Below are 122,585 nucleotides of genomic sequence, written 5' to 3' on the forward strand. Positions count from 1 at the left end.
AATTTAAGTGGGGCAGCTTTGTAAGATTTATGTCCTTTTCATGCATGAATTTTAACCCTGAAGCATTTTTAAGGTATATACCACTAGCGTACCACTATATCGTACCTGACGAGTCACAACCCATGCAAAAGACGTATCTTAATTTGCCTCCCTGACGGGCTTGAAAAACCTTTTTTGCCCCCCCCCCCTTGACGAGCTTGAAGACCTGTATTGCCCCCCTGACGAGCTTGAAGACCTTTTTTTTGCTTGTCAAATTTTTTGCCGGACGGTTTGCCCCCCCCCCCTTGTGGAAAATCGTAGGTACGCCACTGGTATATACCTAGAATGCTGTGATTCAAAATTTTTGCTTGTGCCCCCCCCCCCATCCCATGACCCACTTTTTTCGGATGCTATATTCAGTTCACACTTTTTTGCTGTCATATTGTTAAACAATTGACGTATATCCTGTTGGTTTTCACGGAAGATGTTTAAAATTTCCCATTTTCAGGTCTATATAAATTATGTTGCGCGCATCATGATTTAAGAGACAACTGGGGTCTACAGTGGACTTATATCCTTTAACATGTTTAATGAAAAAAAAACTCAAGATGTGCTATATTTGATGTCAGTGTAATAAATTTCAGCTCGCGCTTCGCGCTCGCATCATTTAGACTTTTTTTTAGACATTTATTTAGCATATACCAAACATATTGCAAATTTTGACAAGTCCTTTCATGAAACACTCCCCTGCCCCCACCGCCCTTCGACCTGCGGCGCCTGATCGAAGCCCTGCGAGGTGTTTCAGCCGGCTGCCAACGACGATACCATGGATCCTATTCGGAGCTATAAATTAAAACCTTATAGATGTTGTATATCTCTCTGATTAAAAAACAGACTATACGAGTTTGATCAGTGACTATCAAAGTTCTTCGACGTAGTCGACTTTTGATACTACAACTTGCTTACTCCACTATCATTACACTGTATATACAGATAGTAAACACCTAGCTCCATTTGTAAAGTAAAACATATTTTTAATTGAATTGTTTAATAAAACAACAGACAGATTTACTAGGGTGGCCGACTGCCCATATAAAAGTATTTTAAAGGACAAAACGTGCAAAATGTAATAAACTATACGATTATGGAGCTAATGCATGGTGCGGTCATGATGTACTCATCCGTGTCCTCGTGAACTACGGTAGTTCTGTTGTTGTGCGGTATAGTGATAAATTTTATGATACGGTAATGACAGTCGCGCGATATCGACACGGATGACCTGTTAAATAGAAAAGAACGAATTTGCCGAAACAAACGACAACTCATCCGATCTAGAAAAAAATGAGGACGATTCTTGTGACAGGAGCTAATAGGGGTATAGGCTTGGAGTTTGTACGCCAGCTGGCCCGGCGGGAACCAACTCCAGCGTTTATCTTCGCCACCTGCAGATCGCCGGACAACGCCCATGTACGTAGAGATTGGGGGCGGGGTGTTAATATACTGACATAATTTGACTAGTGGGTCGACTTTGATACTACAACTTGCCCGGGGGGGGGGGGGGCAGTTCCATTCACGAGTGAATACCATGCGCGACCATGGGGTCTCGAAAAGCACCCTAAACACGTAATTTCCATATTCTGAAAATGCACCCCTTAACTTAACAAGTATTGGCGTGTGAAACCCTACCCTTAGCAAGTATTGGAAACAAAACGATACTCTTGGCAAATATTCCCTGAAATGAACCCCTAAACAAGTACAGGAATGTTTTATTGTTACGGGTCCTTCGGTCGTTGGCTTACCTAATTCGGTTTAGTACGACCCCATCTTCTACACCTCGCGCAAATTGGACTCTAAACACGAAGTGTTGGGGCAAAAAGACATCCTTCCCAGGACCAAAATCCAGTTAAAACCAATTAGGGTAAAACCAATTGAAACCAGTTGGCCAACTGGTTTCAATAGGGAAATTGGAACAACTGGTTCCAATTGAAAACCAGTTGCCAATTGGTCCCAGTTAAAACCAATTGGTTCCAATTGAAAACCAGTTGCCAATTGGTCCCAGTTAAAACCAATTGGTTCCAATTGAAAACCAGTTGCCAATTGGTTCCAGTTAAAACCAATTGAGCAACTGGAACCAGTTGGCAATTTGTGTCAATTGGTTCCAGTTGTTCCAATTTCCCTATTAAAACCAGTTGAATCCAATTGGAGGCAACTGGTTTCAATTGGTTCCAGTTGAAACCAATTGGAGGCAACTGGTTTCAACTGGAACCAGTTGAAACCAATTGGTTTCCAACTGGATCCAATTGGAACTTCCAGTTGGAATGAACTTAATTAGTTACAAATTAATTAGCATTTGCACTAACTATTGCTCATGCCAACACAGAAGCAGTGTTATATGTCTATTAATACCAATGTAAAGGGCATTGATAAAATACAGACTTTCATATGTACATATATTTATATGGAAGATCTTCAAATATATGTATTTTCATTTGATGTAATTTGGTAACAGTTAGTGGTGTACTAATTATCCTTTAATCTGTTTTAATTATAATCTATACCATTTATGAACATGGTTTTCACTGCAAAGTATTCTAAATACTTATCTTTAAAAAGTGTGGTACTTGTAATTGAAAAGAGAAAAATAGATACATTGTTAATGATGATGAATCTCATAAAACATTAATCTGTGCACACTGGCAGATAATATGCAAATTAACTGGTTTCAATTGGATCCAGTTGGGTAACTGGAAAATTTCCAATTGGAAACCAATTGGAAATCATTTCCAGTTACCCAACTGGTTCCAGTTAGGATTTCCAGTTGCCCAACTGGTTCCAGTTGGGATTTCCAGTTACTCAACTGGTTCCAGTTAGAAATCATTTCCAAGTGGAAGTCATTTCCAGTTGCCCAACTGGTTCCAGTTAGGATTTCCAGTTGCCCAACTGGTTCCAGTTGGGATTTCCAGTTACTCAACTGGTTCCAGTTAGAAATCATTTCCAATTGGAAGTCATTTCCAGTTACCCAACTGGTTCCATGCAGTTAGGATTTCCAGTTGCCCAACTGGTTCCAGTTGGGATTTCCAGTTACTCAACTGGTTCCAGTTAAAAATCATTTCCAATTGGAAGTCATTTCCAGTTACCCAACTGGTTCCAGTTAGGATTCCCAGTTGCCCAACTGGTTCCAGTTGGGATTTCCAGTTACTCAACTGGTTCCAGTTAGAAATCATTTCCAATTGGAAGTCATTCCAGTTACCCAACTGGTTCCAGTTAGGATTTCCAGTTGCCCAACTGGTTCCAGTTGGGATTTCCAGTTACTCAACTGGTTCCAGTTAGAAATCATTTCCAATTGGAAGTCATTTCCAGTTACCCAACTGGTTCTAGTTAGGATTTCCAGTTGCCCAACTGGTTTCAATTGGTTTCAACTGGAAATTATTAAATTCCAGTTAAGACCAATTGAAACCAGTTAAAACCAATTGAAACCAATTGAAACCAATTGAAACCAGTTGGAAATCCAACTGGTTTCAATTGGATTTTGGTCCTGGGTTTATAAAACATTTTAATTTTGTGTTATCATCCCAGCAAATTCGACCCTAAACACGTAATTGTCCTAGCGAAATAGATACCCTTTTTCATTATTTTTGTGTTTTTGACACCCTTATCACTTTACGTACGTAACGTGCCCTATCGTGAAAAAGACATCCTTTTTACGTGTTTTTTTGGTCGCGCATGGTATCCACTCGTCAATGTAAGTGGCCCCCCCGGGCAACTTGCTTACTCCACTATCATTACACTGTACAAAGTAAACACCTAGCTCCATTTGTAGAGTAAAAAATATTTTTGAATTGTTTAATAAAATCTCCCAATTAACAGACAAATTTAATAGGGTGATGGTATACCGACTGCCTTACTTCAAAGGACAAAACGTGCAAAGGTAATAAAAATATAGAGAAAAATAAAATTGAGACTTAATGAGAGTACACTTGCTGATTCTGTAATACCTTGATTACCTTCAAGCCTTCTTTCAAGATGGATGTATAGGGCATTATAGCAAAAGTTCATTGACTGGCCTATAATTTATGTACTTTACCTATAACAGGCATATATGTACTCCATATTGATTAGACTTGAAGCTGACTATTTTTTTTCAAGTCAAGAAAAGGAGCATAAAATCATGAATGCTGATCGATGATCAATGATATAATTATATCGATGATTCTATAACTTATTCTTGGGATGCTATAGGCATAATATAGGAGGCTATTATTGCCATAATCACCAAAGTATCCTGGTACATAATACCTCAAGTTGTTGGTATAGCCTCTGCATTTCTATAAATCGACCTTCCATAAGTTGAATAGTGCTCTTTTTTGTTTTCACTTAACTTGTATTATTACTGCTAGTGTCTCATACATTTTTTTATACATGTATATCTTGTTGAAATTGGATATATTGTTTAGATTTGAATAATTTGAATATTCTCCTATACAAGTCAGAGCATTTTGTTCAGGCCAGAGTATGCTAAACATGCAGAATTTGTATCCATGTCTGTCAAGGGGAGGGGGTGGGGCAAGATGCATAAAATTGCCAAAGCAACTGCCTCCCCCTCTTGCATACATGCAGAATATGGCCATGTTTGTATCTTCCAAGTCAAATTGATTTTTTATTGCAGATTCTAAGTGTATGTGATACCGGTATTATTCTATTACCATTTTGATTCATTATCTATTTTAGGATTTGCAAGCTGTTGCAGATACTCACACAAATGTCAAGGTCTTGAAAATAGGTAAATCACTAGTGCCTTTCCTGAATTGGTGATTTCAAGGATCTCACGAATAGTCACGATGCCATTTGATGGATCAGACTCGACTTATGCTAATGTGATAGTGATAGGTCAAAGTTCATAGAAGTCATCTTTTTGTCGCAATAACTGTTACTGTTAAATTTAATATCAGGATAGATATTGGTTTATGAATTTGTATGGTAATGTTGATTTGATGGTATTTGAAAAGGTTTTGAAAATGTTTGAGCTTATGTTGAAGGGATCAATATATTTCAGATCTGGCAATATAAATTTTGGCTGTGATATAGGCCCAATTACCATATTGAGCTTATACTTTTGATATACTGTTTCCTCGTGAAATGTTTGATCTCAATAATCAATGATGTTCAAAGCCAATCCTTCCCCGTAAATAATCATGTTATTCCATTTTACATGTACATATAGGTTCATCCACTTCATGTTTTCAAGCATTTTAAACACAATTAAAACATTAATATTAATACTAGATTTCCTTTTGATGTAAGAGTTGTCTTGTAAAGTGCTTTTTTGTTCAATTTGTTTCAGTATTCTTGATATCACACAAACTATAATTTGCCTTTTACTACATTATCAGACATGCAGAATGAATCAACTTATGGTCCTGTGGTTGAGGCAGTATCTAGTCTAGTAGGAGAGAGTGGACTCAACATTCTTATCAACAATGCTGGTGTGTATTCCAGGGACGGCTATGAGAAAGTCAGCAGGGAAATGCTCAAAGAAAGCTTTGATATTAATGTCATTGGTCCCATGCGCCTCACACAGGTAATAAATAGGTCCATCGGAGGAGGGGTGGGGGGAGGATGTGGGGTTAATCTAGCCACATGCTCGTGAGTTGTTAAGACACATTACAATGGGTTGGATTTTAGGATTTTAAGCCATCTGGGTGCTGAATGTTGTTCTGTGTAGTGTGTAAAACCCAATTAACAAGTTGCATTTGTTACAGACTTGTCTCAAGACCGTTTTTTATGTCAGGGGTGGCGCTGCATGGGGAGGGGGGGTTGGCACATTTTTCTAGTAGTTGAAGAAAAGGAGGGGGAGATGAAAAAGAAAAGAGGAAACAAGGAGATACTAGTGTTTGAGAAAAAAGAGGTCTCAGCCATGCAACTCTTGTATTCACTCTTTCACATTTATTCATCAAAATACCCTGGTACCATCCCTATGATGATTAAACAGTCCTTTGATCAGTGCCTGTATAGGGTCAGCAGTTACACCTGTAACCTATCTATTTCCACAATAAAATCTTCACATGTGCTTTAGATTAGGCCTTTCTTTTATCCATTTAATTTCAGCATAAATTTCATTTGTTATCTTGCACTTTCAAATACCGTTATCAAAGATTATAGCCATGTACTGTTTGATAAAAAAATGTCTCAAATCAGTGATCAACATCTCGTGAACATGCCCATAGTGTAAAAAGTAGTATTCGGTTGTAGGTAAACTGATCAAATGCATTGGTTATTTGAGATATACCCACAGGCCTATTATATTTGAATTTCCAATTTCTATTGCAAGTTTATTTAGAATGCTTCTTTCATATTACTGTTCAGCTGAAGTGTTGGTTTATTTACTATGTTATATTACTACATTTTTTACTTGGTAGAGCTTTTTTTTGCCCCCCTTTGCAATCCCCTTTTTTCAAGGTGCAATTTTTTGTGTAAGAGTATTTATATTTGATTTATGTATCGGGAGCGGCATGTGTAATAATAAATAATAAATAAATAATAATAATAATGATAAGTGAATATGAACCAAATTTTCATGAATTTTATCCAATCCCTCTAGGCTTTCCTCCCACTTTTGAAACAAGGAGCTCGGAGCAGCAAACTGGAGAGTTTTGGTGTTGACAGGGGAGCGATCATCAATATCTCTTCTGGATTTGGTAGTATAGCTTCTAACGATAGTGGTGGATATGCTGGCTACAGAGAAAGCAAGGTTAGCTTTCAGTTATCAACACACACAAAATCCAACTTCTGGTGAAATTATTGTGAAAGAAAATTGTTTTTACTGATATAGACATGGATGTGCTAATATAGCTTAGAACTATTAAACAAAAGCTGTGGGCATTGAGGCTACATAGAATGATAGTTTAGGAATCCATTACTCAGAAAGAAAAAATAAGATTTTCTAGAGAACTCTACAAGAAAATTTATTGCATTTTTCTGATGTAGTGGGTATGCTAGTATGCTTTTTAATGAAAGTGTTGGGCTTACAAGCTACATAGAATGCAAGATTAGGAATTCATTACTTGACAAACAGAAGTTTTATTTTCTGGTTTTCAAGAAGGAAATTTGTTGGATTGTAGGTACTGATATAGATTTATAGGTGGGTTTGAAGATAATACAATGAAAATGGGATAGAAAATTCGAAATACACAATGTGCTTCCAAATATGCTGTGCAATATATTCTGAATATCATGTAGTTGTCGTAGTTGGGAGACACTAGTATGAGCTCTTTACCAGTGTTTTTCTACAAATGTTTTAAAAAGACCCCCTCTGTCTATCACCTTGCCACCTTCTTTCTTCCTTTCTACATTTTCTATCTCCTTTTGCCCTCTCTTCTCCTCCAGACTCACAGTTTCTTCTCTCCTTTTATATATCCGTTTTGCTCTCCCTTACCAGTCCCTCCTTGTCTTCCATGCCATTCTCCATTTCTACTTGCATTTTTTTTTCTTTTACTTTTTTTTCTTTTACTTTATAGGCTGCTCTCAATATGTTCACGAAGGGCCTTAGTCTAGACCTGAAATCAGAGAAAATCCTGGTCCTATCACAGTGCCCGGGCTGGGTCTCTACTCGCATGGGTGGACCTCATGCCTCTAGAACACCAGAGAGTTCTGTATCTGATATGCTGAAAATATTTGCCATGTACTCTGAAGAGCACACAGGTTGTTATTTACGCAATCACATCCCACTGGAAGTCTTACCGTATTAGTAACACGTTGACCAGCTTTCCTTGTGTTGTTGGCCTACTTCTGTGTCAGACATCTATATACACAGTTGGACCAGAACGAGGCCACAACCTACACATCTCGGGTCAGGAAGTTCTCATTTGCAGCCATTATCCTGGCTGCAGCAATCTTCAAGTTTATGGCTACTGGTGTGTCCTCAGTCACACTGACTTGTATGTTGAAGTTTGGTAGAATTATGGACTTCTGATATGAACTGCGTAGTTGTTCTCATCCTAGCTCGTATCTTCAATTCATATATTTTCCTTTTTCAATCTTTTATATTCACAATGATAGTTCAATATACAACTGGGCTATTTCAGACCAGGATAAACGGGGGGGGGGGGGGTTAAAATGACCCTCCCCCTGAGATCTTGGCCACTGATTGCACAATTGCTGCGAAAATTTGCATGCGCGTAGAGCCGGATGTAAACTACAAGACTGTATAGTAAAATTTTCACAAAATTGTTCATATATTTTTTTAATTATGCAAATATGCATATGAAATTTGCCCTAAATTTGTGTTTTTGAGTATGTTTTTGCCTTCAACTCAATTTATGTAGCTAGTTAGTAGAATGCTAATTTTTGGTGAGGGTATTAATTTTTACATTTCTAACAAATATCTACAAAAAATTGCAAAAATATAATTATTCTTTTATGTATTTTATTAGTTTTAAATTCTTATATATTTCTTTGTTTTTTCAAACCTTTGTTTTTTATTGTTTTTGTGATCATACATAGCATGAAATAAATCCATTTAAACGAAAAAAAGTTAAAATAATCATTCATAAAAACCCAATTTGCATTGACTTTGTACACGGAATCACGTTTTTGAGCAATTTTGGGTCCTACATGCACTTACAAAATGTTGCGTAATTTCGGAACCGCGTACCCGGACATTGCAAATTTGGTCTCAAAAGATGCGCAAGACTTTAAAATAAGAAGTCAGCGAGCGGCGCGGTTGACCACCCCCCCCCCCCCTCTGTTTAATAAGGATTAATGTTTAAATCAATTTTGCTTTTCACGCACAATGAAAATCTCAAAATTCATTTTGTGTGACTTGGTTTTAAGGGGGCTAGTCACAAGTGGAAAGTGACCCCTCTCACCTAACCCTATGGGGTTGGCTGAGAAACATTCGTCCCTGGACTGTTGCTATTAGAAACTGTTTAGAATGGCTACTTGTTAGTGCTGACAACTTTCATAAAATGGTGCCCAGATAAAACAATCTATGATCTGCAGCTTTGGGAATGAGTTGTAGATCTGATAGGAAAATAAATTGTGAGCAGCTCCCTAATCCATATGCACAGTAACATCTTTTTTTAAAATCAAATAAGCACGCTGACTCAGAAGTTTTATGGCAAATCTGAATTTCCATAATAATGAAATTAATGCCTTCACTAATGCAACAAATGGTCACAGAAAAATGTTTTGGTGTGTCAGGAGGAAATTTGGTTTGTCATAGTAAATGAGTAAACTCAAATTTTACATAAAATGTTTAATTCACTGAAATATGAATAAAGAATGTATTTTTATATATGGGAAAATCTATGATTGATTTGTAGTGAAACATTACAGTCATGCATTGTACAATGTAATGTAAAATTGTACTGTAAATAAAAGGTAAACAGAAAAATGTTGTTTTATTGCGTTTAAACTTTTTTAGCAACCATATTTTCATGTTCAAGTATTTTACTCTTATTTTGTATATTTTGTGTTTTACTGGGCGTACTGTGCAGTTTTTGTCTTATTTTCAATAAGCATTCAGTGGCATACTCTTTGTTCATCTTGGCATGCTCTCCACAAGTTACTGGCACTTCTCTCCTGACTTCAGCCTAGTTTTTTCTTCAAGAATTGAAAAGTCTTGTTGGCCATTTTTTGTTTCTTCATTTTGTCTTTGATTTTATTTCAAAGATTCTCAATCGGATGGGATTAGGTGACTGTACTGGTCAGGACAGTTGTGACGGACCTAGCTTTGTGGCACGGAGTATTTTCCTGCTGGAAAAACCATCATTGCTTTATATGGAAGATTGAAGACCAGGCTAAAGTCATCTTTAGCATCCTTGCCAACTTCAGGTTTGAAGGTCTGGAGGAAACCAAAGGAGGCCCATTGACATGTCTAGGATGACCCATGATGATTAGGTGTTACTGCAGTATGGCTGGCACCAGATGAATTTGACTGTGTGAAGGGTGCATAAACCAGGTGACCTGCAAAGAGGGCTCTTTAGGGGGGAGGGGCCTTCTACCATCTGCTAAGGAAATGTATCCAAACAGCAATGACTAGATTTTGCAGGAGGATCATACTGCTCCCTGCCACACAGCCATGTCCATCACAACATGGATCCACAAGACGAACATCCGCAGCTTGTCTTGGCTGGAACAGTAGCCTGATCTCAACTTGATTTAGAATCTATACATGTAGAATGAAATCAAGACATGATGTGGGAACACATACTGGCCAACAAGGGAGAACTCTTTGAAAAAACGTACTAGCAACTTTTGATGAGCATGCCAAGATTAATTACAGCCACTATCAAGTCTCATTTTTACCAAAAATAACATGTCTTGTTCTTATACAGCATCACCAATCTTACGCGACTCTTTTACACAATTTCTTCATCTTAAAGGAATTCTTTCTTGTGTAAAATCTCTCCACATTCCTTAATCATCACCTACCCAACCTTGCTCTAACTGTGACAGCTACCTCACATCTACCATCCACAATCATTGTACCCTGTCCCCCAGGAAAGAGAAATCATTCAGTGATTCCATCCCAACACACAACTTTTTCACCCGTTCCACCATATCCCCAACTATTTCCTGTCATCTTCCATACACAAAATCTCTTGCCAAGCTTGGGGTCACCCTTTTCACCCAGGAGGGTAAGAAACTTTGAATTAGACTGAGAGCTAGTCCGACATTGTGAATCTATTTTGCTACAAATATTGTAATTATCACAACACTGTAACGGCCATGGATCTCATTCCAAGTCATTGGCGAGTTACCGAGAGAAGAAAAATGGAAGCTTCACAAGAGTTGATCATCTATTCAGAAGATTTTAGCATGCTTGCCAAAGCTGGGGGTAACCCCTTCATCTTTGTGAATCTTCAAGTGGTCATAGGTGGTCATTAGACCTTGCAACAGACCAAGAGCTAGTCAGACAAATGAAACAAGGACCAATAGAATTCAGCCCAAATGAAGACAGCCCATATGGTAATTAGTCTTTTAAAACAAAATATGCCAATGTTTTGTTTAACAGGTGATCAGCTTTTGTGAAGCTTCACTTTATTATATTCTTTTGGTAACTCATTGATATGAGACTGCAGGAATGAGATTTACGGGCAATTGTATCAAAATACCCAGGGGTTATTAAGGTTAAGGTTATCCCGTTTATACAAATGTCTCATTTGCTCTTGTGTAGTATGGTACCAAATTATCACATGTCCTGTAATGATTTGGAAGCTACAACCTCACATTATTTTTGTTGAAAATTGACCTCTGGATGATTTGTTATCTTAAATTACACAAGAAGATAATGCAAACTTGGATATTAATGTTATCAATATCTATTACATTTATATCTATGACATATATAATAATCACTGATAAATTGACATATCATAAATGGCAAGAAAATATATACAATCTCCCAACACTTTCATGATACAGGAAATATATTTGAAAAAAAATAATAATGCACTTATAAAAATTCATATACATAATCTTATCAATATACATAGTAGTTGTATTCTACAAAGTCAATTGTACAATGTAATATTTGGGATAGAATAATTCAACACAGGGTTGTTTGAAGCATTAGGCTTACAGGACAGTGAAGAGTTTCATATTTGGCTACACTTATTTGGAGATGTCAAGGAGATAGTGTTCAAAAGTTTTCCTGTCGTAACTTATTGTTGGTGATGGTGTCAACATATTGCAATAAAGAGTTACAAACAAGCCCCCAAAATCTGACATCTTTTTAAATTCAATTCGATACATCTCTTTTAAATTCAATTCGATGTATATTTCATTGAATATAATGTTGATCTCATTCAAATGTAATGGTATGGCATCAGATTGATTTTAAAGGGGGATAAGAAAACAAAAAATTTTGAAAGAAATTGGGCCATGAATAATGATGTTATAGCTGCTTCAAAAATTAGATCACTAATGCTATGTAAATCGCAAAATTGCAAAATTATTGAATACTAATCGCTAGAGGGTATTCATTCAACTTCAACAGAGACAGTGGGATCGACATCCCCAATTTCTGGATGCGAACCATCCGACAGCACAATACCCCCTTACCTGGCAGTGAACGCCGACCCGACCGAGCGAGGGACCGCTCAGCTAGTCAACCCCCACCCACGGGAAACTAGCGAGCCCGCCAATTTTGTCTTATTTGCATATTGCCGACTCGCGGCGTATTTGCATATACGCCCAACCAATCACATAACGGATCAGTGCCCACCTATTGTTCCTGCGTTCGTGCGTACGGTCCTGGGGATTGGTATAAATTGACTACCGTATCAGATAATTTTCGTCACTTGATAAAGAGTTGCAGCGGCACTCGAAAGCTCGTGAACTTGTAAGCTAGTGAACACTTTTTGCGAGAGTGATCACGAATTTCCTAGAAAGCTAGTGAACACTTTTTGCGAGAGTGATCACGAATTTCCTTGTTGACCATAGTAGATTGCGAGACAAATGCATACCCTCTAGCGATTATTTCATTCCGCAATAATGAACCTATTTAGTATTATTGAATACTAATAGGCAAGAACGAATCTCCCATTCATGATATATGAATTATAACAAAATTGTTTTCTGCAAACAACTTTTTCCCCAGGGTTAGCAATAAAAATATAGCATAGATAGCACTTCCATTATGCCCTCTCAAAAAAAAAAGACGTAACTGAGAATAAGTTTTGAAAAGATTACAGTTTGGTAAATTTTTGGTATTTGACTAAAATAGAGAAGCTCTCCTGACTAGTTCTTACCATGCATCACAATGATGTAATCTTTGCAGCCAATTTGAAATCCCCACAGGCGTAGTGACTAAACTTTTTAAGTTTGTTTAAACTCTTTGAAATGTATAATTTCTTATCCTTTGTCAGATTTTTTCAAGAATTTCTCCAATCTACTTGATTTGAAATCATGGAAAATAGAATTAAACACTAAATCTCATGTTCCATGAATGTGTACCATTTAATTCAGGGATGACAATACTGACTGTAAAATGCTTCTTTTCCTTTTTTTTCTATCATTTCATGATTAAAAAAATGCAAATGTCTTTTATGGAGATTTCAGCTCATTTTCAATCACATTAAAACATCAAACACAGATTTAATTTCAAATAATGATCCATGCTATCATCTTCTATTCCATTCATTATTTTGAAGTCATTTTCATTTCAGAACCCTGTAACACAAACCATATAACCCCTATTCCACAGACAGCAAGACCTCTGAAAGACGGCTCTAAGACCATGAAACTTGCTTGATCTTTCAAGGGTCCTTCAATGAACTTTCAAACATCTTTCACGATTCCTGATTGATCTTTCAGTGGTCTTTGTGGTCTCCATGACCTCCAAAACTTCTTGAAATTGTTCAGAACAGTCTTTCAGGAAAATGGTCTTTCAGCAGTCTTGCAATGAACTCTTGATGAACTTTATAGTCTTTCCATGATCTTTTGACAGTCTCTCAAGATTTTTGCAGAGATCACTGAAAGACTCTTGAGAGATCCTTGAAAAAGTCCATGGAAAGAATTCTGAAAGATCACTTGTTGCATAAAAGATCTCTGAATGACAATTGAAAAATCTCTATAGGACTGGTCAAGTAAGAAGTGTAAGCCAGTCTTTTGGATTTCTTTGAGAGGTCTATTGGAGCCATTCCACAGAGATGACAAATTACAGTGATCTTGGAGACTGCTGTAAGACCTTGCCAATTTTTATTTTTCAAAGGTCCATCAAAGGTCTCCCTTCTGCGGAATGGGGGCCTAAGTGATTGATCTTAGTGCTGATTTTAATGCCTGATTACATTGATCATTATCAGCAATCAAGCACACAAATCAACTTTATAATCAATAGCTAAACTTTGTGCTACAGGCCCTGGTTGACAGAGAAGTCAAATATCCATTACACCAACTCACCAACAAAAGATCTTCATTTTGTAAGCAGCAGAAATTTCAAAAGACAGTAGTGAATGTATGAGAAATACTGGAAAATAAATACATATAAAATAAAGATATATAATCTAACTCCATCAGTCACTTCTCAAGAATGATATTATATAAATGTATTTTTGTTTTGATCTTACAAAAAAAAGAAATCACAAATCTAGATGGAATAAAATAGAATTCCTTATTTTGTAATATTCAAGGATGTTTTTAATAAATCCAGCTGGAAAGATATTACATGCATGAAGAAATGCAAATAAAAAAAAGGATGCGTAATAAAAGCTGTTTTGACATGTAGGATATGTGCAAGTCAAACAAACAATCTGGTAATGTAACAGCATATTTGAAGAGATTTGTTTATTAGTTTCCATGGTGATTCATTCCCAGCTCTTGATGACGGCTTCGTATTCATCATGGTCTATGAACGGCTTATCAATAGACCTGTAGAGAAAAGGAAAAAGAATAACGTATGTTTCATCAAAATGCCTTCAATATCAGATGGTGATACAGATAATGATATTATGAACAAAGGTGTAGATGAACTATGTGCCCCCTTTTCATAGATGCGGTGAATCAGGTATAATATTGTGGTGTGTGTGAGTGTTAAAATTCAATTCCATTCTTTATTTCATTTCCATTCAATCATAAAATTAAAAGTAATATAAATCAGATACCAATACAGATGTGTAACAGATACAATCTTTACATCTGGAACAAACATTTAACCTCACTATCTAAAAGATGTGATGAGGGCTCGAACAATTTATAACGTCCTCAATGAAGCTTAGATTACAGTCACACACCATAAAGCCCAGTTATTGTTTTATTTATATACAGCCCAGCCTGAATAAAATCCGAACATGGCAGTATTTACGGGTAAATTTCAACACGTCATATACTCAGTGGTTATATGTTATTTAGGTTTATGAATAGGACTATTATGACTGAACCCTTGGATTAAAATAGCCTGTGAGGAAACTTTTTTTTTTCTTCAGAATAACACCAATAAAAGTTTTGGACATTTCAATGCCCCAAAAAACACTTATGCTATAGAGATCCTTCCATTGACTGTGTGACCAAGATGTCACAAATAATCAACTCAATCCTTTGGGGGAAAAAAATTGAATGATTTATCTCATTCTAATGATAGTACAAACTTTTCATTCATGATTTATTTTGTGAAACCTGTTGGTCCTTCCATAAAAAGAACACACTATAATTTACTTGATTAGTCTGTTTTATACAGTTCAAATACTTTAAGGCCTGGTCCCAATGGCTGACGGACACAAAACGTATTCATAACGGATACAGCAGACAGGCAAAATTTTTGGGTGGCTTCATCCATTTTCATCCGCTCCAGACAATGGACAAAATGGGCAAACAATGAAATCACAGTGGACGGATGCCCGATGGATATAGAGCGTATTAAACATGTATGCAAAGAGTACACAACGGATACATAACGTTTTCCAACGGATGGCAAGATTCTTTTCCGTTTTACATCCTCTCTGCATCCGTAAGTGCAGTGGGACCAAGCCTTTAAAAGGTTTCTTTTTCCTTGAATTCCATGAATTATCTAACCTGATCATGATCTCTCCACAGTATACACACTCTGCAGCTACGATATCATCAAGTTCATTCCGTAACCTGTCTATCTCCTCCCTCTTGGTGGCGCCCTCCGTAGATGCCGCTGAACTCTGAGGGCGCTGTCCGTGTAGGGTGGTGAGCTGTGATTGGATCTCACTGATGCGTATTCTCTTGGATGGTGTCAGATGAGGTTGGACCTGTAAGACAGTAATATAATTTGTTTTCACATCTATTTAAGTTAACAAATTAATTAATCATAATATCCAAATATCTCAAGTTATTAGTAGCATATTGAGCTTGACAAGAGAGGAAGCGCCCCCAGCATCACTCTCTAGGGTGGGCAATAATCAGGGGAGTGTTTCATCAACATTTTGATCCGACAAGTTGTCAGATCTGACATCTTTCTCTGATGTTGATTGGCTGAGAGGTACTGTTACTATGGTAACTGTCGGATAAAATGGGACTTGTCGGATAAAACGTCCGACAAGTCCTTTCATGAAACGCCCCCCCTGGAGAAGTAAAAAATATGAAAAACATAAAAACAATCAAGAGGGATGGAGTCTAGGCCGGTAGCTGCGGGAGAAAAGCTTCTATAGACTTAGGCCGAGGCCAAGGCTGGCGAAACATGCTCATCAAATTGTACTCACCAAATTGCCTATTTTGAAATATACATAAAAGTTATCAGTGATCTAATTTTCAAACAGCTATATCTTTCTTATTTCTTGTCCAATATCTTATAAACTTTCACCACTCTGACTTCCTTATTTTTTGTTTCATTGAAATCATTTCATTATTAAGATAAGAATTCCCAATAAGACATTTCAAAAAGCGAGTCAGTCTACTCAATATGATTGCTTGCATATGGGCAATTTCACATAACAGACATGGCATGTCAAATTTCAAAGTTTTACAGCATCACATGTGAAGATTTCAAGTCTTGCTGAGTTTATCAGACACACTTGAAATTCACTTACACAATTAAGTTTACAAACCTTTCTTGAATGCAATATAAATGACATTTGAATGACATGTTTATTATGCTCACAACAATTGCATTTTCTCTACAACTATTCAATAAATGTATTGTACAATTCATTGTGTATGATAAACTCAGATATTTTTATTTGAATATTGACAATTTTTAAAGTGTGATACTTCAAAACTGTCCAAAATGTCACGTAGGTTAATATCTGTCGACGAAGTACCCCCCCCCCCCAAGAAAAACTCCACTGCAATATAAGGAATATATTGGATATACATGTATGGTACATACCTCTGTGATAAGACAGTCTGAATGGAACATATGCTCACAAGGGAAGAGATAAAACGATCTGGTTAGGAGGGGGTAGGTACAGGAGGCACACTTTTGCTGACCGCTCACAATACCATACCTATGAAACATAACAAATGATAGAAGAGGATGTAACATGGCACAAAGCTTAAAGGAGAATGAAACCCTTGAAACCAGCTGAATCCATATCAAAGAGAAAAATCAAAGAAACATATTGTTGAAAGTTTGAGGAAGATTGAATGAATAATAAGAAAGTTATGAGCATTTGAATATTGAGATCACTAATGCCATGTAGATCCTCCCATTGGCAATGCGACCAAGATCTGTGATGTCACACACGTACAACTCCCTCATTAATTTAGTACTTATTTCACCTATATTCTCACTTTTATAGAGTCTATCACAAGGTGAGGTGTTCTCTTTATGAGAGGACAAGTACAGAGGTTTCACAACATTATATCATTGATGAATCGTTTGTCATATGATTAGAATGAGCAAAAAGAGATGTTTTGGGGTATATTTTCAGTGTCCAAAAGGGGAGAGTTGTTCATCTATGACATCATAGATCTTGGTCGCATTGCCAATGGGAGGATCTCCATAGCATTAGTGATCTCGACATTCAAATGCTCATAACTCTTCTATTGCTAGTCCTATTTTACTCAAACTTTTGTTGATCTTATTCGTTGATTTTTATGCTTTCACAAAAGCTAACTTGCTCCAAGAGTTTCATTCTCCTTTAAAAGTTGATCATCGGGCTGATTCCTATTCTCCATTACAATGCATTGTACCATTGCAATGAAATGATCACAAGAACTCCATTTATCATCATCGGTGCATTATTAAAGGCACATAGTATCCAAGTGTTTTTTCAACAATTTCATTGTGACAGTTTGATTAGTCTCACAACCAGAGGAAGGGAAGATGCTGCCGAAAGGCTGTTTGCCTCACTATATCTCATTGGCTCAACAAATTTGAAGGATAGAATAATGTTATATCATAGATCCTAATAACTCAAGAGCAAATTAGTAATCCAATAGGTTAAAATTCATAATTCTGATATAAACTTAGTAATTTATTCTATGGTATTATGAATTTCCTGAAAAAACCATGTGTAGCATTCCTGTAAATTAATATAAGTGATGTACATAATAAACAGATAAAGAAATGTATTTGGACATGTGTCCCTTTCTTCATGTAAAAACATATGTAGAGATGGGCCCAGATGTTATATGCACATTACTTGCCAAATTGTATCATGTGTATGTTTCTGTGATGGTGTATTTAATACATGCATGCCTATTCACAGTCATATTTATAATTATAGAGTATGCATTCCGTAATTTTGTAAAGTTGTCTGAAGAATTGTAATAATGGATTTTTCACAATGGATGGCCAGCTCTGTGAGGATCTTTGTCTCACTCCATCTCAGATGCTCTACATAATTTAAATGGTAGAATAATTGTGTTAATACTCACTTGTTCCTTGTCTCTTGGATGTCAGCTCTCAATGCCTTTGCACTCTCTGATGCATCCTCCATATCAGCTTTCAATGCTTCTATATGCTGATTGTAATCAGCCAGAGAACTACAGATGGCATCCTGAGCAAGAAATAAAACAAGAAATATTAAAGAATAATGAAAGCCTGTGGTAAAATCAATTTAATAAATTCAATAAATTTCCCTAAAAATACTACAATTTTTGTCATTTTGTTGGCATCCCTGGTTTAAATGTTGGGATTTACACATGGTATTAAAATAGGATACAGCATACAGAACAACACACTGAATGTTAAATATCAACAATAATGATATAGAGACCTAATGACAAGGCCCTCAACTGCATCTAATCAAAAGATATATTCCAATCCTCCTTAAACTGAAATACTTCATATATTGGAGGAAAATATCTTAAAAACACGAAAAAAGAATGCAATCGAATATCATGTTAACTAACCCTTTATTTTTTGTTTTTAGAAATAGAAATGATTATCTTTATCGCAAATGAGTTGTTGGTGGGTCTTATTAAACTATAAAGTTTTGTCACTGCTTGATCAAACAATTATGATATTATCAAATTTCTTATTCTTACAAAGCATCTTGGTTTTTATCCACATGGCGTACTAGCAGACAAATCTATCAATTTTGTCTACTATCCATTTAGTAGTCCAACTATCACTTGGTTTAACTTTCATTTAGTCAAAATGGTCTTATGCCAAAATGGTCTAATTTCTACTTTGACTAATAATTAATTTTCCACTTTGTCAAATGAAAATTACGGTCATTAACAGTTCATTTAACCATATACTAGATGGTGTTAGACCAAGTGGATATGAGATGAAATGGGTATAGCCCCACTGGAAAATTAGACAAAATGGTGAATTAGACCAAGTGGCTTTGGCAAATGGTTGTGAGGCAAACTAGGATTAGGCTATATGGGATGAGACCAAAGGGAAAGTAATCATAACGGGAGCAGACCAAGAGGTAATTTACCATTAATTTTATTATTTGTTTGGAGTCACCTGTGCCTGAGAAGCGAAAAGCAAATTGAATCACTATGACCTGCAGTTATCTCCTTCCGATATAACTGATTGGATGGGTGGTTGCAGGTGCAGGTGGACCACTATATTAATACTAATATGCATTTCATTTCATTTCCCTAATACTAATATACCTTGAAATGGTCGATGGTTACAAAGTCTGGGAAGAAGGGTAGGATATCCTCAATCTTCAGCAGAGGACATTCATGAAGCACAGCCATGGCTTTCTTGATATCATTCTTCTCAGAGACGACGTGTTTGGCAATGCGCAGCCACAGTTTGCGTCTCAGAGCTTCATCGTCTTCAGGCTTCTCAGCGCTTTGTTTAGCCAAGTCTACATCAACCTAAGGAGAATAGCAATAATAATTTTTAACTATTATTCTAAATTTGCATTTCATTACAAGACATGTCAAAAGCTCAATTACTGGTTCATGGATGAGAGTATAAAAAAAATTGTGTGATTCATATCGAAGAAAATATTCCATAGGGAACCATTTACATACTGCATTCTACTTTCATGATTGCTCCAGAAAATGTTCAATAATTTCATTTTATTCCAAATCCAAATTCGTTCGTTTAATTTCCATCACTTTGCTATTTTCATCCATCCATTCACTTACTCACACTCATTCATCCTGCCATTCAAGAGTCTTCTTAAAACTAATTATTTATTGAAACCTGGCATGCCCTAGACTTCAAGCATGTCCCCCCATTTTTTTTCTCTTGTAAAAGGCAATCTGCCGAAACAAGCATTTCTTTCAAGACATTATCATTACAGTGGCATCCAAGTAATCCCTTTTTAGTGATTTGTAATTTACCTGCAATGCTAAATCTACAGCTTCCTCATAGAGACCCATTGTAGTGTAAATGTGAACACAGGCCTTGAAATGCTTACGTTCAGCACACAGCCTCAATGCATACTTCACGTCATAGTTCACATTATCAGCAATCTAAAACAAAAGAACGATGCAAAATTATCACAATATAATATTCAATTTTTCTTTATAGTACATATTCAGGCAAATAAAAAAAAAAAAAAAATCATATCATAATCTATATCACATCCACTCAAATTTTTTTTACCATGCCACTTTTTTTTACATCCTTGCCCTGTCCATCTGATTTTTCTGCTTACATTTCAATCACTGTTTGAAGGACTGTGAAACGCTATAGTGATCCTCATCCTAGGATGTAGCTAAATTGGGCTCTGAATTCTAGAGGCTTAAATTAACCTATCCTACTCCACATGTGAAATAAGGGTGAGTAATATTTCAAAATAAATAACATTAATGAAAAGAACTGGCATTTATGAAGTAGGTAAGGGATGCTAAAGCTACTCCGGTCCTAAAGCCACACACCACTCATTGTGTATCTTTTCAATGGGAAATGTGTACTCTGTCACTGCAGACGAGCAATTCCTAATTCATATCTTCTACAGAGGTTGCAATAAATCGAAAAAAATTAAGAGAAAACTCAGAACTTTTTGCAGTTTTGAAGTTAAATTCACTTCAATTTTGTATCTTCCTACAATTATATGAACATGCTTCAGAGATTAAGGCACAGGAAACACGATCCCTTTTCATGATAAAAACAAAAGCACAGCTTTAGGATCCCTTCCAAACTCGGCGGTGAAATCAATATGATGTTGAAAACGAAACGTCAGTGAGAAAATTCGCTATGCCCCGATGTCAATGATGGAACATTAACTCTAAAAGTGCAGCTCATGATCTAGTACCAGGTCCTTCGGAGGGGACCTAAAGCCGTCGGTCCTCTGGTTGCTTGCTTACAAGCATTCATGCTTTCTTAGCAATCAGGTAAAAAAATCACCACCAATCAATCAATCAATCAAATTGGTCCAGATTGGGGATGGTTCAATGAGGACTAGATTTACCGAGACCTATTATTTCAAATGTATCTAGAGGGATTCATTCATCCTTGGTTAGACTGGCAATTCTTACTATTTTTCTGCAAAATTACTAATTGCCAGTCCAGCAACCATGGAAGAATAATTCCCTCAATACATTCTCAAAGACTGGTCTATTTGTATATTATCATTACATGAAGAATTGCATACCTCTCCTTGAGCAGCCAAGTAACCCATCAGGTTTGATGGTTGATGTTGACAGTAGAGAGACAAGAGATAGTTGTGAATGGCTTGTTCTTTGTTTCCAAGCTTCTTGATACAGAACTCAAGATAACGGATAGCCTCCAGGACCTTTCAAAGTTTAGAGATAGAGAAAGCGAGAGAGAAAAAAATAAAGTAATTGTCAACTTAGGCATGGCAGTATGATTTTTTTACATGGGATGAAGCACTTTTAACCTTGGACTGTCATCATAATTATCATCATCATCATTACATATCACAATAATGGCTTAAAGTACCATTATTATCATCATGCACATCATCGTCACGACCATACACAATGTCAACATCTACATCTTCATAAAACGTAGACATAATCGTAATTGTTTTATTTTTCTCCAGTATGCCATCCTCCTTCATCATCATTACATTTTCAATTTCATCCTCCTCCTCCTGATCACCAGCCCCACCACTACCATCACCACATCAACGTCATCATCTTTCATATCCCCTTATTGATGAATTATCTTTTCTTCCATAATCTTTATATTATCCTAAGTCTCACTATCCTCTGAATACCAGAAAATGTACATTACATACCCATCCTCATATCCATCTCATCACCATGGCAACAGAACACAGCAAACACCATACCTATCCATTCCTTACCTGCTTCTCTGATGGTCCACTGTCGCACTGTACCAAGGATGGGATGAGTTTCTTTGCTTCCAATGCCTTCCCTTGCTCAAGCCATGCCGAAACCAGGTCATTTGGGATGTGTTGCATCAGGACCGGTGAGAACTTGTAGAAGAGAGCTGCACTGTTGGTCGGTTTCCTCAGGACTCCAAGCACCGCAGTATAGTCCTCGTTCTGAATGTGATGCCGGATCACTCTCTCGTAATCTATCCATGTAATCAAATATTCAAATATCAATATCACTGCTGGTTTAAGTTTAAGTACCTCAAAGCTTTCAGGAATATCTATTTTTTTTTAAGCTATCAACTACCAGGACTCACAAATACAAAATAGCATAGTATAAGTCATATTTTTGATGGTTTTGCTCTATGTAAGTTTTCACATCGACTTTCCTGATCACCCATGGATTTGTCCATAATGGAACATTAGATAGGAAAAGATACTTCCTTGATACCCACTCAAGGATGTGTTCATATTTGGGTTCTAAAGTTGGATAAAATCATGGCATACACTAACCACTTCCACCTCTACCCCCATTCCCTACCCCCTCTCCTTCAGAATAAAAAAACAGGAAAAATAAATAAGCCAGATGATGAATGGAGTACAATGAGTAAAGCATTTATAAAAACCACCTTGGGAGAGAAGAAATGTGGGCATAATCAGCAGGTGGGGATGAAAAAAATGAAAAATTAAGAACTACAAGTGACAAATGAAAACAACTACATTAACACCTGTATATTAAGACCATTAAGGGAGTTGAAGTATGTGGTCTTTATAAGCAGATGGTCGGGGGGGTAAGTACTCAAAGGAAACTAAATATGTGATCAGTTTGACTATATTTACCTTGCATGAGCATTGCAAAGTAGACCATATTCTCTACATCACCATGACTAGCAATCAGATCATACACTGTGTTTACATTGCTGCTCAGACAATCCTGTCAAAATAAAATAATAGTAAAATACACACTAATAGTTTCCAAGTGAGCTACTACTGATTGAAAAGTTACAGTCAAAGGGAAAATTAGTGCTGCAGGGGCGACATCTTTTTTTACATTTTTTTTTTTACAAATAACAGTTGTAAGAAATGGTCTTCTAAGTAGGTAAAACACAAAAGAAGAAGGAATATGCCCTTGAAATCAGAAACCAGAGAAAGATAAATTTATAGCAAGAATTGTTAAAAGCCCTATTTTTTAAAGCAAAAATATAGTAATACATGTATATTCTATGAGTTCATGAATTGCTCCTCTCCCTATCCAAGAGAAGAATGGTGAGTCCAGTGGAGACTGGGTAATCAATTTGATTATGATAAAGATTATAATAAAGATGATGGTGATGATTATGATGATGGTGATGATAATCATGGTGATAATGATATTCATGATGATGATGATGGTGATGATGACGATGTTGATGATGGTGACAATGATGATGATGATGATGACAATGATGGTGAAGATGATGTTGATGATGACGATGACAATGGTGATGATGATAATGATGATGATAATCATGGTGATAATGATATTCATCATGATGATGGTGATGATGATGATGATATTTGACCAATCACTACCATTGAATAATTCAAAAGTTCTTACCTTGACCCTGGTGGTAGCCAGGAATTTCTGGAATTCAACTTGTTGTTCTTTGAACCTTGTTTGCTGATCAGCTTTACCTCGTGCTGCTCCTAACTGATTGAGATTGAGTTCTATCAGCCACATTACTAACATTGTCAACTGGGTCTTATCCTAAAGAAAATAAGATAAGAATGGATATCTTTTGATATGGCATTACCTTACACATAATATAGAGCCACAAAGATTGGATAAGAAAACCCTGAGAAAAGCTGAGAAATATGTTTATGTGTAATTAGTTTAGTATTAAAGAAATCAGCTAACTCCAAACATACCTCAGTCTTGAGTGCTCCAAGCTTCTTCATAAGGAAGACTTTGAGAGCATCAGTCTGCTTTGCTTCAATGAACTTCAGAGATATCTCTTCAAAGGACTTCTCAGTCATGGCATAATACATGGCACTTTTCTCATACCTATGGAATCAAAATGAAAACATGCCATTCATATTACAAGCATTTAAATGAGAAATAGCACTGAAAGTGATTAATACCTCCATCCAATGAGTACACGGGTGGAAATCAGGACATAATTGAGGGAAATTCCATCAAATAATCAACCACTTGTATATATGACCCTCATTTTTCAACATTCTTACTTCACTTCAAGAGCTGCTTAAGTCATGATCATTTGGTGAGTGCATTACCAATTTTGACACGAGCTTGAAATCAGATACAAATACATGTAATTTCAAGGAAGGTACCACAATACAGGGTCAGAATTGCTGAGTGAAATCATTTCAAAACACTGTAATACAATGTACATTGATACTTTTATACATTTATTTATGTATTAATGAATTTGTTTGTTTTATCAATTTTTATTTCCTTCCCTTTCTGACTGGCATAGCCAAGTAAATAGGTCTACCTGGCACAACAAAATGTACATCTTCATCCATCTTCACCTACAGTATGCATATTCCTAGATTTCATGAGCATTGTTTAAAAATAAGTATACAGATTAATCTGCCCCAATTTATTTTCAAATTATGATGTTAAATAATGGCTAAACCAGTGCTTCTCAACCTTATTTTACTCAAGGACCTCTTTGACTCTCAGATTTTTTTCGAGGCCCACCTACCAAACTCTTAAAAAAAAAAAGGATACAACTACTTGTCTCAACTCAAAGATTGTCTCGACAATATTATAAAGAGCACATTAGTGCGTAACTTTATGATCTTCTGCCACATTGGCGTAATGAGCTAAGAAATTGAGGGGGCTTGATTTGGCGTATTGCGTACAATAGATAAAATGTTGCGAGCGATCATGGCGAGCAAGCAAAAATTGTGACATTTTCATTACAAAAATCCAAGTTTGTGATAGATTTTGACACAATATTAAAAAAATAATATCATACCCTTTTCTTTTCTTTTCTCTTTTTTTTTCTTGGTCATGAAATATCTGGGGCCAAGAGCCCCCCCCCCCCCCATCTGTACGCAAGTGTTCTGCTGTGAATTAAACCGTCAGAGCTTAAATCTCGAAATACTCTTGGCTTTCCTGCACTCTTCTTATGTTTTATGTTTAGGTGTCTCTGAAGCTCTGACGGTTTAAGCGCCTTATTTGACAATAACTTCAACACATTCTACACACATTGCTTTTGGTTTTGCATCACTGCCAGTCATAATGAATTTGAATATAATGTATTCAGGGTAATATTTTCTTACAGTTACCTTCTGAGACTTTTCAACTGTAGATTTGTTTCCTCCCTCACCCTTTCGCTTTAAAACACGGTCCATTTTGATGAAAGTATGTTTCGTGAAATTTGAACATAAAGCTCTTACGCACATTTGAAGCAATCAGTTTGAGAAATAAATGCATTTGCAAAGGTCTGGTGAATTGGCGATAATTAACTACATACACAATATGCATGCAAATGAGGCCCGAGGTTCACATCAAAGTTAGATAGAAACCATCATACAATGTGTATGTATATCACAACATGCTACCTAAAGGCGTGCCTTTAGCTTTGTTTGACCCACGGAGACCGATCAAACATACCATTTTCGGACATTAAATAGAACATGTTAAAGGTCAAGTCCACCCCAGAAAAATATTGATTTGAATAAATAGAGAAAAATCAAACTAGCACAATGCTGAAAATTTCATCAAAATCAGATGTAAAATAAGAAAGTTATGACATTTTAAAGTTTAGCTTATTTTTTACAAAACAGTTATATGCACAACTCAGTGACATGCAAATGAGACAGTCGATGATGTCCCTCACTCACTACTTCTTTTTTTTTTTTTTTTAATTATACAATATTTTATTTTTACAGATTTGACAATATTCCACATGTTAAGGGAGGAATTAATCTTTTTTTCACTTGACAATGAGGAGGAAATAAGAATATTTCATAGATCATATGATAAAATACAAAAGAAATAGTGAGTGGATGACATCATCAGTCTCCTCATTTGTATATCGACCAGGATGTGCATATAACTGTTTTGTGAAATGAAGCGAAATTTTTCTCTTTTTATTCAAATCAACTTTTGATTGGGATGGACTTGTCCTTTAATACCATAATTTTCCCCCTATTTATTTTCTTCTCTGGAGCTTCTCGCGGCCCACCTGAGAGAGCTTCGTGGCCCATCGATTGAGAAGAGCTGGGCTAAACGACACTTGGTGATTATATTTCAACATAGCGCATGTATTAACAAAATATGGTGCTCAAAACAAGTACATCTGATTAGGCTTATCAATAGTCAAGAAATAATCAATCGTAACCATAGAAAACAGCACTAAATGCTTGCTTACTTTTGAATGTCAAAGAAGTGTTCAGCTTGTCTGCTCATGACTTGGTCTAGGTGTGCAGGGTTATCCTGGACAAACTCTTTAGCACGATCAAAGTCACCCTTATCCAGATATATCCTCCACACATCTCTGTAAAAAAAAATTAGACAGTAGATGGTGTTTCATAAAGCTGTTCAGAACTCAAAACCCTGTGACTTATTCTTGGTGACAAATTAGATTCTCAATCAATTTAATTCCTATCAGCTAAAGATGGCATCTTTTTTAAATCAAATTTCTGGTTGTTGACAAGATTCTGAATGTAAAGTTTACAATTTGTTAAAATTTGATTAAGGTAATTGGAATTTTACATTTCAATGGAAATGGAGAAAAAGAAATGGGGTGTCTCATACAGCAAAAGAAGAGGTCAAGAGTCGTACAAATTTACAAACCGGTTTATGCAGGGGTGTGAGTGGTCACAAATAAAAAGATCTGAAAAAAGCTGATGGGTGTTGAAAAAGTCTGAAATAGAAAGAGCTCCCATACTTTTTGTACAGAGGAAAGCCAAAAATAAGCTGAAATTAAGCTGAAAATCAAAACAAAAAAAATCTGAAATCAGATAAACATCTTAACTCTCACACCCCTGTTTATGAAATACTCCAAGGTGTTTCATAAACTGGTTTGTATATTTGTGACTGGAAAATCAATCATCTAATATGCTTTATTTGATGTGTTAACAAAGTATGATAAAAAAAAACCTGAATTCAATAATGGCAAAGACTATTGTTTGTGCAAAAAAAAATGTAACTAGTATCACTGCAAACGTTTTGCTGTAACTTTTTCAAAATGAAAGCCTAAAACATATGCCTCATATTCCAATAACTGTGTTCACAAAACGATGCTTATCTTTGTCATGCTACGTCTGAACAAAGCTTACTGCGCTTGGCTTTATTAGTGATTTTCAGCCTATTATGATTTCAAAGTCACTTTGATTTACAAACTTTCATTCATTTTTTTTGTTGTGTGCTCACAACTCATGTTTGGCTTTTATTATACCTCGCTTCTCTGACAATCTTATACATGAAGACTGATTGGTCTGTGTACAGCCATATTGCACCCTTGATTCTATCTCTGCATAGCCCCATGAGACGACCCGACCTCTGAAAGACAGAAACATTTTGAAAAATTATGAACAGATTTATAATAATTGCCGTAAACTACTGATGATACATTATGATGGGCTTAATTATTATTGAAATAGCATCACTGGGATTATCAGAAGTGTACTGTTAACACTTCTTTGGTGATTCGGTGATAAGTACTCCTTTTATTAATTAAAAAAAAATGTACAGCTTATGGCTTTTAATGAGAAAATTTAGAATTTAGAACAACATCATTTTAAGATTATGTACAGATTATGTCGTTTTTATTTCTTTGCTTCTCTTGAATAATACTTTTCTTGTTTAACGTTCAATACTTCCACATCGATTGACTATATTAAATACTTTTGTGACAGTACACAACATCAATTCAAAATAATTACATTGCCCCTAAACTATGAATGCTAATGAATAATATCTTGCATCAACTTATAGTATTCTTTCATATTGCCCATGATCCAAAATAAAAATTAATCTCCATTTTTACACACATATCACAATATAATAAATTTTATTCAAATATATCCTTTATCTTTTAATCAAAAATAAATTAAGTACAAGCATGAATCCCTTGTCCTGTCCTTAATCAAAAATAAATAAATCCTAGTTTAAAGAATCTATTTTCATAAATAATAATTTATATACATGTAATATACAATACGTACAGGCTGAGTGAAAATGTCTTCATCAATGAGTTGTTCATTCAAGACACACAGGATCTTTATTCTGTGAAAAACAATTGATAAATCAAATAAAATCAAGTTTCTTTCAAAATCATACAACCTTCAAGTATATTGTTGTAAGCATTTAACAGCACTTTCCTTGAAATAGAGTTGACAGAGTTGTAGCAATCCTTTAATGCTTTTCTCTCACACATGTTTTTAATACAATCTTGAATTTGTCATCAATAATAAAGATAATAAAGATTTTATGAAATTTGTGTATAAATCAAACAGGTGAGAATCTTGCCTGACATATATGGACCAATGTCCAAATCCAATACATATTTTTTATGATTGATTTATAACTGAACCTCAAATTTTCATTCTAAGTAAATCTATCCAACCCCATTCCCCTTCTAACAAAACAAATCTAGCCAGTTGACTGCAATACTGCAAAGTCTTGTATCAACAATTTGAGCAAAGGCAAATTTACAATTTAAAGGATAAAAAAGACCAAAAGGAAACAAGAATTACACATCATGATGTGGTGGTTCTGACTATTGCCTAGTAATCAGTGTTGTGATTTTGAATCCCACTTCAGCGAAGTGTCTTATGGCAAGGAACACTGCAACTTTTGATCCAGGAGTTAAACAGGTACATGGAATGATGTGAAGGCTAATTGAGTTTGAAAACTCCCCCTTGAATACTCCCAAGAGAGTGGGGGAGTGCATAGTGTGTAAACAAGCCAAATTCAAATGACTAGGTAAAAAAAAAATCTGTAAAGCATTTAGAGTTGCTGTTTAGAGTTATCAAGCACTGTATAAATGTGAAATATTATTGATTTACCTGTCTTGGAAGAGTAGTAGAACATGGAATTCAGTAAGGACCACTGAGATAGGTCTGACAAAGCTCTCTTGATCTCTCGTTGGGTATGGCAATAGATGACTGTCACAGGTAAGATTGTCTCTAGACTGGCTATTGAAGTCAAAACTACCAAAGTAAACTCCAGGACCTAGATATGATTAACAGAATAGAAGAAATGACGACGAAACAAACAGAGAAGAGGTTTGTTTGTTTCTTTATACTCTGGGAACAATAATAGATTGCAAACACAAGCAGGGTTAGGGTGATAAAAAAATTGTTTGCGGTAAGAGATGAAACAAAATGAGGGTCAGTTTGTACTTACTTATTCATTTTTTAGGTATGATATGAAAGTTTCTAGATCTACTTTTATAAGGAGATCAAGAGTAGGTCAGGGACAAGTGTTCCTTGCTTACCACACCATGCAATTTGCCAGATTTGATTAGCTTTATTTGTAAAATGAAAAGTAGATAAATGGATGAAAATTAGGGTCTGTGAGCAATTTTTTTATTTTTTTTTATTTGGGGAAGGGGGGGGGGGTTCTAATTTAAATAACATAATAAAATGATGTTGGCAGGCTTTATTAGGATTGGTATGGCAATGGCAAATAAATTGCTGGGGTTGTCTGCCTTAAGATATTATAAAGAGCATTCAAAACGTAAAATCTGTGGATTGACTAATGAAATCGGAACTACCATTACACACTCCTAGAATGTGTGTCATCAACATGTGTCGTCTGACAAGATGTTGGATCTGAAAACTTTCCTTAATTTTGATTGGCTGAGGTGCCTGGCTGTCACTATGGGAACTGTCTAAAACCAAGTCTTTTTTACAGATAAAACAAGTCCTTCCATGAAACACTCTCCATGAGATGAGGGTAGATGATTATTCCTCTGAGATTTTTTCATCTCTTGAGGGGTAGAGTAAAACACAGTGACATGACATTTGCTACGGTCTTTATTCGTCTATGATAGAGGGTTGGTGTTAGGGTTGCAACAGGGTTTTATGTTAGGTTAAGGATTAGGTTTAGGATAGGGTATAGTGTTGAAGGTTGAAATTGGTCATTCCATTAGAGTGTGGAATTGTCACCTGAGCAAATATCATGGAACCAGTTATACAAGACTATTATAGGTCAAAATGTCTCTGTACTACAGAAGTCAAAACTTTTGGTGTATATTTCAGAACATGGGGTGCTTTACAAAGATTCAAGTGACTTGAAGAAGTTGAAGTCATTAAAGTCCACTGGGCATATGGTATTCACCACAAACTAATCATTTATGACTATGAACTAACAATTTTTCCTTTAACATGATCTAATCAATGCAGTAAAGTGTTATGTAATTGGAAATGTAAGTGCAACTTTTAGTCTCATTTGACTCTGCGAAATGGGTATGTGGATAAAGGAAAAAAAAGAGGACAGACAAATAAAAAGAGGGAGAGAGAGACAAGAAGAGAGAAATATTGAACAATATTAAATTACCTGTCATCCAAGCAAACGTCTTGGGTAATCCTCGAGCCTTAGGGCAGTACTGCTCAAGCTTACTGTATCCAAAGTTGCCTGGTAACTCCAAGAAACTTGCTGTAGTTTACAAAAGAACACAAAAATTCTTTGATCATATATATTCATGTCAAAATTATCATTAATGTGTAAAATTTGCTAAAGAAAGTTAAATATTGTCACTTGTGAATGAAGTTTTATTGGTCAAGAGAACACTGAACATAAAATTTCAGGGACAACTGGTTGTAATTCAGGAAAAAAATCAATTGATAAGCATGGAACCTGATCAAACAAAGATCACAACTATGAAAATTTACATCCTATAGACATTTGGAAAATCAAAAGGAGAAATATAAAGTCATGGACAATTCAGAAATGAATAATATGATGTGATTGAGAAAATAATTCAAGAGCGTGTGGTTTTCATTTTACAAAGAGTTGTGATTGGTCTGATCAACCTCAACTATGGAAATGCATTAATGTCATAATTCTTCATACAGGAAATGAACACAATTTTCTGAGTATTCAGAGTATTCTTAATTGTTCAGGCACTGACACTCTCTTGATTGTATGTTGTATTTAGAATACAATTTGAATGGTCATATCCATCTTAAATTTTGGTATTGCTGACTTTCCACAGTTGCAATTGATCGGATCAATCACATCTGTTTGTAAGAATATAAATCAGTCAGATAATTAATAAGCATAATGATCAAGATCCAACTTACGTGTGATGTCCTCGTACTTCTGAAAGACATTTAAAAAGATGGGCGTATCTGCTTGAGCTGGAACGGTCCCAACGAACTGGTACAATCGTCTGCATGTGGAGTGATAAATGTGTAGCACTGACATGGTCATATAGAGCACAGTCAATTTTATTTTGGTTGCAAGACCATCTTGTTCATCATCATCATCCTCAACAAAGATAAGGGTTATCATCATCAACATCCTCATTTCTATCTTCAACAGAATCGTTATCATCAACATCATCCTTATCATCCTCGTTATCATTATCCCCATCACCCTCATCGTCGTCATCATCATCATCATCGTCGTCACCATTCACCACCACCACCACAACTATCATCATCATCACTATATCCTCCTCTTCCCGTTCCTCCTCTTGATCATCATTAATCATCATCACCATCCACTGCATCATCATTATCATTATGACTCTCAATGTCATCAAAAGAATAATTGTAAATTCTAATTTATTTTTGTGTTACAATCATAATCATAGTACATTAAAGTTACCCTGGTGTGGTTGCCATGACAAAGAATCTCGCCTTCTCTCCTGCTTTAGAAGATGGTATACGTTCTACTTCAATCGCTGTCACCGGGACGGTACCTTCTTTACCAAGACTAAACACCTGAAAATAAAACGTTTTTGGTATCAATTAATTTTCACAATTCAAATACCATGTAGCACTTACGTCCTATGACAAGACATTAGTCTGCCCTTAGTTCACTCGGGTGTTAAATGGATACCAAGTAAGAGGCAAATTATACTGTGTATAAGTTTTGCCAGTGCCATCGTCTATTAGCTTGGCAAATAAAGAAAATAATAATAATCAGTTCTTAGAGATGCATAATACCATAATATAGTCTCTATACATGTGTAAGAATTTTGTATAAGGCTAATACTTCTTACAAAGGTATATTTTAACACATATTTGAATCTGTTGAAATCTGATATTACAGTGACATAAAAAGTGAGTTCAATCAATCTTTATTCTCTGTGAAACACACCCTTTTAAGGCTAGAAAAACATTCACTACACAGGTCTGCTTAAGTTGAATCTCTTGGCACCACAGAAACCCTTTTGACTAAAGCAAAATTAGACAAATTTGGGATACATTTGTATTACAGACAAAAATCAAAGTAGATTGAACTTTGGAAATGTTTGTTACTTCCCCATAATATCTAGAACAATTGTGTTGACTTTTTAAAAAATCAAATCAATACAGTGCTTGATATAAATTCTATACTTTCACAGAGCAGTAATTGCATACCTGTTTGAAATACTGATCTAAGCTCTGTTGAAAGAATCGACTATCCTCTCCAGCTTGGATTTCAGCTTCATATATCAAACCTATAACAGAAAAAAAAATGATTACTTAATTCATGCATGACCACTTGCCACTATCGTCATTCTTATCACTCTTAGTGTATTCAATGATTGGAAATCAGATGCTATTACCCTGACCTTGGTAGAGAGAACTATGAAGCCTTTGGATAAATGGAGAAACAACTTGCTCATATTAATACATCAAAATTATCAAAACAAACAGATATTAATCGATCATCATGCATTAAGAGTCGAGAAAGGCGTAAGGGGTGATACAACACAGCCAATGGCATACCATATGGTGCAAGAAGCACAGGTTTGGTGATTGCCTCTGCAAAACAATGCAAATATCAGAGAAAGTTGTATCACCACTAACACCACAATAACGACTCCATCATCACCTCCAACACCAACATCAACACCAACACCACTATCACCATTAACACCAGCACTATCATGACCAACACTAGCACCATCATCCCCATCAACACCATTAACACCAGCACTATCATGACCAACACTAGCACCATCATCCCCATCAACACCAACACCATCACCACCATTGATACCACAAAGTCTGCAGGCATATCTACTCCTGTCAACTTCCATTCCAATTAATTAGAAATCAAAATCTACATGTTGAATAGAGCTATCATTACCTTGACTTGTGCCTAGAAGAATTTCAGAGGTTGATGTATCACTCGTGTTCGACTTGTTCCAACCAACTGAGTCAATCAAATGACCCTGTCAAGAAATGCAACAAAAGGAGAACCACATCAAGATTAAATGGAGTATGGTACAACTCTCATCACAATAGGCATGAAATTATTAAATCCAGTTTTGAGTAGTGGCTGGTTCAAACATTTGCCTCCCTAGTCATGGGCAGAAAATTTTCCTTTTTGTTTCGATTTAAATCAATACAGTAAATGATTTAAATTTGGGCAGCAAAACAGGAGGCAAGGAGTGATCCACTACCCGTGGAGCATCTTGGCCCAGTGGATTAGTCCCTGGACTTTGAAGCAGAGGGTCGTGGATTCAATCCCAGCCATGGCGTAATTTCCTTCAGCAAGGAATTCATCCACAGTGCTGCACTAAACCCAGGTGAGGTAAATGGGTACCGGCAGGAAGTAATTCCTCAAAAAGCTGTGTGCACCTGAATAGGTAGCCTAGCTTAGCTGGGGTAATAATAGCAGGGCCCGCTGGGAGAACAGTTTTCGGAACTGAAGTGGCTACCCTGGGTAAATATACCATTATTGTTATCATTATTATCATTACCCCCCCCCTTTAGGTATGAGTAATGAAAAAAGAGTAGTGAACGACAAAAAAAGTACTAAAAATAATTAATTGGTTTTGTAATTCTAAAATATACATGATAATTTTGACTAAAACAAAATAAATCCTTCCGCAGTAATAACCAATATAAACCAATCATTCATTCACCATATAAAAAAAACCCACAAAGGATGCAACCTTGCCATACCTTGAACTTGGTTAGATTCTTGCATTTCTTGCTATTCCTAGAGAGATAGAAGACTTCTTGTGCTTCGGTGCTGATCAGCAGATGACGCCCTGTGGGATCTAGGAACAGATGATGAACAGGATCGTCTCCTACTTTGACCTCTGAGGAGTGAATGAAACATGGATACTTTGACTTTTCAGATTGTATTAATTAACACTAAGTAAATTAATGCCATTGTAATAAAGCACAAGGGTTTAATTTGCCTGCATATAAAGCCTTCTTGAGTATCGTTGCATAACAGATGGTTGTCTCTCAGCTGATTAAATGTGTGATCACTTGTCGCAAAACCTAATGTAGAATGAGTCCTAAACTGAAAGATTCGTATATCATAAAATTCACAATGACAGCATTAATAGCAAAGACAGCTCAGAATTCATAAAGTTTTACAAAATTGCGGTTTGTTTTTCAGACATGATGCAACAAACCTAAGAAAATTGTTCATACTGTTATAGTAATGCTCATTGAAATAAAAGGCATTATCCCTTTATTTAGAAATTGTCTACAATATTAGAGTGTGAATATGTGCTAACATGTGTTACCATGCTTTAGTCTGAGGTGCCATTTTTAATGCTCGGTGCATTCAAGGAAGAATCCTACCAGCTACCCATTCACCTCACCTTGGTTGAATTTCTCACTTAACAAATTTAAAGAGATGCTTGAGAATATGATCCCCAAACCAGTTTGAAATGCAAAGGTCAGAACCTCTTGACCAAAAACTCTTACATAGGGGCGGGGGACATGGTCAGACAAATCCGGCCATTACAAATGTTTAGGAAATAAAAGAAACATTTGTCCTAATCCATAATACATCAAGTACGTTGTGATATTCTTTTTGAAAAAAAAATTGATTAGTCAACACCATTCTTCAGCCAGGCAACAAACAAAACATTTTTTTCAGGGGGGGGGGGAAGGCTGCATTGCTTTATATCATATTGACAAGGTACAAGTACACCAAATAGTTGCTGAACCTTATCATGCCATGTTTGAATTATGGATAAATTCTATGACACAGTCACACCAATGGAACTGACTCCAAATGGAGCAATGACATGCCATTCGGAATAACAATATAGCTTTGATCGGTCTGGACCCTGTTTCATAATAAGATGCTATGATAGCAAGTCTTGGCGGAATGTCAACTACCATGACAACAGTGAAAAATTCTGCATTTTGATTGGCTCTTTGAATGAAAGGTGATAATCCAGCAAGAGTTGCAACTTTTTATGACTCTTGACCCTGCAGTCATTTTTTTTTTTTTTTTTACTATAGCATTAGAAACTTACCATCAGGTTGTTCTGGATGTTCCCTATCAATCCTCAGTAACTGATGATCTTTCATTGCAATAATCAAGATATTGTTGTTTACCACCATGTGGGTTATAGCTTTAGGAGGCCTGCAGATGAATAACATAATTCAAGAAAATGATAAGAAATAGTGTTTTATACAATATTTCTATTAGCGTTGCATTCTATAACCATTTGGATTAGGATTATATGTACACTCTCTCACAAAAATATATTATCAATTGTGGTTAAAACTTATATCAATTGGATTTTTATTGAAGAACAAGGAATGCTGGAGAGCATACTGTAAAAATTGTAATATAAAGGTTGTAAGAACAGTAGCGAAAATTTATATATCATTCTAGTAGGTATATTACAAGGCTACATGATCAAAATGTTGCATCCCAGTTAAGACTCCAGGAACTGTATGAGTTATAATAAATAGGTTTTGAGCCTGATGTTGATTAAAGTGGCTGTGGCCCATTGGCTTTAAATTGAAGATTAGGAACAAAGAGAATGAGAAATTATTTTAAAAATTACTATATGGAATAAAATTGTATAAATTGTGAGAGGCGAAATGTGACTGAATAGCTTTACATAAAAAGTTATTAATAGTAAATTAAACAAAGTCTCTTACTGGAAATTGATCCTGTTCCTTGTGAAAATGCGGACATCTTCCTCCAAAGATGCAGAGACATAACCTGATGAGATCTATGAAAAGAGAGAAAGAGGGGAAAAGAATTAAACACTATGGCCCGTATTCTGAAGTCAGGTTTTACTTAGACTCAGGTTTAAAGTTGTGGTTTAAGTATGGGAAGCCAGAAGTATCAAATTTTTTATTAAGTTGTACGTTTCTTATGTTTACTGTGCTCTTTCCTGATTCATTGATGGTGAAGACAATAATCTATATATACTTCCTAGACAATTATGAATGATTTGAGAGCCAAATGCGCTGAAATATGATATCTCTACCGTTAGTGATTTATGTAACAATTGGCTGCCATACTTAAACCACAACTTTAAACCAGAGTTTAAGTTAAACCCGACTTCAGAATACGGGCCTATGGTTTAAAGGGCAAGTCCAACCAAACAGAAAGTTGATTTGAATTCGGTTTATTGACTTTTCATATTTTATTGATTACTATATCTTCAACGGTGGTGGATCCAGGGGGGAGAGGCACATCCGGACCATGTCCCCCCTCCCACATTGAGAGTCATAGCCAAGTTTTTACATAAATATGTTGTTCGAATACACAAGTGTGTCCCACCCCACTTTTGAGAGTCAAGAGCAAATTTTTATAATGGAAATATGTTATAAATAATAAATAATAATTATTATTATCATTACTATCATTATCATTAGTATTATTATTACTACTACTAATATTATTATTACATGTATTATTATTATTCTAATGATATACATAAGATATCTGTTTATTTAAAGAACCTTATATTGCAAGGTAAAATATTTTAGTTCAGTTTCAGTTGAAAACTTATATCACAAATTACATATTCAACAAAATTCTAATGTATTGGTGCATTAACAAGCAAATGATACCTTTGTTGAAATACATGTAGGATGATAAAATAGCAATGTCTGCTAAGTACTGTATGAGCTGTTATTTTCGCAGATTTCGCGAATTGCAGATCAGCCGTGAATTTAACAACACACAAAAATATTGACACATTTATTAGTCAGTTCCAATATCCCCAACAGCAAAGCTTTGCTATTGAAAACATCCTGTGTAGTGAAAAAAAAGAGATATGCACCTCAATATGTACAAAAAATAAGGTTTAGAAAGTACAGTTAGTGATTTAAAAAAAAATCACTTTTTTTTTATTTCTCAAACAAAATCAGAGCTTAAACTATTTTCTCACATAATTCTATCGATATTTATTCACTCACTGTAATATTAAAATGTATTTTCCATGAAATAATTTGATTTTATTGTCATCTGATTCACTATATACACACGTATTGGCAGCTATTTTCATACTCATTATTATTCATAGGTCACATGACCAGAGCCTTTAGGTGTAAGATTCTGTTCACAAAATTCAACACTTTTGCACTGAAACCAACTTTTTAAAAAGTGAATCTAACAAAACACAACTTCAAAAGATTACTCTTGCAGACCAAACTGTGACATGATCTAAAGGTACAAAAAAGTGAAATTTAAGCCACTTTTTTCCACATTTTGTAACTGTTTTTACAGGGACATATTTATGTACAAGAGACACATCAGCATGGGGACTTTGGTAAGTATAATATTGCACATGATTTGCACTAGTTTTGCTACTGTAGGGATTGATTTTGTACTTATATTTCTTTCCACTCTTATTCAGGAATCATCCCCTTTTTCTAATAGAACATCCCTCATTTATATTCACCCTTTTCATCCTAACTTCCTATTCTTCATGTACAGCTCTCTCTTACACATTAACTGCTGTACACTCCTCACACAAGGTTCTTTTGTATTAAATCACTCCACCATCCTTCATACAACTTTCTTCACACTCTCTCTCTCTCACTCTCCCTCTCCTTCCACCTCTCTCCTTCTGATTGGTTATAATGTTAGTTGATGCACTCAAGCTTAGATAATAATTTGCATATAGTTTGAATAGTCAATATATATCTTTTGTTTGTATATTTGAATATTCAGTTATACTTTGTTATATTAATTTGCATTTGTATGAATATTGATGTGCCTTAAATAATTTGCATGGAATGTTACCAAGAATGCAACAAGGCTTTGAGTTATTAAAAACTGGGAGTTGGCCAGTAAGTTCTCAACCTGATAACATGTCTGCTGGGCTGCCTCTGTGTTAAGAGTACTAGGAATGAGATATTGTCGGAACCCCGTACTACACTTCTTTGAAATGCTGTGGAAATGTTTCGTACATATTCCGATCGCGAATTTATCATATATCAACCTGCGAAAATGTCGGGACCCGTGCGATTCGCAAAAAAATTCTGTACGCGAAAATAACAGCTTGTACAGTATGGTACCCTATTTATTACAACACATAATGACCTAAGACTCTATATATACATTCACTCTGAAACGACAAGTAAATCAATTACTTGAATTAGACTTAAACACAAGTAATGTACAATAGACAAAATCAAAGAACATATTGTCTTTAATATGGTTGTTTCAAAAGTCTGAATATATTTAAATACATTCATTGCTACCTACCGGAGCAGACTCTTTGGGTAAAGGATGAGGGATACTGGATGCAGCCCGTGCAGTAGCCTGCTCATACTGATCAAAGATAGATGACATGATTGATGGCTCATCAAACCGTGTCTACCAACTACAAAAAAAGACACATAACACTAACAGATTCTATTATTAGCATCCATAATATGTTGCTATTCATTGATGAAAGAATCAAATGACATATTAACCAAAAGGCAAAATTGAGTTTTATTGTTATCAATTCAATTCATAACTGATAAAAATCGACCAACGAATGCGAAAGGGTACCGTACTCCGTAATGGGCCGTTTCATAATTAAGCTGTCGAAACTTAGCGACTTTAAACTAAAGTAGGCCTACTTTAAGAACGACTGGTGAACATTTCTTACACGCTTAACCATCACCAATGAATATACCATTCACCACAATACAGGATCAGCAGTCTTTCTTAACTTAAGTCGCACTTATTGCTAGTTAATGATTAATCTTATTCTTAACTTACGTAGGGCCTCCAGCTTTATGAAACACCCACCAGGGTACATAATTCATTACGCGCGGGACTGTAGACGTAGTTGGCCTCGGGCTCCCACTAAATTTACTAAAATAGTAAAAATGCCACTGGCCCTGGCGCACGGCTGGCATGAGAACAAAATAATTAATCTAATTTGTTAAGTCTACTAACGGTACCGTATATATTTCTTAATTTAAAAAATATAAATTAGTGCCTTTACCTCGATTTTCATCGATGTCGATGAGCGCCGTATACTGTAGCAGTATCAGACTACGGGCCGATTACACGAAAGGTAAGGGGATAAATTTTGCCTCCGGTGTTGGCGTTGGTGTTGGTGTTAGTGTTGGAATTTTGATTGCTTCTCCTAGCTCCAAAACCTATTCTGAGTTTGTAAAACTGATCCAGATCACATAATTGACATCTCAATAACCAGTGAGTGACTTTTCAGGACCATCTTCATTTTATGTTTGGTGTTATACTCATGTAAAAATTGACCTAACACCAACACCAAAAGGTCAACACTGAACTTGAAATCACCCAATTGGGTGAAATCACCCAATCGCATGCACACCAAAATTGTGTGCATGCGATATGCGGAGCCGGAGTATCATTGGGCCTGGGAAAACCTCTCGCGTGTACCGGTACGTGTATAGAATATTATGCGAGCTTTTTCATCAGACTTCGACTGTTGTTTTTGTGAAACCTAGCCCCCAAGTTTCGCAGCTCAGTCACGCCCTGATTTAGTTGTTAATATTGTTAACCAATATTTTAAAGTGATAAATGCCCGGATAAATGAATAATTATCATTTTTTATTTTCAGTATTCAGTATTCAGTATTTAGTGTCGATCTCGGAGAGTCGGATAGGGGGATATTTAAAAACAATATTTATGTTCGATCTCGGTGCGAGCCATTCACATTCCCCCCCCCCCCCGTAGCTCCTTCACTAAATATCAGGAGCTGTGTTTAATTATGGTAAAACCATGGAGCTATGTTAATAGCTCTATGGTAAAACCTTAATTTTTTGCAAAGCTATGCATGCTGCGTATTCGCAAACTAATCTCTATGATACAGACACACTTTTAATCGTGAAAAAGAAACATATACTGTAATTCATAAAACACATGGGTGTCTATCCGGGGGGGGGGGGGATCCTCCCAAAAAAAAATCAGTTGGGAGATTGGTACAATCATCCCCCGATATTTCGAGGGCTTAAAAAAACCCAGCTATATCTCCAGAAAAAAAAAATCGATAAATTTATTAAAATACATCAAAAAAATGACAACACAGAAATACGGAAAACAAAATTCGTTCCCCAAATCAGATCCTATAACACACTCGTCATGTTATAAGTGAACTTGCTTATATCATGTAGCCTATATAGAGTAATTTCATAAGCCACTAATGAATGCATAAGTTTAATTAGGTCCTCTCTCATTTCGATAGTGCATAAAAGCAAACTTGTTTTCACAACAATTGCATTTTATATGTTCTTATTAATTTAGCAGAAGTTACACAGGTTGGGAATATAGCTTCATCATTTTTGAATAACATAATTTTACCCCTTTGCTCATTATGTATACATGGTATAGGCCCGAAATTTTATAAATAGATTTGACTTCTATACAGGCCTAAACCATTCGAAAAGTTTGATCTTTGATGGTACTACTATGTTTTGTTTTTGCCATGTTAACAATTATGTCAAATTCTGACAACAGATAAAAAAATCATGTAGTTATTATGACATTTTTAACCGTTACACAGGACTGTATTTTCATGTTTTTACCTTATATGATAAATAAATCTGCGCTTATTGATTGTTTTAAGCGTTAATATGCTATTCCGTATTAAAGTAGACCTACTTTCATATTGTTCTGTCAATGTTCTGAGATGTTCTTTTGGCTTGAAATGAAATATATACTTGTTATGTGTTACAATGTTTGGTAATTTAAGAGTGTAAGTGGACTACAATATCATGGCCTAGAAAGTGATTTAAGTTTACTCTAAAATGCGATTTTCGCGTGTCAATTTCTTAAAAAGCCCCTATACCGTGGGAGGGGGATATTCGGTCGCTTCGCCCCCTCGCTGGTACTCAGACACCAATCATCCCCCAATCATCACACTAATCGACACCTATATGATAAAACAATTATGTGCGCCGAAGCGTACGTACGTGAGCTAATTTATTTTTTACTTACCTGCAAATGTTATTTTAAGCAGTGTTTTAACAGATATACTTACAAATATAAATGCGAGCGTTAATATGCAAGCTGAAAATTTGGATGCATTGACTTTTAATCGGGCTTGGAATGCAGGGGCGTAGGGTCGGTGACCAGCCGGAGCCTCAAGGGGGGGGGGCAATAGAAAAAAAAAAACCCGGACATGACAATTATGAACAGGAAGATTGTGTGCGCGAGCATTAGAGCGAGGTAAACATTAAGAAGTTTTTTTGGTTCCATGACATTTGCTCCGGCGACAATTGCTCCGATGGAAAATCTACACAATAAGCAAAACATAAAACCTAACTTCCAAAACTAAATAAACCCTATTCGTAATCATTACAATATTCTGAACCAAAAACTCTATCACAATCCTAACTCTAATCCTATGCCTTCTGAAATATTAAGCCCGGAGCAATTGTCGCAGGAGCAAATGTCGGGTCACCGTTTTTTTACATGGGCCGCGGAACGGTTTTGGGGGGGGGGGCTGACCATGCAAAAAAAATCACAATCATGGTAATTTTGACGTTTTTGTACATAGTTTTGGAAAAAAAGAGGGAGGCTGAAGCCCCCCAACCCCCCCCCCCTTCCGCGGCCCCTGCTTTACTTAAAAATAGGGGGATATCTAGCTCTTGGTTACAAGGACCTTTTTTTTTTGTCCTGATTGCGACTGCTATGGCAAGCTTATAATAGACTTCATATAGGCCCCTAATGTTACGCCATCCATCTTTCTTCCCGTACTAATTCACAATCCTCGGCAGCCGCGGTCATGTTATTAATTTCTTTTTTTTTCTTTTCTTGTCTCTTTTCTTCATTTTCCAATTTAGCTTTTTGCTCATTCCATGGCTCTCTTTCTTTCTTGCTTTCTTTCTTTCTTTCTTTCTTTCTCTTCATTCCCGTTTTTTTTCCCTGATGAAATCCGCCAGGGGGAAAGCCTGCCCCCCGTTAAGTTTATCTAGAAGCCGCTTAATACGACATATCTCGCTAAACATAGCCGTTGAGTACTTGCGGAAATTTAAGTTGATACAATTATTATGCTGACCTGAAAACGAACATACTTTTTTAAATTATGATAGCAATATATACGTAAGCCTTTTACCACCCTAACTTCACTCTAAAAAAGATTGAGTAAAAATTTACCCAATATTGGGTAGAAAGGGAACGTTAATTTTGTTGAGTAATTTTTTCCCATATTAGGCAAAATGCATGTACATTTCAACGCAACACTGCGTAAAATTTACAAGGTATTTGGTATCATTACTGGGCAAACATAATGCATGTTCCCATTTTCCCCAATATTTGGTAAACTTTTTCTTATAGTGTTAGGACTACAATTTTCGCGATATCCGCTGCGCAAAAGACCCAAGGGACTTCAAGCTCACAAAATAGCCCAGGTAGGGTTAAGAAATACGCATACCTGAATTATCTTTATGGCTATATAAATATTTTTTATACAAAATTCATGAACACTGAGGATATGTATCTCAGTAAACAAAAAAAAAGCCAAAATATTGTCATCCTCAAAAGACTAAAACAGAACATTTTAAGGACATCAGTGGTAATCATTATCGATGAGCATATCCCCCCAAATCATAATGAAAATATGAAGCGAGCACTTTCTTATTAAACTGTATCTTGAGTTAAGCGCCAAGTATTAGCATAATCCTTCATGTGAATAAAAAAAAGGAATTTGCCATTTTCCCCTCTAATTTTAAAAACTTTGTTTCCTCCTTAACCATGTTTACCTGTTTACTGTTTTCCATTTTTTTTGCCCATATAATTTGCGTCTTTGTTATGACCTATACAACAATGAAAAAAAAAAACATTTTAAATTATTATAATAAAAAGAACCCCTCCCCATGCCAGGCAGACTACGCCAGGCCCCCACGGAAATAAAAGGAAGTGCCCCCAACCGGCCGTGTGTTGATGCCCTCTACGTTCGTTGGTGTACATTTACCGCTGTTTCATGGGGAATTCGTCTTTTGCAATTTGGTGCTGTACGAATATTGAATATGGCTTTGTCTTATGAGGTAATTATTTTCCTGATTTTTTGTTCCTGATTTCGTTTGACATTTAGGCAGACATTTATTATTTCTGTAACTTGTAAGTTCATGCGAATCACATCGCCATCAGATCAGCTCAGCTGTATCGCTCAGTTCAGCCTCAGGCTCAGCTAAGCCTAAAGCAGCAGCGCCAGCGGCCTGCACGACCCGGGGCGGCCGGCGGGAGCATCTCACCTCCGCCAGGCCTAACTCGGCCTTGCCCCGGGGACCTCGACACGACGTCTTTAGACTTGTACGTGTTCGGGCTGCCGCAGTAAAACTCAGGCTCAGGGAGCTTCGCGGGCCGGAGCCCAGGCCCAGGGGCGGTAATCTGAAAATCGTGTTAACTTTGGTGTTAAATATTAATATCGTGTTATATCTCTGATTTAACACGCCCCTAACTATTAAAAAGTAACATACCTCCAAATGTGTATTCTGAAAACCGTGTTATCTAGTCTTGAGGACTCCATGGCATGATGATGATGATGTTTTTTTAATATTTTGACATCTTCATCATGACACTCTTTCCATTGGCATTAGAAGCTGCAGCGAGACCTACACACCCGGATGGATTTCCCTAGGAAATCCATTGTTAGAGGGTGAAATCGGTTTGTAGGGGTGAATTTTATTTATCTATGATTCATAGTATGAACCTTCATGCGCCTAATGAGTATAAAGGGATAAAAATTATTTCACTACAAATGGTAAAAATGAGACGTTTCTTACCCAACCGATCTCCAGTAGATCTAGCCAGGCCAGGAGGCAAGTTTTACTTTTTTTTTCTAGAGAGTAAAAATCATTTACTAATGTAGGCTTACTCTCAATGAAGCCAGGCCAGGTCTTCCTTCTCATTCACCTACACGAAGGACCCCAAAACCTGAAACTTTCACCCCCGAGATTTCTACTTTCCTTCTAAAAGATCTAGCCCTAAATCATGTACATGGGATAAAACTTAATTTCCGACATTTCTACGCTCTCGTTATTTTTAAACAAGAATTCAGAAAAGAATGAGAAAAATATTGTGAAAAGACGGAAGAGACTTGCCCGATGTTTACGCCGCCATCTTGTTTCCTATTGTTCTTCACCAACGTTACGCAACGCACGCGTCTGTAACGTTGGCGAAGAACAATAGGAAACAAGTCCTCAAGACTCCATGATGAAGAAGTATATGTCAAAATATAAAAAAAACATCATCATGGAGTCCTCAAGACTATGTGTTATCTCATTTTGTGTTATCTTCACTCAGCTCCTCCCACTAGTACATGTAGTACTACTCGAGTCTAGGCCCCTAGGCTAGCCTGGAGGCCCCTGGAGAGTAAAATTTCAGTCTAATAATATGTAGGCTTACTCCCCATGGAGCCTGGAATTGCTTCCCATACATCTACACGCCCGCCCAAAAACCTGAAACTTTTGCCCCCCCCCCAAGATTTCTACTTTCCTTCTAAAAAATTTAGCCATCAATCATGTTCATGGGATACAACTATATTTCCGACATTTCTACGATATTGATTTCATTTTTAAACAAGAATTTGTTCAAAAGACAAGAAAAATGTTATGAAAAGACAGGAAGAACTTGCCACCGTGTTTACGTCGCCATCTTGATTTCATTGTCTTTCGCTTGGCGACAGCACGCAAACCACGTGATTTGCGTGCTGTCGCAAATGCTGTTAAAATCTATTCAGTTTTGGCCTAAAATGCACCAAAACGGAAAAAAAATAACTTAAAAGGAAAAAAAAAACAGTGACTTACTTCGGCTGTCACGCAACTTTCACTTCCTGGTTTATTTGAACTTAATACATAAACATATGGCCATTGAGTCCCTGTACCATGTGTACAGATCGAGTGAGATCTCTGTTGGTGAATGGAGCGATTGGAGTTCAGCGGAACAACTAATATAACAGAGACAGAAGCTTTTGGTCTACGCCAGGCCAGGCCATGTCTAGTTCTAGACCAAAAGCTTGAGTCTCTGTATTTGGTTGTTCTGCTGAAATGCGTTGGCTCCACTCAAATGGGGATTATAGTAAAGTGTCAGAAATTGTTAAATAAATCCCCAGAAACGACGGTTATTCCTGTCTAGGCCATGTCTAGCCAGGGCTGAGAGGCTCCTATACAGTGCGTATAAAAAAAGTTTACACTTTGAAAAAGCCCTGGGAATTAAAAAATATACAACATGTGGGTAATTTTTTCACATATAATCTTAGGTTTGGGTCTCATCTATCCAATGAAAGTAAAAGTTTTGACAAAATGTTACACTTGAGTGAGCACTGTCCATTTTTGTAAAGCTCGCAGAAATCTGTTTGCGCAGAAATGCTTGTTTTCACGTTGTGTCAAGGGGAAAGGGCGAAATCACATTTACCCTGCGAAACATTTCTCATACAATTCCCTTGCACTTTTAGTCAATTGAAATAAAACAGATACATTCAAACATTTTGTAACAATTTTGACACCCAAATTGAAATTTCAACAATTAGTAAGCACAACCCTTACCCTTTTTGTGCCAGCTGGATCTGAGGACATAACTAAATCTGAACAAAAGTTTATATCAGACATCTTCAGCATTTTTCACTAAGTTTTTATCATTCAAAGTGGGTTTACATTTCATTTTTTATTTAATACTTGTTTTTCCACACCTTTTCCAAGCTTGAAAATGATTAACAAAATGAAAATCAAGCCTAAGCCATTTCATGTAAATCACAGCTCAGTGTAAAGCAAATATCGTCACGATGGCTTTGGTGTGTGGGGGAGTGGGGTGGGGCACAATGCACTCTTCGAAGTGTTTTGGGCAAGGAAACAAGTTAAAACGGGAAATGATATCTTCAAATCAATTTTACTAGCTAAATTCAACGTGTTCTTTATGATTAAGGTCTACATGTATTCGCATAACTATTTCAAAGTTCTGCGCAACTCATATTTCACTAACTTTTCAAAAGTAAGTGGTGCTCACTCAAGCGGAAATATTTTTGACAGTTATATCGTTATTTGCTTAAATGGATCTGTACCAATGTTAACATGTAGACAATTTTCAGGATATTACAAATGTACACTTTTTTTGATACGCACTGTAGAGTAAAAATCATTTACTAATGTGTGCTTACGGAGCCAGGGATTGCGTCCCATTCATGTGCGTGTACCGCGGAAAAACCTGAAATTTTCGCCCCCGAGATTTCTACATTCATTCTAAAAGATCTAGCCCTAAATCATGTAAATGGGAAACAACTTAATTTCCGACATTTATATGACATTGATTTCATTTTTAAACAAGAATTCATTTAACAAACGAGAAAAATATTATGAAAAGACGGAAAACGGCGCGGCAGGTTTTCCCCGTCTTTTCATAATATTTTTCTCTTTTTTTTTTGTGCATACAATAAAATGTATTTGTGATTGTCTGTGATGATTGAATATGCTGGCTAGTGAAAATAAGAGTGGCTGTTGAATCTTCATACATGTCCAATTTAGGCTGCATTTAGAGCATTTTTGAGCTTGAGGTTATACATGTAGGCCCAGTTTCATATGCTAGTAAGGCCTATGCACAAAATTGAGTAATCAAATAATTGAATGATAACATTTGTATACATGTGTCTTGGCAACAATCTCTTACGTAAGTATGATAATAATGAATTAATAGTGATATCCCTAATTAGACTCTCAAATGTTTATTGTTCTTTCATCTCTTTTTAGGAGCAAATTTTGAAGGAGAAAAAACAGCTTCACATGTCAGTGTTTGCACAATGTATATCACCAGATGGCAAGTACCTACTAGCTGGGAACAACTATGGGACAATTGCTGTCTTCAGGTTAGTTACAAGTGCTGTTCGAAGAATACCGGGGGTGGAAATACTGTGTAAAATCCCTTCATATCTTTTTAAAAATTTCATTTTCAATTGTATTTAACCAGAGCATCGAAAATGCATTAATATGATACACATATGAAGAGCTCACTTGCAAGAGGGGTTTGGGTCCATTTTTCATCAAATTTGATTTTTATGTCTTAATGATGTATAAATTTTTAGTAGCTCTATAAGATGATACCACAGAAAAGTTGAAATTCCTATTAAAAAGTGAAGTAAAATGGCAAAGAAAAGTCACTTTATTTTCAAAAGGGCTTGGGTCCATTTCAGTTTAGTTGCAAAAGGGGTTAGGTCCACACATATTTTATTTGGAAAAGAATATCTTAAAAAATATGAAGACAGGTAGATTTCTCTTATACCAATTTTATGTTCTCATGGTAGGGTATCATGAAAATTCAGTTTTGCATAAAAATACTGCAATATGGGAGTGGACCTCTTGGAGTGGACGTAGCCCCTTTTGCAACTAAACTCTTCTGAAGAACTCATTTGTCAAAAGGGATTAGGTCCATTTTTGTCTCACCTGCATAGCAGAGTGAGACTATAGGCGCCGCTTTTCCGACGGCGACGGCGGCGGCGACGGCGGCGTCAACACCAAATCTTAACCTGAGGTTAAGTTTTTGAAATGACAGCTTAACTTAGAAAGTATATGGACCTAGTTCATGAAACTTGGCCATAAGATTAATCAAGTATTACTGAACATCCTGCCTGAGTTTCATGTCACATGACCAAGGTCAAAGGTCATTTAGGGTCAATGAACTTAGACCATGTTGGGGGAATCAACATCAAAATCTTAACCTAAGGTTAAGTTTTTGAAATGTCATCATAACTTAGAAAATATATGGACCTAGTTCATGAAACTTATACATAAGGTTAATCAAGTATCACTGAACATCCTGCATGAGTTTCACGTCACATGACCAAGGTCAAAGGTCATTTAGGGTCAATGAACTTTGGCCGAATTGGGGGTATCTGTTGAATTACCATCATAACTTTGAAAGTTTATGGATCTGATTCATGAAACTTGGACATAATAGTAATCAAGTATTACTGAACATCCTGTGCAAGTTTCAGGTCACATGATCAAGGTCAAAGGTCATTTAGGGTCAATGAACTTTGGCCAAATTGGGGTATTTGTTGAATTACAGCCATAAATTTGAAAGTGTGTTGGTCTAGTTCATAAAACTTGGACATAATAGTAATCAAGTATCACTGAACATCCTGTGCGAGTTTCAGGTCACATGATCAAGGTCAAAGGTCATGTAAGGTCAAAGAACTTTGGCCACGTTGGGGGTATTTGTTGAATTGCCATCATATCTCTATAAGTGTATTGGTCTAGTTCATAAAACGTGGAAATAAGAGTAACCAAGTATCACTGAACATCTTGTGCGAGTTATAGTAGTTTTCAAAATCAGCACTGCTGCTATATTGAATCGCGTGATGCAGGTGAGACGGCCAGAGGCATTCCACTTGTTCATCAATTTTATTGTTTTCTGTCTCTAAACCTCTAAATTTTTAGTCGCTCTGATGATACCAAAGACAATTTGAAATTCAAATGAAAACGTAAATGAAAGTGGCAAAGAAAAATCAATTTTTTAATCAAAAGAGATTGGATTCATTTCAGTTTACTTGCAAAAGGGGTTAGGTCCACAATGATGATTTTTTTTTTTAAATATATAGAAAAAAATGAAGACAGGTAGATTTCTTTTATACCCAATTTTATGTTCACATGATAGGGTAGTACATCATGACAATTTAGTTTCTCATAAGAATATTGCAATAAGTGAGAATAAAAAACATGGTTTTTCTCGGAATGGTCCAAAGTGGACCTAACCCCTTTTGCAACTAAACTCTTCATATATACATACAGTATTTACATTGGTACAGTATATAAAATGTTGCCTGGCAGGAAGCAGCCTGAGCCAGAAAACAAAAAGACCCTCATAAATGGCCAACCTTACAATATATCACTGAAAAAATGTTATATACATGTAAGTACCTAATACAATACAAATTCAAAAACAAATAACTTTCTCAGACAAAGATTTGAAAGCTGTCTGAAATTTGAATTTAAAGCTTTTATATACTGGAGATGGTCAACCTAAACATTAGGCGTTTACTCGATAGAATTCAGTGATTGATATCAAGTAAAGTGATAGTGATGGCGATGGTGTTAGTGCTTAGAGCGTGAATGAGGCTGCTGAAATATATTCAAACACCTGGGGCCCGTTTCATAAAGGACTAGCAACTGTTGTAACTTTGCCATTATGGCAACTACCATGGTAACAGGGCTCAGCAGCCAATCAAAATCAAGGTTACCATGGTAGTTGCCATAATGGCAAAGTTACAACAGTTGCAAGTCCTTTATGAAACGGGCCCCTGATGATATGATGTCATGCCTCGTCAGAAACTGCATGCGGGAATCCTTGACAATAGTACATCAGAGAGAGATTTCATTGAAATCTCATTGTAAAGAATGCAAGTGTAAGATCACCTAAGAAAAGAGTCATTTTCATTGCTCATTTCTGATTTGCTCTCATTTGAACTGTAAGAGATATTTTTACCATGATGTTTTATTTCGACTGTAAGCTTGAGAGCTGATTTTAACTAATATCCCTGTATCATTTATATGCCTAGTATGCGTTGTGCACTATCATCAGATGCAAATGAAAACAGCAGGAAACCTATCTTCACATTCAAAGGTAAGTCAATGTTAATCAGTAATATCTCTATTTGATGTTTAGATCAAGGGTAGTGGTTGGGATTAGATGATGGTGGTGGTTTTTCCTGACTGCCAATAAAGCATGTTACATTATTAAGTTGACGAGATGACCAAAGGCTTAAGGTCCTCTCCAAGGTAAGGAGGACTAATGCCCAAAGTATACAAGCGCACTGACTGGGAATTGAACTTGGGTCACCAAATTGTGAGACTGCAGAGTTGAACATGTAACTGTCTCTATAAAAATTCTTTTGATATTTGTTTATAATTCATGTATTTAATGAAACGAAATGCTCATTTTCATGTAGTAGGTTTCTTTATCTAGTCTTATATTTAAATATGTTTCTCTCTTTTTTTTAGCCTTTGATGGTGCCATATTTGCTCTGCAGTCTACTGAAAACTTTTTGATCTGGTAAGTAATGTGATGATAATAGTAATGATACACAATATTTATAATGTGCTTCATTCATGTTTCAGTAGCAATGAAGAAAAGACCAAGGTAAAAAGTAAACAAATACTGAAATAGCTCAATAAGATTCATTTGCTCTCTATTCTTTAAAAGGAAGGTAAGGTAATGCAGCATACTGAAGACTAGACTTGCCAAATGGAAAGTTGGCAGTACTCAACAACATTTTGGATTTAAAAAATCCTTTTACTTCATAGCAGGAACATATTTCCTATTATTTAATAGCCATGTCATTGGGTTTGCAAATTAGACTTAATCTTTCCTCTTTCTTTGTCTGACTTAATTTGCATTTCCTTACTATCCTCTCTCTATTTTTTATCCTCTCTCCATCATATTGTATTTGGTTGTTTATAATACACTAGAAAGATAATTCCATTTTCATCACCTTACTGAAAATAAGAGGGCATTGCAAGAAATTGACTTACAATCAGTTGATCAATGTGGAGGTCAAAGGGTGTGTTGAAGGCTTGCTGGGGAAGTTTGAATAATGTATGATGTTTCTGGCCATCACCCACTGAATTAGATCAGGGGCCCGTTTCATAAAGGACTTGCAACTGTTGTAACTTTGCCAATATGACAAATACCATGGCAACAGGGCTCAACAGCCAATCAAAATCAAGGTTGCCATGGTAGTTGCCATAATGGCAAAGTTACAACAGTTGCAACTCTTTATGAAACGGGCCCCAAATGTTGATATGAAAATAGGCTTAAGTCAGAAAAATCTTGGAACCTGCAGGATTCAAACATAACATCTACTTCTTACTACTGACCAGACACTGACTCTGCCACCAGGACTTTGTTTAATCATGGCACAGTCATGATGCAATTAAAACAAATACCTACCCTTGATGAATTTTAATATGACATGAATTTGTATTTTGTCATGGAAAGTAGAAAGGAAAGTTGATGGGTTTTTTTCTGAATCATTTTCAGATACAACATTAAACTCAGCATATGATAGCCAGAAATATCTCTTAATATGGAAGTCCCAAATCAGATATGCATGTAAATCTTGATCAATATGGCTGTCTAAAAATTAGTTAGAGTATACATGTATCCACAATGAATTGGATCTCGGAAATTGATTTATGGCCTCATGCAATAGAAAGTGTATATTGTTTTGCAATAGTTATGATTGATCTTTTAGTTGCATCTTTGCAAGTAATTTTTTCAATCTGTTACAAATTTTTCAATTCATTGTCCTATCTCATTTTTTTCTCTCTTATCCAGTGGTGGAAGTGGAGATATCAAAGCTTGGAAATGGAAGGATATACAACAGAAGGTTAGAATTTTCACCCATTCAGATCATCATTGTTTTTTCAATTCTATAGGAATTTTATAAGATGGATCAAATATATCCTGATAAAATAATTGGTTAAGAACATCCATGTTACCAGATATTCATTTTGCCTGACACCCAGTATTACTCAATTAATTATTGGTCAAAATTAACAAATTGCACAAGTATGATTCTTTGAAAAATAAATGTGCACATACTCAAAACAAGAATGTTTTCACAAGTTGAAGAGAAATGAGTTGTTGTTTGTATATTACACAGGCACCAAGGGTAGCATGGTCACTCTCTGTACCACACTCAGCAAATTTTGGAGCCGTGGAAACCAACGGACTTGCATATAATCGGCAGGTGAGATCATATCAAAACATGTTCACTTCAGTCTTCATCAGTCTTATTCAAGGAGGGGGGGGGGGGGTTGGTGCTTTGGGTAATATTGTGATCTTCTGTTTATCATCTGCAAAATGAAGCTTATTAATAAAACAGAAGAACCTTTCAAAGTACAATAGCTTAAGCAAAATATATTATTATTCAAAGAAAATTAACAGATATTGAGATATTCAATAGTGGTTCTTAAATAATTGGAAGAAAACAGAATTCTTCAATATTTGTTGTTCGAAATATAATCATTAATCTTTTCTAGATCATTTGTTTGCTTTGCATTGATTTTATCCTTGCCTCATGCATCATTAGACGACTATTCTTGAATTGGATGAATATATTGTGAAAGATATATTGTCCTTGGTAACTCGGTATTTGTTTTTAAAGATTATCGAGATGAGAAGCAGATTCTAGCCAGATTATACATGATACTTTGGGTGGGGCTCAACATTGTCCACAAACAATTATAGTATTATCTCTAACCTGACTGTGTCTGCCACTGTTGATGATATAATGACATTGTTTGGGTTTTTTTTCATGAATTTCACAAACAGGACAACACTTTGTATTCTGGTGGAGGTGACAGTGAATTGCATGTGTGGGACTTAGAATCAGGTACATGTAAGGTAAGCATATTTTTCCCCGAAGTTTTCAATTTCCTGTAATTTTGTTTTCATAACCACACAGGTGTATTATGGCCTGTATTCTGTACCATTATTTGGAAAGCACAGCAAATGTCTTCTTTTTTTTTTACTTCGTAGGTTAATCATGTATATGGTAATTGTTGATTCCCCCCCCCTCTTCATTTAATGGTGAATACAAAACATTGGGCTTGTTTGCATGGCATATATGATTATTCACAATGTCAAAATGTGTATCTTAACAAACAATGATATTTATACTAATGTGTATCATGTTTGGCAGGGCATCATTTATTTTCTTTTCAGCAGATAGATTTGAGGATTGGTGATGCTGAAATGCCTTAAATACCATGTTTGGATATGTCACTAGACGTACTTGTTAATTGTTTTGGATATTATCATTATCATGATCATCATCAACATCACCACCATCATCATCTTCATCATCATAAACATCATCATCATTATCATCATTATCATCATTGTCATCATCATCATCATCATCCTAATATTAATAATTATAATAATAATAATAATCATCATCGTCATCATCCTAATAATGATAATCATCATCATCCTATTAATAATATTGATAATAATCATATTTATCATAAACATAATCATCATCATCAATATCATAATCGTCATCATTATAATCGTCATCATCATCACCACCGTCATCATCATCGTCACCATCATCATTCATTTTACATCATTAAAATTATCACTATACTGCTCATTATCACCATCTTTGTTTTATACTTTATAAAGCATTCTTATACAGACCACACGGACTACATCCATGCTGTAGCATTGTTTAATACATCAGCACAGGTTGCCTCAGGGTCTGAAGATGGAACAGTCAGGATATGGGGTGAGGAAATCAATTAACATTCTGTAGTGCTCATGTGCACAAGTATCCCAAGAAAAACATTTGTTGAGTTATGTGTGTCTTCTAACGTTGACCCGTCCCTCTGTAACCACCCACCTAAAACTAAAAAGCCAACAATGAAACATGCCTGTAATATCTATTCAGCCCATGTCAATACCAATGTATAACCATAGAATTTTTCTGTATGTCTCGTCTAAAATTAGTTACTGTTTTGTAATGGACTTGGGTTTTCCATGTCATATTGCCCTTTCTTATACCTTCATGCTTTTTTGTCTATAGAGAGTTAGAACAGGATAATTTTTTGTCAACATTCTTTGTTTTTAAAAATTAATGAAAAATAAAAACTATTAATAAATAAAAGAAATCTAAAATTCTCAACAACAGAAAAAAAAAATCAGAACTCATTTTGAGTTTGACTGATTATGACTCTGTTTTCTGTAGTGCATTCTTGATGCCATAGTAGGTCCATGTTGATACTGACTGTTACTGTTTCTCTTTAGGATTATGATAATGCCTTTTAGGGAACCGGCTCTATTTGGAATAAGAAATAAGGATATAAGCCTGGTAACTTGTTCATATTTGTTTCAGAAAGGAGTAGTAATATTGATATATCTTCTTTGATTCCTCAGATACTAGGACGTCAGGGGAACCCGTAGCCATCCTAGAACCAAACAAACATGAGGTGAGTTCAATCTTCATTTGGTAATAATGTTTTTTTTTGTTTAGATAATAATAATAATCTATTGCTTGAATCATGTTTTTTAGAAGTCTGACACTTTAAAATAATGCACCTTAATTACCCTGGCTGTAGCAGATCAGCTGTCTGTGTTTTGAGTAAATAGATTCCATTAATTCCAATGAACTTCATGCGCATTGAGTGCAGCACAATGTAGATACATTTCTCGGAAATAACGCCATGGCTGGGGTTTGAACGCATAACCCAATAGCAAATAGACACGACATGACAATAGAAAGATTAGCATGAAGTTGGAAAGTGATCAACATATCAAACCAGGTGAAGCCAAACTGAATAGAATTGTGTTGTATAGCACTTTGAAAAATTCATGCCAATTGGGAAAAAACAAATAAAGCACAGAATTCAAGTTAATGCACATTTGGAAATAAATCCTGTTGGCATCATAAAAATCTCTTCATTCTATCTGTCATTTGTTTGCAATTTGCAATTATCATCTACTTTGATAACTAAAATTTTATATACATGTAGTATTTGAGATTGTGAAAATGTTGCATGCTCTAATTTAGTTGCAAACAAGCATATTAGACATTGTATAGTATGTAATATCAATGTATAAGCCTAGTACTGATATTACTATCCAGATATGATAGTAGTTATATGTCTTTAATACTTGTCATTTACAAACTCTTCTTTCTGACTCATTAATTCTTTGCTCCATTAAATTCACACTTTCCATGCAGTATGCATGAGTAACTAAGTTGTGAATAACACAATAAAGTAAGTAAATCTGCATTGTACTTGTAAAACGTTTGTTGTTGTTATTTTAATTATTTGAATGTACACATTTTATTTATTTCCCCTCCCCAGGAATGCATCAATAATCCAAAAGATAAATGGATAAGCTGTGTAGCCGTAGATCCTGCAGATGACTGGCTGGTGAGTTTGTATTTCATATTACACTCCTTGAGAAAATGGTTTTGAAAAAAAACCCATTTTATCAAAGGCATGTACGTTGCTGGTGAGAATGGTCAGGGGGCCCATAATAACACAAAGCTTAGGAATTAATTGTGCAGTTTGTTCGTATGAATGATTACACATAATGTAATCAAGCGTAAAAATCTGCCCTTTGATATGGATTTAGCTTGATGTTATGGGCTCTGATGATAACAATGAAGACAATGATGGTGTAAATGACGATGATGATGATGACGGATTATGGGGGTGGCAGTGCTGTCAGAGATGATGGTGGTGGTGGTGATGAGGATGGTCATGCTGCTGCTGCTGATGATGATGAATGATTAAGAAAATGATATGGTGATGATGAAGATGATGATGATGAATGATAAAAAAAAATGGTATTATGATAAGGAGGGGGATGATGATGATGATTAACGATTGAGAAAATAATAATATGATGATGGTGATGTGATGTGATGACGGTGATGGTTATGATGGCAACAATGATAATGGTGATTGATAATTATGATGATGGTTATTGTGGTGGAGATGACAGTGATGATGCCACTGTTGATTCTAATGAGGATGGTGATGATGGTGATTGTGGTGGAGATGACAGTGATGATGCCACTGTTGATTCTAATGAGGATGGTGATGATGGTGATTGTGGTGGAGATGACAGTGATGATGCCACTGTTGATTCTAATGAGGATGGTGATGATGGTGATTGTGGTGGAGATGACAGTGATGATGCCACTGTTGATTCTAATGAGGATGGTGATGATGGTGATTGTGGTGGAGATGACAGTGATGATGCCACTGTTGATTCTAATGAGGATGGTGATGATGGTGATTGTGGTGGAGATGACAGTGATAACGCCACTGTTGATTCTAATGAGGATGGTGATGATTACAATCATGGTGATGATGATGATGATAGTGTTTCTAGTTGTATGACATTGTGAACAATGTTATAAAATGAACCAAAAATTTACCAAAGAACATTTCATTTATTTTCCTAGATCTGTGGTGGTGGACCATCATTAAGTCTTTGGCATTTGAGATCACTCTCTCCTACCACTATTTTTGAAGCACCAAAATGTCAGCCACATGTAGTTCTTTATCATGATGATGCTGTAAGTTCAACATCCGGTTCAATCCTAGCTCAGATATCAGAATAGTTATGTCAGTAAAAGCTAGCCATATATTGTTGAAATATTATGTCATTAGAATTTTGTGGCCCATATTCTGAGCTCTGGTTTAACTTATATCATGATTTTATTCTGCTAAAATAATGGAAAGCTGAAAATTTGTTCAGATTGTTTATATTGTTTGTTTTTTCTTTGCTATTTTCTCATGCATGAAAGCATGTTTGCTGAGTTATACGTGTACATGTCATCTGTCTAAGGGCAATCATTTAGTGTTCATGTGAGAAAATATTTCAATTCTGTTTTAGTGATTATTTCTATTTAAACCATAACACTCGTCGATTTCATAAGAATTAATATATCATTACAAAGATTTTATTTTCATGTCATTCTTCTGAGGTATTTTTACCTGTCTTATACTTCCTATTTTGATTTAATTGAATTGAAAAGGAATGGCAATGATAATGATAAGACTCTGTTCTTGTGAGGTGCATATCATGTTATCATCTAACATCTCGTTATATACTTTATATAAATGTCTCTATATCAATACCCTGGCTTTAGCTTGGTAGCCTCTTAAAACAAAAAAGCATTTCAAGGAATTAATTCCTGAACCCGGTACTTTGTAGTTGTGGTTCAAAGCCTTGTGACTTATACACTGGACCATATCACCTCTCCCGAAGATGCTCCTGTAAACCTGTGAAGTCCAAATTCATTCTTTTGGGTTAATTTTTTGTTCCATTATATTGCTGTCAAGTTGCTTTTCATTTTATTTTGATCTAGGTAATATCAGCAGGGACGTCTCCAAATATCTATCACTGGCATGTGAATGGTGATTCTAAACTTACCACACCTTGTACAGCTATGGATGTGTATAGCGTGGTCATCAACACAGAGTCAGAGGCTAATAAGGTAATACTCATCAGACCTCACTATTAAGGTTCTGATTTATATACATGTCATCTACATAAATACCTTACACATTTTATTAATTTGTTGGTGTGGACCATAGGCCAACTATTTCTCAAAATAAGAATGTATGAAAGGAGGAGAACCATAATTGTTTGCTGTATCAGAGTGGTGCCAGAGTTAGCACAAGAGATGCACTTCATCTCATCTTGGAATTAGTAAGCAGGGTTTTCAAAAGGTCATCTGTTAGTATGCGCTTACATTGCTCTATGTGCATACAATCTGATCAAGTGTCTCATTTTTTAAAGGCTTTATCACTTGCAGTTACCATGATGATGGTCTGGACTATTTCCTGGCTGCTCTTGTGGAAATAGATGTAGCCATATGAGTACCTGCTGCCTGGTTCCAAATAGTTATGTACATATAATAACCAGACAAATTCACGCTGATTCAATGGAACCTATTAGGTTTTCATTTGGCCATACCTGGGGTCACCAAGAACCAATTCATGTTTAATTTTGTGTTTGGATGTTTTTCATCATGCTCTATTGGAATATGAAAATGCTGAAATGCACCCATCAAGAAATGTCACATCTTGGTATGCTACTCTATGATGCCCGTCATTGTGATTTATCTCAAAACTTGCCAGTGTAAACACTGTTTCTTATATTTTTATATTATTCAGGTACTGTGTGCTTCAGGGGCAAGTTCCAAGATTGATGTCTACACAAACTTTGGTTACAAGGCATTCTCTTTGGACTTCTGCTGATGAAAACCATTCCTCACCTCTACCATCCATTGTATCATCAAGTTAAAAAATTGCTCATCAGCACACCGTCATGCTTTCTGACTGTAGCATTTTTTCTGGCTTGAGCTTACATTGAGGTTATTTTCTATTAACACTCGTCAATGGCAAGTTCGAAAATCACACATGAGCATACCAACATGTTTGCTGATTGGACCCCCTTTTTTTTCTGGCTTAAACTTGTGAAATTATTCTTATTTTGTCACTGTTGCCAGTTACTCAAACAAAGAGAAACAAAACAGAATATCATTTTACAGGTATTTGTAAAGATTATTGGAAAACAATGTACTCCCCCTCCCCTAAAACATTCCTGTTTATATGGTCTTTTGTGCAGATGCCCATAATGTGTATGTTTGAATGTTTGCCATAGTAGTCAGCCCAGTAACCCAAAGATCATTGGCCCTTGATCCAGGGAAGTGGGAGTCCCCTGGGTAGTGCTTATTTTCATGCTTGAATACATCACATGTAATCAAATATGCAAATCAACTTTACAAACAGTCACCAAGCTATGTGCCATGAGCCAAATAGTTTTTCTCAATTAGACAAAATTCAGATTACTATTCAACAAAGTTCAGATTAAGTCTAAATTGTTACACAAAACCAATAGTCCTAGCTTGGGTGGGTATTCAGACCATGTGAAGATTGATCAAGTAGGTCTTATTGATTTAGCCATAGAATAATTAGCTGAGCTGGGAATTGGACCAACTTGTATTAAATCAAGTGGCTCAATCTCCTGGCATTGTTGCATACAAGTAATACTTACTTTTCCATTATGGTAATTTCCATGGATTCCTTATTTTGACTGCCAATGCTGGTTACCATGGTAGTTAGCACAATAGCAAAGTATTGTAATATCACGTCTTTATACAAGAGGACCAAGGTAATGTGTTTATCACACAGTAATTTTAGGGGGCTGGTGGGGCAGGGAATAGCACAATCAGATTTTAGAATCCAAACATTGGCTTGCACTTGTATTTAAAAAAGTTTGCTTTATTTAGCCGGGGGGGGGGGGGGGGGGAGGCAGGAGATTTCTTAGCCAAATTGGGGAACGTTTCATGAAGAGATTCATCAATGATTCTACCAACATTTGTTATAAACTACTGAAAGCCTTGCATCTGATTGGCTAAGAGTAGTATTGTCGATCAAGATCACTGAAAAGATGCTTAATGAAAAGCTGGGAAGGTGTACTCCAACCTGAACACCCCCCCTCCAACATCCATACAGATTTTTACATTCATTACAGACATGATTACAAATTATATGGCAAGCGAGGTTTTGTGTGGTTCCAGACAGCACACTGGTGTTCAAAAAGACATTGGAACTTGCCAGTTATGTTCGTGTTGTACATGTTTATAGATCTGTGATTGTGAAGTCATGGGACTTTGCATTTTGTAATAAAGTTTATAAATAAGGAATAAGAACAAGAAGCAGACCCTTTTCTTCTCACAATGTCCACATGTATGTGTGATTATGAGGGTGTGTGAGTTTTGCTTTTCTTGGGGAAGGGAGGAATCTTGATAGAAAGTGAAAATTTTAAGCATATCACATAAAAATAAATATATAAAGAGTGGTGAGATTGATAGTTAACAGATGCAGTAAGGGGTAGTTGAAGAGAGGGAGGGGGATGGTTTAATTAAAAGTCTGATGGGGAAGGGGTGACACAATGTGAGAGTACTTAGCATATAAACATTCAAGAAAGATGTGACTGGAAAGCAATAAATATGCAGTTAAGGAAAGTTTGTTGGGGAAGTAGGGCGATGCAATTTGAGAAATTGATTGAGAGAGGGATTAGGTGTCGAGGCAGAGAGAAAGTATTAAAAGAAAGAAGAGGTGCTGAGAGTGATTTGGATGTAGTAAGGGAAAGTGAAATAGACGTTATCAAACGTGGTCGAGAAAGGGTGGGGTGAGGTTCTGAGGCATGGAGGCAAAATGATGAGAGTATTAAAGCAAGTGAGCTCTATTGAATGAAATCCACACAGATATGAACTATAGGTTGTAAAGAAGCATAGATCAGATAAATGAGATGAGAAAGAGGGGAGTAAATGACAGATGTGTCGGGAGAGGAGGTGGGGTCGGTGAAAAGGCAAGTAATTAAATGAATACAGAGACAACGGGGGGGGGGGGGGGAAGGGTCATTATATTTACATGAAAGGAAGCTTACAATTACAGATATATTGTTTTGTTTATGAATACACTGTTTTTTTGTATTTCCTGATTATCAAAGTTCTAAATTATTACCAAATTATTAATGGAAGGTGATGGTCGTTTTACGTTTAGCAGTTTTAATTGGTATAACACGTACTGATACAGAACACAAGTTAATACAATAGTTTTAAAATTGATTTCTTTTATCAAAATATTGTCACATGAATTAAGTAAACTACATATATTTACAATCTCTTGATATAACACATTTAAGAGATGACGCACATTTTCACTGGTAGTTGAATATCATACTGATAGTTATATTTCAATCAATTAGAAATTAAAAAAAAAACGGGTCAAAAAATGGATCATAATAATATTGACTGTAATATATTAATTAATGCATAATTTAATCAATACAAGGTAAAATCTCTACAGTGTTAACGATAAAAGACTGTATTGAAGCAGTTGAGTAAATCATTAGTAATTTGGAAGCAAATCATTAAGTTAGATGTCCAATGGATTAATTACTTACAATTTCCTGAAATTACGCATCTCGCTTATACCATTGATATTTAAAAATTCATGAAAAACAAGGTGTGAATTTACTTTACATAACATCTAATAAATTATTAGAAAAAAATAAATGAATGAATATCGAAGAACAATAAATTTTGTCCTCGTAATTATTAACCAAAATTTTTTTTTAATACAAAATCCCAGGAAATATAACCATTTACAGCATAATATGTTCTCATTTTTAAGCTAAGGTTTCAAATTACATCACGCATTTACACTAACATGAGGGAAAGAACTGTAGCACAAAAGTTATTATTATTTTGAAAATTACAACAATCATCAACTGCATTTTCTATAAACGATGGCATAAACAGTGGCGGATCCAGGGGAGGGGGTCCTCGAGGAAAAAATTAATAATTTTTGGAAAAGACAATATAAATGTGAAAGGGGTGTGATTTAATAGTGTGATAATTTGGGAGAAAGATATCCCTTTTTGTCTCCTCCTCATATGAGGGGAAAAGGAGACGTGTGAAGATTACAGGAAGAACAGTGTGAAAATAAGAGGTCTGAGTCGTGTAATTCTATATTACTCCTGCTTTATATTTTCGTTACAGGTCGTCCGCCCCCACTTTAAAATAAAACATCATGGCACCACCCCTGGACCCCCCCCCCTCATGGATCAATGCGGGATCCGCCGAGTTTGCTTTAATATAGGGGCGAGCGTTTTCACAATAAAAACATTGCAAAAATGTACAATTTAGATCATACTAAACATTATAATACGTCTCATAAATATTTGTATACATATCAATATAACCACCACCTAAAATTCATTTAAATTCCTTTGAAAATCAGTCAAGCTCCTTAAAAACTAAAGAAAGTTCTATAAAACGTGTAAACAATAAATATGATCTTAAAATATTTAACCATCTTTGAACATCTTTGTTCATGTAAGCTGTATACATATAACACATTGATACATAATTATATGTTAAAATAATCTTACTCGTTCTTGAGAATAATTGAATATGACAGTGAAATGAGTAAATAATTACAAATGATAAAGTGGATAGAGGATGTCTTTAAAATTCTAATGAAAAATTAAACATAATGATTAACAAACAGAATCGATGTTTTCAGTTTTATATCATTTTAGCAATATAAGATGTAAAAGTAGCAGTCGAAACATTTTCGTCAGATCACACATTCACCTTTCAGTTCATGACAAAAAGCAAAATTACATCGTGTAACGACGTTTACCCATCATGGATCGTTTACTTTATTTGTTATCAAAAAAATGACCTATCGTAAACTAATTTTATGATTGGTTGCATTTATTACTGTGTACAATCAGTCATAAAAAAAGTATTGTACGACGGACTGTCTTTTTTTTTAATGTTATGGTCCAATAGGTATCGGGGAATGAAACTCCCTCTTAATTAAAGGAAACCAAAACCCTAGAAGAGAAGCAATCTTATTGGAAGAGTAAAATGCGATGAGCAATCTAAAACTTGTTTTTATCAAAATCGGTTATAGAATAAGTGAGCTATGGAATTTTGAAAATTCTTGTTTAACTTTCTATGGGGATCCTCAAATTGGCAAACATGCTTCAAAATGGTTGATTTTGTGGACAACTCTCCATTAGTTTTGAACACAATTTTTCAGATTTTCCTCACTATCTTTCAAATTGCATCTTGCCTCCTTCTGAGCACAACATATGTCATGGGAAAATATAATTCACACCACATATGTCAAGGTCAGGAGGAGATAATATAAAATATGTAAAATAAAGGGGAAATCTGAAAATTTGTGTACAAAACAAGCACGTTTGCCAATTTGAGGATCCCCATTGAAAGTACAACAAGACTTTTTAAACGTCCATAACTTGCTATAATTTCATAACCGATTTTGGTGAAACTTGTTTTAAATTGTTCCTCTCATTTTATTCTTTTCAATAAAATTGTTTCTCTTCTTAATTGGGCTTTGGTTTCCTTTAATTACAGGTTCAAGATGGGCTCATTAATTTTCTCAATTACAAAACATAGCTTTAATTTCAGATAATGCTTTACAAAACTAGTCCATGACTAGTCATTTCAAATCAAGGTTTATTGTAATAATGATGACACGAAGTTTAGAAAGATTCCTAATAAAATGAGATATAAACCAGGAAGTTGCCGATTTGCTGAATTAAATATGTTGAAATTTATGATCACTGCAAAAAGAAGAGGGGGGAAATAAAAAAACAAGATAAAATTTAAAAAAGGCTAATATTAGGAGTGAAAATTGATAAAGAGCTTTCATTAAAAATAACCGTTTGTGAAACTATATTACAATCAGTGAAGTAATTCCTCAATTTCTTTAGGACTTAAACAATCAAGAATATTAACCATCTGCAAAGAAAAATTGATTCCATTTGTCGGTAAAATATACTCGCCTAGAAAATAAAAATCCTTTAAATTCTATTCTTGAAAAACTGAACATTCCTGATAAAAAATATTGTAGACGTAGATGATAATTGTTTAATCATGCAAATCATTTCATTTAATATTATAGTCAAAGTTTATATTTTCGTTATTGTTGCATTGAATAATATTATATGACACTATAAGACTTACTAGTTTCACAGAACTCCCCTCTGAATCCTCGTGGACAATAACAAGTGGTTTCTCCTCCAATATTTGCACAGAATGCATTATTCTTACACGGATTAGGATCACAGTTCTGAATTGCTATTAAAATGATGAGAGATATAGGTACATAATAAGTGTGAAAATTCCTTAATTATTGTACTGAAAAATTGAAATGTGTAAAGTATTTTGTTTCATGAAAACTCCCTTTAACAGTTGATTTTTGTAAAATACTGGCATGAGAGAAGCCGAATATGGTATATGAATATACTACATCAATCAAGGTATGGGCCGTACATTAATAGACATAGCAAGACAATATGAAAATTCTTTAAGTGTGAATGAAATTCTAATGGTATGGCATTGTACATTTATAATTTCACATTCAGTATCTCGCTGTGCGATTGGGCAAAAGTGAATAACGTGATTAAGCGTCAAATCAGGGAAAAATATTTTGATGAAACCGCGGTACTCTCTGTTTAAAGAATGTTTACCCACGGCTAGCTTGTTTTAGGCAACGAGAGGGACTGTTTCACATTCAAACTTTTAGAATACACTACACTATATACATTGCCTAATAAAAAAAAGTCAATAATTGCTACAACTTTTTGTTGTTGAAATTTTTGGTCTAGGGTGTCTCACCAAGTTCACAGAATGAACCCGTCCAGTCATCAGTACACACGCAATATTGACTCTGTTTATATTCTACACAAGATCCACTGTTCTGACAAGGGATAATGGGACATGTTTCTGGAAGAAAAAAATATTACAACAAAAGTTTAGAACATTAAGACAAAATGTGGCACTAAGGATAAGAAGATATATGCTGTTCATCATCATCATCATCATCATCATCTTCTTCTTCATCATCATCATCATCGTCGTCATTATCATAATCATTATCATCATCGTCGTCGTCATCATCATCATCGTTATCGTCATTATCATCATCATCATTGTCATCATCATCATCATCACCCATGGTACCTATATTGCATCCTGTCACCACCATCATCGTTCGTCGATCGTCTGTCATTACGTCGTCATCATCATCATCAACATGCCAATGTTCTTCAAGTTCATGTGGGTTAGGAGCAACTTCGACCATTTTTTAAGCTCTTGAACATAATTATATAAGTACAACTTCGTAACAAAGGAAATTCAACAAAGTTCTTTAATTTCTATCTTCTGTTGTAACGCTTAAAACTTTAAAGATCGAAAGAAATGGTTTACGAAATTCAAATGATGAGTAACCTGATGAAAAATATTCAATCTTCATCTCGGGATCAGCAGATAATGGCACTAAGATCCCATCTTTAATCCTCACTTGTGTAAATTAATCCCTCCCCAATGACAGAGCTTACCTTGTACCCCATTGCCAATTACTGAGAACAAGGTATTACCCGAGAGCTAATAATACCTACAAGAGTTGATTGCGAATCTCTTACATTAACTCGAATAGACAGTTGAGATGCGATGAGGAGCAGTAAATTGGTGCTTCCCATACACACTTCTCAAATCATCCCTATGATCTGTTAGAGTGAAAGTTCAGTGGAAGCATGGTTTGACGAGTGATTTTATTTTGTTAGAGGAAGAGCACGTTTGTTTGAGGAATAGGATTTTTAAAAAGGGGTCGAAATCCTTCGCCGGGGTATGGTAACATTAACGGATATCCGCTCTGATCCCTCAAGAGTATTTTAAGCTCAAAACTTTGAGTCGCTTGTGGGAGTTCAACTTGTTCAAACTGCCTATCGATCCGGGCAATCGATATTGAGAACTAAAACGGTATAGTGTATATTTATTCATAAGGGAACGTTACGGTTACGGTGGTGTGATAGCTGGAAGCCGCTCTGGTCACAAGTTTTGAAGCTATTCAAGATTAAACTCCACCATTAACAAAATGACGAGTTGAATAAAGCAAAAAGCAAGCATAACATTATTTTCTTGTAATAAAATTCGGATTGATTTAGAATGATTGTTTATTTTTCATTTTTAGAATCTAAATCAACTTGCCATGGATTTTTCTTTCAGAAAATATTCGGAAAATAGCAATTTCGTTCCATTTAGAAGTTATTTTTCATAATTTATATAGAAATATACGTTGCGAAAAATAAGGAATTCTTTGGTAATGGTTATTGACCATAGAGCACAAAATTCTGAAGTAATGTGAGGAAAATCGTCATTTATCGAATAGGATATAAGCTGGAGGTGATTTGGTTCTAATACCCAAAATCCAAACCCAGTATTGAATTGTGGGGGCTTTTTAAATCTTATTTCCGATAAGCATATACCAATGGTGTTATGCTCGATGCCAAAAGCCGCCAAAACATTTCAGAAGATTTTATTTGTCTAAAAAACTAGTAAAGGGTAATTTAAAGTGGAATTCAAAACTGGAGTAATTATATCAACATACCAATAGTTAGAATATGGACATGAATCCATTTATTTCTATTGGTGGAGCCAGGTGCCAACATGGAGGCGTTTTCGCGGTACCCGTTAGGTAAGGAGGATCGCAATAATGCACCCCTTCCTGTAACCTATCCAGAGTGATAGCGGAACTTAGACCAAGATTGCTTGACACAGGTGCCAAAATAACCGACAATAATCCAGATTAGTTGCTACTGGCACGTATGTGACCTAATTTATAGTGAAAGATGTATAGGATTCAACATTCATAGACTTTCGATATTGGGCGAAACTGTGTCGTTTAGAACCACTGACTAACTTTTATTAGGTATATATTGCCGAGTCATGCGTTTCTTCCTCTTTTAATTACGTTTTTTCGTTCCTGTTTACTTGATAATGACTGAATTCAGTTTAATGAATACAATGATGGAAAAAACTAAAAGCATGGGTGACGAGATCAATTGAAAAATTCAAAGCAATAAAGGTACGAAAAATATTTTTTGAGCAACACAAATAAAGACAATGTGGGCATAACATTTTGATCGGAACGAAGGACCGGACGGTATAAAACACACATACTAGAAAGCTGGAGAGATAAATCTGAAAACGAATTAGAGAAGATTGGGAAGCAATTCGTGGAGAGTATGAAAGAACTGAGGGGGATGTATGAACAAGACGTATATTTAAATGAAGAAAAATATCAATGCCACCAAGGAATTTTTATACCTAAACACGGAATAATGATGATAAATTTACATACATAAAAATAAACAAATTATTTTTCAACTGCATTAACAAAAGTGAAAACTTTATAGGACATCTGGACATGGGGAAGCCCCTTTGTGCCCCTTCAAAGACTTCTACTCTTCCTAACTAGCTCATGATCCAAATTAGATTTGACACGTCTCGACACATAATCCTATCAAAATCCCTCTTTCACACTTCAGCTGCAATCCCTTGAATATCCTTTTGATTCGTGTTTTAGCATTGTGCACGAGATATAACGGTAATGTATTTTAAGACTTGGCTTGAAGGCGTCCTATAAAGCCTTTGATAACTGTTTATCCTGGTTATTCAAAAACGAATTCGACGGCATTACTGGCGTAATGTGGAATGGCAAGGGAAGACCATTTGACCTATACTGTGAAAGATATCAGGGCCCCGTCTTACAAAGAGTTGCGATACATCCGATCAACCACAAATATGTCATCATGATCAGTATCATCCATCAATTACCATCATCAGCATCATCAGCATCATCATATCATCATCATCAGCAGCAGCAGCATCATCATCATCATATCATTATCATCATCATCATCATCATCATCACAATCACCATCATCATCATCATATCATCATCGTCATCATCATCATCATCGTCATCTTCTTATTCTGCTTCATAATCATAATCATCATCATCATCGTCATCTTCATCGTCATCACCATCATCTTCATCTTCATCATCATCATCTTCATAATCACCATCATCATCATCATCGTCATCTTCATCGTCATCACCATCATCATCATCACCGTCATCATCATCATCTTCATCATTATCATCTTCATCATTATCATTATCTTTATCATCCACATCCTCCTCCTTCCCTTTGGTAGTTAGGTTTCTCACCTATTTCACAATGTATGCCATCGTATCCAGCTGGGCATGTGCAAATATATCTCGAAGGATCCGAACTAAAACACGATCCACCATTCATACATGGGTCGCTTAAACAGGGACTACGTTCATCTGTATACAAGTTTAAAAGACAAAACAATATATCGATATAATATCTTGATATCTTTATTGAAAGAGTATTCACTGAATCATTTAAATTTTTGTACACAATTATTACTACATGACAATGCGGCTATCAAATGGATTGTAGCAAGTTTCATAAGACAGATAAAAAGCGAACTAAATGTACGAGAAGTTACATACCTGAATAAGAAAATCAGGTAATTACTCAATATAAGTTTGTATTGTGTTTGTCCTGAAGTACAGTTATCAACAAAAACTTATGTGTTAATGTGAAAAGAAATCGACCCAATCAATATGCCACTTCTGTGACAAATATTGATATCCGGGCTGGAAATAAAGGAACAATCGAGTTGATCAACATAAAATCTTCTGAATAATATCTTTATGGAGGAAAAGCAAAGAATGTGGATTACCTTGTTCACACTGTTCACCGTGATAATATGGACGACATAAACATGATTGATCAGATGGTGCGAACCCTCCCACACAGGTTGCTCCATTCCTGCACTCATTATTAGCGATACACGAACCAGCTTCATTAAAAAAACATACAATATGAGGACATTATTTCGCAAACATAAAAAACTGAATCGACATTTATCAGACCACATAATTATGGATGATTATTCAATTATGTATAATTTTTCATCATTTTAATGGAGACCTTAAAATTACTAGATGAAAAAAAAAAACGATATGTAATTTTCACACTTTAACAAACCTCGACAAACTTTAAGCATAAACAGTTTATTTTGAAGAATTTTAAAACTAATTTTAGAAGGAAGTGTAGATTTATATTATTTCTAACATCGCTTGAAACAGACGAGAAGTCAAATTATTTACTAATGAGCTTGATGCGATCTTGACTTACGAACAATGAACCGTAATACTAACAGTCAATGCGGATATGATTTCTGTCAATGCAGTAGTCTGCATTTTAGCTTGTTAAGCGTACGCAAAATATTCTAGATGAATAATTTTTTTCGACATGCTAATGTGATTGTAAACTAACCATGTTGTAGTTACTACATGCCTGGACAAAACGGTCGACCATTCAGTAGAATGGATCTACACTACATTAGCCTATCCAGAATTTGAAAAAAAAATATCAACTACAAAACGGTCGACATTTTGCTATTTGGTTATTTATTTGTCCAAGGGGAAGAGACAAGGCCCTGTATTTATACTTTCAAATTATGCATAGTAACCAATAAATATGCTTAAAGTGTTCAACTGTTAATTTCACTCAATGGAAGGCAGGGACCGGAGCATGGAAGAAAGTGTAAGAAAAATTACGTTGGAATCGACCAAAAGAAACAACGCACCGAACAACTTCATAACTAATTTTCTGTGGAATAAAGCTTCTCAATACCATTTCATACCCAATATGTCATGAATTTTAGTTTTCATTCCTTACCTATTTCACAGTGAGCTCCATAGTAGTTTTCTGGACACGTGCAGTTGTATGTATTTGCATTTGTCTCCGTGCAGGTTGCTCCATTTTGGCAGGCATTGCTACGACATGCTGGAATAACTGCAATGAAAAAAAAATTCAAGGAAAAGCCAAGTAGTCAAATAGATCCCAGCCATGGCGTAATTCGCTTCGGCAAGAAATTTATCCACATTGTGCTGCACTCGACCCAGGTGAGGTGAATGGGTACCCGGTAGGATTTATTCCTTGAACGCTCTAGCGCCTATTAATATGGCGGCTTAGCTACAGCCGGGGTAATAATATAATACCAAGTATCAAAGCGCAGTTGAGTATGCACATAGTAACTGCGCTATATAAATGGACATATCATTATTATTGTTATTATAGATTATGAAAATGGTGGTGCTTATCATTCTGTTTTAAATATAAACAGCATGCTCCTTGCAAAAACTAAATGATATATAAGAACAAACTGGATTTTTAAAATGAGATTTTAAAAAAAAGTATTGCAATTGACACATAGTGGTTATGAAATACAGTGATACAATAATCCTCGAATTGCAAATCGTATTTCAATGTGTTTTGTATCTTTCTCACTGCCACGTTTGTCAGTTTTTATTAGAATACAAATGAATATATTTTTAAAAATATATTTTTTAAGTAATATGTTTTAATTGATATAAGAAATTGGCATCTAAAGTTTGTATGGGTGAAGATCCAAATTAATGCAGAAGTTCGAGGTTCGAACCCCGTTAACGTCTGTCGTTTGGATAATTCCTGAAAAGATTTTACATTTTATAAATATTACTAATTTATAAAAGTCGAGGATATAAGCTTTCGAGCTTTCGTGGGCAATCCTGCTCAAGCCTACTGGTTTTATAATGCTACTCTGTATATGTTTTGGTGACTTGACAAATAATACAATCAATTAAGCAATCAATCAATCAACGTCAATATAATGTCCATTAATAGGCCTGCAAAATGTGCAAATTCACTCTTAATCATATTATTCAAAATATTTAAAATACTTAATTAACTTATACACCTATACCAATTCATTAGGATTGAATCATTACTTCATTTTTCTTTTGGAAATTTCATTTACATCGCAAGAGCCTTTAAGTAGTTTATTTACACTACATCCTCAGAAAATGATTTCATGTGATATCAAATAACCTACGATTTTCACATAAAGTCCCTTCAAATCCATCGGCACAGTTACAAGCAAAACTTGTTTTATCTTGACTACTGAAACATGCTGCTCTGTTCTGGCAAGGGTTGCTCAAACATGGATTTATTCCTGCACAGAGAGAGAGAAAGAAAGTTAGAGAGAGGGGGATAGAAAAAGAGGGGGAGACGGGATGATTCAATGAGAAAGAAAGCAAATCTGGATCACGTTTCATAAAAAAAATAGTATCAAAATTCAAGTTTGTGTTATAAGCTACTGATATAATGGAATTCGATTTGTAGGAAGGAAATTGATTATGGACATCCATCAATTCAACATTTCATAAATCAGAAAACAGGATGAATGTCATGGGAACCATCCTGAACATATTTTATGAGATTATATTTCAAAATCTTTGTCTCGCATAAAATGCATCATATTTAGCACGAGTTGTATATATGATCATTGGCTTGACTTATACAGAAACTCGGAAAAGCATTATATGTGAAGAAACAGAGAAATGATGTGGCGGTCGTAAGAAATTGACGTTAATATAAGTGCCATTATTATTGATGTTTGTAATTAGCATGGTTAGTTATAGAATCACTGAGAAATAGGATACGAGTCAAGAGTAGGAATTTCAGGAAAAAAAATATTTAAAAATACAACTGCATGCATGGACAATATTACATAAGTTTGTTGAATGCTTAACTAAATGCAATGATAATACATTCGCACGCAAGGTTAGACTTTTAACATTATCTGCAGTGGTCAGTCAGCAATTCCGCATGATTTATCATTCTAGTAAATATTGAAAAGATGAGCAAGCCCTACCTCCGTTGTGTTTATAAAGTGAAGATATGGATCTATTGTCTGAAATTCATCATGTGACCTGTCATTTATTTAAGCGTACACGTAAATTTGCTAATGACAAGTACTAATGACTAGTGCTATTGACCGGTCATCATTTTTGAGATGAGGATGGATTACCAAATATACGGATCCACATCAATACAATATCAATATACATGTATGATACATCATTTTGCAGGTGCGTTAGAATAATTAGCCACACTTGTTGCCTTTGATTCATATGCCCTCTGCTTTGTCTCGGGTGTGATAGAGTTGTTCAAAAGGTACCATGTGCGTATATTTTTCACTGATGGCCTTAATAACTCGTATTACTTGTATACGACTTCGAATCAAGTAAAAAATATCAATAAAATGGTTTATCATAAATTTACCGTAATGTATAAAGTATATGTGATGAATGAAAATGCTAAATGAGACATGAAGGAAAAAGAGGGAGAGATTCACGAATATTCTACAAGCAACGCACTTTTGGTGTTTCCAAGTCAGGTCTTTGCCACCAATCGGTTTGACCCCCATGTATATTTACTCGAAAACTTGTCACTAGTATTTGTCAAAGCCGGATATTTTGTCTCCGGTCTACTGGTGAATATTTGACAGTCATTCTTTTAAAAATATGACGTAATACACTCCATCCCCCTCACCCCATCTACCAAGGGGTGCAATATTTACACCTCAAATTAAATTCAATTGGAGATATCGGAACTGATAATGATTTACATAATAAGCTTTGGGATGTGTGATATTTTTAAATGTGTATGCTTGAAAAGCCATTTTCTAGAAAGTTAGGTAAGCATTTTTTTACGCAGTCCACTAGGAATTCTCAGGGAGTTTGTTATTCGTTGTATTGTACCATAGACCAATGTTATGAAATAATGGTCTTAGACACGAAATAATCAGGAAAGATATAGACAGACAATTGATAAGTGTTACAACGTATTGATTAAACTTTGGTATATAAAATGTATGATTCAAAGTGAGAGAAAAATATTTCAGTTCATCATTCAAATTGGAAAAAAGGTTACATATCTTGTTTTAAGAAAATAGTAAATACGAAGATGATCTGATCAATAACATAAAGACACAGTTAATGGAAATGAGATGACCAAGAACCACATAGAACATTACAGTGGTTGACACATTAATCATGTTAATGTTGGTTTGGCTACATGACTTCCTTCCATGGCGAGAGGCAGGGGTCAATTTGTAACATATTCTTGGTGTTCTGTTAGATATGAAATATATCCATCCTATCCATACTGTCATGTGAATTAAGAGATGTGTTCCTATTAAACTGAATATTGAGTATTTTGCAAAGGGACACATTAGTTTAGGCATACCCAACTGTTGTTCTTGCAGTTGTGGTGAGGTGTCCTGTACACCAATTTTTTTGGTGCGTAGATCTTATCTAGTTGTTGTGGTTTCAGATCCTTTATTAAAGCAAAAAGAAAGCTCCTTATATACTGGTTATGAACTCTTACAACTCGCGGTTTTTAAATGAACTGTGTGGAATGGCTGCAAAAACCCATCTCCTGGTTTATCGTTTTGAATGTAAGGAGACACCAGACATGACACAATCAGCACCCCCCCTCGAAAAAAACTATAATAAGTTGGTAAGTAAATAAGTAAGTAAATAAATAAATTAAAATAAATATTTATAAATGAATCAATAAGTAAATGAATGAATAAATAAATAGATGAAATAAAATATAAAACAAAATGAAATGAACATAAAAAATGAATTTCAATTCATCTGAGAGTCAAAGATAAATAATTTGACAATGCCAGGGAAACCAGGTGTTAGCTTCGAGTGGAAATTATGATTTTTTTTTATGATGATGATGATTAGACGATACATTTGACTTGTAATCACGGTTACCACTCACTGGTTTCGCAATTGGTCCCGGTAAAAACGTCATCACAAATACAACTGTAGTCATATGTATTTTGAGGTTGGAAACATAGACCTCCGTTCATGCATGGATTGCTGATACACGGGAGCATGTCTAGAAGTTGGCGGTTAATTATGGGAGGGAATTTCAACGAATAAAAACAGCAAACAAACGGAAGAAAAATAATGGATAATCATCAAATTTTGTTTATCTGATAGAGAAAATCATATCAAGGTGGGCAATTGTAAGTATAGTTGGACAATTATACGTTTGAAAGGGAAACGAGCAGCAGACAAACAGGAGAAAATGCATCACAAGGAGAGGGCCAACATTAAAGCATATCTAGGCGTAGTTGGTTGTAGGTAGTTAGATGTTTGGGCCAGAAAACAGAAAAGGGGGGGGGGGTCGCAAATTAACAATGAATTACCATTGGGTGGCTAAAATACATTCCAATAATATTTTTGTATTTTCCCCCTATTTTTCCCCCGAAGATTACAAACAGGGGAACAAATTGAATAGAATTTCATTGTCATGCATGTATTTCTTGATTGGAAAAGGATTGTATTTGATGAAACAGGCAATGATATGACGCATAGTTTCTTTAATTCGTTTAGATCTCTAATTTCTATCAAATATTTGGGGAAAATGTATTTCTCCGGGATATTCACACTCCACTTCTTTCTGTTATTTATGTTTTCGCCAATTTTACCTCATATTTATGTTTTCAATAATGTTCTTAATAAAATAATTCCTAATCGACAAAACTTGGTTAGAGTATATGGCTGGGGAACTCATTCTCTGAGTCATGACTGAAGGGTTTGATGACGTCTTACACTAAAAAAATCTATTCATATTTTTAGAGTGAACTGCCACCTGTAGGTCAAATTAATGTAGGAGATTATAATTGATTAAATCTTCTTCCCGTTTTTGTGAGAGGAGGGCTTAATGCCTTAATTTGGAAACACCATCTCTTTACAAATATGTTGCAGTTATTTGATAACAGAATATTTCTGCTTCCAGGTCTACGCTAAGACATGGTCAAATTCAAAATTAGAGATTATGTCGTGATCATGTCTTTAATACATTAATTTCATTTAATTTCTTATTTTCCTGGTATGATGGAGTCATCTTTCAATTCTTCTCAACATCAATCGAAAAGTGCAAAACACATTTACTTTTAATAAAAGTTTTTCAAAGAAAGGTGTGCAATCCACGTGTATCATCAGAGTATACACGTAAACCGAAAGGAAATCATTTCGGCGCTAGTGTTTAAAGACGATATCATTCGAAAGAGGGTTGTTGAGGAAATCATCTCTATACTTGAAAACTTTATACGGGAGCACGAATTGTACTTGTTTTGAAAAGTAAAGAGAGAAGGGGCTTAGATGAATACTTACTGATTTCACAATCGCTACCAGTGAAGCCATTTCTACACGTACAGTGATGTAATAACCCACCAAGGGCCGTAAAACAAGTACCACCATTGAGACACGGTTGACTGTTACACGCATCGGCTACAGTACAGAATGAAAAAAAAAATCATTTTCTTTTACAAATGATCAAATACAGATTGGAAGAGAAAGATAGGGATGGAGACCAAGAGAACGTATTAATGGAAGAATGAAAGTAGTACACCGATGATGGAGTGTGTTACATAGAGACATTAGTAAACAAGGTAGGCAATTCTCGTTTTATTTGATTTTTATTTAAATTTCAATCAAACTTTAATCATATAATCTGCCTCTTTCTCTCTGGTGTTGTGCATTTTATGTAGGAATATACAGAAGACAATCTGGTATTGACCAGGGGTACTTAAAAATAGACAGCCACCCAAAAGATATCATTCAATACTGTTCTTCCATGGACCCCATGCATGGAAGAACAGTATTGTCATGTTGACAGAACTGAATATGAATTATCCATCTAATCTGTTTTGTACTTGTATTTTTTTATACGGGAAATGAATACAATACTATACTATACGACCAATGGGGATTATTTCCCACTTAAAAATACAAGAAAAATCATAAGAGGGCACGTGCACCCTTTGCTCAACCACCCCAATACGCACTTTTGACCCGAATCTAGGAATACATTATAAAAAAAATGGTACCGGATGACATTTTGGAGGGCTATATACTCACGTTCCTCACAGGTTTCTCCCATCCAGCCGAAGGCACACCTACAAACGAAATCAGCTCCGTCAGATATACACGAACCACCGTTCTTACAAGGTCCTCGAACGCAAGAATTATCTTGAATTAAAACAAATTATATCGAAATTAATCATGGGCATCGAGAAAGGGAAGTGGCAATCCGAATTAATGTTACAGACATTTCAAAGACAATTTACAACAAAGACATGATACCCCTCACATCACAATTGCTCATATTTGATAAGAGACTTGTGCTATGTATTTATCGATTGCATGAAGTTTCCATCCTTAGTTGAATGGTGATTAACATTATACGTATTATAGTTGAATGAATGAAGCAATCATTGGATGAATAAACCTGTAAATTACGAATTAATGTTATTTTACGAAATAGAAACATGTTAGATATTAATATATGAATTAACAGATAAAATTACGAATGTACAGATGAATTAATAATAGATATAGGAATCAAAACTAATATAAACGAATACATAATGAATGAATGAATATTGATCGAATGAATGGCAAAAGGCGGGAATGGCGAATGGGAAAATGGTATATCAACCATCAAATCAATGAAAAATCAATTAATTCATTCATGAGAAAGAATTGCGGATTAAAAATTGATATAAAAATTAAATAAATGAAATTTAGACCCCCAAAAAAGGAACAGAGATACACCGCCTGCACCACATGCTTTGAGAATTCTAGCGGGATAGGTCACATTTATTCACACGTCAGCTGACCTGATAGGTTGTGTAAAGCGATACTTTCAACGTTATCTAAGAGGAAAATATGAAATTGATAATTCAAGATATGATTGAACGCTATTTATTGAGCAAGTTTGGAGGAAATGGGATATTTTGGCAGGAGTCGTTCCAGTTTCAGCTGTTTCTCTAATAACAAGGCTCATATAGACTAGTCAACAGTTCAGAGATCCTCTGAGGTAGTAGTATCAAGCATCGATATTTAGGCCAACAACTTTCTCTATTTTTTCGGACAGGTCATGGAGTTTCGTGAATCATTTTATAAACGCATCTTTGTGGGTCATTTTCATTCAATATCTCATACAAATAATTCCACAATAACAGGAATATCATAATTGCTAGAGACACTAGTCTCTGTCAAATAAACACAATTTTCGTATATAGTACCGAAACATCTGTTTGATATCAACTTTAAGTTTTTGTCATTTAAATGCTGTCTTTTCCACGGGAATTTGTAATTTGAGCTTTGAAAATTCCCCGACTTCCCCTGACCATGCTGACGCTTTGTGCGCACGAAGAGCATATTTTCTAGCTTAATATATATCTAGATTAATATTTTTTCGATGGCAAAAATTTCATTTAAAAAGCGTTGTCAGTTTTAACCTTTTTAAACTAACTTGTAATGCTGGTCAAACATTGGGTATAATAAATGTCTTTTTCCGCATTGGTTTGTTTGCAAATCAGCAATACGGCAAACAAAATTCTTTTGGCCGTGTATTTCGTAATGTAGCATGTTTCTACGTACATATATTTCATTATTCTTAAACAGCACCAATGTTAACGTTGTTTGGACAATGAGTAACAGTTGCAGTTAAAGTTACGGTTTTAATTTGTTTGTGAAAATTGATTAATGTTCGTTTTAAATGATAAAAAGCAGATAAATGAATGGAGGAATGAACGAATGATTTATTATCAAAATGATAATATTCTGCATGGCCCTCTGGAAGAACAGTTTACAGCTGACGTGGCTATACCATGGGTGAATAAGAGTTGTTATTATTAGTAGTAGTAACATTAAACATCTGAACATCATGAGATAAACAAACAAACCATACGATCTATATATATCTGGTCTACACTATACATATAAATTTAGAATAAATCCAGATTAGTAATATTCAGCGACTAGCCGCACATTGTTTTAATATTAAACCTTATATATTTGAAATTGAAGCCAAGTAAAAGATTTGAATTTCAATTCATCTGAGAGTAAAAGATAAATCTTGACCTTTCGAATTTCAATCCAAAGCCAAACTGCAGCCGGTCTGGCTTGATTTTTTTTTCTGATTCAGAGTGCATCGTTGTGCTTTTTGATTTTGGAAGGTTTAAAATTGCATTTTTTTCAATATTACTGTCCGATTGGCTCAAAGTTTGGGAAATACTTGAGATTGCTTTAAACGTACATGGCGCCTACTATTTATCAGGAGAGAACCCCTTTTTATTTCGTCAGGACATTTTGAAGATAAAATTGGAACAATTTCTGTGCCCCCCCCTGATTTCTGTTATGGGCATATCATGAGTCTCCCTTTTCTCTCTACCTACCGACTATCTCACAGAGTTGACCAGAATAACCAACAGGACAGGAACATTGGAATGTATCTATTCGATTGATGCAACCAGCGCCATTTTGACAGGGATTTGGAAAACATGGCGTGTCTATTGGGAAAAATAATAAAGTGCGAGGGAGGGAGAAAGAGGCCAACAGAGAAAGACAGATAGATAGAGGGAGAGAGAGAGGGATAGAGAGGGGGGGAGAAATAAATTGAGAGAGAGTGTGAAAGTGATAATAGTTTTCATTTTTTTCTTAATTATTTTATGGAGGTGGAATAAACCCAGTGGATAAAATGTGTAAAAAGTATCGTCAATATTCATTTTATTAGAGTATTGCTAGATGACCTAATTGTGAAGCCATTTTCTCTCAATTGAATAACAGCGTTACAAAAATTATACTTATTTTATATTATGCTCTTTTATTTATTTCTTTTTGCTTCTTTCATTTTTTTTTGCTCTCTTTTTCCCCCCTTTTGTTACTTCTCCACTACTCTAAAATACGTGGGCTTTCACCCTCCCCTGCTTCCCTATAGCATCGCTACTTAGACTACAGCTTTATACGCATCACCTCTCATGTCAATTTCTGTTTTCGAATTCTACAAAAACATTTAGATATTTATATCATCCTTTAATATGATATATTCTTCAGCTAAATCAAGTTCAAGTGGCTATTACAAAATCTACCAGAATTGCCCCATTGTCAAATTTATTTGTGCAATCGTTGATCGCCTGAAAAGGGTAAATTTGATATTGCAAATTACAGGTACTCTGATTTACAAAATCGATGATCCAATACACTTCGTAATATTCTATAACCTCCTTCTATTTCCAGTTTTATGCAAGAGAATATTTTTTTTAATAAAGCGTGTATGCATCTTTGATGTAGCACGTAATGATTCAATGGAGAATGAATACATTTATTTTTTATGAAGATGAATTGAAAATAAATCAAAATTATTCCTGTGTTACCTGGAAAGACAGGTATAAAGAGGGCAATACGCATGAGTTATTCTTTTATCACAAATCTTTCTAATAATAAGTGAGGGGCTATTTATCCAAACTATTTCGAACTGTTTCATATTTAGATAAGTTTGAACAGGGAAACCTTGACATTGGGGCAGACAACACTAAATACAATGGACAAGAATAAGCTGACAAGTCGTTTATATGTCATCAGTTGCTTCACTTAATAAATGTTAAAATTATGGTCATTAATCAGCGTTCCTTTTTAAAACAATGTTCTAGATTATCATGATTCACACTTCTTTGGGGGAATAGGGGGATTTGGACCTGTTTCGTAAAGCTAATCGTTAATTTGGGCATACAATTCAGAACGAATGACATAATCATTACTACACTTGAAAAGATGAAATAATGTACACATAAAATTATCATCAAAAATCCCTTTTCCACATTTTCAATTTATTTGAAATACACGCAGCACTTTGTTAAAAAGAAGGATAATCTATATAAGGCTCGGTCGGGCCAGTCGTTATTAAATTCATGGGCCCGCATGCTGAACTCGGGTTTAAATTAAACCCTGGTTCAAAGTTGTGGTTTAAAAATTGAGAGTCAATTGGGGCACACATCCAATTTATTAACTCATAATTTATGACACCCAAATTGTTCATAATTGTCTTGGAATGATAACTGAAGTATTTTTCTTCATTATAAAAGCAAAAGAAAACAAAATAGTAAATATAAGAAATATACAATATAAACAGTAGTTTTATATTTTTGGCTCCCCATAATTTTAGCACAGAGTAAGACCGTGGCTTAAGTTAAACCTGACTTCAGAATACGGCCCATGAAGTCTACTTTTTGCGAACAGCTTTATAGACATGAACGGCCTGTCATAAATTAAAACAAGTTCTTCAGTAATTAGTCGGGGGTGAACCTTACCCCACCCCACACACAAATATCAACGTGTAAAAAAACTGCTGAAAGCGGTCAGATCGTGTTCTAAATACAATCATGTCGAACATCATTGGCCCCTTGTTATTAATTGACTCACTCGTCTCGTCTTCAAGAATAACTCTTCACTGGTAATTATCTGTCGGGTCACGGGACTAGATCATGAATCTTTAATTAGTTCTGGATAACCTCATGCGAACATTTATCAAATTAACGGTTACCTTATCAGAATGCGACCAGCATGATTATATCATTAAAGATGTGATCAATTAACATGAGATACTCATCTGAGGTCTTGATGCAATTAATCGACCCCCTCCCCTCCTTAATCCTGCTCCTTCATTTGACACGGGACATATGGACCCTATCTATCATCTTTCTCAACCCATCCCACCCATTGAAGGGATAACTTCGGGTTTTCATCATTGTTGGTAACTTATACAATTGAGCCCAGACGTTCAAGTCTGCAATGACGTGTCTTAGACCACTCAGCGAGGACACCTCCAAAGGCTAGTCGAGATTCGAACCTTACCTAAAGTGCAAGTGCTACCAGTGAAGCCAGCTGGGCAGAGGCAGGAGTACTGATTGGGAGATACAGCAACACACGTAGCATCACTCAGACAAGGACTGGTCGCGCATGGATCTACAGATCAACCAGAGGATGAAAGAAATCAAAGGTGGCATTTCACACATTAGCACAGGATTCGATTGGAGATTATCACCCAATACAATTACCCGTGACGTCTGACCGAATCATACTATGATCAGAATGAGTGAAAATAAAATTACGCGAAGAAGTTGGACGAGAGATAGAACCCATGCCGCGTACACTGAAGGGGGGGGGGGAAACACACACACACACACACGAACAAATAAACAAACAATACCTTCCCCCCCAAAAAAAAAGATCCTTCAATTTCAAAATAAAATGGAAAGAAACACCATCAAAATGTATTCTTTAACATTTTATGTATTTTTTCACCCCCTACCCCAGTATGGTCATGGATGTGAATCATCACCACTTAATGATAAAACTTAATAAAAAAAAGAAGTTTATAGACATCTAAAATTAGATGGTAAAACATTATATATTTTATGAGATTAATTATTCTTTTTAGTTAAGTCAACAATTCTATATATCTATATGTATATTCTAGTGTCTTATTTATCATATTCTCTATTGAAACACCTAATTTATCATTCATGTTTTAGATGTAGAAAGATCAAACCATTGTCCATGAATGAATCCACGCCTTTTTAGTGATTTAGTATAGAAACGCACGTTGAGTCCTCTTTGTTGCGTTTACTTATATTGTAAAAGATTCGGAAAAGATTAAAACTTGTAAGAATCTAAAATACTTTTTACTAATGGAATAAATAGAAAAATATACTTTAAAATGCGCACGGATTTGTTCAATAATAGAAACATATCCTTACCTTGTGATAGCACAGATGTGATCATTTGAAATATGCAGACGATATAGCAAACCAGACGTGATAAATTCCCGTAAATTCCCGCCATAATATCCTTTGATTCAGAAAACGATCCCAGTCAAGAAAATACATTTAGTCAAACTCTATTGCTCCTAAATGATACCATCGCATACTTATTACCGAGAAGCGTCACTTATCTACTAGCTCATTCGATGAATTCTTTCAAGTGGGTTCAACTTTTCCTCAGATCATTGTCGAATTTCAGGGCTCGAAGGCACGGGAGCCGAAAATGTGTCGAAGTTTGATCTGCCTAACTGCAGTTGTCTTTCAGCGAAGATTAACTTGTAGCGCTGATGCAGAGCTGGTGTTTTTCTTGAGTCTAGGCCAGGTGCTCACGGCAGACTTTGCATGATATCTGTCAATGCCTTTGAGAGCATCAATACTTGCCACTTCGGCACTTCCCTTCCTTCTCTGAACTTGTGAAGTGCGCAATTTCAACACATTTTTCATATCGGATGGGACCAAGTGAGAAGATAGGGGCGTATATTTAGAAACGGAGAGTGAAGGTATCGGAAGCCAAGCAGTGAAAGAACAATACATATAATCTATTCTTTACCTGGACTTCGATCCTTTGTAAAAAGCTTTCAGGTGATCAAACCGAGAGGCTAAAGAAAGACCATTATTAGTCAAATGACTGATTACGTAACATGTTCTACGAGGTGTGTCTCGGATTACCAATGAGTGGACAGGTTGTCTTCAAACACTCTCGATCCACCAATAAAGCACTTTGTACAATACGCTAAGAAATAACCAAAAAATATATATGAAATTAAATATCGGTTGAACAATCGATGGGTATTAGAGAACTGAAGTCGAGGGAAGTTGAATTACGATACATTGCAAAAGACTGCAGTTTTATTGGAGCTAAATTATGTACGCATGAAGCTACTTCTTGTGAAAGTCATCATAAACAGTGACATTCTTCGCTCAAAAAACACTTTCATGACCGTGTGAGTTGAATACCGTTTCTGCCGCGGGAACATGGTAAGTTCCCTGTATCGAGCGAATATTAATAGTTTTGACCTATTTCTGACGCATCTGATCAACCGCTGTTCGAATTTTTTACCCAAATACGATTCAAAAGCAACAAAGACAAAGATAAAATATATCGATAGAAATGAACAACGAGTCTCCCTGAATTTAATGATCGTGTAATTTGTTCATAACAGATAATTTTACAATTAAACTAAAGTATGAAATATATCATTTAAATATGAAATTAGACAGTCTAAGACCTAATAGAGATATCATCAAGTTTCAGTAATCATAAAATATTTACTTAGTTTACTAAAATATGAAAAAAAAGTTTCAAACTATAGGCCTAGTTACAAAATGTTTGCCGGATGTTTATGCGAAATGAAAGAAGGGTTTCTTATTCCAAAGATTCGTTGAGTTAGAATAGTAGTGTAGGTGCATAAACCAACAAGTCTCCATTACTCTCATGCATAAAATGTATGAAGGTCTATGTCTGTGAAACTGTAACATATACCATCTATGAACTGTGGCGAATTCAGTGTTTTTGTTCGAGAAGTTAGTGATAAGCTCACGCTAATAAGTTCGGCATGAAGTGATACATCACTATACGTGTTCGTTATTGGATGCAGCCAACTTGGGATTTCTGGATCAAAATTCACCAGGATAAACTGCGATTCTTATTCAAAAATTCGAGAACTCAATTTAAAAAAAGAAATACCAAATGAAGTATTCGAATCTCTCTCCGTTTTTAAATTAACGAATATTTGGAATAGCAAACGTTATTCAATATTTCGAAATAATAACCTTAAGTACAACAAACGAGAGAACCTTCGGAATAACGCACTATAACCCTTTATTTGATGGTAGAAAATATGTAATGTAAATAATTAGAATAAAACAAATTATATCACGGACCCGTCCCTTAAATAACCTATGTTAGAACTTTGCCAAGATGGTGACTACTATTGAAACTTTGATTTTGATTAGCCGTTAAACCCTGCTCGTGGTAGTTACAATGATTAGTTACCAAACATGTAGTTTTAACAAAATTTACGTAGTTACAGCAACAATCATTTCTTCATGATAAAGTCTTTAAAATCATTGAATACCACCTCAAATGTTATTGGTCCACGGTTAAACCTCCTATAATATATAAGATTCGTAATGTTGAAAATGCTAATCTATATAAGATTTGTGTTGTGAAAAATGGTGACCCGGGTTCGATTCCCACTTTGTGCGCTAGTGCCCTTTGGAAAGGCATTAATTCTCATTACCAGGTCCCTCGGAGAGGACATTAAGCTGTCGGTCCTCTGGTTGCTTGCTTACAAGCATTCATGCTTTTTTAGCAATCAGGTAAAAAAATCACTACAATTATTAATAAGTATTAAGGGCCATCGTCACCATAGGCATTTACATTAGCGCCATATATCTAGAAATAATCTCTTCCGAGGCGCATTGTTATAATTATTATTATTACCCCGGCTTTAGCTCGAGCAGCCTCTCAGCGCTCATGCATTCAAGGAATTAATCCTGCCAGGTACCCATTCACCCCACATGGGTCTAGTGCAGCTCAGTGTGGATAAATACCTTGCTGAAGAAAAACATGCCATGGCTAGGATTCGAACCCACGACCCTCTGTTTGAAAGGCAAGGGTCAGAACCACTAAACCACGACGCGCCCATCTTCATGACTTGATCATTATACCATCATCATAAACGTCGTCGTTGTCAGCTATCATCAGAATCATCAGCTCCATCAACGATTTCTTTTATCTCTTTTCGTTGGATGAGTGCCGTTTTAATCTCGCATCCACCAAGAGGAAAGTAGAAAATATCGCACAAGTTACCGAAAGGATGGCACCAGTCGACATGAAGGTAGTTTTGAAAGATCCAAAGAGCTCATAGAAGAGACCTAATGACAATGAATGAGCAAAGTAAAATTGGGAAATAATGAATAATATATTAATTCGTGAACGACAGAAATAGTGATTATGTGTCAGTATGTCCATTAATTGGCCTACACCAAGTCAGGTCTAAATCCACTCATCTACTTTCAGTTTGATCTCACCTCAAATTAATTTGTCTATCAGACTATACAACCAGTTCGTCTATTATGTCTATTTTCAATCATTTTGTCAAATTACCAGATAGTTATAAAGTTTAAGATATTTCTAATTAGCATAAAGCCTTTTCGTATAATATCCACTTTGTCAAACAACACTTAAAAAATATCAAATGAAATATTCATGACCAAAAGTTTTCATTTGAAAAATATCAAGCAGACGAATTCGGGATTAGACAAAATAATGAAAATTAGAAGAGCAAGTGATAATTAACCAAATTGATAGTTTAGCCATGATGGTGATAGGCGATCGAGAATTAGACCGTCTGCTAGTATAGACCAAGTGGATAAAACCCGTAAAACTTAACACCACTTAACATAACACCACATCTACAAAAGAAGATGTTAAAAGAAGCCTTTGTAGACATGATGCGACAATTCTCAGCGACAAAGCATTTTTAGTTTACAAAGTAAAATGGCAATGATGCGTCTAAAAATTGAAGAATTATTTTTTCTTTCAGAATGGATGTCCGAACACAAGCTATTTATCAATTATGATAAGACTGTATCAATGTTGATTGGGAATAACACCATGTTTAATAACAAGGTCACTTGAACTTGAAAATAGGACATTATGTTATAAATCAGGTAAATCATATAAAATATTTAGGGATGATCATTGACTCCAAATTGAAATGGGACCTCCACCTAAACGGACTAATCAAGAAAATAGGGAAAATGGTAAGCTTTTTGGGCAGGTTAAGGCACTCACTAAACGAGTCCTATCTCAATATAATCTATCAATCAATTATTCTCCCTCATTTTGATTACGCTGATACCGTATGGCAATCATGTCCAAACATCTTTCTGGACCAACTTCAAAAACTCCAAAATAGGGCTGGGCGCATAATTCTCGGAATAAGTCCCTACACTCACACATCTATATTCCAAATTCACGAACTGTTAGATTGGGAAACCCTGAAAACTAGGCGTAAAAAACACATGTATGTAATGTTGTATAAGATTTTTCATGATTTAGCTCCGAAATATTTACAAAATAATCTCGTTCACAAAGAAAGTATTTATGCCCTAAGAAATGTTGGAAATCTTGTATTGCCAAAACCAAAGACTAATTATTGTAAGCGGACATTTTCTTATCGTGGATCGAAAATATATAATGAACTCCCACTTAATCTTCGCAGACCCAACACACTCACTTTATTTAAAACTGACCTTGATAAATGGACAGAAACCTTTGATTTTTAAACTTTTGGTTGACCGGGGGGGGGGGTTAAGGTTTAAGGTATCCTTAGGAATATGAAAGGTTTAGGACTGTTATTGTGTAATTGTGTCTAATTATTATTATTTTGTTTACCACTTGCTTTTGTGTAGTATTTATTTTATTTTTTTTAAAATTAATAATATTTTAAATACGTGTTATCATCAATGTGTCATTATATATATATGTCATATTATTTCTCATGTTACTTTGACTGGACCTCTCGGAAGAACAGAGCCATTATATAAATGGCTCTGAATAGAGTGATCCATCCGTATATTTTTATGTGCATGTTTATATATTTATATTTAATATAATATATTGTGAAATGTATTTTATTGTGATTTTTATACGGTAAATAAAACCAAACCAAACCAAAAACATCTTTCTTCGCGATCAAACTCTAGAGAAGCATATATAAGATTATGGTAGATGATTTGGCTCAACATGGATGATCTGATCAATGCGATGCTCAAACATGTCAAAGTGGTTAAGTGAAAATGTGCCACGTTTCCTAATATCTGTTTAAGATATTAAACTCTTGTAGTCAAATAATATGACGAGGTAACAATGGAATATACCACTTTTGAATTGACGACTGATTAAACTGCTTAATTGTATTTTTCCCTTTGTTCCTCGATTCATTCAAAATGCTGTTTTATGACATTCATTGAACGATTATACAAAATATTTGTACCACGTGGTAAACACATTTCCAAAGAGTGTACATCTGCTTACCTGCAAGTGTTCCGGATAGCAGAAGCACTACCCCACTCGTCCAGAAAACGATCGACGCGGCGATGGGAAAGTCTGGATTGTTGTATCTTAAAGCTACAGCCGCATCAAAGGTGGATGTTGCCCCGTAAACTCCAAATCCAGCGAAAAATGAACAGAATAGAAGGTGATATATCGATGAGCTGATGGGATAGGCCAGTAGTGCGATTGATGTGATAGCTGTGTTGACTGGAAACATGTGGGGTGCAAGGCGTGGGTGTTTGTAGAGAGTTCTCATGAGTATCAGCCGACCAATAATACCTCCTAAAGATCCCACTATTGGTAGATACACAGATTCGTTTTCATGCAAACCGATTGATACTCCATAAGACACAGAAAAGGTTATCCAAATGGCAAAGCCAACGTGGCTTAATATATGACACGGGATGTACAGAAAGGTGAAGACGCGCTCCCTCCTCAGAAAATCCACAGCTAAAACGGATGAAAAAAATTCTACAATCAATGCCCTTGTGGCCTTCTTGAGCCGCCATTCAGAGCTTGACCCCTCGCTGTCCTTGAGACTATGTGCACCATCTTTGTTATGAAGAGAGATTTCATTTTTTCTGCTTGCTATTAGAGATGAATCCTCGTCATCAGTCCTATCATTGTTACATCGTTTCTCTCTTTCTGCAGTAGATAGCCGAGGAGGCCTAAATGTGGCCCCAATGGCTGTTTGGTAGAACATGATACCACTGAGACAGAGAAAGGCCCCCCTCATTCCGTATGCGTTCAAAAATTGCACAGTTATGTAAGGTAAAATGATACCTCCAACTTGACCGCCCATTTGTGTCAAAGTAAGGACCATGCCATAGTTTTCCTTGAAGTGTTCACGCAATATCACAGTTGAACTCTGACGTAGTGGTGACGAGAATAAACCTGGAAAATATCAAGTTAAGATGGTTTTTTTATAAAGTCGACCTAAATGTCGAATCATAAGGTAAAGAGACACATGAGTCCGATCTCTTATTTTAACAATTATCTTATATTTCCCTCTTAATCCCTATTTTCCCTACTTGAAATTAATAGGGACAAACCTCCCCCTGTCGCCCCGTGGCGCCAACCCTGACGCCATGGTTAAAATGCTACGCAAGATTTCTTTGTTATATCCTAAAGATAGCTCTCGAAAGAAAGACACCTGTCAATGGTCAAGTCAGTCAGTCAACAATAATAAAACGGCACTTGATCATTGCTCTAATGCATCAAATTCTTATGATTTTCAAGATTTTTTAGGATCCCTTATCGGATTCTCATCAGATAATTCCGGTCATTCGAAGATTTCTAAGCTTTTCTAAGCATTATGAGTCCATGCAAGGTGTCCTGACTGATAAAAAATACACAAAATCCACTTTGAATAATATTTAATAATCAGTCAGATTTATTTATTGTAAATTCGTTTGCTCACTTCCTCCACGCACTATAAAAGAATAAGGATCTTGGGACTCAGGCACATGTGTAAAATTTCAGAATATGAGTGTCCGGCGTTTATTTCATTTATGTTAATAAATAGGAGCACTGAGTGTTTATTTACAGCATGGACCTACCATGGCTACATTATTAACACAGACAAACCCGATTCCACACCGACAAAGGCTAAATATTACGTTATTTCCAATAACATGGCTATCAAAGTGGGTTTTATTGGTGTGACTGTGGTATAAAGGTACAATCCAAGGTACCATTCAAAGTACCATCCAAGGTGCCATCCATACCTGTAAAGAAGAATGAACATCCTAGTGACAACGCTGAGCGACTGAAGAAGGCCCCCATCAAGGATACACCTGACAAGAAACCACCCACTGATGACACACGACGATGACCAAACTTTGTTGACAAGTAATTGCTCAGTGGACCTATGGGTGGATGAATAATAATAATAAATGCTATTGAAGTAGAGGTGGTCGAATGCCCTTCATTTTTTAAATGCCAATTTTTCGGCTTATTTTTGTGCATGATCAAAAGATTGAATCGCATTGTAGAGCTTTACTACAGTTTGCCTGCAGTCACTACATACCATTCCCTTACTTTGATTTTATAAAACATCGAGGTGGTATATTATGATTATAAATCAGCTCTTCCATAGCCATAATATTATGCCTACTTGAATCGTCCAAATCATCTTTATCCGAAATCATGTATTTAGTTGCATGTTATTTTTTTACCTTTTTCTCTTGATCTGGGCCAAACCGTATTTCTAGAACATGTTGCAGAGACATTCTTTGATAATAATTAGCGTGCGTCTAACATACATTCTGCTCTTTTATAGGTCACTTTGTCTTGTTTTGTTACTGTGGAGTTCGGTCTCTTTGCACTATGACTTGAAGTTGCAATCGAAGTCAAGCACAATCAAGATGCAAACTGATTTTTAACCAATCAACAATTAGAATTTCGAACTTGTTTTATGGATCTTTCCATTTTCTCAGGTTTTTGTGATAATTTACTTTCATATATTACTTTGTTTTACTTATGGAAAAAAGATAGCATTATACCTACCTCAATTTATATTGTTTGTATAAGTTTTATTTGCAAATGTCATTGTAATTATATACAACCATTTTACTTTGTTCTTTTAAAAATTAAATAAAACAATTTGAAATTTGAAACTTGTGTTTTAACGCAGCTCTCTCCACAACGGGTCAAAGCACTATACTTACAGGTAAGATAGAGGACGCCGAATTGCATTGCCACTAGGAATCCTACCCTTGTGTAGTCTAACTCTAACTGGAAGACCATGGACGGAATAAGAACAGACATAGCTTTCGTCATACCGGGATAGATCAAATGAACAACAAACTTTCCTAAAGCTACCACGTAGCGCCATTTCTCTGTCCTTTCTGTATATTTGCCCATTTTCAAACTGGAGTTATCTGCAAGTGAGTTGAAATGAACATTACGATTACTAGATCATGTTGAATCGATATTAAGGTTTCCATTGTGGAGAACGATTCAATGTAGAGGTTTCATCGTACACCATATCTATCTGTTGTATATATTTTCGTGATTACAAGGCAGGCCTACATGCCACAATAACTAAACCTGAGCATTTTGAATGGTGAAGATCTCCATTCTATATCACTACAATCTGACAATCAACACGATATTTTGGGGAAACTCGATGCCATTTTGAGAGGATTCGGTGCTTAAAATTGTCGAGGTTAATGCACCCGAGGCTGTAGCATACATGGTTTAGAGGAGAGTATTGAATATGATGAATAACAGCTTTGAACCCTATTTATGATATTGACAAAGAGCCTGACAAAGAGCATAGCGATGAAAATCAAAATCGGATGTATAACAAGAAAGTAATGACATTTTCAAATTTCGCTTAATTTCACAAAACAGTTATATGCACATCCTGGTCTGTATGCAGTGTAGACTTAATGATGATTGTCATCCACTCACTATTTCTTTTGTATTTTATTAATATGAAATATGAAATATACTAATTTCCCCCTCATTGTCATGCGAAAGAAAGTTTTATTCCTCCCTGAACATGTGAAATTATCAATTTTAAAACATTTTATGGTTTAGTCACAGGTTTGTCCCAATTGACAAATTTGTAAAAATTGAAATATTGTATATTTCAAACAATAACAGATAAAAGATATAGTAAGTGAGGGACATAGACTCTCTCATTTGCTTGTCGCTGACTTGTGCATAAAAAAATTGTAAAAAATAAGCGAAAGTTTAAAATGTCATAACTTTTGATGAAATTTTCAGTGTTATACCTGTTGGATTTTTTCTCTATTGATTAAAATCAACATTTTCTAGGGTGGACTTGACCTTTAAATAACCACGCAAATAATGACAAACGTTAGTTTAGAGATGGGATTCTATGGTTGAAGAATAACAATAATATGTTTTGATATGCATCGACTCTATGCTTTGTCGCTCTTAACTTACGAACAGCTTTGTGAAACACCCATCTGGGCAACTCCCCACTCCCCGATCATATTGGTAACGTCATTGGCCAACAAACATTGATACATTCATGGAAGACTGCGCATGCATTCGTATCTTTCATTTTTGCCGTCGCTCACTCCAGTCCATTCCATTCTGCTCTCCGTAAACTTTTTTGCATTGCAAGTCCCGTTTTATTGATTTTTTGTAGGCACTATTTAATCATAAGTAATTTGTAAATTTCTTTCATTCACAATTGATTGAAAGTGAATTCGTCACTGACAAGACGCTTCGTGAAATACCTTGTTTCTTAATCAAAAAAAATCTTATCCTAGGTCATCACAATGACATGTTCGCCATGTTGCTGATTGAGTCTAAATTTCTGCCTCAATTGAATGTTTAGATATCCAGCCTCAGCATGAATGTGTGCATTGGTTTTATGGTTATCTTTACTCTCATTTTAGTACTTTTTTTGAAGAAAATGTGAAGAAAGAAAATAGCATTCAATTACAAAACAAGAAGAAAATATTGAAATGGGGAGCAAACAGTCTGTTTTGTAGATAGGGTTTGGCGGATTTTAACTCTGATTTGACAATGAAGCATTGCCCTTATTCTGTTTCACTTTTACTTCCTATATGAACCACCACGCGAGAGAGTCCACCTGTACATCCGATACTGTGTAATCAGACGTAGAGAGCGCTCATCATGAAACACGAACCTTGTATGCCAAAAAAAGTATGCTACTACTATGATAATCTAATCAAGAAGTCTTTTTTACCAATAAGGCCTCGGGGATTGATTGATTTGGATCGGCAAAACGGATGGGGAGTAAAAGAGAGACAGATAGAGAGAAAGGAGAGAGAGGGGGAGGGGTCAGAAAGAGAGAGAGATAGAGGGGGGGGGGTAGAGAGAGAGATGGAGGGGGTAGATAGGGGATGAATGAGGAGGGAACGAGATTGATACCTATAAAATAAATTTTGAGATTTAAGGCAATCTTAACATTCTTAGAGCTTAGCTTTTTGCACAAGTTGGACTTTCTAAACTCTTTCCATTGAGCCTTGTTTCACGAAATGAGTCATAATTAAACTTGTCACCCCCACCCCGCAACCCCCCCCCCCAAAAAAAAATGTTACATTATCTCTCTCTGTCTCTTCTCCTATACTCTCCTCTCCCTGACCCATCACAATCTCTAATTTGCCCCTCTCCCTTTATCTCTCTTAAATACACTCATTATTGGGAATAATCAAAATGACGTTTCTTACATTATCGGGAAAATGCATAAGAAAATACAGCTCAAGACTGGATTTACTCGCAGGCTTTACTCAGCTCATAAATAAGTTCAAACACTATATCCTCATGCTTTATATTTTGTCTTTATTCATTTGAAGATAATAAGCCTTTAATAACATAATTTGGTCTTTAAAATCATTACACCAGAATCAACATTTTCAATTATATACATTTTACATTTAAGGTCTATACTTCGATTCGTTGGTGCGTGTATGCTATAAACATAATACGGCCGAACGTTTCAAAGATGTCCTTTTCATTTCTAATATTAGGAATACGCAAAACAGCCAAATCTTTCTAATGGGTATATTTCATTCTTTCACGAAGGAATCACAGGTTTTAATTCCTTGGAAATAGAAATATACAAACACACGATGAACATGAATTAAGCACTGTAGATATTAGAATATAACATTTTAATATAAAATAATAACAATAATATTTCTACCAAGATCGATCGATTCGTTGATTTGAGCATGGTGAGATCATCGCATTTAATATAATATTCTGTGAATTGATTTTCATTTCCTATACATTTATTCTTATTTCTGTTTTGAAATATATTTAGATACATTTACACATATCCCTGGTGACGGCCTTGTGGTAGAGCCGTTGACCGCGGCAATGAGTAACATGTTCAAATCCCCCTTTTTTCCAACAGACCTGTTTTTTATGTAGAGACACCAGATAATATAAAGACATAATTAGAAATAAATGCCTTCATAAGTGATTACTTCTGATTACTTTTTTTGCCGAAAAAGGGCAGTGTGCCCAGTTCTCAAATGTTAAACCAGGTTGATATATATATATATATTTATCAAATATATGACAGATGTACCAAATTAATTAGTGAACGTTTGAAAATATAACAGACGTGAGATTGAGATCCAATCGATCTTGATTTCGTAATCAATCCTAAGATCCCTTAGAAATGCGCACGGTATGCACTGATTGATTTTTTATTGTTAAATCTACCGTCCTTCCTCCTGCTTTCGTGAGCTCGCTCTGTATTAGGTATAGCTTTAGATAACAGTCCATGACGCGGAATCTTCTTTCCAATAAACGTTGCGTATTCTAATGATTATTCCGCGTCGTGAATAATCTTTCTTTTGTCATGACACGCCGCAACTAGACAGAGAACCTAGATTAGAATAGCGCCATCAAACTTGCCGCGCAGCGAAGAGTCGAAAACGGAAAATTGCTTGAGAACGGTTGTGACATAACTGGCGACGCAAGGCTAATGTAACAAAATCAGAACGTTCCGCGTCATGGATGACAAAGCTATGAAGCTCTCAAAGGCTATTATTTAAAATCAGATAACATTGAATGCCAACAAGTCAAACATTTATTACTAATCTCAAACTCTTGGATGGAACGAGTATAGAAAGAGAAGAGATGGCTCCGGGACTCTATCATAATCCAGCATACAGGACCTGGGTGGCTGCAAGAGCTCCTAGTCCACTGAGAACGGATGCTGCGACGACGATGGCTGTCGTGCTACCGACCGCATGGACGATACTACCCATACCGAGAGAGAGGAAGAATTGAGCTACGAAGACCATACTCTGAACGAGAGAAACATCGGTGCCTAGCCCACGTATGTCTTGCTTTTTACGTGTACTGCTGCTGTCTCCTATAGCGTCCTCGTTGTCTGACTCGTCTTCGTCGAGGGTGGCGCTCCTTGTTTTATAGAACTGCCGGAATCAAATAAAGCAAGAAGCATGTATACAGGTTAGAAGGGAACTGTGCATTGAAGACAGAATTCAGCCATGGTTTGATGAAATTTAGTCGACCATTGCTATTATAATAAGGTTCAAAATTTTAAATGAACTAAAATCGCGACTTCTATATTCGAACAAATATTTAAATGGAGACCCATTTCTGGATACCTGTAACCAGTGTCTAAACAAAACCAAGGAGCAGCCCAGAGGGAACCAAAAAAAAATCAATTATAGTTCATAGATTTGGCAAGCGCAAAATCCAATCGGCCAGATATTGAATGAACATAATCATGATAGATAATGTTTTCATTATTATTAACAAAATAAACGCAAATGTCGCCAAGTATTAATGAAAATACTACAAGTACACCGAGTACCATGCTCACTTCTCAGCCATTCCAAGTCGATTTTAGCCACAGATTAGGCGCTAGAAAAAACACAGTGTCACACAGATCACAGTGTGTTCACATAGTGGACAATGTGAAAATACTATTCGCACTGTTAACACGGTTAAAATGTTTTTATTCAACAGTATGAACACACTGTGGGACACTGTGTTGTTTCCAATAGGGGACCTTGTCTAAGGTTCAAGTACTGACTAAGAAAAAAAAAAGCATCATCAATAAACGTACTGTATCCGTCGAATGGTAGTTTGCTAGAAGAATGAATGGTAGCGTGAATAAGGTGGAGTATTCGATACCCGCTGTAGCAGAGAAAAGGAAGGCTGCCCAAGGCGTTCTTATAGCGGCCATCAGAGCCATGCTTGCACAGTAGATCGCTTGGTTACCTACATACACCCACTTGGCACCTGCAAGATGGAGAAAAATAGAAGGAAGAGAAAACAAATTAACGTTTCTTTTAAGAGATGATAGTGTTTTTGAATTAGGGGAAATAACATCTATCAGGCATTCCTTAGATGATGATGATGTTGAGGAGGATTTTGGTGGTGATGATGACGATGATTGTGGTGATGGCGGCGATGATGACAATGATGGTTGTGAAGGCAGTGGTATGTTGGTAGTTATGTCGATGATGGCCAGGGGGTGATGTTGCTGGTTTTGATAATAATGACAATGATAGTATGATGGTGGTCCCCAAGTCTGCGCACCTAACAATTTGAGTTAAGATTTAGCATGAATTTCTTTATTTTTTATTTCACAAAATGTTTCAGTTAATAATGTTCCTTATAATATTACGAGTAAGTGTACCAAATATCTCATTAAAAAAAATTAAAAGAAATGTAAGATTTTTTTGAAAACCTCGGGCAGTCATTTTCAGATTGATTGCCTTGTGTTGGTGCCCTATACGTTCGTTGCATACGATTGTTTACCAATATGCAGATGGCGATTGTGGTGATGTTGATAGGGATGAGAATGGTAATCATCACAATGTTGTTGTTGATGATGATGATGATGATGATGATAATTGATGTGTTAATGATTGTGAAAAATAATAGTATTAATGTTGATGACTATGATGATGGCGATAATGATTGTGACGCCCCGGTGTTGGATGGTGACGATATTGATGATGAAAATTATTCTTAGTGTTTTCTCGAATAAGGATGGTGATGATGATGATGATGATTATGATGGTGATAATGGTGACGACGATGATGATTATGAAAATGGTAATGATGATCACGATCATGATGAAGATTGATAATGATGATATCAATTATGATGTGATGAGGATTAAGGTGGTTACGAGACCTAAGTATAATTATGATGAAACAATGCAGTACACAAAACAATAACTGAATCAATGAAAGCTATCGGCAACCTTTATTTTTTTTCAATTAGTCTCGGAACTCCGAAAACCATCCAGAGCAATTTTCATTCTGAGCTTTCGGTAAGTCACATATATATATATATATAGCAGTGCAAGTCTGCAAAGCACTCCTTTGAACTACCTTAAAACTAATTTTCTCGAAAGGATCACGTTTTGCCTCTATTCGAAGCCGAGTTCAATATTGTTCTCCCATTTCCAGTCCTGCAATCGACTCATTTATGTGCAGCTCACCGGGCTCATGCTTGAAATGATATCCTGAAGTCTCGCGGAAATCGAATCAACTCTAAGATTCAATCTGACCATTTTTACCGCTCCTATATTTGATGAGTTTCAATGGCTTCATTTAATTCTAAACGGGGTGACATCGTCCCGTATGCAGCATTCGGTATGGCCTTAAAGGAGATATTTTAACAACAGGAAAACGGGCAATCCTGAAATTTAAGCCCAGTATTCCATAAGTTCAACCATGTTTAGACCATGCGTGATCTAAACATGGTTATAATTGATTTTGTCGTAACTACTTGCTCATCTGCAATTAAACCCATTATTATCGATCTGAAAACACAAAGAGGAAAATTAGAAGATGATAGAAGATGAAATGATGTCATGAACATTCCACCAGACCACATACACACACACATATTGAAATACGATGAAGTAATTCAACGAGTTCAATTAGCTTTCTCTTATATACGGAATGACATTATTCTTTACATCATGTCTGCTTTGCAAAATTCCTGGTAACACTTTGATTTTATGTTTAAATTTACAATGAACAGCACTTTGCAGGCATTCAACTTTTACATATCTCTCTCCCTCTCTCTCACTCTCCGTCTCTCTCCCTCTGTCTATCTATCTCCCTCATTCTCTCCCCCTCTCTATAATACCCCTCACACACGCACACCCCCCCCCTCCATGATACGTTCATATCTACTGCTGATTACGATTATTATCTCTTCATAGTAGGTTTCACGAAAGATTTCATAAACGGTACGTGCATAAAGATTTTAAAAAATATTCATTGTCAGTTCCCCCTTTCTCATTGATCTTATTTCGCTTAATGAACTGTGCTCATAAGAGAAAATTTGTCTTGCTTGAATATTCTCACATAAATGTGTGAAAACGGGACAAAAACGGCGCCCGGGACAGGGTCGTATGGGACGCGGGACAAATTGGTGACATATGGGAGTCCCTTAAAATCCGGGGCGTCTGGTCACCCTGACCACTCCCCGTTTCCCACCCCTGCCTCATTCCTTCTCCCCCCCCCCCTCCCCCTCTCTCTCTCTCTCATCATTCTCCCACCTTCCCTTTGGTGCCTATTTTGGTTTGCCCATCGCACTCTGTCTACAAAATGACTTCATCTACTGACACCTGTTTTAAATATTGATCGTAGCTGTGATCGATACTGGATGCGATGTGTGGATTGGAAGTGATTTGACTTCGCAGCGCCTGAAATAATGCCCTGAATCACAAAAAAAAAAGATTTTGAAGAAAGGAATGGATGTGCAGAGAGGGGGAGAGAAATGCTTTGAAGTAGGATGGATAGTGTGATGGAGAGTAAGAGAGAGAGAGAGAAAGATAAGAGAGGGGGATAGAGGGGAGGAGGTTGGTTGGTGTGTGAATGTAGAAAGGGCGTGTAGAGGAAGTAAGGTGGGATTTCCAATGAAATTAGATCGATATATTTTGTCGTTCCTTTTTTTGGTATACACAGTGAAAATGGATTTGCTCGTACTAAAGAGAAGTTCGCGATAACATAATCTGAATCGTCCTATTATCTTTGATTATTTTTGTAAGTTTCATTTGACGTCCTATATTCATTTCCCTATTCTTTGTGACCCATTTTATATCATTATTTCCATTACCCTCAAATCACCTTTCTGAACGCCGGCGCACTGATGAATGGTTCATTAAAAAAGACAGTTTTCAAAGAATTCCTTTAATATCTTGCCCCTTTGAAATTTCAACATGTACGATAAATATTTCTTGTTATCATTCTTTACCTGCAAAATACTCGTAATCCAAAATCCAGCCCCATGTAAAATTGTCAAAACACCTGTACGTATGAAATAAAATACAAACTTAAATATGTAAGCTGGGTGAAACTATTTTACATCAATTTGTATGTTTCATTTGTATATTTACACTCTATTTGGTGTAATTGGTGTAAAATGAATAGAATATGACAGGATGGCAAAACTCATTACTTACACACAGACCCATTTTTTTTTATATTTTTCATATTATAATTCTTTTACATATAGTCTGCGAGAGCTCCCCATTTCCCTCACCCATACAACGCCCACCCCCCCCCCAACACACACAATCTACTTCGATATATATTAGACCATTAATGATTCGATGTGTTTTTGCATAGAGTTTAGATAAGCTGGATGGAAGTTATTTTCCAATGGCTTTCTTCAATGAAATCTGGTTAATGCGAAGAAGAATACTATATGCATGGATTGAGGGTTAAATAGTACTGATATCACCCGATGAGATAAAATGAGTTTTGTCACGTTTTCAGACATGGTTGTGTCAGTGAGTAGTTCACGTGTTTTAGCCTTATACACCGATGTTACTAAAGTTGCGTTAAGATGTCCGTAAATCACCTAACCTTTTACAATATCCAATGAAGAAATACTTGGTGGATATATAACGCATGTGTCATACGACATTAAACTTATGATGCATTTTTGACTGATCGAATCTTTTACGTTAGTGGGACGCGTCTGTTTTTTGTTTATATATTCATTTTGTTTGAAATGAAAACTACACACAAGAGGATACAAAGAATGACAGAAGGCGAAATGGCAATTTGAAAAATAATAATTCACAATGGGTGAACAGGCAAAGAAAACGAATTTCTTCAATTTTCTGTCATTACACGGACAGCCTTGTAATTATGAAATATCTTTATTTTGTTTGCTTTTTTTCAGATCCAGATAGTGATGCTATCTCAATCTGAGATTCTTTGCTTTTCTCTGTTTTCGTTTCATTACTTTTATACGGTTTCTATTGATGGCATTATACTATTCTGAATACTGGGGCCCGTCTTGCAAAGACTAGCGGTTGATCCAAGCAATCACAACTAAGGAAAGACAGCAAAGTCAACATATAAAATGCATGTTTGTTAAAAAAATTCTAGATATGAATGTGTATCCATAAATTCATTGATTTCTTGACAATGAATTTGGTGTGTTCTCCTTTGTTTACTAAGAACATTTTGCAAATATCCTGAAGAAAAAATTATGACATTGATGGATTTCCATAGAGTTATGATTGATTGGATCAATCGTAACTCTTTGTAAGACGGGGCCCAGGTCTCTACTTGATTACTAATTTCTTTTATTTCTTCATCCGGGGCGTTTTTATTCTAATCACGATTAGACAACGATAGTTTGGAAGGACGCAATATAACAAGCTTTCGATGAATCTTGCATGAAGGTTTTTGTCGGCAATATATCAGTTAACAATTTCTTTTTAGCCAATCAGATAAAAGGATTTCAGTAACTTATAACAATCATCAGTGAAAATCACTGACAAATCACTGCATGGAAATGCTCCCAAGTACTCAATCAAAATGAGCTTTTCCTAACATCTTCTGATGATAAAAGAAGTCAAGGTCGGCAAGACTGCATGGGCTAAAACACTCCGAGCTGCATAAATCCAATCGCCGTCGGGGCCTGCCCTAATTATTCAAGCACAATCGCATGTAATCCAAACAGAGTGTTATCAATGCGAGATATATATTCTCTCTATATACCCAAGAAGTGGCGACACGGAAATGTCTTATCGTAATGTATTCCAAGTCCTCTTCCGTGGAAGATCTTTTCTAAATAAAACCTGTAAAACTGTGTCAATTGGAAATATAAGCATTTTTGCTTTTCTCCTTAACTTTACATTATGTTCTTGCATATTTTTAGTGCATTTCCGTCACTATGATTACTCTTTCTTCATGTTACCACCTTGTTACATTATTATTATTCAGAATATTTAGAAAAGAATCTGAAGGGAAAATACGTCTATTTAAAACTCCCTTATATATATACATGTTTTTCTCATAACTGCCTGCGTGGAATGAATTAAATATACTCGGAATTATTTCCAATTCTCTCGATAAAGGGCAAACGTAACTCCTTTATTATAAATAATTAATCAATCTGGAAGATTTTCCTACGCGATTCTCCTCTAAAGCAATATTAAAATAAGACGTACATAGAATAATATTATAGGTCCTTAGAATTATCACTAGAAAAGTGCCAAAGTTATAATTTCGAAAGGGTTTCCCTTACATGATAAAACATTATAATAAAGTTACCTTATAGGTCAACATTAACATGTCACATTCAAACACTATCTTTATTATTACTTGTCCGATAGTTGGTTCAACATTACACAAATTTCATCTAAATCAGAACAAATTGTCTTTCCGATTCGATATTCCTCTGCACTGTATATTTCAAGGATTTTGAATAAATCCAGATCGGCTGTAAATAGAGACAAGCCGAATATTTGATTTATATATAATCGTAGGATTAACTATCAAATATCAAAATATTTAAAATCTAATCCCTAGTATTAACTTTCAAATCTTTTGAGATTTCAAGATTAACTAAAGCCCCCCCCCCCCCCGCCCTTTACAAAGGGCATGCAAGCTGATACTGCATACACCAGTACAAAATATGAATCCCAAATAAACTAAAAACATCTATATAATTCCCAAATATACCCAAAATATCAATAGAGAATCATCAAGCACAAACCAGACATCTAATCGTTCAGTTTTATTGCAACTCCAGTCGATTTATATTTTAAAGATTTGGCGATGATTAAAAACGTTTTAAAGCTCTCATTATTTACATTGATAGTGCAGATATGCGTCTCTGCTGCTTCAATTACCACTGATTTGAGGAAGATGCAACCTCGATTGAGCCTGGGGGAATGTTCAGACATAAAACACACTCTGGTATAGAAACACATTATGTTATAGCTTAAAGGGAAATCTTACTAAGATGGTAAAGTACTCAATAAAATGGACAGTTGGAAATCTTAGCAAGGAAGTAAAAGTTTTGATGATTTTTTTTGGCGATATCGATATTTTGCTCAAGCAAGCTCACTTTGTTGCAAACTATTAATGTTGTAATTTAAAAGACAAAATATATTTAAGACATCTTTAATTCAAGGCTATATTTAATCATTTATGTAATGAATGACAAACTATTAAACAGAGAAGCACGCTGTCCTCTGCGAACCCTCTTATGGGGCTTTCATGCTTGTTTTTAAAGTTGTTCACAATGTGATGTCGTTTTCCTTATTTTTTCTAATTTTGATGAAACAATTTCATTATAAAGTTTATTATTTATAATAAATAGCTTACCGAATATCTGCTTCTTTGTGATTATTATTCAGAAAAATAGCCATCCTATTTTGCTTTTTTTATGATACCGAATAAAAGTGTTATGGGACCCACTGCTTTCGAGTCTCTTATTTCATAACACATCTAGGTATGTTTTACAGGGGCCGCTTGAGATTAGTTTCACATTAAATTGAGTTGGCTATCATGCTGTAACTTAAATATTGTTAATGATAAGAAATTAATACTTTAATAAAACTAATAAAAAAATTATAACAATGTTTCTAATGTTTATATTTCTATATCAAAACAAACATAAGTAGTCAAGCAATCGCACGCACGCATAATTATAATTATGCTTACTTCATGAAAATTTGTTTAATGAACTTCGTATGAGGTGACTGCTTAAAAGTCAACTGTGAACCTTTCTCTGATCGCACAATTTCCACCTACTTCATTAAATACCCACTCATTAGATATGAAATGAACTGTGGGCATTTAATCTGCGCAGTTTGGCACCCTCCACACGCCTCTAAATAGTATTTTGGTTCGTTACATGTTTCCTCGCGATTGGGTTTTAAACCAAGCGTTTCCAATGGCCGTTACGCATCATAAACAATGTTTTCTCGAAGTCACTCGAAGCTATCGCAAGTGTAGCAGAGGACGTTTAACCTGTAAAATATTTGCCCCATGTAGCTTTGGACCCAAGGTTGACCAGTCAGGGGGAGGGGGCAAGAAGGGTTGGGACACATTATTCTATAAAAATAATCTGACAAGCAAAAAACACACGCCTCCTTTCTTGAGGCCAGGCAGGGAAAACAAACTTGTAAATACTTTTCTATTGCATTTTCAACAAGTGTTCACATTTTCCATCCAGCCCCCCCCCTGGATCTACCACTGGTCTCATATCACAGTTACATAAACAAAACACTCTAAAAAGGTTTACCCAATATTGGGTTCAATGGGAACATGCATGTTGGTTGGGTAAAAAGATACCAAATATTTTGTAAATTTTACGCAATGTTGCGTTGAAATCTACCTTTCAAACATGCATTTTGCCCATATTTGGGTTTAAAAAAAGTACCCAACAAACATGCATGTTCCCTTCTTCCCAATATTGAATAATAGTTTAATTCAGTGTTTTTAGAGTTAAGGGGCCCCAGACCCATGCATCAAAGCTTTCATACTACATGGAATGGCATACCATCGATGATTTGAAGTCGGTTGTCAGTGTGACCGAAACATTAAAGTGTAATTGGCAGTATGGTAAGACCACCACCAACGAACGTAGAGGGCAGCAACACACAAGCGTGTTGCTATAAGGAAGGTCAACTCGATACGCGCATGCAGCTGAGCTGCGCGCGTATTTTATTGTTCATGCCAACGAAATCAAATGCCGATCCAATACAACAACAAATTAGTAGCGATCAAAAAACGAATATAAAAGAAAATGACTACAACAATATCAAAGATAACTTAAAAAATATGTTGAGGAATATACATACATATAAAAACATACTTTGATATTTAAAACTTTACAAATATAAGTTTCAGGAAACTAAAATCATTACCAAATCGGTGATTGTTGTTATCAGCGATTTCACCAGACGGCTGTATTAGGTGATTTGCGTCGAGACGATTTTGTGACCACTCGCAAAGCATGTCGGGATTGAATATAACCACCTTATTTTCTCTGAGCTCTTCGCTGAACCCATCATCACAGTGCAGCTGCAGCGCAGCGCGCAGCCAATGCAATGCATCCGATGCATGGGTTGTTTTTTCGCCGTCCATGCCATGGTCTCGGACTCAGAGTTGAAATTTAGACCCGGATTTCGGGGATACAGCGCCTTTATTTCAGATTTATAGACTTAAAAGTCAAATGACATTTAAAATTTGAAATCTAACCTTGAACAATCATCGTTGATAAACATCAGCCCTGAAGCCATTACACTTCAAATCAGGCCAGGCAAATTAGACGTCATTGTCTAAGTTGCTAGATCTATGACGAGTCGCCTGAAGCCCCAGCGCATCATCAACGTCACTAGCTAGCTGCGCGACCGGCCCAGACTCGGCGCACCCAGGTCAGAAAAATGACCTCGATTATTACGGTGGTTGTCTATGCATTTATTAGTGGTGCAGCGAAATTCAGCAGAAGAAAATAAGAGATATGAGGTATCCTCGTCACAGGCTTAATATTCCAAAATGAGGAAAAATGTCAAAATCATGATTATTTAAGCTAAATATTTTCTTTAAAAATAAAAGTAATATTTTTAATATTTATACCCAGAATAACCGATCTAATAATTGTTCATTAAAAAATATTTGAAATTAACAAATGAAAAAAAATCAACTCGACAAATTTCCCAAAACCCCACCTTATTTTTTAAAGTGGTCACAAAATTCGAGCGGAGTTGACCTTCCTTAGAGCAACACGCTTGTGTGTTGCTGCCCTCTACGTTCGTTGACCACCACATATCGACCACCTCTTTTGAAACCGACCACCTTGCGCGCGTTAAAATTATTGCGTATTACAAACGATACGCGCGGGAGAGTAGGCGCAGTGTCCATAGAAACGATAAGAATCGATTTTACGAGAAAAAAAGAAGCAACAAAAAGTAAAAATTTAGTAGAATTAACCAAAATTGTATTGACCAAACCCAAAACCCGCTGAAAAACCAAGAAATCCGATAGGAAACTGCTTTAGAACAAATATCCGTCGTCAATCGTCGAATCATGCGTCGGAGCTCGCAGTGGAAGTAGTGAGGCGATCATTTAGCATGTTGACGTCATAGAACTGATTTGAAAGAGTAAAAATATTTCGCCACCGCGACAAGAATCGGCCGTAAACTTAGTGTACCGCGGGTGGTCGGTTTCAAAAGACGGGTGCAAATGAGCAAATGGAAAATCGTCGCATTCGTTGATCGTCGATATATACGCAAATTGAATCGGAGTCGCCGAGCGAAACATGGGAATCTGATCTGCTCAATTTTCTGCACAAATGAGACGAAAACTGGGTAAAATTGATGAATATTTTCGCAGATATGATGCTTAGAAGATTAGGTGGTCGATAAGGGGTAGTTCCAACCATACTATTTCATTATATTAAAACGGGAATACAATAAATAGCCTTGAACATGTCGATGAACTGTAAATATATTAGAAAGAAAGGAGAGAGGGCAACATTTTGTACTTAGTAATGATTAATATCACATGTATAGGTTACATGAAGTGGTATTTCAATTTGCGTACATACTGAACCTGGTAACTGATATCAATGTTTTAAGTTAAAGATTCCCAACCAATTTTACCAATGAAATAAACGTACTATGGATATTACACAACGATAGTTCTGACTATACATTAAAAATCAAACTTAAAAAGACTACATCATACTTCATGCTAGAAGAACTGCAAATTTCCAAATATTGCAGTACAGTGGAAAAATGTGAACGCTCTGAACAATGCGAATTAACATTACTCAATACGCTTTGCTTCAATGAATGCATATTAAACAGAAAAAAAATTACATGAGTTTCTCTCAAGAGAACATATATCTTGGCGCCTAAGGACAAGCATGTCATTATTTTGATATAGATAGAATCAGAAAATCGATTCTCAATCAATTCTCAGCTCACCACTATAGCACAGTTTCACCGACGAAACCGACTTTGAGACCGATCAAAAATATTACGTTATATTTCAGTGACGTACCATAGATCGGTATAGATCGATGTTATTGGCGTGACTGTACTGCGATATTAACTCAAACAGCAATCATATTTTGGTAGGAATAACAGTCGACAAAGCTGTAGATTTACTTAAAATCAAATTGCCCTTTTATTAATCAACTGGAATTGAATTTTAAATTGTGTCGGATAATTTGGGTTTAATAATGTCGGAATTTTACGTCTGCGGCTAAGAGACTAATCCTTAACGTGATCCATGACGTATAGGTAGTCATGGTAGTTTCGAAGTGACATTCGATTACACTGAATTATTTGAGGATGTTTAATAAAGGTTATTGCGTTTTACATTAACGCTTGTACCCAATAAGTTCCTTAAAGTGTCCTAATTTGACCCTCTCTTTCTTTCTCTCTCTCTCTCTCATTTCTCTCTGTGTCTTTATTTCTTTCTGTTTTTTTTTCTGTCTGTGTGCATGTTTGTTTCTGTCTCTTGCTTCTTGCTTCTTCTCTTTCCTACTCTCCTTCACATTTGATTTATTCCCGGACACTTCACAACCGCCGATTGTAATTTTTTGTACCTTCCTTTCTTTCTTCGTCTTTTCTCCTTTATTCCTTACCTTTTCTCTGCCTTAAAATAATAACACGATACGATTTTTTTTAACGGGATGGAGGTTATCCATCTATATCAAATTAAAAACTATCTTTTGATTTATTTCATCATTACTTTCAGAAAAAAATAATGCGGTGGCTACGGAGGTCCATACGAACCTAATACTATGGTATACACGGATATGCGGCCGAGCTTTTATAGCGACCCTAATACATCTAATAAAGTTTTTCATCATATTGGTTTCATACGAGCCATTTTGTTGCAGTTACCCCCATTACGTTAGCCTCCGGAGAGGGATTTGAAAAATGTTCCCAAAGCACGTCAAGTATTACCCTTCCGAGTGCCCCAATATTTGCCCGCTCTGTATAAACCCTGTCAAGCCATATCGGCAAAAATGAAACAGTATTTCCTCCATTTACCCTGGAAGTGAAAGAATGTTGGAGCAAAAAGAGGGTGGGAGCATTTCCACCCCGGAGGAAATTAATCCAATAGTGGAATAAATCCCATGGAAAGGGTAATTGTGTGGCGTACGCTTGGCTGGTGGTCCATGGCGTCTGTTTGTACAATCGCTCGTGAGGCATGGGCAGTGCGAGGCGCCACGGCTAGCCTTTGTCGAAATAATTAGAACGTAATTATAACGTAATGTGCTATTTCATATGGTGTTTTCGATTCACGAAGGTGGTGTTTGTACATTTAAAGAAATGAACATGTAATAAAAAGTGTTTAAAGAGCCTTAATCAAGACTATATTCTTTTACAATATTTAAAACATGTAAAAGTGTTTAATTCCTACATCATCCTATCAGGCAACACATTTTCATCAGTACTTTTTTTTATATTTCATTTTTTTGTTAACGCCATTCTTAGTAATTGTAAATTCTTCATACATCAAAAATTACGACATATACTGTAAAACTAACCGCAAGGTTAACATTTATGGAAAGGATGACTAAAATACAATGAAGGTCATTGCAGACCACAGGAAAGTAAGGCTTGAAACAGAAACTGAAACGTAACGTTGACTAAATGCAAATAAAACTAACTTTTTTGGTTGCTGCATTTGTTCAAACTAATACAGTCATGAAGAAAATCGTATTCTATCATCGAATGGTACTAACTTTGTTGATTTCTCTCCCAAAATATATTCATAGTTTTTTTTTTATAGATAAAGTAAGTACTTCACTTACATTATCTACAAACAAATTAACCAAAAAAACACACACACATGAACCACAAAGAACACTAAATATAACACACGGTTTCTGCAGTTTTCATCCACGTCTCCTTCACTATCGAAAATTCTCACCTTAATATTTGTCAAAATAACAATTTAATCGGTGAATATATCTCAAGGTCTATATTTCTATGACATTAACCTACTTGCAAATGCTTCAGTAAAATTTATAGCGATTAAAGATGTAAATTGTGAAAAAATTCTGATGTCGCCATCCGAATTAGACGCCGAGCTCCAGTAATATACAGGCAATAGTATAGCAATTCGCCAATAGAATGCTCATTTTCTTGTTCATTTTCTTCAACGAACCAAATTACCTCCAAAATGCTTGTCGAGACGATTCCATCGAATAAAGTCACGGGAGATATGTCACTCGGTTGCCATGGAAACACGAAGACGGTAAACATTGAACTTCATTCCCTATGTGTGTGTCTCTCCCCCTCTTTGTCTCTCTCTCTCTCTCTCTTTCTCTTCCTCTCTATCAGACGTGTTATTGGATTATGCATGTAAAATGTGCCATGTGAGCTCATTTCCCCATTATTTTGATTTGAGTTTTGTGGGGAACAATGTATTCCTTTCAGTTACTCTGTCAACAGTTCTAACAACCGTCTCTCTCTCTCTGCCCCCCCCCCCACCGTCTCCACCATTCTACCTCTCTTCCCTACCAGAATTTTCCCTCCCCTCCATTATTCATGTGCGAACGTGCTGATTTGGCTTTACTTCGAAATCGTGATTTTAAAGCGAGATAGCGGCAGCACTGATAAACATAAAGTAGGTTCTTAAAATGCATGGTTTCATAAGTCGATTCAAAATCTGACAGTATTAAAAAGTCGGTAACTATGTGCAAAAGATAATTACATTTTCCTCTAAAATCATCTGCCAAGAAGGCATCAAACAAAATGATTCTTCAATTACCATGTATGAAACCTAATATGTATGGGATGTATGTATATCATATGAAATAATTTATCAACCAAGATACATCCTGGACACTGGTGGTTGTGTGTGTAATAAGTAAATTAAAATTTTGACAGCTAATTTCTCTTCTAGAATACCCTTAAATTTGAGATTTGTGATAATTGCCTTCAGTACCATAAAAAAGGAAGGATGGTTTTTATCACAATAAACTTAATGATAAACTTTATGTTATTTTACCACTAGTGAAATTGATGTAGAAGAAATGTTTGAAAGGGGTCTTTGATGAGAGATTGAGGGTAAAAACCAAAATCTACATGCAAATGAATTATCAACATGATCATGCATTGGTTGATAAAAAGTGATATAAAAAATGAAAAAAAAAATAGATGAAATGAAATAAAGATAGATTGAGAGGTATACAAAGAGCGAGGAATTGCAGAGAGAGAAGGAGAGAGAGAGGGGGGAGAAGGTGGGGTGGACGGCGAAAGGGAGAAAGGAGAGGGGTGGAAAGAGTAAAAGAGAATGTGAAGGGGACAGAGGGTCAATGTGTGTGCTCGCATGGGTGTGCGTGTGGATGAGAGATAAAATTATATAGAGCCTGGGGATAGGGAGTCTGTGCGCTCGCACGCATGTGTATGGGTGTGAGGTTAGATATACAGGAGAGAGTATGCATGGGATGTGGGTGTGGGCGAAAGACAGAGAGTGAACTAGTGAAGGGAGGGTCAGAAAAAGAAAGAAAAATTATGCATTTTGGGGAAAGGGATCTACGAAAAACATCGAGATATGAGAAGAGAAATTGGGACATTTTTATTTCAATTGTTTTCCCCAGCTCCCTCCTACATACACACACGCACACACACCTTTTATAAGCCCTTTTAACAAGCATGATTGTGTATTATGACATTAAATTATACGAATGTCATAGCTCCCACCCCCAAAAAGGATTCCCTTTACAGTCTTGAGGCTCGTAGGGACATAAATGCATGCCATCTTTGATTCCATCCGTCGAGATGGAAATCTCCTTGTCTAAATTATCAAGGGACGCTGAAGGAGGAGAAAGGACGTTTGAATATCAGAGATATGAAAATAGTACGATGATTTCTGACGGAAACAATTGCTGTCCAAATATATCCCTCGAGCAAATTGCTTATCATGCGACTGATATGTTTCTTTTTTTCATTCGCCCTGTCCATCGACCAGATTATGGCGAGCTATATTTTCAGGCGAGTAATAAACTCTTATCAGGATATCTTCAATCTGCATAATGTTCCTTCAAACGTTGTGTTTTGCTTTTCTGTAGATTTCTTGCATCTGTATTCTTACAGGCTTTTAATACATTGGTTTTTTTTTTCCTCGTGTACATAAAGAATAAAGGAAGGTGAATGCAAAATAAGGGGAAATTATGGTACCGTCTTGGATTTCTTCTTAACTCATATTCCTGTTTCATTCACGTTTGATTCATTCGTATGATTAGAGATCATGAAAATTTTATAATTGACGGAGCTAAACTAAAAAAAAGGTATCAGAAGGTACAGTAGTAATAAGTGAATGAAATGAATAGGTAAGAATGTTAAATCGTTGAAAGGTAGTAGGACTAAGTATTTGATGCTAATGCAACGATATCGTAGCTTATACAGTGCGTCCCACAAAAAACGAAACCGAGATTTATCGATGATTTATCATAACTTAATCACAAATTCAATAGACAAATGACCTACCATTTTAAAGCTTAGAATCTCCTCTTTCATCTGAAATTACTTAGATTATTTCTCATTCACGCATCAGTGAGCAAAAACAATTTGAAAAGGGGATACCAAAAAAGTCACTTGGCGGGCCGTATCTGGGTTTTAAAAAGAAAACCACATTTCTAAAACGTTCAATATCTGCTCTTTAATTTGATACCTCAATTACAGAAAATGGTAAAAAAATAACAAAGTTCTGGTTATTTTAAATAAGGCTTGAATTTCAATAATTTCATAAAATGAAGAGGTTTTACAGGCTAGCGTTCAAACTCACTCGACACTCCGTTTTGTTGACGATCAGCCATGCATTAAGTCTTTTGTTACTGTGCGATAGCTTCTGTGGGAAACCGGTGAAAACACGTTTATTTAATGAAATTATGGAAATACAAGCATTGTTTCGAGGGATCATAACTTTTTTACTTCTTGACCATTTTCTATGATTAAGGTATCAAAGAAAAGAGCAGATATTGAACTTTTTATTCATGTGATTTTCTTTTTGAAATTCAGATACCCCCCGCCAAATGAGTTTTTGGCATCCTTTCTTCGAATTGTTTTTGCTCACTCATGCGTGAATTAGGAATAATCTAAGTAATATCAGATGAAAGAGAAGATTCTAAGCTTTACATTGGTAGGTCATTTGTCTATTTTATTTATGATTAAGTTATGATAAATCATCGCTAAATCTCGGTTTCGTTTTTTCTGGGACGCGCTGTATAGCGGGTGTTATAGCGTATGTTTTTTTTAAATCAAAAGTTTGGTCCTAGTTCAAACTCGAGAAATGAGGTTGAGATTTTGGTGGAAGGGGGAAGGTCGTGAAGGTGGTTGAGAAGCATGGACCAATTACAATGCTCTCTGATGTAAATAAACCTCTTCCTGTCGGTATACTCTTCTCAAATCTGAGTGGAGAGTGGCAAATATATATAGATTATTAGGGCTTTTAGCAGTGCATTAAAAACTCGCATTTTTGTCTGCATGTTTTGAATCTATAATATCAGAGCATGTTGGCCTACATATGCTAAAATTTTACTAATTATAAGTGTGCAAAACTTGTCGTATTGCACGGTCTAATGGTTCATTTTCTTTTATAATCATAATGATATAGGATGGTTTTTCTTTATGGGATACCCAAAAATATTTCTACCGTTAGGTCTACTATCACACTCGTCTCGATTTATGCTATAATCCCTTAACTCGTTGAATATTTCCGGTATCCCATTCCGAGCCATCTATTGTAAAACAAATGTCTTGCAAGAAGTCAAAGTCTGACCAAGAGAGGCAAAATCATAATACGCACATCTGTTATAGGCCGACAATAAAAAACTGCACCTCCACATTAGATTTTCTGTGTTTATTACAGTCCTATGTAATCAATAAGCTTTTACCATCGGATCATATGAAAAGATGAGCAGAATAAATCACGTCACAATCAACAAAAGTTGATAAAAGGGATTCAATATGACATTCGTTTAAGAGATTCTCGTGCATGCATGCATTTAATTGTTAGTAATCCATTCTATTTTAGGAGAAAATGTCAAGGTGAATTGAAATTCCTTCATCTCAGCCAAGTGCCCTTCAAAAAGAATGGAATAGAATATCTCGAGGACTGCTAGCAAAATCATAGAAGGGACATTTTAACTTTTGAATTTGAATGTGCACACGCACAGATCTTTAACAACCCGCGGATGAGCCTTTTCTTAAGAAAAAGAAATAGAAAACGTGTTTGAAATACATGAATATTGTTTGAATTAAAAAAAATCTATGTTTTTTGTTTGATAAATGCGCGTTGCGCATTGTGACTAATCATACGTCACAATGCTTCCGATAAAGAACGTGAATATGACACCTATCACAAGTGGTGATTATGTTTGGATGGCATTTTACTAATCGTCACTGTTGATTCATATCCATTACGAGTCTATATAAAAGAGCCCCAAGCGTCATAAAGGTTATGACGTAAATCAAAACAACCAAAAGTTTTATGTTGCTGATACTGAGATTAAGCACAATAGAGGTAAAGAAGAATTCAGATAATAATGATGCAAATCTGTATTTTTTGTATCATTACATTAATATGAAGGTATTTTTCAATCGTTGGTTGTTAATATTTAAACATTATCAGACATACCGTATTTATTCCAAAACGTTAAAAATATAATACCTAAGAAAGTAACAGGAAAATCAACAAGAATAAAAGGGATAACTTGCAGAGTAAATTTCTTGATTGCATACATTGTGTAGTCGCATTTCTGAAATTTACTCATTGTAATAAGATGACAATCAGACAATAGATATTTGAAATCATTTCACACAATGCTGCCACATCACGATGTCGCCTTATCATTTAAGATATGAATCATTCTTCTACCAAGTTACAGGTCACTCCACATTAATTTTATCACTCAGTCATTCAGATAATATTGTCAAGTGTATTTATGTAAAGATTCAATCCATTTCTATCAATTTTATAGAATTAATCTGAACCTGAGCTCTGTGATTTTTAGGTGTGGCGGGTGATGACAAGACATATTGCAGTACCATGGGTACAACACTAAACTTGATAATGTCGTGGTTCTATAGTTTATTCCCAATGTGGAACTTGGGAACTATAGCCGAATCATTATTGGTCACTCTTAACTGCAAATTTCCACATGGTCTACACTCGATTTGTCTACTTCCTGTTTGGTCTAATTCCACATGATCTAAACCTGGTCCACCTACATCCAGTTCGTCTACTAACCATTTGGTCTTATTTCCATTTTGCTCGTTTACCATCTTGTCTTTTCCCAGTTGTGCTATACACGTTTGGTATATGATATCCAGAATGACACCACGTAGTCAATATGATTAGATGACCTGTTTATGAACCAAATTTTCATTTTAAAATGTGCAAAATAATAAGAGGATATTCGAGTATCTGGGAATTATACTAAATGGCATTTAGGACAAGTGAGTAATAGAACAAATGTATTGTAAACTAAATTGATGGTAACTCAATTGGGTATTTAGCCCATGTGGTACTGAACTATCTAAGAAGAAGTTTAATTGAGCATAAACCGTCTCACCATGCTCAAAGAGCCAAAAGAGCAGAGATGCAAGACATTAGTATCATATGCAGCATTTGACTTTTTGGTTACACTAAAAAAATTATTTATTGTAAACGGGTGGTAATGCAGTTTTAAAGGTTTATAAGTTATGTCAATGTCTGCTGTGGAGGATTTGAAAACGAATGAACTATGTCAACTTGTACGTATCTGCAATATACCGAAATTGTTTGTTATGGATGAAGTTTTTGTCAACAAGATTAAATGCTATATTTTCACATAATTATTAGCACGTAATTGAAGAAAGCCACCATAAATACCGCAAACTAGATTCCAATAATTTTTTTTTTTTTTTTTTGGGGGGGGCTATATGTATATTTTTTATAAATCACCAGAAGGCAATAATATAAAAGTATTAACGAACGTACTTGAAATTTTGTTAAATTGAAGTCCTTACTATACAACTTCTACTCTGTTGCATTAATGTGAAAGCTATATAGAAGTCGGTATGAAGTGAAATGAACTGGATCGAACATCGAAATGCAAAATTTGACATTTAGCTGATACATTCACCAGGTCTGAGAGATTCAATGAATAGCAATGAGATAACAGTTTATTCTTAATATTTGTGGAAGTATAGCTGGATGAATATTATTTCATGCTCTTTTCGTTATTCATGTTGTTCTCGGTATTAAACGATTAATTTGGACTGCTGTATTGCTTTATAAAGGAATCTAGTAATTTTACGCTTGTATTGGATGGATATCATATTAATGTGTGAATAAATCGTCTGATAAGATACGTCTGCTTGTTGCTCACAATAGACTCAACTCTAAATAGTAATATTGAAATTATTATAACACTAAAATTCGAAAGAGAAAAAATGTTAAAAAAAACAAGACAAAACATTTTTATGGTTGAGAAGTAACCATATTTAGATTTATATTATCTTACCACGTCTATTATTAGAGCCAGTGTATACATTAGAGAATTTTAAGTCATTTTATTAACAGGTAGGTCTATCAATAGTTGATTAAACAATTTTCCTTACGCATGCATTAGGCCATATTTCCTACATAACAAACAGTAATGGGAGTATAAAACGTAATAGAGATACGGTAAAGACTGTGTACATGTAGTTTGGACAAAATGAAATTTCCACATGCCATGTTCTCAACTGGACTCGCAACAAATGGAATAATCACAGAACTATGACAGATATTACGTTTGATTTACTAAAGGTAGAGAGCCGAGGCGAGTCTAATTAATGTACGCGGTGAATACATATACTTCTAATCCTGCGTTATTAGTTAAAAGCTTCATCAATTGTAAAGCAGAACCAACAGATGGAAGGTCGTTTACTATGCTGCAAGTTTGGCAATGGGAGAGGCGCCTGTCATGATTTTCTGTTACAAAATGATGTCATGACAAAAGTAATGACATCTAATTCCGGATTTCGCTATGAAAAGTATGTTAAGTTAGTTGTTCTTTATGACGTCATAGTCGCTTGACATATTCTGACTTATTTAAAACAAATTATTTAACATGACTAGGTGAATGCGTCAGCTATGTGAGGACTATTATTTTAGTCCTAAATAACTGGAACAGATAGTCCTAGTAGTTCAAAATATCAGTTGAACCGAGCTGATCAAGTAACGATCTAGTCAATTGGACTTATTTGTTTTTAGAATACAAATAAGTTCCTCCCCAATTGTATATCTTTATATAGTTTTGGTTGTAATTAATTTATTCTTGTGATCATCTGAAATTTAAGCTATCTATTACAATCAACCCACTGTTTAAAAAAGGTCCCCAAAAGGTTTAAAATCAGAAAATAAAACTATATCTTACCTATTTTTCTAATAAGCCACTCTGTACAGAGCGATGTGATAGAACAAGTGATGGAGTATAGAGCCATTGCGTAGGATCCCTTCCTCACCCCATCGGCGTAGACCTGTCTGGCCATGGATCCTGGAGGAGCGGTCGGGTCTCCCCCGTAGACCTCCTGGCCCATGAAATCCGTAAAATAAAGCGAATAGCAGAGTAGAGACATCCAACCTAGAAGATGCGTGAAGCAAAGGATTCGGAGAGATGGAGGCATGAAGACAATAGACAAGAGATATGTTCCCATGGTAGCCATCTCTTCTGGTTCATCCTTCCCAGAATCCTTGGTAGATGACGTCTCAGGCAACGCCTGATACATTCCCATCTTACCATCGCTTTCGTCTCCATCTATCACCTTTGACCTTGCGCCATGTATGCCGTTCGGTACATCCTCCTTCCCTGTTTCAACCGGAAGTTGTTCATCTGCCCCAGGCTTTGCTCCGGACGCCTCGGAGACGACGTCCGTTGTCTGGACGATGTCCGTCTTCTGTGAGCCATAATTCTTCTTTCTCTGTTCGATAACTCCGAGCTCCACCTCCTCGTCGTCGTCGTCCATACCTCCATAGGTACCTTCTCGTTTCCGACGTCGTTTTGATTCGACAGGGTTGATCTCGGCTAGGGTTTGTTCTCGTTCAGCGGTAACCGTTATAATCATAGCCACTACGAAGATGATCGTGATAAGGCCAAATACATATCTGACAACAAAGATTAAAAATGTAATACTAAACTTTACAATTGGTTACAATACACGTGAAGGAAAGAGAGAGTGTCACTTTATAAAAGTCGACTTGGCAAGATACCTTTTGTCCGAGACGATTCTTATAAAGTTATAAATTTCGAAGTGTTTTAAGAGAATTTGAAAGTTCCATAACTTTGACTTAAGCTGATTTTTTTTTCTAAATATGTTTCAATAACAATAATGGCTTCTCAAAATAGAAAAGCGTGATTAAATTTTGGTCCTCATCTATTTGGTTATCTACAAGTTCTTAAATGACATCTGAAAATGTCACGAATTTAAAGGGGATTTTCACATCTTTGTGAAGGCGCCAGGAGAGCGTTTCATCAACATCTTTTTTGGTTAGATTTGACAACTTTCCTTGATTTTGATTGATTGAGAAGCACATTTCCTAATCTACCAGTCTCATGAAACATATGTTGTCGGATAAAATATTCGAAAAGCCCATGAAACGTTCAAATGTTCTTCACATTACATATTAGAAATATCGTGCTCTTCAATATGAGTAAATGACATTTTTGAGAAGTCAGTACAGGTACGGTAAGAGATACATCAACTCGGAATTCTTAAAAGAAAATTGGTAGTTCATAGCCTTCACTTGAGGAGAATCATTTACATTATCGTAAGATGATCACTTGGTAATAACTTTGTTTCATGAATTCTGTCATCCTATTCAATACAGAGGATTTGATATTGATAATAATAATTATTATCATATAGAAGAATAACAAGAAGAAAAGGAACAAGAAGGGGAAAAAAGAAGAATGAGGAGTAGCAGATGAAAATGAGAGAAAATGAAGGAGAACAAATAACTATCCATTTCTATTTTAGATGAAAGAGCGATCATTAATGCGACAGTCATACAGGCCGACCAACTCTATTTATACAAATTTCATTGACAAAATAACGGGTCGCTTTGGTCAGTCTTGTTTGGGTGATTAGTTTAACCTCGCATTATATATAGCGAATTTGTTGAATGCAATACAACTTGGACAGCATTTCTTTTCTTTAATATCTTTTACCGAATACAACCGAATGTATTTTTCTTGTTAGCATATTATCAGCTAGACTCCGTCTATCTAGAAATTATGGTTGGTTACACAACGAAACCTAAAGCTAAGTCAAATATTTCATTATTTCAAGATCCTAAGTCTCTTTCCATTCGTCTCACATCATCCACTTCATGATGTTTGATTACAAAGAACTACAAAGTTAGCGTGTCTGCCGGTATATGAATTTAATCTACTATAATTGTATTGGTTTACGGAATTTAAAAGTGTGGTGAAAAGATGTTTGAATTTAGATCCAAAATAAAGGGAAATGGTATTACTGTGGTTTTTTTTACAAATGAAAAATATGAGAATAGCACTTATTTACTTACTAGATCAATCATAAGTTAACAAGTTATTCTTTTAAATAGCCTTATCAATTTCTCATAGTAATAATATAATGATGCTGAAGTCAATACAGTAGACGTTGTGGTCAACGATAAAATATTTTTTAGGATGTAATCATTCTGAAAGGGAATAATCAACTCTCACCTAACATGAGCACCAATGACAGCCGAAAGTGAACTTTCACCCCATGGTATCCCACCGATGAGGTAACCCGCTGCGCCTCCAAATCCAGCCATAAAACTGAATGTAGCCAATCCACGGGTGTGGTCTGAAGGGTGTGTCACGTCAATCAAATAGGCTCGGCTTGGTGATTGGCAGGCGTCACAGCTGAAGTCAAGGAAAGCCACACCCAAAATGGTCAGGATAACTCCACAGGCGTGTCCCGCCACCACATGCACGGTCTCCGTCCAGGGTGTGGTCGCCTCCCAAGTCAGGTTCTCAAAGTTGCCTTCCGTTGTCGGAAAGTTGTCACCGTAGGAGGATTGTTCAGAATTCTGGTAAGAGTTGGAAGGTGTCACCAAAGGTGTTTCATCCTGAGGACTATTTCCTGTTGTCCCAAAGCCATTTATTGACGGGGTTTCTCCCGAGTTATTCCCATATGAACGCGATGATGAGGAGTCATGGTGGCCACACATTGTGAGACCTAACCTATATCCGTTAGGTACCAGCAGAAGACCGATAAAGATAACTGCAGAGAGAAGAAGGATGAAAGGACGTCTTCGACCAAGTCTGGAGGAACAGCGGTCACTTGCAGAACCTAAGAGTGGCATGAGAAAGAACCCAAGCAAGGGACTCAAGCACCAGATCATTGTCATGAACCTCTGTGGAATACCTATTCGGAGTAGGATCGGAGACACGAACGCTGTTTCGGCCGCGTAGCAGAACTCGATGCCGCACACCGTCCCGCTTAACCTAGCCAAACGAAACCAAGACTTTCGTTGAGTGCTGACTCCGTCCTCGCCGGTGTGGTCGAGGTCTCGACCGCCATCGCAGCTGATGATCGGGATAGTATCTTCGGCTCGGTGTCGAACCAGTCGTCGCCATCCAGTTCGACATGCACTGATGATTCCATCGACAATAAGCCCAATACGAGGATCCATTCCGAATAGTTTTTGAAACGTTTTCCTCTTAGTGTGTTAATACGGAGAAAGAAAAGATGAATTATTACTACACGACAGACTTTGTCACATAGGTGTGAACCAGAAAATAATGAATGCGAGCAGAACTACATCTACTTCCACGCTTCTGGTTTTGATTACGCAATCACTGTGAATCCTTGGTATATCGCTGTTAATTACTCCCCATTTTTTAATCAGTCGCAGTTATCACAGAATCCAGATGGCGAATGTATTACAAACACGCTGCTATACGATTGAAATGAAGTGTTGGCATAATAGATGGCATGAGAAGTCCTGCATCCTACATCAGGAACACGAGTCATGAGATGAGATTTACTGTCTCCCATAGCCTACCAACCGAATCCCTTCCGAGCTGCGTCACTCTCTCTTCCAAATTGACTTTCAAATCAGGGTGATGGCCAAACTAAAATCGCACTCAGAATGCTTTCAATTTTCCGTACCACTCACACCGATTTGATTTGCCACGCAGCGCAGATCACTCGGGCCATCCCATTAAGACAGATGTATCGCTGCGGACGAAGGGGTCTCTTTACAACGACCCCATGCAAGGCGGAGTAATATTCGGAAATGTCACGATCGTTCGCGCGCGCAAAAAAAATCCATATACCTCCCCATCCCCAGTTTTCACTCTGTCTACACCTGACTCTTTCGATTAACTTATGATGATGATATGGTGGTGGTGGTGGTGGTGAATGAATTGCTGTTGTTGCTGTTGATGATGATAGTGACGATGATGATGATGATAATGATGACGATGATGATGGCTATCCCTGAAAGCGTGAATACAATAATACATGAAAATGATAACGATAATTAATGAGTCCGATATTAATATCTCTATTGATAATGGTAACGTTATTGATAATGATCATTACGGTATTAAAAATGTTAAGGTGAATAAGATGCTTTTAAAACATTCTGTGCTTATACGATTTTGCAATGTCTTACTTTTATTAGCATCGTGAGTAAATACACATCATGTTTCCTTTCTGCTTATAAACGAAAACTTGCCGTTCTTTTTCATGATTCTTAAAGTATTTAAGTTGGAGGTCTCCCACATTTCAAAATGTATTATGTCGATATATGTATATATATTTTTTCTGGTATATGTTTCAATAATAAAAAAAAGACATTAATCAGGTATAATCATACTTCAATTAGAATGTTAGAAAGTATGCATGCATATGTTATTCATTATGTCATTTGCTTAATGTTATATGTTATGCTGAGAAAAAATGATTACACTTGTATTTACTTATATATGTTATTGGAATATGGGAATAAATAAATCAAATCAAATATTTCGTTCCGGGGGAGGACGCCTGGGAACGATTTTGACATGGGGGTGCTGTTTTTGAAAAAACAATAATAATAGAAAATACAATTAAACGAATTAATATAAAAAGTGTGTTTACCCAAAAATGAAGGTAATTTTGGTCAGGAAAAATTTAAGAATCAAACAAAAAAATAATGAATAAAAAAAAGATATTTGCTCCAAGATGAAGTCACATTTTTACATATCAGAATACCAATCGGATTTTCACGGGGTGCTGTCTATTGTATAACTCACGCAGCACCCCCGGAAAAATCTTGGGGGTGTTTCAGCACCCCCTCTTTCTATGGTGTCTTTACTTCAGCCTAAATGAACTTGAAAATCAGCTGCTGTATTTCAGGGCAGACACAGCAAGAGGGAGAGAAAAGGGCCACCGAGCATGTCGAGAGAAAAAGGGGGTCAGAGGGTCAGAGAGAAAGAGAGAGAGAGAGAGAGGGGGGAGAGAAAGACCGAGATAAAGAGAATCAAAGCGAGAAAATAAAAAAAGAGATAGAGAAAGAAAGTCAGAGAGGAGAGAGAGAAAGAAAAATGGAGCGATGTTAGGCATGGATTTTATTTATTACAAAATTAATCATTTTTCTCTTCCAATTGTTGATGGATGAGCTACGATGAAAATCAATAATAGATAAATAAATTATTACAAAGGTTAATAGACAAATAGTAAATAAACAAGTAAAGAAACAAAAGCATGAATTGAAAAATAATCAAATGTATAAGTGAATAGTCCTACTTCTGAATATGCCCACCATTTATTCTCCGTCCCTTATGTCATTACGTCTCTTCAATGTAACAAGTCAAAGAGAGTTCACACTTCAGAAGAAACCTCTATCCATCCTAATAAATAAATCGCAGGCTTCCTAAGCAGAGCTCCGCCCCTCAGAACCTTGGGTTTGTTCTCACAATGTCGGCAATGACGTCATTGACTGCGAAACACCTGTATTTCTTTCCGTTTTCCACGCGAATTTGAGCGAATTCATTTCCTGTCTTCGAGTCCCATATTGTGTGTGACCATGTACCCCGTCGCAATTATCATTATCTTCGTTTACTCTCATGGCCCTAGGAAGCGGGGGTGCTGCGTGTATTATTCTCCATTGGCAGCACCCCTGGGATTAGAAGGTGTGAGATATTGATAAATGTAACACAGTGTCCCTCCCCCCCCCTTTCTCGGGACCAAAATGACCTTCATTTTTTTGTGATTTTTTTTTTGCTTGTCAAATTTACATCAGCACCCCCAGTTAAAATATCGTTCCAAAATGCAGGTTAATGGCATGCTGGGAGAAGGTAGATGGTTTCATTGCCAATATCAGGTATATAATAAGCTTAAGTTGATATCATTTCGCGAAATGAAAGTTAATCAAATTTGGTAGCTTAAAATATTGCTTGGAAAACTCAGACGAAACTCCTCATGAAGCACTGGATACGATCTAAGGAAGATATGAATATAGCCGTACTTCTGTACAATATTTACTACATTATACAATGTTATATAGAAGAAAAAATAAATATCGATTGAATTTTCAATTTGAAAGATTTAAATCAATAATTTTCTCCATCTTTTTTTGGACTGGACCCAAATCTTAATGTTAAGAAATGTAGACTTGTCAAACGAGATTGGGGGGGGGGGGTTGATATCACCATCTTTAGGATTTTTAAATAGATTTTTGTTCATATACATACTTTGATTTCTTTTCATTGGTTTTACATTGCAGTGGCGTACGGATGGGGGGACTTGGGGGTGCTTGCAACCCCCCCCCCCCCTTAAAAAAAAAACTTGACCTAGAAAAAAGAGAAAAGGAAAAAAAGAGGATATAAAGAAGGATGAAATATTTTGTGAATATTATGTCAAGATCTATCACAAAATTGGATACATATAATATTTTTTTGCTCGCTAGCAACTAGTTGCCAAAAGGTTTTCCTAATACGCCTGGCCCACAGCTAGCCCCTCAAAATTTTTCGCTCATTACGCCACCGTTACATTGTGAAGAACTAATGGTAAAATTAAATCACGATTGAGTTTCTGAATTATCGTTTGAATCATAATTTTGAGTTAATGTTAATGGTTCATTCTTGATGGATCTCACTTTCTCTAAGTTTGTATAAGCTATTTTTACTCAAACAAGTTATTTTCGTAATACCGCCATGGTTTTTATACTGAGACTGCAGATACTGTTTTTTTTTTTTTTTTGGGGGGGGGGTTACGTGGTTACCTTCTGTTAACGCCTCTCCTTCTAAACAACTGTGCCGCTTGCGCTTGCCGCCCAATCAACCACCTTGGCCTTGGCTCAAAAAAAGTTTATAATACCACATATGCATTGCTTGTGGTATTTCACAGTTTGAACGAAGTTAAAGGGAATTTCACAACCATTATGCTGATATCAAATTCATCATACAGGGCAATAACTACTTGAGAAATATGATTTTTCAAATTAATATCACTTCTTCTTCGAATTTTGTTCGCACTTTCAAATTTTCACATTAGAACGTATTAAAGCTAATGTCTACAAATTATTATATTTTTAAAATTTGGTGGCTCCCCCCCCCCCCTCAAAAATCAATCATACAATCCTAGTTGCTCATAATTACATCATCCTAAATATGTTAATACCCTCTCCAACTATCAATTTGTTAAATCAAAGGAGAAGTTTCCTGTAATTTTCATGAAAATACAGCGTTTGTTTAGTAAGCAATGTATTTTCGCTTATTCAGCATTTATTATTACCGCTGTCTGAGATGTCGGCAGCTATCTACTACCATTTGCTTCTAGAAAATTGATTTAAAAATCTGGACATCGGAATAAAATCATGATGTCACGTAAATTATGGCCGTCGAAGAATAATGCACTTTACGTCACACCACTGACTTCCACTGCCTTCATAGTAAATGACCTTCTGATTCTGACCGTTTGGTGCAATTATTGATGAAGCTTTTAACTAATAATACGGGATTAAACTGATATCAATCACAGCGTACAGTAATTAGACACGCATTGGCTATCTTCCTCATAGCAAATCAAACGCCATCCCTGATATATTGTTATCATAAATGAATTGGTAAAGAGAGTTCAGTGGATTCAGAACCAACAAACTATGATTGAAACACGTGACAGAGAAAGAATGTTGGGGCGGTTTTGTCTACTTTTTGTGGTTTTCAGCAGCATCCTAGAACGTTTTTCGTATACATATATATATATATATATTCACTGACAAGATAAAAGGGTCACCATTGCTACAATGTAAAATAATCTCACAGTCAAGGAAATGAGCAAAACGGGGGGAAGGCTTATTTTTAATAACTCAGTGACAGGGACCTAGATATCACCTCCAGGATCCGCCATTATGAGACCAAAACCTCCTTTGAGTTTTACTGTATGTCATATCATGACATGATAGCCAGTAGACAGGGAATAGAGAGACTGAAATAGAAACAGATCACTCGCATGATAAGCAATTTGTTCGATGGATATATTTGGACAGCAATTGTTTCCGTCAAAAATCATCGTAATATTTTCATATCTCTGACATTCAGACGTCCTTTCTCCTTCTTTCAGCGTCCCATGGTAGTTTAGACAAGGAGATTTCCATCTCGACGGATGGAATCAAAGATGACATTTAGATATCAATATCTTTCCTCGCTTTCTCTTCTTAAGGGAATGGCGTCGGGGAACTGGAATAAAAACCCATCATAATTTTCCCTTTTATTATGATTATGGTATTTTCTCTCTTATTTTACACTGATTATTGATAAAGTAATAAACAAAAATTAACAACAAAGGGAGAGAAAATGCGATGGAACACCAATATCAATTAGAATGGAATTATGATATAATTTTTTACACAAATAGTGTATGGCATATCAATTGTAAATTGATCGTTTGATGTTTTAATGATATCATGCTCCACCCGAATCAACTTGTTATTTTCAACTCCAACACACTGACGACAGTGGCTCAGTGGTAGAGCGTCCGCCTCATTAACGGGAGGTCGTGGGTTCGATCCCCGGCCGAGTCATACCAAAGACTTATAAAAATGGAACCTTCTGCCTTCTTGCTTGGCGCTCAGCATTTAGATTGGAGAAGGGTAATAAATTACATATTATGTTATGCAGGGCCCGCTGGAAGAGCAGTCTCATGATTGAAGTGGCTGCCCTGGGTAAATAAAACGTTATTATTATTATCATTTATACATTTGTAATTAATCAAAGAAAGTTATATAATATCTTACATAGTATATCTTCATTATCTTTGAAGCTTTTATTTACAAAACGCCTTTACTGTATTTTCTAAATTATGCAATATAAACACAATGTGGGAATAAACAAAACGAAAAAATGAATGCAAGTAAATCTATAATGAATTCAGACAAATGGAATAAATGCATGAATTGCATAAAACTAGATATGAAAATAATGATTATGATGAACAGCGTTTGTATAGTGCCATTTATCTGTAAACAAATTAGAAATTCAAAAAGACATATAGATTTGAGAAGTAAACAAAAGAACGAGAAATGAATCAATTAATGAATTACAAAATTAAATCGATTAATAAATGAATGAATTACAAACAGTACCATGAAAAGAAAGAGCCCTCAATTCAAAATATGTCAGATTTGGTTGCTTTCCAGTTTGAGATATGGTGGAAACATTAATGTCAGCCGTTTAATTCAGTGTTGATAACCCACTTATTGGTATATCGGAAGAACAACAATTTCAAGCCTAATTTCTCTCAACACTTCGGTAAAGTGTTATGTTTGAGATATAGGCAGGAAGATCAT

The 122,585-nt window shown here is 35.7% G+C and overlaps 7 protein-coding genes across 11 annotated transcripts; 2 read left to right on the forward strand and 5 right to left on the reverse strand.

Moving 5' to 3' along the window:
* The first annotated feature begins 905 nt into the window (after positions 1-905).
* On the forward strand, positions 906-10,859 carry LOC129255131 (C-signal-like). Its single transcript, XM_064111596.1, has 5 exons — positions 906-1,446; positions 4,708-4,759; positions 5,370-5,557; positions 6,578-6,727; positions 7,494-10,859. The coding sequence occupies exons 1-5, from the start codon at positions 1,321-1,323 to the stop codon at positions 7,722-7,724; spliced, it is 747 nt and encodes a 248-aa protein (XP_063967666.1). The 5' UTR covers positions 906-1,320; the 3' UTR covers positions 7,725-10,859.
* Positions 10,860-11,390: 531 nt separating this feature from the next.
* Positions 11,391-39,826, reverse strand: LOC129254666 (vacuolar protein sorting-associated protein 18 homolog). Its single transcript, XM_054893170.2, has 25 exons — positions 39,452-39,826; positions 38,719-38,836; positions 36,153-36,226; positions 35,516-35,625; positions 34,194-34,333; positions 33,373-33,457; positions 32,658-32,737; positions 31,900-32,015; positions 31,371-31,459; positions 30,625-30,723; positions 29,130-29,295; positions 28,287-28,347; positions 27,518-27,621; positions 26,489-26,614; positions 24,012-24,147; positions 23,701-23,850; positions 22,944-23,037; positions 22,074-22,306; positions 21,396-21,536; positions 20,140-20,271; positions 19,456-19,665; positions 18,262-18,383; positions 16,769-16,886; positions 15,490-15,692; positions 11,391-14,349 (listed from the first exon to the last, which is right to left on the reverse strand). The coding sequence occupies exons 2-25, from the start codon at positions 38,803-38,805 to the stop codon at positions 14,286-14,288; spliced, it is 2,940 nt and encodes a 979-aa protein (XP_054749145.2). The 5' UTR covers positions 38,806-38,836; positions 39,452-39,826; the 3' UTR covers positions 11,391-14,285.
* Positions 39,827-43,386: 3,560 nt separating this feature from the next.
* On the forward strand, positions 43,387-59,954 carry LOC129254665 (THO complex subunit 6 homolog). 2 transcript variants are annotated; one of them, XM_064111634.1, is made up of 14 exons: positions 43,628-43,704; positions 43,776-43,816; positions 47,119-47,287; positions 49,976-50,040; positions 50,418-50,469; positions 51,754-51,805; positions 52,082-52,168; positions 52,753-52,824; positions 53,611-53,713; positions 54,361-54,413; positions 55,296-55,364; positions 56,408-56,521; positions 57,317-57,445; positions 58,128-59,660. In XM_064111634.1, exons 3-14 carry the CDS (start codon positions 47,205-47,207, stop codon positions 58,209-58,211), a joined length of 963 nt encoding a protein of 320 aa, XP_063967704.1. In that variant the 5' UTR covers positions 43,628-43,704; positions 43,776-43,816; positions 47,119-47,204; the 3' UTR covers positions 58,212-59,660. The 2 variants fall into 2 exon arrangements, with proteins under 2 accessions (XP_063967700.1, XP_063967704.1); XM_064111630.1 differs by lacking the exons at positions 43,628-43,704; positions 43,776-43,816 and adding an exon at positions 43,387-43,478 and having other exon boundaries at positions 47,172-47,287; positions 58,128-59,954.
* A 623-nt stretch (positions 59,955-60,577) lies between these two features.
* On the reverse strand, positions 60,578-81,458 carry LOC129254663 (fibropellin-1-like). Of its 4 annotated transcripts, XM_054893165.2 has the most exons (13): positions 80,900-81,458; positions 79,995-80,105; positions 77,540-77,653; positions 75,216-75,326; positions 74,469-74,585; positions 73,066-73,185; positions 70,322-70,441; positions 69,127-69,243; positions 68,123-68,242; positions 67,578-67,697; positions 64,181-64,288; positions 63,527-63,640; positions 60,578-63,123 (listed from the first exon to the last, which is right to left on the reverse strand). In XM_054893165.2, the coding sequence occupies exons 1-13, from the start codon at positions 80,982-80,984 to the stop codon at positions 63,017-63,019; spliced, it is 1,464 nt and encodes a 487-aa protein (XP_054749140.2). In that variant the 5' UTR covers positions 80,985-81,458; the 3' UTR covers positions 60,578-63,016. The 4 variants fall into 4 exon arrangements, with proteins under 4 accessions (XP_054749140.2, XP_054749142.2, XP_054749143.2 ...); XM_054893167.2 differs by lacking the exon at positions 77,540-77,653 and having other exon boundaries at positions 62,921-63,123; XM_054893168.2 differs by lacking the exon at positions 73,066-73,185 and having other exon boundaries at positions 62,921-63,123.
* Positions 81,459-82,065: 607 nt separating this feature from the next.
* LOC129274546 (monocarboxylate transporter 1-like) lies at positions 82,066-88,963 on the reverse strand. Its single transcript, XM_054911335.2, has 4 exons — positions 88,697-88,963; positions 87,755-87,895; positions 86,010-86,921; positions 82,066-83,842 (listed from the first exon to the last, which is right to left on the reverse strand). The coding sequence occupies exons 1-4, from the start codon at positions 88,890-88,892 to the stop codon at positions 83,700-83,702; spliced, it is 1,392 nt and encodes a 463-aa protein (XP_054767310.2). The 5' UTR covers positions 88,893-88,963; the 3' UTR covers positions 82,066-83,699.
* A 2,333-nt stretch (positions 88,964-91,296) lies between these two features.
* Positions 91,297-93,757, reverse strand: LOC129274534 (membrane-associated transporter protein-like). The gene is made up of 2 exons (XM_054911328.2): positions 93,586-93,757; positions 91,297-92,926 (listed from the first exon to the last, which is right to left on the reverse strand). Exons 1-2 carry the CDS (start codon positions 93,712-93,714, stop codon positions 92,645-92,647), a joined length of 411 nt encoding a protein of 136 aa, XP_054767303.2. The 5' UTR covers positions 93,715-93,757; the 3' UTR covers positions 91,297-92,644.
* Positions 93,758-111,682: 17,925 nt separating this feature from the next.
* On the reverse strand, positions 111,683-117,117 carry LOC129274522 (membrane-associated transporter protein-like). The gene is made up of 2 exons (XM_054911319.2): positions 115,486-117,117; positions 111,683-113,903 (listed from the first exon to the last, which is right to left on the reverse strand). The coding sequence occupies exons 1-2, from the start codon at positions 116,439-116,441 to the stop codon at positions 113,165-113,167; spliced, it is 1,695 nt and encodes a 564-aa protein (XP_054767294.2). The 5' UTR covers positions 116,442-117,117; the 3' UTR covers positions 111,683-113,164.
* Between the last annotated feature and the right edge of the window lie 5,468 nt (positions 117,118-122,585).

Source organism: Lytechinus pictus, chromosome 2 (assembly GCF_037042905.1).
Source record: "Lytechinus pictus isolate F3 Inbred chromosome 2, Lp3.0, whole genome shotgun sequence".
Taxonomy (NCBI): Eukaryota; Metazoa; Echinodermata; class Echinoidea; order Temnopleuroida; family Toxopneustidae; genus Lytechinus; species Lytechinus pictus.

What these genes read in the sequence shown, in the direction of transcription:
- LOC129255131 (XM_064111596.1), top strand. Translation starts at nt 1,321, where the DNA reads ATGAGGACGATTCTTGTGACAGGAGCTAATAGGGGTATAGGCTTGGAG. An exon ending in GATCGCCGGACAACGCCCAT is followed by an intron (nt 1,447 to 4,707) that starts GTACGTAGAGAT and finishes TATCTATTTTAG; the next exon opens with GATTTGCAAGCTGTTGCAGA. An exon ending in TGTCAAGGTCTTGAAAATAG is followed by an intron (nt 4,760 to 5,369) that starts GTAAATCACTAG and finishes CTACATTATCAG; the next exon opens with ACATGCAGAATGAATCAACT.
- LOC129254666 (XM_054893170.2), bottom strand. Translation starts at nt 38,805, where the DNA reads ATGTCATCTATCTTTGATCAGTATGAGCAGGCTACTGCACGGGCTGCA. An exon ending in TCTTCTAGGCACAAGTCAAG is followed by an intron (nt 32,738 to 33,372) that starts GTAATGATAGCT and finishes TTTCTGTTATAG; the next exon opens with GTTTGATATATGAAGCTGAA. An exon ending in CTGTAGATTTAGCATTGCAG is followed by an intron (nt 19,666 to 20,139) that starts GTAAATTACAAA and finishes TATTCTCCTTAG; the next exon opens with GTTGATGTAGACTTGGCTAA.
- LOC129254665 (XM_064111630.1), top strand. An exon ending in GGAAGGATATACAACAGAAG is followed by an intron (nt 51,806 to 52,081) that starts GTTAGAATTTTC and finishes TATATTACACAG; the next exon opens with GCACCAAGGGTAGCATGGTC. An exon ending in TGGAACAGTCAGGATATGGG is followed by an intron (nt 53,714 to 54,360) that starts GTGAGGAAATCA and finishes TTGATTCCTCAG; the next exon opens with ATACTAGGACGTCAGGGGAA.
- LOC129254663 (XM_054893165.2), bottom strand. Translation starts at nt 80,984, where the DNA reads ATGGCGGGAATTTACGGGAATTTATCACGTCTGGTTTGCTATATCGTC. An exon ending in TGGTAGCACTTGCACTTTAG is followed by an intron (nt 77,654 to 79,994) that starts GTAAGGTTCGAA and finishes TTTTCCCAATAG; the next exon opens with ACACGCCATGTTTTCCAAAT. An exon ending in TGGAGCTCACTGTGAAATAG is followed by an intron (nt 68,243 to 69,126) that starts GTAAGGAATGAA and finishes TTTTTAATGAAG; the next exon opens with CTGGTTCGTGTATCGCTAAT.
- LOC129274546 (XM_054911335.2), bottom strand. Translation starts at nt 88,892, where the DNA reads ATGGGCAAATATACAGAAAGGACAGAGAAATGGCGCTACGTGGTAGCT. An exon ending in CGGCGTCCTCTATCTTACCT is followed by an intron (nt 87,896 to 88,696) that starts GTAAGTATAGTG and finishes ATCCACCCATAG; the next exon opens with GTCCACTGAGCAATTACTTG. An exon ending in GCTATCCGGAACACTTGCAG is followed by an intron (nt 83,843 to 86,009) that starts GTAAGCAGATGT and finishes CATTGTCATTAG; the next exon opens with GTCTCTTCTATGAGCTCTTT.
- LOC129274534 (XM_054911328.2), bottom strand. Translation starts at nt 93,714, where the DNA reads ATGGCTCTGATGGCCGCTATAAGAACGCCTTGGGCAGCCTTCCTTTTC. An exon ending in ACTACCATTCGACGGATACA is followed by an intron (nt 92,927 to 93,585) that starts GTACGTTTATTG and finishes TGATTCCGGCAG; the next exon opens with TTCTATAAAACAAGGAGCGC.
- LOC129274522 (XM_054911319.2), bottom strand. Translation starts at nt 116,441, where the DNA reads ATGGATCCTCGTATTGGGCTTATTGTCGATGGAATCATCAGTGCATGT. An exon ending in GTCATTGGTGCTCATGTTAG is followed by an intron (nt 113,904 to 115,485) that starts GTGAGAGTTGAT and finishes CTTTGTTGTCAG; the next exon opens with ATATGTATTTGGCCTTATCA.